The sequence below is a fragment of the Garra rufa genome, chromosome 22, assembly GCF_049309525.1.
Source record: "Garra rufa chromosome 22, GarRuf1.0, whole genome shotgun sequence".
Classification (NCBI taxonomy): domain Eukaryota; kingdom Metazoa; phylum Chordata; class Actinopteri; order Cypriniformes; family Cyprinidae; genus Garra; species Garra rufa.
The window spans coordinates 15827690-15936913 of record NC_133382.1 but is presented as its reverse complement, the minus strand read 5'-3'; the positions used below and the strand labels follow the sequence as shown (position 1 = coordinate 15936913).

General features: G+C 39.2%; 5 protein-coding genes and 1 long non-coding RNA gene across 7 annotated transcripts in view; 4 read left to right on the top strand and 2 right to left on the bottom strand.

The window, feature by feature from the left end:
- mrtfba (myocardin related transcription factor Ba) overlaps positions 1–16014 on the top strand; it is a 60729-nt gene extending 44715 nt beyond the window's left edge. The window contains exons 15-16 of the mRNA XM_073827833.1: positions 3916–3981; positions 7093–16014. Coding sequence (XP_073683934.1) covers positions 3916–3981; positions 7093–7586 — 560 coding nt within the window. The 3' untranslated portion in view covers positions 7587–16014. The remainder of the gene's footprint in view (positions 1–3915; positions 3982–7092) is intronic.
- An 11387-nt stretch (positions 16015–27401) lies between these two features.
- Positions 27402–33514, top strand: ankrd46b (ankyrin repeat domain 46b). The gene is made up of 4 exons (XM_073828601.1): positions 27402–27496; positions 29621–29963; positions 31958–32116; positions 32197–33514. Exons 2-4 carry the CDS (start codon positions 29653–29655, stop codon positions 32411–32413), a joined length of 687 nt encoding a protein of 228 aa, XP_073684702.1. The 5' UTR covers positions 27402–27496; positions 29621–29652; the 3' UTR covers positions 32414–33514.
- Positions 33515–47765: 14251 nt separating this feature from the next.
- paqr9 (progestin and adipoQ receptor family member 9) lies at positions 47766–52839 on the top strand. Its single transcript, XM_073828166.1, has one exon. It carries the CDS (start codon positions 49049–49051, stop codon positions 50171–50173), a length of 1125 nt encoding a protein of 374 aa, XP_073684267.1. The 5' UTR covers positions 47766–49048; the 3' UTR covers positions 50174–52839.
- Positions 52840–58559: 5720 nt separating this feature from the next.
- Positions 58560–82377, bottom strand: pcolceb (procollagen C-endopeptidase enhancer b). Its single transcript, XM_073828377.1, has 9 exons — positions 82237–82377; positions 76058–76166; positions 75720–75978; positions 75457–75581; positions 74946–75082; positions 60986–61512; positions 60812–60892; positions 60362–60532; positions 58560–59889 (listed from the first exon to the last, which is right to left on the bottom strand). The coding sequence occupies exons 1-9, from the start codon at positions 82323–82325 to the stop codon at positions 59759–59761; spliced, it is 1629 nt and encodes a 542-aa protein (XP_073684478.1). The 5' UTR covers positions 82326–82377; the 3' UTR covers positions 58560–59758.
- On the top strand, positions 63816–71830 carry LOC141298443 (uncharacterized). 2 transcript variants are annotated; one of them, XR_012341587.1, is made up of 4 exons: positions 63816–63954; positions 69652–69756; positions 70597–70763; positions 71035–71830. It is a non-coding gene; the product is annotated as an uncharacterized lncRNA (long non-coding RNA). The 2 variants fall into 2 exon arrangements; XR_012341586.1 differs by lacking the exon at positions 63816–63954 and having other exon boundaries at positions 68824–69756.
- Positions 82378–83168: 791 nt separating the features above from the next.
- Positions 83169–104359, bottom strand: per1b (period circadian clock 1b). The gene is made up of 19 exons (XM_073828773.1): positions 104173–104359; positions 95701–96548; positions 95330–95580; positions 95112–95233; positions 94399–94600; positions 93775–93969; positions 93492–93677; positions 93229–93382; positions 92284–92527; positions 91965–92073; positions 91702–91849; positions 91455–91570; positions 89627–89773; positions 89172–89462; positions 87268–88055; positions 86717–86915; positions 86431–86623; positions 85227–85377; positions 83169–85135 (listed from the first exon to the last, which is right to left on the bottom strand). The coding sequence occupies exons 2-19, from the start codon at positions 96084–96086 to the stop codon at positions 84815–84817; spliced, it is 4203 nt and encodes a 1400-aa protein (XP_073684874.1). The 5' UTR covers positions 96087–96548; positions 104173–104359; the 3' UTR covers positions 83169–84814.
- Between the last annotated feature and the right edge of the window lie 4865 nt (positions 104360–109224).

Below are 109224 nucleotides of genomic sequence, written 5' to 3'. Positions count from 1 at the left end.
CGAGAGACTTTCTGTCAGTATTTCACCTGCGTGCTTTAGGCGAGCTGTCAGTGAGTGCAGTTTCATTGTTACGCCACAAGAGGGAGGCAAGAGACTATCTTTGAGTAAGTCTTTAAACCGTTCATTCAACTATACGTTCAAAAACGCTTATTTAATCAAAGAGAGACGTAATGAAACACGATGTTGAAATCATTTTAACTTTAATCGCCACTTTTAAAGGCTCAGCTGACCAGCAGAGCATCGATGTTAAGACAGAGATTTCACTTTTCTTGGACATGACAAGCTAGTTTCACATACATACCTGACTCGGTCTGAAACAGACGCAGGTAATCGCACATGCTCAGTCGATCTCTCTCTCATTCGCTGTCTGATTAGGCTTGTTAAATGCATATCTACTGAGCCTCATAATAAAAACATTATGTTATCATTACTAACTTATTACTAATTTAATATTCAGCACACAGGCATTAAGTGAGAAGGGCGAATCCTTAGGAAAAAAGAAAACAGGCAAATATCGCGGTTGCTGCGGTTGTTGCATTCCTCTGCGGTTATGCACGTCAATAGCGCGGTATTGCGATATTGCGGTTATCGCGACAGCCCTACACACAATGTTTAAAATATTCCTGTTAAGTCAATAGTTTACACTGCAATGCGTCAGTCAGAGTCTGACTGATTTACGAAAGGTAAATTCATCTAGTTCTCTTGAAAGACATGAAAGTAAGTGGCCTGTGAACTGGGAGAACAATAAAGTAAACTTTTACGTATACAATGACATAATTCAAACATGTCAAATTATGCTGGAAACGTGGATGAAAACACAGAACAGCTGTGAAAATATGACCGGCTCTAACCAAGTCTCTTTCTGGCTATGTGCCAGTCAAAGCACAAAAACATATTTGAATTTAGCAGTTTATCACAACGCATTGGACGTACTAATCAAAATATTGTGATCGTACATGTCAAAGGGTTTAGTTTAATATATTGGTATTTCAAAACATTTAGCATATTTTTGTTCCTTAGAATTTTGCTTGTAGTTTCACTTTTAGGGTCAATTTACTATAGAAAACCTCTTGTAGAGGGTACCTAGGTAAGTATAGTGTGTCCAGAGCAATTTCTTTTTATGGAGGTGAGAATTTGCTTTACCAGATTTCTTTTTAAAATATCACTTATTTTTATGTTGGTTTATCTCTGGGACCACATACAAAGCTATCTACAGTCGTGGCCAAAAGTTTTGAGAATGACACAAATATTAGTTTTCACAAAGTTTGCTGCTAAACTGCTTTTAGATCTTTGTTTCAGTTGTTTCTGTGATGTACTGAAATATAATTACAAGCACTTCATACGTTTCAAAGGCTTTTATTGACAATTAAATGACGTTTATGCAAAGAGTCAGTATTTGCAGTGTTGGCCCTTCTTTTTCAGGACCTCTGCAATTCAACTGGGCATGCTCTCAATCAACTTCTGGGCCAAATCCTGACTGATAGCAACCCATTCTTTCATAATCACTTCTTGGAGTTTGTCAGAATTAGTGGGTTTTTGTTTGTCCACCCGCCTCTTGAGGATTGACCACAAGTTCTCAATGGGATTAAGATCTGGGGAGTTTCCAGGCCATGGACCCAAAATTTCAACGTTTTGGTCCCTGAGCCACTTAGTTATCACTTTTGCCTTATGGCACGGTGCTCCATCGTGCTGGAAAATGCATTGTTCTTCACCAAACTGTTGTTGGATTGTTGGAAGAAGTTGCTGTTGGAGAGTGTTTTGGTACCATTCTTTATTCATGGCTGTGTTTTTGGGCAAAATTGTGAGTGAGCCCACTCCCTTGGATGAGAAGCAACCCCACACATGAATGGTCTCAGGATGCTTTACTGTTGGCATGACACAGGACTGATGGTAGCGCTCACCTTTTCTTCTCCGGACAAGCCTTTTTCCAGATGCCCCAAACAATCGGAAAGAGGCTTCATCGGAGAATATGACTTTGCCCCAGTCCTCAGCAGTCCATTCGCCATACTTTTTGCAGAAGATCAATCTGTCCCTGATGTTTTTTTGGAGAGAAGTGGCTTTGATGCCCTTCTTGACACCAGGCCATCTTCCAAAAGACTTCGCCTCATTGTGTGTGCAGATGCGCTCACGCCTGCCTGCTGCCATTCCTGAGCAAGCTCTGCACTGGTGGCACTCCGATCCCGCAGCTGAATCCTCTTTAGGAGACGATCCTGGCGCTTGCTGGACTTTCTTGGACACCCTGAAGCCTTCTTAACAAGAATTGAACCTCTTTCCTTGAAGTTCTTGATGATCCTATAAATTGTTGATTTAGGTGCAATCTTAGTAGCCACAATATCGTTACCTGTGAAGCCATTTTTATGCAACGCAATGATGGCTGCACGCGTTTCTTTGCAGGTCACCATGGTTAACAATGGAAGAACAATGATTTCAAGCATCACCCTCATTTTAACATTTCAAGTCTGCCATTCTAACCCAATCAGCCTGACATAATGTTCTCCATCCTTGTGCTCGTCAACATTCTCACCTGAGTTAACAAGACGATTACTGAAATGATCTCAGCAGGTTCTTTAATGACAGCAATGAAATGCAATGAAACATTTTTTTCGAGATTAAGTTAATTTTCATGGCAAAGAAGGACTAAGCAATTCATCTGATCACTCTTCATAACATTCTAGACTATATGCAAATTGCTATTATAAAAACTTAAGCAGCAACTTTTCCAATTTCCAATATTTATGTAATTCTCAAAACTTTTGGCCACGACTGTAGACCACAGAGATGGCTGCTTTGATTAAACTAATTTAAAAAATAGCATTTTTTTTTGCAGTACCAGTACCTAAAGATAACAACAAAAAAAGGAAAATGAAAAAAAAAAACATTGTAGTTAAACTAATTTAAAAAATCAAATAATTTCGGGCATTTTGCAGTACCAGTACATAAAGGTAACTACTCAAATTTACATAATTACATTGTACATAGTTACAAAAACAGACTATAAAAAAACTACAAAAAAATCTATATTGGCCTTCTAGTAGTTCCCCCATGAAAAATTAAAAAGAAATATGTAATAGATTTTAATATACAATAAATGCACTGCAATACCTGTCACAAAAATTATGTATACTGTAACACTAATTTATTGTATAACATTTTGTTTTCTTTAAAGAATTTTGTAAACAATGTTTGTTTGGAGTTTTTTGTTTGTTTTAAAGTTGTTATATGTGACCCTGGACCACAAACCAGTCATAAGGGTCAATCTTTTGAAATGTTCAGATACACCTGAAAGCTGAATAAATAAGCTTTCCATTGATATGATTTGTTAGAATATGACATACAGTATTTGAAAATCTGAAATCTGGGGGTGCAAAGAAAAATCTAAATATTGACAAAATCGCCTTTAAAGTTGTCCAGATAAAGATCTTAGGAATGCATATTACTAATCAAAAATTGCTTTTTGATATATTTATGGTTGTAAGTTTACAAAAAATCTTCATGGAACATGATCTATCTAGGATGCCCATTTTCAGTTGATATGATTCTTTAGGGTCTTAATAAAGTCTTTACCCAAATTTTGGTTAATTTCTCAATGATAAAACAACACCCTTTTTAACTCAAAATAAGCTCTGTTCACAGTGAGCCGTTTTGTTGCATGGCTCTTTAAATGCTAATAAGCTACTGATTGCTAAAAATATACCCGTGCCACTTGCAACCAGTTTTGTGGTCCTATATAAAGGTGCTTCACGGGAACTGTCCCTTTAAGACTCTTTGTTTGCAGTTAACCAGTGGTAGTCCTTGTCTATTGTGTACTGCAGTGTATTTGTATAGTGTATTTGACTGTAAATATTGCTTCTTCTTGTTTACCCTTTCTTCTATACTGTCCTTGAACTAAAAAGTCTTTTTTATTTTTTGTCGGTTTGCAGATTCCCACAGCAACGAGCCAACAGATGGATGATCTCTTTGACATTTTAATAGAAAGTGGAGGTGAGTTTGTCATTTTGTTGCAAACTACAAAAAATCATGTTCATTTGTCAACTCAAACAATAAATCTAGACACAGATGTTTATTTTCACACTTGATAATGAGTGTCTGTGTGGAGGCTGAAAATGTCAGGCTCATCTTGGCTACATTTCCCAGAAGCCTCTTTCCCAGCAGTAACAGACTAGCATCTGCAAGATTCACTGACAAATACACTCCCCTTCAAAAAGTTTAAGATTTAATTTTTGAAAGAGTTGGATACTATTATTCACTGAATACTGAGTTTTAAAAAAATGTGAATAATGGTATTCATTTCTTAACAAGCATATTAGAGTGATTACTGAAGGATCATGTGAGACTGAAGTAATGGCAGCATAAAAGTCTCCTTTTAAAAAACAAGGAAATATCTTACCCTAAATTTGTCAACTTTTTGTGTGGATGGAGAAGATTCAATTACGAGTTATAAAGTCAGAATTGCGAGATATAAACTTGAGATATAAAATTGTGACTTTTTTTCTCAGAATTGTGTGGTATAAAGTCTAAATTGCATGATACAAACTCGCAATTGTGAATTTTAAGTCACAATCACAATTCTTAATTTTCTTCTTTAGAATTGCAAGATAGAAAGCGAGAGATTCCAATTCTGACTTTTCTTCTTGCAAATGGGAGTTTGTACCTTACAATCCTGACTTTTTTCTCGCAATTGCGAGTTTAAATCTCGCAGTTCTGACTTTTTTTCTCAGAATTGTGAGATATAAACTCACAATTGTGAGTTATAAAGTCCAGTTTTGAGGGGGGAAAAGACTGATGTTCTCAGAATTGCGTTTATATATTGAGTTTATATCTCTCAATTCTGACTTAACTCACAATTGCATGTTATAGAGTCAAGATTTGCTAAATATGAACTCGCAAATTCTAAGAAAAATTGTGCAATTGTGACTTTGTCTTTGAGTTTATTCAAACTTTATATCTCGCAGTTGCGAGTTTATAACATGCAATTCTTACTTACTTTCTCTAAACTGTGAGTCTATATCTCACAATTCTTTTTCACAACTGCGAGTTATAAAGTCAGAATTGTGAGACATAAACTCGCAATTCTGAGAAATAAAGTCAGAATTACGAGATATGAACTCACAATTCCGTGACAAAGTCAGAATTACAAAATAAAGCTCGCAATTCTTTTTTTCTCGTAAATGCGAGTTTATATCTTGCAATTCTGACTTTTTTCTTACAATTCTGACTTTTTTCTCAGAATTGTGAGATATAAACTCATAACTGCCACTTATAAAGTTTGACAGGGAAAAAGATGAGTTTATATCTCAATTCTGACTTAATAACTCGCAGTTGCATGGTATAAACAGTTCTCACATATTTTTTCTTAGAATTGTGAGTTTATGTCTCCCTATTCTGACTTTATATCTCACAGTTGCGAGTTTATAACATGCAATTCTGACTTACTTTCTCTGAATTGTGATTCTATATCTCACAGACCTTTTTCACAACTAGTTATAAAGTCAGAAATGTAAGATATAAACTCCCAATTCGGATCTTTTTTTCTCAGAATTGTTATAAACTCGCAGTTGCAAGTTATAAAATCAGAATTGTGAGATGTAAACTCCGAATTCCGAGATATCAACTCACAATTGCGTGACAAAGTCAGAATTGCAAAGTAAAACTTGCCATTCTTTTTTTCTCGCAAATGCAAGTTTATATCTCACAATTCTGACTTCTTGTCTCGCAATTCTGACTTTTTTCTCAGAATTGAGATATAAACTCACAATTGCAAGTTATATAGTCAGACTTGCGTGATATAAACTCACAATTCTTTTTTTCTCAGAATTGCAAGATATAAACTAAAGTCAGACTTGCAAGATAAAAACGCATATCACAATTCTGATTTTTCTTCTCACAAATTCAAGTTTGTATCTCGCAGTTTTGATTTTTTTTCGCAATTTTAAGTTTATATCTCATATTCTGAGATATAAACTCATAATTGCCACTTATAAAGTCCAGCTTTGATGGGGAAAAAGACTGATGTTCTCAGAATTGCGAGTTTATATCTCAATTCTGACTTAATAACTCGTAGATGCATGGTATAAACAGTTCTCACATTTTTTTTTCTCAAAATTGCGAGTTTGTTTCCCTATTCTGACTTTATTACTTGCAGTTGCTAGTTTATAACTAGCACTTGTAAGTTTATATCATGCAATTCTGACTTAATTTTTCAGAATTGTGTGTTTAAGGGTGTGTTCACACTTGTCATGTTTGGTGAGATTAAAACAAACTAGTGCAATTGCTCTGTTAATGTGGTTCATTTAAGTAAGTGTGAACACTGCCATCTGAACCCTGGTGGGCACCAAACAAGCGGGCCGAGACTGCTAAAAAGATGGGTCTCAGTCCGCTTCCATACAAACTCTGGTGTGGTTCTAAGACTAAATACTTCTAAGCTAACCAAAAAACAGAAAGTAATGATGCACTATGCGACGTGATTTCATGAAGGGAAGCAGTGTATCCAAAACAAAATGAGCAGAGGGCAAACATGGAGCAACAAGGAGGTAAAGTGCCTTTTTATGAGCTCTTTGTGAGTTGGCAGGTGTTGAAAATAAAATCATATGCACGCAACAATGAGCGAGCTTAGTCCAGCGGACAGCATTGCTTGTATTTTGACTTAAAGCAGCGATCATCAGTAAATGTGTACTTTGATGTCATACACCCGCAGCACCGGTTTAAGTCGAACACACTTTTTCCTTTTGTTTGGAGTGTTTCGTCACAAAATATAGGCTACCCAACCAATCAGGTTGTGGGCGAATCACTATGCCTTTAGGTTCGTTATGTTTAGGTTTACTTTTAAAAATGTCAGTGTGAACGCTAAGCAGACCAGGACCAAATGTATCATTTTTCTTTTTGTTCTGGACCAAATGAACCAAACGAACGAAACTACAAGTGTGAACCCACCCTATATCTCGCAATTCAGAATTTTTAACTTGCAATTGCGAGTTTATATCACACGATTCTGAGATAAAAAGTCGCAGTTACCTTTTTTATTTTTTTATTCAGTGGTGGAAACGGGTTTCAACTTTTTAATTTCTTGTGCCATCCCCTTTTATTTTTTTGCAGAGATCACTCCCTTTAGTCAACAGGACCCATCTGTGCCTAAGATGCTGCCTGTTACGGCCAGCATCACCACCCTGCCTGTCAACACCGCCCTGTCCCGTCCACCCGCCCAGGTGCAGATGGCACCCCCTCCGGCTCTCATGCTAGAGCCCATGCCCAGTCTGGCCTCCCTAGACTCTGACAATCAGTTGGAGGCTCTGCTGGATGGCACGCTGGTTGGGGACACAGAGCCGGAGCAAAGGACTTTGGGCCTGCTGGAGGAGCTGCAAAACCAGATACTGGAGCAGCCACACTCCCCAATGGACACATGCGAGCTGGATTTCACGGACCCGCCTGCGCCTCCCTCCTCCGCCCTGTCCTTTAGTCTCCAAGACACTGGCCTGGACAACATGGAGTGGCTGGACCTCACTATGCCTGGGCCAATTGGTGGACTCAATCCATTGGGCATCACCTCTGAATTCCTGGACACTCATGACCTGCAGCTGCACTGGGAATGAGAGGAATCGCTTCAAACACGGTTACACTTTCACTCGCACAACAAGCCGTCTGTCTGAGGGGCTTACAGAAGGGGAAGAAGGGGACGTAGTCTGTGTGGTGGCGGTTCACGTCTGGCAGCTTTATGTGACTAGACTCCAGCTCAGCTGTACATTTCACTTATGCTGGTTCTAATCACCATCTGTTCTCGTTCACATTATTGCTCTTGTTTGATTAGAATAGACACAAGAGCCTTGTGGGTAATGCTGGCTACGTCCTGAATGTGCTCTCTTTGCTGTGCCATTCTGAGAGGGAGCTGCTTTTGGGCAGATTGAATTCTGCTGTATTGCTCTTTTGGTTTTTTCATTCATGTGCCATTGGTTGCAGTCAGTCTCTAAATATCCTCACAGCTAATTTTCAGGAAGGGTAAGCTGTCAGTTTTGTGGCATCACATTGGAGCTCACTTCACTTGTGTTGTTCACGCAAAATTGAAAATTGAGCCTTGAGCGATGATGCCATTAGCGCTGCGCTCTATAATGGAGTATGATAATGTCAGATTTTACCTGGCAGTCAAGCCACATTTCCCAGAATCCCCCTTCCCAGCGCTGACTGCAGCAGTAGCCTGGTGTCTGCAAGATTCAGTGGCAAATACACTACCTTTTAAAAGTTTGGGTTCAGGATTAAAAAAAAAAAAAAAAGACATTATTAGTGTTTTTCAGCAAGATTCATTTAATTAATCAAAAGTGACACTGGAGACATTTATAATGTTAAAAAAAAGATGTTTAAACTTTCTGTTCAGTGTAAAAAAAAAAATCCAAAATGTAACATTTCAGTTTCCACAAAAATATTAAGCAGCAGATTTCTGAGAGATTATGTGATACTGCACTACTAGTCAAAAATTTTTGAACAGTAAGATTTTTTTATTTTTTCTTCTGCTCATTAAGCCTGCATTTATTTGATCCAAAATACAGTAAATATTTTTAAAATATAATTTATTTCTGTGATCAAAGCTACATTTTCAGCTTCATTACTGTAATCTTAACAGTCACATGATTTTTTTTTTTTTTGTTGTTGTTGAAATCATTCTAATATGCTGATTTTCTGTTCAAGAAAATTTTTTGTTATTATTATTAGCAATATTTAAAACAGTCAAGTACATTTTTAGGATTCTTTGATGAATAGAAAGATCCAAAGCATTTATCTGAAATAAAAAGCTTTTGTAACATACAATATACCATTCAAAAGCTTTTCTAAAGCTCATTTTTTATTTGAGAAAAATTGAGAGAAATTAATACTTTTATAAGCAAGGATGCTTTAAATTGATCAGAAGTGACGATAAAGACATTTATAACGTTACAGAAGATTTCTATTTCAGATAAATGCTTTTAAAAGGTTTTCTATTCAGCTGTTTTCAACTTAATAATAATAAATGTTTTTTGAGCAGCAAATCAGAATATTAGAATGATTTCTGAAGGATCATGTGCCTGAAGCAATGATGCTAAAAATTCAGCTTTGAAATCGCAGGAATAAATTATATTTTACAACATATTCAAATAGAAAACTGTTATTTTAAATCATAAAAACAAAAATCTTTAGATCAAGTAAATGCAGGCTTGATGAGCAGAAGAGATTTCTTTAAAAAAAAAAAAAAAATCTTACTGTCCAAAAACTTTTGACTGGTAGTGTATATTAAAATAGAAAAGAGTTATATTATATGAATATTTCACAATTTGGCTGTTTTTACTATATTTTGATCAAATGCAGCCTAGTGTACATTCAAATTCTTTCAAAAACACAAACAAATCTTACCAGCCCTATACCTTTTAATGGTAGTATAGCTTAATAGTTTGATGGAAGAGATCTATTTAACATATCACTTTTTAGCAAATCTGCCCTTTTATGACATTGTTTAAAAGTCAACTGGCTACTGACCAGAGGAATTGATTCATATTTTATTAAAATGGCTACAACTGCAGATTTTCTGTAAACATAGACGCCAATCTTGGATGAGTTTGCAATGAGCATTTGGTTTGATTTGGATCTGAGAATCGCAGACACATTTTCAGTTAGTTTGTCATCGATCAGCTCTTGATTTTTAGCCAAAAAACATCCTAAATTCGATTACCTGGCGATAATCCACTATATGGTTGTGAAATGGTCTGAAATGAATCTAATTTTATGTAAATAATCTGAGAACAAATATTTGTATAAAAAAAGAAAGAAAAGAAAAAGTGAAGAAAAAACTATTTTGTCTGACTTGTTGGACGTCCGACCCCTTGTCTGTGTGTATGTGAATTGTGAATCAGTGTCTGTGTGTGATTGTCCGTCACTGTTCTGAATGTTGTCTTTTAGGTGCATCATACTGTAAGGAAGTTCCATTGTTTTTCCAATGTTTTTCTCATTTGCTACATTTTGAGTAGACTTATTTGCATATTTTGATGCCACAGAAACAAAACTCCAATAGAGGCGCTGCTTATATAAACAGATTATGTAAATGAAGCCAACAGAAGAGACAGCTGACACTAAATCCAGTGATCGCAAACACCACTATATATAATGTATGAACACAGGGCATCTTTGTACTGTTTATTCCGCCTGTATGTTTTGAAAATGCAAAGCGAACCAGACAGTTGGTAATTTATGACTTTACTACATGTTAAATCCCACTGGCAGCTTAATCATTTGCTTGTTGAAGGAGAACAAAATGATCCAGATTTGTCTGCTTTCGTTGTTGAAAGGGCCTGTTTTGTCAGGTTCCTGTGTGTGTGTGTGTGTGTGTGTGTGTGTGTGTGTGTGTGTGTGTGTGTGTGTGTGTGTGTGTGTGTGTGTGTGTGTGTGTGTGTGTGTGTGTGTGTGTGTGTGTGTGTGAGCGCATGTGTTTGTATGGCTGAGCGTCTTTTACTGGCTTTTATGTTCAAGTTGTACTGTTCGAAATTGCTATAGACCACCCAAATGAAATATCTGTGTAAATGAACAACGTTATATATATTTGCAAATATCTTGGCAGCATGTGAATAATCAAATTGATGTGATATCTTATGGAGAAACATCCTCTTGATGTTTTCCCTTCTGTTTAACCCTTTCTGGTTTATCTGTGCTTTTCTTCTAATGATTTAATGTCGTCAGCCACCTTATGGATTGTTTATATATATATATATATATATATATGCGCTACCTGTCAAAAGTTTTTGAACAGTAAGATTTTTAAAGTTTTGTTAAAGAAATCTCTTTTGCTCACCAAGCCTGCATTTATTTAATTCAAAATACAGCAAAAGCAGTAATATTGTGAAATATTTTTTTACTATTTAAAATAACTGGTCTGTACTTGAATATATTTTAAAATGTAATTTATCTCTTAAATGTTCAGTATCACTGCTCCAGTTTTCAGCATCATATAATCCTTCAGAAATAATTCTAATATGCTAATTTTACAGAAAGAAATTATAGAAATTAATACTTTTATTTAGCAAGATGCTTTAAATTGATTAAAAGTGATTTATAAAGTTACAAAAGATTTCTATTTCAGATAAATGCTCTTCTTCTGAACTTTGTTCATCAAAGAAAGCTGAAAAAATTCGACTAGGCTGTTTTTAACATCATAATAGTGAATTTTAAATGTTTTTTAAACAGCAAATCAGAATATTCGAATGATTTCTGAAGGATCGTGTGACTGGAGTAATTATGTTAAAAAATAAGCTTTGAAATCACAAGAATAAATTACATTTTAATATATAATCAAATAAAAAACTGTTCTTTTAAATAGTAAAAATATATCAGAATATGTACTTTGTATCAAATAAATACAGCCTTGATGACCAAAATTGCAGGCTTGGTGTTCAAAAACTTTTGACTGGTAGTGTATATATAAATATATATATCAAATCTGACATGACCTTTCCATTTAACAAGGCAATACGCGTCCACCGGCTTTGAACTCGCGTCTTTCAGATTATGTAAAGCGAGTTATGTTTGATCCAAAGGGACATACATTATTTGTACAAGATGTACAGCACTTTCCTGCTGCAGTGATAAACTGCTCATCACAGTTAGATCAACCGCGCAACTTCAAAGCACCTTTACAGATGAGCTTTTATAAAAGAGAACTTTTATCAGCTTTTTGTGCTTCAGTGTTATGTGTCGTCCGCTCACAAGTCGAACAATTAACGACTCTCATCAGCTGTTTTTAAGGCTTTGTACTGTTTGCTCTGCATACTTTTCAAATTGTGGCCTCTCCAGGGAAGAAAAAAATGCCAAACACTAGTCTCAACTAGTATAATCCTTTCTTTGCTATGTGTAGCTTTGGGGACAAATATAGTCCAGTAAAGAATAACACATTTGTTTGACTGTTCAGAGCGGTTTTTGTCATTACTGACTGCTGTTATAATGCAGCCCGTGCAATATTTGAACAAAATGTTACTCTGATAAGCAAGTGGACGAGAAAGAATATGATGACTGACTTTGCTAGGTTTTCGTCATGTGATGCCTCGTGTTTTAGGGCTTCTGTGGCAAACTTATAAACAAAGAGGCCAAATATTGTACTATGCCGCTTCATGTAGATGCATACAGTGCCGTTCATAAATTTGGGGTCAGAATCCCGAGAATTTAAAGCTGGATTTGAAGTGACAGTAAAGATGTTTGGATGGAGACCCCACATTTTTGAATGGTTTTTTAGGTGGTTGAGGATAATGTTGGGGGGAAAATGTTAATCTGCATTGAATTTAGTTGATTGTAAAAAAAAGTCTAGAGAGGAAAAGAGTCCTGTTTGGAGAGTTAAGCAATAACTTGCGTTTTATATACAGTGCTATATTGTATACAGAATATGCAGTAGATCAGATATCGGAGCATCATTTCCGTTTTACATCATCTATTTGCATGGGCGCCTGTTCTGGCTGAGCTCTAGAAACCCGTGGCTTGAGTTTTTGCAATTTAGGATGTCAAAGCTTAGCTCGTGTTAAGCTTCATGTAGAGATTTAGGATTCCTAGCTCCTTATTTTCCAACATGGTCTGCTGGACTCATCTAGATGTCATGCTCTTTATCAAATATCGATGTATATGATGTTTCAGTGGTGATGACACTGGGCGATATTTACTGCCGCCTTTGAACGTGCTCCAAAGCGGGAGATCAATCATCATTTGTATGCCATACGTTTTGCACATTGTGTATATATTTTAATGGATGTAATACATATTTTTATACATGTTTGGCGCATCCATGAGCTCTATTTTGTGAATAGTTTTGAAGATACAAGTATATATACGCCATCACGTGTCAATGAAAATTGATGTATTGTGAAAATACTGTCGTAGAGGATGTTTTAGAGTCTCTTAAATATACCAGAGGAATGACATGCAAAACTGTGTTTGTTTTTTGTTTATTGTTTATCTTTGTTGTCATAGGAGATGCTGAAACTGTTGCTTTTGTACTCTGAATATTTAATATTGCACTTTTTCAAATGGTAACTGAACTGTAGAAAGTCTCAAGTGCAAAAACAAATCTATTGTTTTCATAGTGACATTTGATACAGTGTTCTTCTTATAACAATTCTCCAGGCTCATTTACATAACTATTACATGAATGCAAACTAGTATTCATAGAATCACAAATGTCACTCAAACTGGGGAATATGAATTTGGATATCGGTTTATTAGACTGTTAAATAAGACGTTGCATTGATAGACATCTTTTGTTTCGATGGCTTGGACTGTTATCCATGTCATTGTTACTGTCCACACTGGTTTACTACAAACAGTATATATGAAAAATAGTACTTATACAGTGCTTTGCGAAAGTATTCATACTCCTTCATTTTTTATGTTGCTGATTGAGGTTAAACTGCTTTAAATTACTTTTTTCCACATCATTCTAGACTCCATTCACAAAAACAGGTTTTTAACATCTTTGCAAGTTTATAAAAAATAAAAAAACTTTAATGATTCCATTGCGTAAGTATTCATACCCTTATCTGGGACACTTGAAATTTAGCTCAGGAGCATTCATATTGCTTGGACATGTTACTAAACTTTAAGTGAAGTTAACCTGTGGCAAATTAATTTGAATGGTCATGATTTGTAAAGGCACACATGCTATAAAAAGGACTAACACCTGATAAATCTAATAAAAGGATTAACACCTGAAAATGCATAGCAGAGCAAAATCCAAACCCTGTCTGTAGAGCTCAGAAACAGGATTGGATCAAGCCACACATCTGAAGAAGAGTTCAGAAAAAACTCTTCTGCACTGAAGAAATTCACATAAGCATGTAGCCTCCGTTATCTTTAATGAAAGTAGTTTGAAAAAAACAAAAAAAAAAACAGGAGTCTTCCTAGAACTGGCCTCCAGGGCAAACTTAGTAATTCGTGGAGAAGGGACTTGGTTAGAGTTGTGACCAAGAACCTGATGGTCACTTTAGGTGAGTTCCATGATTATATGTAGAGATAGGAGAGACCTACAGAAGAACAAACATCATTATAACACTCCACCGATCTGGGCTTTATGGCGGTGTGGCCAAACTCAATCCTCTCCTCATGCGTTCATGACAACACATGCAGAATTTCCAAAAAGCACCTAAAGGACCCTCAGACATTGAGAAACAAGATTCTCTGGTCTGATCAACCTCAATTCTAAGCGTTGTGTTTGAAAGAAACCAGACACTGCGTATCACCTTAGGAGTACCATCTCAACAGCAAAGTATGGAAGCCTTTTGCTGTGGGGCTGTTTTTCAGCAGTAAGGACTCATCAGAGTAGAAGAAAAGCTCAAGGCTCCAAAATATTGAGATAGCCTTAGTGAAAACCCAGTAATTGCCAAATGCTCACGAGTAAAGCTTGTCGCATTATACCCAAAAAGACTTGAGGCTGTGAAGGTGCTAAGCTAAGTGCAGAGTTGTGGGTTTTTCAAACTATGCATTGTATTTATTTCAGTTTTTTTTATTTTTAAGTTACGAAGTTGTGACAATTCTCTTTTTATGTTGTCACTATGGTGTATGAAGTGTAGATTGATGTGGGGGAAAAAGGTAATTTAAAGCAGTTTAACATAAGGCAGCAACATGAAAATGTGAACAGGTATGAATACTTTCGTAAGGTGCTGTAAGCCTACTAAAAGTACTATTCCTCAATTTTGGAGAAACTTATATGTACTTCGCTACACAATTTTGAAATGAAGAAATGGAGACCAACTTCAATATGTGATAGTGATGTTCAGTTGGTGAATGAATCGATTCTTTTTAATGAACTCTGAATGAGTCATTTGTGAAATCAACTGATCCAGTCTGGTAAGAGTGAGTCTAAACCAGGGTTCCTTAACCTGGAGGACCAATGCGCTGCAGAGTTTAGCTCCAACCCTGATCTACCTTTGCTTCTCTCGGCGCGTTTCCATTACAGATTTGCGCAAAACTTTGGCAATGTTTTATAAATGTCGATTAAAAAGTATAGCAGAGTGGCTGCGTTTCCGTTAACCGATGTTATGCGACTGAAACTTAATATTTCCTCTCGCGATAAGTCATGGCAACAGATTTTTGTGGGATTTTAGGTGTTTAATCAAATGTGACCTGTAAATGCTGTTTTGCGAAATATTCCTTTTTCGAATTGCCTGAAAAACCACCTCATGCAAGTGTAAAAACTTTTTTGTGATATATGGGAGTTTTTGCACAATTGACGCATTTCCATTAGATGTATTTTCAATTCACAATTTCATTTTGCGCAATTTAAGGGGTTATGTAAACGCAGCTGATAATGATCCTGAAGACCTTGATTAGCATTCTCAGCTGTGTTTGATTAGGGTTAGATCTAAACTCTGCAGGAAAATAGATCTCATGGACCATATTTGAGGATCCCTGGTCTTTCCTGGTGGAAAAAAACAGCATATGCAGGTTAGGTAGGTTTTGGTGCTGGTTTAAGATGGTCCTTAGCTGGCTTATGCTGGTCATGTGCTGGTCAAGCATATGCTGTTTTTTTTTTTTTTTTTCAACAGGGAAACCAATGAATTGGTCATGTCAAAATGAGCCAGTAGTACATTATGTGTACTTCTTCCACCACTAGTCATGACTATGATTCTAACACCCTAAAAGCCTATTGGAAGTGGTTCGTACAAATGACTGGTGGCCATTAGCACAATATTATCGTAGCACTTTAGAAACTCTTAATATTAATAGTCAATTATTAGTTGCTTAACATGACTACAGTTGAATTCATTTGTACATATAGTTTCACCACCTTTTAAAGCCTACATTTTGACTTCCACAGCAAAGCTGAAAAAACAGGCCTGACGGTGTCCTGTGTGTAGCTTCAAGCTCTTCTGGAGGTTTTTCACAGTCATGTTATTATAGATTATTAACTATATTACTCTTTGCTTCAAAACCTATCTACTGAACAGATATCTTCGTGGCAGGATGGACACCTGTGGGAGACATCTTTGAAGCGATTCATGCAGAAGGGGACCAGGCAACATCCAGCCAGACACCTGTGCAAGAAACAACAGAATGACAATGTAAATGTTTACTCTGATACTGTGGAAATAAACATCTGTTTTTAGGTAGGTTATAATACAACAGTTCTGATTTTTGAATCAGAGTAGCCAAGCATAGTGATGATGTTGATCAGTATTCAAAGCACATATCCAACTATTAAAAAGTCATGTGATTTTTGTAAACAAGGCTTCAATGACTGTTCAGTTTAATGGGTCACCTGTCTACATTTGCATGTTCCACATTCTTTTTGACTGTTACATTGGATTCTTTCTACAGGGTACACTGATATACCAGAAGGTGTTGACAAGTTTCTGTGTGAGTAAATCATTCATTGAATCATTTCGTTCAAAGCACTGATTCACTGGGGCAGTCATGGCCTAATGGTAAGAGAGTCAGGCTTGTAACCCGAAGGTCGCTGGTTCGATTCCCATTGAAGGTGGGGATTGTGATTGAACAGTGCTCTTTCCACCTTCAGTACCATGACTGAGGTGCCCTTAAGCATGGCACAGAACCCCCAATTGCTCCCCAGGCACTGGAGCAATGGCTGCAATTTTATTACATCCTATCATTAATTGACCTCAAACATGGCTTATTATCTGAAATATGTAATTTGTGGCAACTTAACATGCCCCCTCAGTAGAAATTGCGGACCGAAGGGCATGTAGACCAGACTGCAAGGGCACTTTAGCGTTGGACTTCAAAGGTTTTTTTTTTTTTTTTTAAATCAACTATTATATTCTCTTGTGGACTATATGTAAACATTTTAGGTGAAATGTCTAATAGTATAATTAACATTTTGCAGATTCTGAAAAGGGGGGTGTAAACTTTTGACTTAGACTGTATGTGTGCGTTTCATTGCTTATTAGGCAATTAAAGACTTATTGTTATGATTTAAAAGGTTTAAATAAAAGGGTCCTAATATGTTTTTTTACTTTTTGAATTTTAGCCAGTGTGTGGTATGTATATTTGGGCATAAAAAACATTTACAAAGTTACACATCTCAAAGTCCACTTCAAAGTAGAGGTCTGCGCGGGACTGCTTTTCCGCACCCACCCGCTCCCGCTATGTATTCAGGCTTTGTTCACCCGCTGCCCGCTTAGAATAATTTTCTTCCCGATCCGACCCGACCGTTCCGCTAAATTTAGTTCTCGTTTCCAGAATCTCACATTTAACCATTAGGAAACAATACCGGGTATATAAAACTTTTTTCGCAATACATTCATTATATTTCCATGTTCCACTTTTAAGACGTGGCTATTATAGCCCTGCATTTCAGCCAGTCATAGATCAAATGTGGGCTAAAATGATATTTCAGACATTCAATGGTGATAAAAAATGCAGTGCTGGTGGAAACACCAGACCAGGCTACCATGACTACCATGAACATGATCAAGAGCGGCTCGGACGGTCCTGTCTGCAGCATTGAGCGCATCTTCAGGGTTATGCGTTCAAGCGCACGCAATAGGATAAAGCTTGCCACAAAGTACCGGCAAAAATAAAGTTTTTTGAGTCAGTGATGATGATGAAGTTAACGATGCTCCTCATCCATCTCCTCATTGGACGCGTCTTTAGAGAAAAATGCATCTTTACGGATTAGCTACATAATAAAAGAGTTTTTGTTTTCGATTTGTTTTATTTCGTTAAGTACTAATTTAAAGCTTTCTACAAATATATTTATCATGTCTGACAAAAAAAAATAATGGTTAAATAGTTTCCACTGAAAAAAATGTAACTGATCGCACTTGTGCCTCCTTGTCCTAAAACGCGTTTTGGTTCTCTTACGAGAGGTCTCTCGTACTGCGTAAGCGTAAGCTTACGCTTGGGGAAAATCCTTTCCGCGAGAGATATTGAAGCCAAAAAATTATCCTTAATTTTGTATTAATGTAAAACGCGTTGCCGCAGTGAGCAGACATAGGCGAGGCGTATTGCGTGCCTATTGGCTGCTCTGCAGCAACTGCAGCACCTATCGAGCGAGGCTTGGCGCGAAACCAGCTCCAATGAGGGCATTTCGCGCCTACTACGTCATCTCCCGCCGAAAGTGGCGTGATCCAAGCCTATAAATATCGCTCGAAGGCAGCTACACTCTGATTTTTTCATCCTTCAAGCGAAGCTCACGCATCGCTGGAGCCGGAGAAGAAGCCGCCGTCGACTGCAAGCATCTCAGCGGGACGAGCCATTGGAACTGCTGGCCACGCCGCCTTCCGTGCCTTCCTGCTGCGCTTTCCGGCGCCTATATCCTTTATAATCCTTTATAATCTACAGTGTGTGTCGCCGCTGCGATACACACTGTTTCTCTAAGAGAGCAAAGTGTCTTTTTAAAGATGCTTTCATACGGCTCGTGCAGATGCCAATGGCGACTCTGAGGACTTGCCTTGCCTTCTTCACTGAGACTGCTCCCCCGCCCGCGCGGTGTCGCGCCGTAAAAAGCGCTGTGCCCAGCGGGCCCCGGACCCTTCCTCCAGCCGACAAAGCTCGCCGGTTCGCCCGCCTGCTTCGTCGACCTCGTCAGCCTCTGTTCCGGACGTAAAGCGGCCGCTGTATGCCACCGCTTCCATCGACGCCGCTGACGAGGGGGGCCATGAAGGAGGAAGAGGATTTCCGTTTCCCGCCAAAGCGGGAACGCGCATGCTGCTCAGAAGAGGCGATAGCAGCCCACTTATGTCTGCCCTCCGCTGGACGGCGTGCTAAGTCGGCCCTCCCCTCTAAAGCTTGCCGTCAGACGTCAAACCTGCTTCGCCGCGCTCTCGCCGCCGCCTAGCCGCGTCAGCGCTGCGTAACATGGTCTCTCACCGTTGCTGAGAGGCACCCGTGGTTAACGCTTTCTGACGTTTTTCTCGTCTGGCCGCCGCCCCGCCAGACGCGGCCCGCGGCCCAGGATTGAGTTGAAACCTGAGCCTCCGAAATCGTCCTAGCACATCTGGGAAAACGACAGTGTACGAGTCCCGCGGTTGCCGGACCCCCACCAAAGTTATTCGCTCGTCCAGTTCCAGGAAATGTGACTGTTCCAGTGTTTTCTGCAGCCAACAAACCGGCTCCGTCGCCCGTTTGCCTGCACACAAAAGCCGTTCCCACGGCTACACAGATATACCCCCAATAAAGTGTATTATCTGGTGTCCCGGCCACGGCCGATGGTGTTTCATGTGTCGTATGAATATGCCCACTAACCAGTGCTCATCTCTACACACAAACACAGCGCACATAAAATCGACTCAGATCGATTGCGCGTCACACGTGGTAAATGTGCCCGCTTCACAGTGCCCACAGACACCACATTATGCACTGTTGGTTTCTGTAAAAACGAAACCAACAGTGCATTAACTCTATGCTTTGGGATGTTAAATGTGCCCGCTTCACAGTGCTCACAGACACCTCATTATGCACGTCAACCGGTTTCTGTTAAAACGAAACCAACAGTGCATCCGCTCTATGCAGGCGAACGTTGTCTTGGAGTGTTAAATGTGCCCGCTTCACAGTGCTCACAGACACCTCATTATGCACGTCAACCGGTTTCTGTAAAAACGAAACCAGGAGTGCGTTCGCTCTATGCAGGCGAACGCTGTTTGGAGTGTTGAACGCCGGTGCGCGAGTCCCGCGGCTGCCAGACTCCCACCGAAAGTATTCGCTCGCTCAGCTCCAAGAAATGTGGCTGTTCCAGCGTTATCCGCAGTCATCAAGCCGGCGCTGCAGCCTGCTTGTCTGCACTCAAGAGCCGTTCTCACGGCTACCCAATCAAATCCTCAAAGGAGTGTATTTTCGGGTGTTCCGGCCATAGCCGAAGGTGTTTTGTGTGTAGCTCGCATGCACATACACATGAGCACATCCTGTCATACAAAACCCGCGCACATAAAGTCGACCCGAAACGGCTGCGCTTCACATGTGATAAATGTGCCCACCCTAGAGTGCCCACACATATCACATCAGGCAGGTCTTACGGTTTCTGTAAAAACGAACCGGACGACGCCTCGTCTACACGGCTAAAGGCTGCGCTGAGTGTGTTGAATGTGCCCGTTACTACGCAACCACATATACACACAAAGATAGCAGTCCCCGCGGTCAGTGTACCCCGAGCCTCGAATGTCACAGTCACTCGTGCGTCACAACGCACCGAAGCGACTCCGTTATTGACAGATTGGAGCGCGCTTCGCACCTACCCCCTTGCGTTACAGGTAAATGCATGGGAAAAGCTCCCAGGGGTTTCACAATGGGTGCTGGACATTATTAAAGGAGGCTATTCGCTACAGTTTCACCGACTTCGCATGTGTTATATGTGCCCACCTCAGAGTGCCCACACATATTACATCAGGCAGGTCTTACGGTTTCTGTAAACCGGACGACGCCCAGTCTACGCGGCTTAAAGCTGCATCGAGTGTGTTAAATGTGCCGTTACCACGCAACCACACATACACACAGAGAAAGCAGTCCCCGCGGTCAGCGTACCCCGAGCCTTGCATGTCACAGACACCGAAGCGGCTCCGTTAGTAACAGATCGGAGCGCGCTTCGCACCCACCCCCTCGCATTACATGATAGATGCATGGGAAAAACTCCCAGGGGTCTCAAAATGGGTGCTGGACATTATAAAGAGAGGCTATTCGCTCCAGTTTCGACGACGCCCTCGCCGTTACACGGCGCGCGTCGAGACCACGATAAAGGCAGATGCAGCACACCTGCTACGAGCCGAAGTGACCACTAGATCTAAGGCAACTGAACAAAGCGCTAGTGAAGCGAAAGTTCAGAATGCTCACAACCAAGAAAATCCTCGCACAAGTGTGCCGAGGAGACTGGTTTGTGTCAGTGGATCTGAAAGACGCGTATTTTCAAATACAGATAGCGTCGCGTCACAGGCGATTTTTGAGATTCGCCTTCGAGGGCCAAGCTTATCAGTACACAGTCCTGCCATTCGGTTTGTCCCTAGCACCCCGTACATTTACAAAGTGCATGGACGCAGCGCTCGCCCCGCTCAGACAGAAAGGCGTGCGAATACTGAATTATTGGGACGATTGGCTGATTTTAGCGCAATCTCACTCAATGCTCAGGGAACACACGACCATGTTACTCGATCACCTCGAGAACTTGGGTTTGAAAGTCAATTGGGAGAAAAGCTCGCTGAACCCCAGCCAGAATATCTCCTTCCTGGGCATAGAAGTGGACTCGCTGGCAATGACAGCGAAGCTTTCGTCAGTGCGCGCGCTGAACGTTCAGAGCGCAGTGAGCGCGCTCTGCCGCAGCAAGTCTGCCCCGCTCAAGACCTTTCAAAGAGTGTTAGGTCTTATGGCCTCAGCATCATCAGTTCTACAGTTAGGGATGCTCTGCATGCGCCCACTGCAGTTCTGGCTGAGAGCGCGAGTGCCGCGCCGAGCGTGGGCGTCCGGTCGACTCCGTCTCACGATCAATCAGAGATGCGTTACAGCCCTGATGCCGTGGAGAACAGCCGGCTGGTACCAAACAGGTGTCACTCTAGAGAGACCCTCGAAGGTGAAAGTAGTGTCCACGGACGCGTCCACCTCGGGATGGGGAGCGCTGCTAGACGGCAGACCGTCGTTCGGCCAGTGGTCAGAACGCGAGAAATCGCTGCATATCAACTGCCTCGAAATGATGGCAGTGGAGAATGCGCTGACATATTTTCTTCCCTTATTGAAGGGAAGTCATGTATTAGTCCGCTCTGACAACATATCGGTAGTGGCTTACATAAATCGCCAGGGCGGTCTCAGGTCCAGAAAACTACATGCACTTGTAGAACGCCTTCTGGTATGGGCTCATCGCAACCTGCGCTCGCTGAGGGCAGCGCATGTGCGGGGGACCCTAAATGTAGGACCAGACAGACTGTCCAGGAACAATGTTCCGGCGGGCGAATGGTCGCTGCACCCTCAGACGGTGCAACTATTATGGAAAACATTCGGCAGAGCGGAGATAGATCTATTTGCATCTCAGGACAACGCTCATTGTCTAGAATTATTTTCCAAAGCCAAGGACGCGCTAGCCCATGCGCGGCCCCACCGTCCTCTTTATGCTTTTCCCCCAGTCTCTCTCCTACCTCTGGTGATAGAGAGGGTGAAGGAGGAAGGGTGTGCAATACTGCTAATAGCGCCGTTTTGGGGGAACCAGCCTTGGTTCCCAGCGCTGATGCAGATGACGAGCATCTCACCGTGGCCAATACCTGTGAGGAGAGACCTCCTCTCGCAGGCGGGCGGCGCGATTTGGCACCCTCACCCCGAGCTGTGGTCCCTTCATGTATGGGTCACCAGGGAATATATGATGAACTCCCCACAGGAGTGATATCAACGATCGCACAAGCTAGAGCTCCATCTACTAGACGGCTCTATGCCTCGAAGTGGTCGATATTTGCGGACTGGTGCACAGCCCGCGGATCTTCACCCACAGACTGTGGAGTGACAGATGTACTTTCCTTCCTACAAGAGCTGCTGGACAAGGGCAGGTCCCCGTCCACGCTCAAAGTTTATGTGGCGGCCATAGCAGCGTTCTCGAGGACAACGCTAGGTCAGTCAATAGGGAGGAACGATTTAATCATACGCTTCCTTAGAGGAGCTAAGAGATTAAATCCACCCAGACCGCCTTCAGTCCCAACGTGGGACCTTTCTGTGGTGCTGGACGCTATGAAGGGCGGACCATTCGAACCACTACAGGCGGCTGAATTAAAATATCTGTCTCTTAAGGCTATATTCCTCCTAGCGCTCGCTTCAGTAAAGCGCGTAGGAGACTTGCACGCGCTCTCCGTGGGCGCGACATGCATGGAGTTTGGACCTAACGACTCTAAAGTTATACTCAAACCCAAGCATGGATATGTGCCAAAGTCTATTAACACACCGTTTCGAGCACAGGTCATCGCACTGTCTGCTCTGCCGGTTGTGGATGAAGAGGCTGATGCGAGACTCTTATGTCCAGTGAGAGCGCTAAGAGTCTATGTGTCTCGCACGTCTGCTTTTAGACAGACAGAACAGCTGTTTGTCTCGTTTTACGGGCATTCTAAAGGAATGGCTGCGTCAAAACAGACTTTATCCAGATGGATAGTGGATGCTATTGCACTGGCGTACGAGTCCAAGAGCATGCAATGCCCGCTGGGTGTCAGAGCACATTCCACGAGGGGCGTGGCCTCGTCGTGAGCTTGGTCGAGTGGGATTAACTTGCAAGACAGTTGTACGGCGGCAGGCTGGGCCTCTCCGTCTACATTCATAAGATTCTACAACTTGGAGGTTCCCGCCCTACAGGCCAAGTTGCTATCGGTCTAGATATTAACAGATATCTAGACCCATGTTCCAAGTTTATCCAGGTCGTTTACCTGCCCGGATACACCAGGAGCCAGTGTTTCTAGGGTCCTAATCCCCTTATACGTTCAAGCACGTTCAAGCACTATATGAACCCCGGGCTATCGCCCTCGGGTCTATGGTATCAGATCTTAGCATGCACGGCGTTTTACATGGGGTCCCCAAGCGTAAGCTTACGCTTACGCAGTACGAGAGACCTCTCGTAAGAGAACGTACTCGGTTACTAACGTAACCTCGGTTCTCTCAGAGAGGGAACGAGTACTGCGTACCTTGCCGTGCAAGCGCGTGCTCTGGGCGCTTTTATGATGAAAAAACCAGAGTGTAGCTGCCTTCGAGCGATATTTATAGGCTTGGATCACGCCACTTTCGGCGGGAGATGACGTAGTAGGCGCGAAATGCCCTCATTGGAGCTGGTTTCGCGCCAAGCCTCGCTCGATAGGTGCTGCAGTTGCTGCAGAGCAGCCAATAGGCACGCAATACGCCTCGCCTATGTCTGCTCACTGCGGCAACGCGTTTTACATTAATACAAAATTAAGGATAATTTTTTGGCTTCAATATCTCTCGCGGAAAGGATTTTCCCCAAGCGTAAGCTTACGCTTACGCAGTACTCGTTCCCTCTCTGAGAGAACCGAGGTTACGTTAGTAACCGAGTACGTTACTAATGTAATGAAATATGACGCTTATTATTTGTATCTTGGTTTTGTAGTTAGCTATAGGACATTTTTCAATTTTTATAAGCAGTTTATTCAGTGTAGTGAAGCCTCTCACAACATCCATTAAAAAACGGCCTCTGGTTGACCAGTTTTTTTTTTTTTTTAACTCTTATACAATAAGAATATATATTTACCATATCGCCTAGTCTTCATTTTTATCAATAATGTTTTGTTTGAATATCAGATATTCGATATAAAGATTGATTACACACGTGAACTTTTTTAAGAAAAAACACGCAGCACACGTCGTGCTTGTCATCACATAATCTGACCAATGAGAATAAAGTGTGTCGTCATCAAGGCTTTCGCAGTCGGTTTTAAGCAACTGCAGCGCCTGACCTCTACGACTGCTCTCGTTTTGCTCTCACGTTACTTTGATGGCACACGTGATCGAAAGGCGGCTGCAGCGCCGATCAAAGTCGGACAAATGATCTTACCAGAATGCATTGTTTTGTAAGGCGGCAGCCGATTTCTTTCGGCGCCGCATGAAGTCGAACGCACCTATTGACTTTGAATGGGTGACGTCAAGCTTTGCCGAAAGGAATTGTGGATCCGTCGGCGGCGCTTCACTCGCGTTGCTCGCGGCAGAAGTTGAGAAATTTTCAACTTCTGCCGCGAGCAACGCCAGTGAAGCGCCGCGTCAGCCAATCAGATCGCTCTATGCAAATACAGTGGCCAGGCGGCAGCCAATCACGTTCATCCTGTTCAAGAGCAGAATTTTCATTGGCTGACGCTGCTATGACCATAAACGTCAGCCACGCCTTCCGTTAAGCGTTGACGCTTGCGCCCCGTGTGAAAGGGCCTTAAGGCGGCAGCCGATTTCTGGCGGCGCCGCATGAAGTTACGGTGCGTTCACACTGGCACGTAGCGAGCGGGGCGAAGCAAGCGTTTTCAATTCATTCATATGGAAGTTGCGCGTAAACGGTCGCGTGGTGCATTTTGGGATTGGAAGCGGCGCGGAGAAAGCGTTGAGAGCAGCTGACAGCGTCAAAAGGTTGGGCATTCCTCAACTTTATGCAAATTTCGAGCGCAAAAACGCCGGCGACAACCAATCGGTGTGAGAAGTTGGCAAGGAAAGACTATGACGCGTGTTTCCGAAACTGGTGGATTACTGAGCTGAAATCACATATTATTGAAAAAGTCACGCAAAAGTAAATGTACTTTGCATGTTGTTAGTATACGCTACAGTTTAGTTTGCGAACCGCCGTTAAAAGAAGACAATGGAACGTAAATAGGGTGTGAACATTGTTTTTCAGAGGCGTGCTCTGCCCTAAATTTGACACGCCCCAAAGCAGTGGCGTTGTAGCGTTGCCAGCGGCACTGAGCGCATATTTAACGCTGTAGTGTGAACGCACCGTAACATAGTGATTCAGGATAAGCCAAAAACACGGTTTGGATAATGGATTCATGATGTACACGCAAACTATAAATTTGGTCCTAAATTTGGTGAGTGAACTCTAAAAGAGTGTGATATAGTTATTAAATATCTCTGTTGTTTATTAATTGTATTCATTTTAAAGTGTGAGAGATGGCAGATAACAGTAGATGTTTGGTCTGAGTTCATGACAGGAAGTTATGGGGCCATAACAGGTTCAGAAGTGAAAGAAATTACTTTTCCAGGAGCCTCAAGAGTGGCCATGTCAGTCAAAGTCAATGTACAGCAATATAAAACTCTACAAGACAACAGTGCAAAATAATTTTAAATAAACATTTATTATATATTTTCTTATACATTTTATTTATTGTTTTTGACAATGTCTTACAAATTCTCATTTTTTTTTTAACATTTTCTTATACATTTCTTATACATTGTTTTCCTATACAGTTTTCTTACATTTGTTTTTACAAAATACTTTTTAGTAAATAAATATAATAATCATATACAAATAACTATTAATTGCAGATTGCTGCTTTAAGTCAAAGACTTGGAGGGATGGAAAGGCCACTCATGTCAGTCCAGCAGACTGGGAACAGAAATCAAGGGTGCTCATGACAGAAGTCATTTTCTGATGTTCTCTTCATGTCTTGATCCATGACCTGAAGCAAAAACACATTACATGCATTGTCTAAATACATTACATTTACAGCACAGGTTTATGATGATTATTTGACTGATCATAAAACCAACCACAAACGACAAAATGAAACAACATTTAGCTAACCTCTAAGCTCTCGAGTCTGTACGTTAAACCAGGCATGGAGATGGATCTTCTCCAGAGCGAGTCTGTTCTTTGGCTTTGGCTGCAGACAGTCACAAATCAACTCGCAGCATTCTGTGCAAAAAGATGAGAGAGACATCTGATTATTAGCTTATACTTCACTTTTAGTATTTAAATGGTCCTTCTTTGTTCTGTGATGAAGATCTCACTTTGTGACAGGCCTGGACTGGTCCAGATGTTGGCAGCGGTCATGAACAGGTCCTCCGCTGAGGGCAAATCCCAGCACACCATTTCAAACAGGAGGATCCCGAGTGACCACACTGTCGTCGGCTTTGCATAGTACTTGCCGGTGAACTGGAACTCTGGAGGAAAGTACTCTCTCGTGCCTGGAAGAAAGAGATGTTGTCTGATGTTTGATACTTTTCCACAGCATGCTGACTTCATGTAGGATGTGTTTTGTTAGCTAATGAACATACCACAGAAGACTTTGTAGGGCAATTTTTTCATGAGAGCACCGCAACCAAAGTCAATCAGTTTCACCTCCATGGTGTCCGGATTCACCAGGAGGTTCTCCAGTTTGATGTCCCGATGGAAGACACCTTTCTCACAGCAAGCGTTAGCAGCACGAACCACCTGACTAGAATGAGAATTCGAAAAATGCAAAAATGGAAAGAAAACAAAAAAGAGAAAACGATGTCGTCTGGTCATTTTGAATGATAGAATTAATATCGAATGCTTGTTATTAATTATATTATTGGCTGTGTTGTATATAGCTTAATACACAATTATAAATAATAATTATATAAATAAATAATTCACACTTGTGTCAATGCCATGCATTAGGTTTTAAAATGACAGCTGCCTAAAGTATCTGCTGCTGTCTCTGTCCATTCATGTTAATCAAACTAAATGTTAATATGCATACGTATTAAAGTACATTATTGTTTTAAAACCTGACCAGAGATCAGTTAAACTTAGACGCTTGTTCATTCACCAGATCAACGCATTTACAAGAGTAAGAGACAATAAACAAAAAATATTGGATTTTTATATGTTTTGGCGAGTTTTATTCAAGCTCCGATCCACTGATTCAAAACAGAGAGATGGGCAAACGTTTCAAAGCTTCATTAAAGCTTCAGAAGCCCCCTTGACTAGATTTAGGCAGCATCGCCCCACAGCAGCAGGGGGCGCTGTGAACTCTCAAACTCACAGTTTCCACTGCAGCTGTAGTAACTCACAAACAACACAGACAGACATAAGCGACGGGACTTGAACAAGCTAAAGACATTTCTTCTGTGATACTGCCACACAAAACAGGTACATATAAACCCATAGCAGTACGTGTAAAAAGTGGGCGGATATGTCCAGATTTCAGATGTTAGTAGTGCTTTTATCCACGCTGAGAAACATGCAGTGATTAGAGTATTATACAGCTGTTTACAGTTTACAGTTATGACATGTTTACAAACGTTATATCACTGGAGTTGTTTTTTTTTAGCAGCTGGTTCGTCTCTGATGTGAATTTAGAGGAACAAATATCACAGCTGTGATTGTTATTTGTCGTGGATGGGTGATTTCACATTAGTCAGCATCATCTAGCGGTGTGCTGGCTAATGCAGAGTCCTCCTCCTTTTCCAGCACTGCAGCTCATGATCAGGTGAAGGATGCAGGTGCTTTGATAAATAGTGTTTTAGTTGTTCAAAAGGCTCTGTGTTGCATGATTGCAGTCGAATACAATTCATTAAAACTTAATATGGTGTGACCAGCTGGTCTTAGTAACGTTACCGTCGTTTTCCTCCTCATGCAGGACTAGATCATATTTTACCTCATAATCAACAAGATATAGAAGTAATACATTATAGTTTGCGTTAAGAACAGTAAGGATACAGTATATTGAAGACCATTGTTCATTTGTTATATGTCAGATTTTTTAATTTGAGATTCAATAAGGCCACTTTTCTGTTATTTACAAACCCAGATATTTTAAAATGTGGTACTAATGGCTGTCTTATTCAGTTTTGTATTATAAAGTTTTGATCCCAGTTTTCGAAAACTAGTCTATAGATACATTGTTTTAGTGTAGGTTGTGTCTGAGTGAGAAAAGAATTCATATAATTTGACAGAAGTAGACACTAATGCATTTTTTTGTCAAAGTAATGATAAGTGATCCACAGTCTAGCTGACATAAGACTCATACCCCCGGTTTCACAAACAAGGCTTAAGCCTAGTCCTAGACTAAAATGTAAGTCTGAGCTATTTCAACTGAAAGAACTTTTTATCTCATGATGCACACCAGTAAGGTTTATAAAAAAAAAAAAATACTTAAATGTCCTAATTGAACTATGGTCTAAGCCCTGTCTGTGAAACCAGGCCATAGACTGCTGTTGTGAACGGTGTGTGGACAGTTTTGTAAATGTGAAGTACAGTGGTGGCCAAAATTCTTAGAACACTAGTGTTTTCACCAGCTAAAAATGGTTTAAAATCAGTTATTTCTATTTTTTGAAGTAGTGTGTCAGTAGTTTAATATCAGTGTTGTCAAACTCCTTGTGCAAACAAATATCTCATTGGATTGTTAAAATTAATGGCAAAATGTGCAAACAAATATCTCATTGGATTGTTAAAATTAATGGCAAAATGAATGCCATTTTGCCATTAATTTTAACAATCCAATGAGATTTTTGTTTGCACAAGGAGTTTGACAACAGCCAGTGTCCACATAGAGATCTGATCTCATCATCAATCAGTCTGGAAGGACATGAAGAAACAGAACAAACTAAGACAGACTAAATCCAGAAGAACTGTGGCAACGTCTCCAAGGTGCTTCAAGAAACCTATCTGCAAAACTACAGTACTGTTAAAAGTTTTAAAGTGTAAAAGTGTTGTAAAATGCAAATGCTGTCAAAAATAATATCATAAATAGATTTTCTTTATCAGTTAACTTTTAACTAAATTAAATTAACTTTCGGTGTGACCATCTTTTGCATTGCCCTAGGTGCACTTGCGCATAGTTTTTCAGGTAGCTTTGCAGGTAGGTTTCTTGAAGCATCTTGGAGATGTTGCCACAGTTCTTCTGGATTTAGTCTGTCTCAGTTTGTTCTGTTTCTTCATGTCATGTCATGATTGGATGATGCTGAGATCAGATCTCTGTGTGGAGCACTGGCTGTTGTCAGACTCCTTGTGCAAACAAAAATCTCACTGTGTTATAAAATTAGTGGCAAAATTAATGTTTGGGAATGTAAACTGATATTTCCTACTGACACTACAGCAAAAGATAGAAATACCTGACTTAAAACCATTTTTACCTGGTGAAAATACTAGTGTTCTAGTGTTGCCCACCACTGTAAGTTTTGAGAATCAAATAAAAAATTGAAATGTCACAACAAATATGAAATATGACCCAGCCAGGCTTCATGAGATTCATCCCATCACTGTATTTTTCAGTTACGCTGGAATTTTCGGAGACCGACTCAGACATGTCATATGTCTTCATCAATGACTCGTCGCAGACCAGTGTGCCGTTACTGCAGGCTTGTATTGATGGGGACTTGAGTTTCGCTAGACGTCTGCTGGAGGCTGGGTGTGACCCCAACATACGTGACCACAGGGGGCGCACGGGTCTGCATCTGGCAGCGGCAAGAGGTAATGTGGACATCTGCCGCTTCCTGCACAAGTTTGGTGCAGATCTGCTGGCCACCGACTATCAGGGCAACACTGCACTGCACCTGTGTGGACATGTGGACACGATTCAGTTCCTGGTGTCCAATGGTCTCAAAATTGATATTTGGTGAGATATGCCAGTATATTTATTTGGACAATAGACTACTGTTTTTTTCCTTAATTTTTTAAAATGGAGTTTACAGTGTGACTAATACTGTAGCACACCTGCGCTTTTTACTAATCCCTTTGTGTGATTGCAGAAAAAATATCTTTTTATTGAACGTTGACAAAGCAATACATTTTAGGGAAGGAAAATAAAAAAAAGTATTGATACAAATATTTTAGCTGTAGTAGGTAGGTATAGAAGTTATGTATAGTAAGTTTTGCATAAAATAATTGCTCAAATTCACTTTTGCTTTAGTAATCAATATAGTTTGTGCCATATTCTGTTTATTTTTATAAAATAATTTAATAACTATTTTAATTGAATTATTTTATTTATTCCAAATTACAGCAAAAACAGTAAACTTTTAAACATTTTGACCCTTTAAAATAACTGTTTTCTATATGAGTATATTTTAAATTGTAATTTAAATCTATTCCTGTGATTTCAAAGCTGAATTTTTAGCCTCATTACTCCAGATACTTGAGCCTTCAGAAATCATTCTTATATTCTGATTTACTGCTCAAAAAACATTATTATGCTGAAAACAGCTGATTAGAAAACTTTGATGAATAAAACGTCCAGAAGAAAAGCATTTATCTGAAATAGAAATCTTTTGTAACATTATGAATGTCTTTATAAGCACTTTTGATCGATTTAAAGCAGGGGCGCTCAACCCTGTTCCTGGAGATCTACCTACCTGCAGACTTTTGTTCCAGCCCTGCTCCAACACAGCTGTCTGTAATTATCAAGTGCTACCAAAGAGATTAATTAGCTGGTTCCGGTGTGTTTGATTAGGGTTGGAGCTAAACTTTGTAGGATAGTAGATCTCCAGGAACAGGGTTGGGCACCCCTGATTTAAAGCATCCTTGCTAAATAAAAGTAATTTCTATAATTTCTTTGCCAAAAAAACTATATTGACTCCAAGCAATGGTATAGTGTATAATGTTACAAAAGCTTTTTATTTCAGGTAAATGCTGATCTTTGAATCTTTCTATTCATCAAAGAATCCTGAAAAATGTACTGTAAATACTGATAATAATAATAAAAATGTTTCTTGAACAGCAAATCAGCATATTATAATGTTATCATGTGAGACTGTCACTGAAGACTGGGGTAATGATGCTGAAAATTTAGCTTTGATCAAAGGAATAAATTACATTTTAAAATACATGCAAATAGAAAACAGTTATTTTAAATAGTGAATATATGTTACAATTTTACTGTTATTACTGTACTTTGGTTCAAATAAATGCAGGCATGGTGAGCAGAAGAGATTTCTTTACAAACAAATTAAAGATTGTACTGTTCAAAAACTTTTGACTGGCAGTGTACATTAACATTTTAATATAACTTTACAGTAACAATATATTTTAAATATTTAAGATTTTATATTTTTAATGTAATAGTATCATTATAAATTTGATTAATATCTTTAATTTGGTCACTCAGCATAATAAATGATATTGATCAGGTGAATTTGGCCATTTCATGTCAACAAACAAAAAAGTTAAACAAAAGAGACACTTTTTACACCAAATGCTGAACTTTGAAATATTACTCATAATTTATTAAGAAGCCTTGATTTTAATTACCTTGGACAAAACTGAAAATCAGGAACAAGACCTTTATCTCAAAATATATTTGATAAATTTAACAATTCACATTAGCTATATAAAGCTGTAGCATATTTTTATAATAAAATAACTAAAAATAAAATAAAATGCATATTTTAGCTCGGTGTACATTTAGTTCCATTTTACCCTCTATTATGTTTCTTTCTTTCTTTCTTTCTTTCATAAATTTTTTGCCATTTATTATAATATATTTAGATATTATTGATATCATATTAATTTATATTATTTTACTGCAGCAGTGCAGGTTATAGTAATGCAGTTATTATAATTATCTGACTGATCTGTGTAAGGGTTCTCAGTTGTTCTTTGACATTTGAACAGTAACCACAATGGATCAACACCACTGGTGCTGGCTAAGAGGAGAGGAGTAAATAAAGATGCCATTCGGTTGCTGGAAGGGCTGGAAGAGCAAGAGGTCAAGGGCTTCAATAGAGGAGCCCACTCCAAACTTGAAGCCATGCAGATGGCTGAGAGTGAGAGGTTAGATTTGAGCATTTACATATTTCCAATACTTGACGTGTCAGTACCTTTTTTTCCTAACAGAATACCGTTGTTTCTAGTGCGATGGAGAGCCATTCGCTGCTGAATCCAAACCTCCAGAACAGTGAGGGTGTGCTGTCCAGCTTTCGCTCCACCTGGCAGGAGTTTGTGGAGGACTTGGGCTTCTGGAGGGTCCTGCTGCTGCTGGTGGTCATCGCCCTTCTTTCTTTGGGCATCGCTTACTATGTTAGCGGCGTACTGCCCTTTTCTGCAAGTCAGCTGGAGTTGGTGCACTGAGGGCCAGATTGTGTTACGTTTCGGGACCAGACGAGTCAAACTTTAAACTAAAGAGAGGTTTGAGTGGACTCTGAAGGTACACTGAAGGCTCCTCATAGTACAAGATTAGGTCTAATGTGAAGTTTAGAAACAATCTTGTTATTCTCACAGGTGAGGTCGAGTGACGGCGTTCACATGATGATGGCTGCACTATGAGGGAAGACTGAAAAGTAAAGGTCAAGGTATTTATGGGAGAAAATGTTAGAAGTTTCTCAAATACACCCAAAGTGATGTAAACCAATTTCTCACATATCTTTCCATGATCACTAAACCCGGGCAACTGGTTGAATAGTACACATATACACTTGTAATAATTTCAGTGTTGATGTAAACGACATTAGATTACTAGAAGACTGTTGTAGGTTAGATCAGGCATGATGTTTTCATCCTAGTATTTTCATATTTTCCTTTTCTGTCATCTTTACTTTTGTCTGCATATGAAGTCTTTGTTGTGGAAGTATGACACAAGGACCAGTCACTACATACATGCTTATTCACATATCTATGATTCAACAGTTTATATTGTTACATTGAATATTAGTATGTAAAATGTTACATATATCAATAAATGGCCATCAGGAATTTCCTGTTTGTGCAGGACAGTTAACATTCTATATTTAACATTCTTTATTTTTGTTTGTTTGTACAAATAATCCTAAATGCTAAAAAAGTCTGTTTATTGAAATAAACAGAAAAGTCTTTTTTCCTTATCATAAAATGCTTTTGCACCATGATTGTGTTCTGAACAACATTCTCCACAAGAATAAATGTCAATGTTAAGCTAATATGACGCTAAATGTGGCCTAAAATGATTGAGCATTGTCTAATAAAGCAGTAAGATGTAAAATGCAGCGCTTTCCAGTGATATAGGAACAGCTAATGGGAGTTTTTAGGCCCCTAACTCTTCTAAAATTACTGTAAACCACACAAAACAGTGGTATAATGAGGCCACAGTTGTGTCATAATCATAATCAATGACTGTAGTTTTTGGAATTAATCAACATTCTCCAAACCACCTGTTAATATTTGTGGTATAATGTAAATAAATATGTACAACATGAACATTTCTTATGTTTTTAATATAAATTATATTGAGACATGAGGAAATTTTGATTTAATTGTAGCATGAATGTCTTAATGATAGAAGTACTTCACTTAATGTTTTGCGTCCTTTGATTGAGCTTTCCAAATTTTCATATAATTTTACGTTAAATACTTAAAACATTTATTTTAATCACAATTTACTTTTAGAGTGAGCACAGCCATTTGTAAATTGTATGGGTCTTGCTTCTGATCTTATAATGTCCAGCTATTTTTAGCTGTACAAACAGCTTGTTTTGCTGCTTGATATTGCAAATTTGTGTGTCTTACCATATTATTGTAATGTATTATCTTAATTAACAATTATTTAACATAGTGCAAACAGTTTTACCGTTTACTGCACTTATTATTATCATCACTTATGTTATTTTTCTCGTTATTTCCCTATAGCGTTAATGAACCGGAAGTATCGTTCATAGTATCAGGTATAGTATAAGTATAAGGTATTCTGAATTATTTGGTAGAACACAAATGGGAAAGCCATCTCAAGCAATAGTACACATACTGTAGAACTTGTTGTACTACTAAATCGAAGCAAGTATTCTAAAAACCCATTAGAAAACCTTGAGAGAAAAACATAACTCAAACGCTAAAGGCGTTAGAACGGCAAACTGTAATTGCCCCACACCGCCCCCTGGTGCCCACAGCAGACATGAGCAGGTACAAATACAGTATAGATTTTTACATTCTACTAGTAGCATTCTGTTGTATCCGTATTTTTAGTTTTTTACATTTACATCATTATTTGCTAACATCCATGAAATCTCATTGCGGCTGGTTGAAGTCTGATAATCAGTTGTCATATTCAGACACACTTATTGATTTTCTTATTATGATGGAAAGAGTGTCTTGATGCTGAATGACTCATCCGGATGTTTCTTTGGGTTTTGATATAGATTGGTCTCAGCAGGGGGAAATGGTGGAGGTTGTAACTACTCAAAAGCATGCTGAGATTTCTGCAATGGTGGTACCACTCAGAGAGAGAAACCACAACATATTTAGCATCCACTCAACACAGAAAAACCAGGGGAAAAGATGGCAAGACTCTGAAAGAGCTTAAATAACTGCATAAGCCAAAACAACAGGCCTGTGTCAGAGGCAGAATCCCAAACATTAAACATTTTCTTTGAGTTAGTTTACAGTTAACTGTAAGGCTTAGGTCAAAAGTTTACTTGCACCTTGCAGAATCTGCAAAATGTTAATTATTTTACCAAAATAAGAGGGATCATACAAAATGCATGTAATTTTTTTATTTAGTACTGACCTGCATAAGATATTTCACATAAAATAAGTTTTCATATAGTCCACAAGAGAAAATAATAGTTAAATTAAATGGTTCAGATCAAAAGTTTACATACACTTTGTAGCGGTGGACAAAATAATAAAAAATAAGATTCTTAATACTGTGTTGTTACCTGAATTATCCACAGCTGTTTTTTTTTTTTTTTTTTGGATGTTCATTAGTCCCTTGTGTGTCCTGAACTGAGGGACTCATATGCAACTATTACAGAAGGTTTAAATGCTCACTGATGTTTCAGAACGAAATAAGCATTAAGAGCCATTTTGTCTTTTCTGGGAAACATGTCTTCTGTAGCTTCTAAAGGGGGCAGTACTAAACGAAAAAAAAAAAAAAAAACTATGATATTAAGGCAAAATAAGAAAAATGTACACATCTTCTTTCTGTTCAAAAGTTTACACCCCCGGCTCTTAATTCATTGTTTTTACTTCTGGAGCCTCAAGTGAGCATTTGAATCTTCTGTAATAGTTGCATATGAGTCTCTTAGATATCCTCAGTGAGAAAATATGAATCTAAAAATCATACAGTCATTGTTGGAAAGGGTTCAAATATAGAATTTGTGGGACCTGAAGGATTCTTCTGAAGAACAGCGAGCAGTTTAACTGTTTAGGACAAATAAGGGACTCATGAAAAACTATCAATAAAAAAACACAGCTGTGGATCATTCAGGTAACAACACAGTATTGAGAATCTAGTGTATGTAAACTTTTGAACAGGGTAATTTTTAGAAATTCAACTATTTTCTCTTGTGGACTATATGTAAACTTCTTTTATGTGAAATATCTTATTCAGGTCAGTACAAAATAAAAAATAACATGCATTTTGTATGATCCCTCTTATTTTTGTAAAATAATTAACATTTTGCAGATTCTGCAAGGTGTATGTAAACTTTTGACCTCAACTGTATATAGTGCACATGACACTCATGCATAATGCAAAAGTCACAAAGCATGGCTATTCCAGGTGTTCGTGATTTAATAGGTTAAGACAAGGATTTACTTACAATTTCTATCCAACAAAATATTTTGGATCTTAACATGGTTTCAAAAATGTATATTTAAAAAAGAATGGAAATTGTGTTTTAATACTTTTAAAATTAGTCTCCCTTTATATATCCTGCTCCAAGACTATGAGAACCCTGGTTGTTCAAAAACAGTTTAATGCTTGTTTTGTTATATTTTAAATGCTCTCAAGTGAATTTGTTTGTGGAGGGCCACTGATATAAAGTATACACATAAATTCTGCATTATATACATTGACATGATATTTTTAGCTGAATCTTTTTAGTTTTACTGTCACAACCTTCTCAGCTTCATTTCTCCTCAGGCTATTAAATGTAAGACTCAACTAAATATGACACTAGTGTAACCTTTAACAAGTGTAGCAACCACCAACTGTACTACAGCATAACATGTACAGTAATGCTTTCCATTATATTTAAAAGCCCATAATGGTTTGTGAATTATTAAACATGAGATGTAATGAGCTATATGTCATGTTCTGTTTTGAAGACTCTCTAAGACTAGCAACAGCCTGAAAACATTAAATTATCTCCTCATGAAAATATAAAAATTAAATAAAATAAATTGTGATGGTTAGGTTTACATGATAGAAAATATCATTAGCTTTGTATAAAAATCAATAGTAGTCAATGGATTGTCCTGTGAGAGAAATAAAAAACAAATGTGTGTGTTGAAGAAACGTGGTGGATGGCTTCAGTAAATGCATCTGTATGTTCTGTCTGATGGATGATGGCCATCAGGGAGCAGTAAAGTGCTTTAATGTGTGAATAGATCTCATTTGCACTCTGCTCTGTAAAAGCTGAGTGCTTTATCATGATTCTTCTGTAAATTGCTTGTTGATAGTGGTGTAAAAGGCTTTGTCATGTACCATTGGAGAATCGCAAAAGTCATAGTTAATAGTTTGTTAAAGGTGTCATAGAATGGAAAACTGTGTTTACCTTGGCATAGTTAAATAATAACAGTTCAGTACATGGACATGACATACCATGAGTCTTAACAAAGTCCCTTTAGGGCAAGTCATGTCACTCGGCGGCCATCTTTGAAACGCCTCTCGGGCATCCAAGTGCAGCTCCTATCTATTTGAATGGGGAAACATCAAATTCTCCAAAACTGTTTGCCAAACTTAGGATTAAATTTCATATTTGGAATCACCAATGAATTCTAACAAGAACTGCCTCATAAATATGGTTCCTTGTGCTCCAATAGCGTTAAAAAAACGCTTATTTTTCCAGCTAAATGAGCCAGTGCGCATGCGCAGTACTGAGCGCACGTCTCAGAGCGCCTATTGTTTCTATAGCAACCGGGACTTCTAACCGCAGCTGCAGTGGCGTACTGACTTTACTAATCAACGATTGGCTCTTTCACTAAGAAGGCGGGGCTTCGCGGCCATAATGAACGTTGCATTTTTCCCCATTCAAAACTACACATGTCTTGGGTATTCTATAGTCTTTGGTCTTAGGCCGCGATCACACCGAACGCGTTTTTGCAGTGAGAGGCGCCTTTTTTGAATGGTTTTCTGTTGGCAGTGAGCGTTCTGCGCGCTGCTTGTGCGCCCCGGGCGCCTCGCGTTTTCGCTGCCTGCTGTGCCTCGCGTTTTTGCAGAAGCGCTCTGAGCGCCTGAAGTTGAAAAAAAAAAGCAACTCTGAGCGGAAAAACGCCTGACGTCATTCGCGTTTTTTCCATTGTCCAATCGAATGAATGGAGAGGCGGGCCTTCTGTTGTGATGACGAAAGTTTACCGTTGCTTAAAAAGTCCGGAGACTGAAAGAAGTGGAGGAGAAACTTTTGGTGTCTGTCGTGGGTAAACCGGAGCTGTATTTTTTGGGGGGTTTCTGCTAATATGACAGTTTAATTAACAGCAAAAACCAAAGATTTTAGAGCGCTCGCGCTATAATCCTTTGATTTGACTGACAGGACAGCTGTTTTGGTCGTTGCCTAGCAACATAAAAAAACGCAGCACACTGCTCTTTTTTTAAAAGTCACCAAAAAAAGGCAGTGCTGTGCGCCTCGCGTTTTTAGAACTAAAGACACGTTTGGTGTGATCGCGGCCTTAAACACCAACATTTCCTCCTTCTTATATAAATCTAGTGTTTGCAAAAGACCACCGAAAAATAGGTCAATTCCAACATAACACCGGCTGTTACGAAACTTTCCCGAGATCGTTAATAGTTACGCCCCCAACACTTGCATCGCCCAATCATCGGTAACGTCAGTACATCAGTAAAATAAGGCAATCCACTGAAGGGACACGGTTAGTTTAATGCTAGCGCTAGCCTGTTACATTGCAATACATAGGATTTCACTTACCACGTAAACAGAGAAATAACTGCCCGATGATGGAGAATGATGGAGAAATAACTGCCTGATGATGGCGAATGATTTCCAGATCTGGAGAATCACTGACGAGCAGCTCAACTTGTGTGGTAAGAAGCACTCCCTCTGCATTATAACGTTACACAGAGCACATGGATCACTGTAATGAGACTAAAATGTCGGCGATTCAAAACGGCAGATTCAACAAACCGCATATTAAAAGCGGCTAGAGCTCCTAATTAAATATATATTTTTATCCATGTGCCAGCTATAGAGTTGAGCCGGTCTGTGAAACATCCAATCAGAGCAGAGCTCATTAATATTCATGAAGCTTCCAAATAAGGCAATAACAGAGCATTTCATTCTAGGGACAAATCCTAGGGTTGTAAATGGACCTGTAAAACCATTTCTGGAGATTTTTTGCCCTTTCCTATGCCATATACCTTCTATGTAGATATCAGAGAACAATTTAAAAATGTTGTATAAATGCATTCTATGGCACCTTTAATTCGACCTTAAAGTAGAGTGTTACCAAAAGAACTATATTTACAGTTTTGGTCAATTTATGCATCCTTGCTCAATAAAAGTATTAATTTATTTCCAAAGAAAGAAAGAGAAAAGAAATAACATTTGAACTGTATAAAATAGGTATTAAGGAAGTACACCCCCCCCCCCCCCCCAAAAAAGGAAATTCTGTCATTTTTTTGTTGTAAAACAACAAGCAAAAGTCTATTTAAAGGGATAGTTCACCCGAAAATGAAAATTCCATCATTACTCACCCTCATGTCGTTCCAAACTCGTAAGACCTTCGTTCATCTTTAGAACACAAATTAAGACATTTTTTGATTAAATCTGTGAGCTTTCTTACACCGATACAAATGATTTTGTGGTGAAGTAAATAATAAAACAAATGTAATTTCTACATTTAAATAATTTAGTTCAGGCAAGAATAATAAAAAAAGGAGTAAATTAAGCTTGTAAAATTTTAAATGTAAACTTATAAGTATATATTACTTGGAATTGGTTGTTATTTTTACAAAGATTGTTTAAGTAAATATCACAGTCATGATCCAGTTGTTTTCATCGTGCACTTGGGCATGAATAATTAATAAGGTTACATTTTTGGCTGTTTTCTAGATGTATTTACACTGTTTTATGGTTGCTTTTGTTGTTAGGTTAAGTAACTTGCTGTTTTTGTAACATCTAGAGTTACCCATTCATACTCAAAAACTATTCACTGATTGTGTTCATTTGGTTAGTAACTACATTAAGTCAACATATAACCTTAAAAACAACAAGGACAAATCTACTTGCTTACGTACATGTTTGTAGGTAAACCACATGCTTTAATGGCATTTTTTTTCTGTGTTATGATGTTTGAGTAAAGTTTACAAACCATGGCTGAGTGAATTGTACTTGAGGACTGCAGGACAAACTTAAAATAATTAAGTAGAAATTACTCATCAATTTCTAACTGTACACGTTATATTTAATTATTTCCTTTGCTATGTTTACTTAAGTAGATTTAACTTAATTCCATACTTCAATTTTACTTTAAAAAATCTGCGTGCAAAAACTTGCAAAATAAAAATTAAGTAAATTGACTTATTGTTTTTTTCAGTGTACCCTGCATAGACAGCAATGTAATTACCATCTTCAAGGCCCAGAAACGTAGTAAGCACATGGATAAAATAGTCCATGTGACATCAGTGGTTCAACCGTAATTTAATGAAGCTATGAGAATTTTTGTGTGCAAAAAACAAAACAAAATAATGACTTAATGAGAATGAATTACTTCTCTTCTCACGTGCATCATGATACTCTTGTGAATGGCAGCGGGGAATGACATGGAAGCAAGGAATTGTTGAATAAAGTTGTTAGTTTTGTTTTCTTTGTGCACAAAAAGTATTCTCGTTGCTTTATAAGATTGCGGTTGAACCACTAATGTCACATGGACTATTTGAATGATGTTCTAACTACCTTTCTAGGCGTTGCTGTCTGTGCAGGGTCTAAAGGCTTTCGGATTTAATCAAAAATATCTTAATTTGTGTTCTGAAGATGAACAAAGGTCTTGGGTTTGGAACAACATAAGAGGATAAGTATTTAATGACAGAATTTTCATTTTTGGGTGACTATCCCTTTAATTAATTCTACAGATTTATTTTACCTGAAAATCTGAATTGCTAAAAACCCAGATTACTGAGTGATATTTTAGCTCAAAAATGTGTACACATACACACACGAATAGTCTCACCCACATTGTGGGTTTTCTGCTTTTCTGGGGGGGAACGTGATTATTGTATTTTGTTGTGTGGTGGTCACTGAAAACGGATACAGTGAGGTCAGCATTAATTCCACGAAATGTAATAAACAATGAAAGTCAAGTATTCAGGGAAGTTTGGAGAAAGTACACAGGGTGCTAACAAAATATACACGATGTCCACAGGAAACAGGAAGTGAAGAAACCGTTCTATGTTGTTCTATTCACGGACATCATGAACAACTGAACTGTAGTGGAAGGAACGCTTTAATGAACTTCAAACAGTGAGGAGGTGTAGTAAGCTTGCTCTTTCTAGCAAGCTGCCAGCAGTAATCCATTTTTGGGTGACTCCTGATGGGTGAAGGGATGGAAATTGTGATTAGCTCAAGAACAGAATGTGTTAAACAGGTGATACACTTTGACCTCTCATGTAATCATTTCCTCATTTCTCTGCTTTGTATATCGTGCTATCTAGCCTTTAAAACAAAGGATGACTTTAGAAGTTCCTGTTTACACCTTTATCTTTCTAGTAGATATACATCATTCAACCTCAGGTGACCTTTGAACTTTTGGTTGACAGAACTGACACAATCATGTATGTGTAAATATTCAGTTTTCTTTGGTAACTACTTGACTAAGATAATATATTATAGAACATACTGTCTGAATTACATTATAGCTTTTTGTTAAAACAGGTTATCGTTAATTTTGCTAAAAATATTTATTCTATTTAGGCCAGGAAACTTGACAGGGCCAGTGGAAATTGTAACTGCAGTGCCAGCAGAACAAAAAAAAATTAAGCTTATATTTGAGCTCTGTTTTTAGAGTCCAGAACAAGACCTGACGATTGGTGAATATATGTCTTGATGTGGGATGTCAGTGTGCGTATTCAATTCAGCAGCTTTTCATGTTTTGTTTCAAATTGAGAATGAAAGAACTTTTTTATTGTTTGTGAATCATGGCTGCATGATCTTTTTGAATGGGCTAAGCAACCACAATGCATCACTTACAAAGCCTGTTGTAAAGACTATTCAAAACCTGTGTGTGGTCATGTACCTCTGCAGGATTCAGATGGACGATCCCTCATGTGTCACGTGGATCAGCGCCCTCCAGGCATCAGGTGACACAAACACACATCTGTTTTTCCTCTTCTTAAATTCACATGCATTCGGCCATACATCAGTTTATTATCTTATATCTTAGGACAGTATTTAACAATGCATTTCACCTTTATGTGTTGTTGGTGTAGTCAGCAAGACCTATGTAATTCTGTAAACTGCCACAGGGGGCAGTTATCCTCTTGCAGATTAACCCTTTCCAATATCCTCTCAAGATCTGAGAGAAAAATTCACTTCCTGTTGAGTAATTTATCTGTCATCAGTGACACTGATACTGCATTTAACATTACAATCATCACTAGCGTTAATTTGTAAACCCATTTTCAGTTACAGTCTTTACTTGTGAGGTATGTTTTACATACTGCCACAGATACAGCAAATGTAAACATGCTTTCAAATACCTAACAGCTTGAGTCTTGCCGATGAGAACCAGTCTCAGCTTGTTTGAGGTATTAGAGAGCTGGGGTCCTCAAATTTGATCTTAGTTTTGGTTTTGTTCTGTATTGTATGTGAAGCATGTACTCTGCTGAAGGGTGAAATCTGTGGTTTTCATCTCATAGCAATGGTAACACATCTGATCTTTTTCATTGCTGCACCTACTCCTGTTTCACCTTCACAGGCACTGAATTCATCTTCCATTTCATCTATAAACTAGTATACTTAAATACCCACAGAAGCCTTCCCTGCTAATCCTCAGGCAGGTGGTCACCAAATACACAGCAGTCAGTCAATCAGCGAGCAGCTGCCACACAGCAAAGCCCACCCCCTAATCAGCCAAAGATCACCATGAAAAGAGTAAATACAGCATAAATACAGTTAAAGTCAAAAGTTTAGATACACCTTGTGGAATCTGCAAAATGTTAATTATTTACCAAAATAAAGGTCTCAAGTCAAGTCTCAAGTCAAGTCCCGAGTCAAGTCCCAAGTCAAGACGAGCAAGTCCAAGTCGAGATGCAAGTCCTCAACTTTAAGTCCTAAATACGTCACTAGTGCTGTTTGCCCAAATGATTGCCCTCTGTATTAATTACTACAGTAAATTTAAAGTCAATAATAGTCTATAGTAGGTATAATTATAAAAGATAGGCTATAATTATTAGTGGTTTTTATTGAGGAATTAATCACTGTTTGTATACAAATTTAGGCCTAATTGAATTAATAAATTATTTTAAGTCCACTGTTTCATTTGTTAAAGATATTTAATTTTAATGAATCAGTTGAGTCAAATATTTAATCACTTGTTAATAGGTAATATAGACATTCATTTATCATGAATTAACTTCTTTAAAGACATGAAAGTGAGTGGCTGGTAAACAGGAAGAATAGAGTAAACGTTATATGTTGGCTACATATTTCACATGGGGAATATATATATATATATATATATATACAGTTTATATATTTTTTAAATGTTTAGCCAATTATTCGGCTATTTCAATTTACATGGCTTGTATTATTATGATTATTATTATTATTATTATTATTAGTGGTTTATAGTGATTATGCTTTATTTAAATGTCTAAGGGGCCGTTCACATGTAGTGTCTTTTACGTACTCACTTTTAAATGTAGACGCGTGGTATGCGCGCTCATAGTCTCGCGTAGCCAGACCTTCAGACTGACGGCTGAAGGTCTGGAATTCATGGTAGCTTTAATTGGCCAAGGCCCGCCCATAAGACCGTTTGACCGACATGTCAAACAACCAATCACAGTTCGTTTCGTTCAGCGTCACGTTTCGGGGTGTAGAAATGCCCCCACAACAACAGACTGGCGTGCAACAAGTCAGTCATTGAAATACCCGGCATTGAAAGTTAACGAAGAAGAGGGAGAACAAGCAGTAAGTCAGTAATTTGTTCGCGAACGTCGCAAATGTGTATAACAACAACGACGTCTGCATAAGCACCTTTAGCAAAACGCCGAGTAAATCAGTCTGCACTTTGTTTCCCGGTGGACCGAAAATAAACGCGACACTCGCGTGTTCCGTATATCCGATCAAATTCAACTAATCAGAGGACGACTTCGACATTCCTGAAGTGTTTCCAGTTAAGTGTACCATATGCATCAGACGTTTAGCCAACGTTCCGTGGGCCATTATGAGCGTGCATACCACGCGTCTACATTTGAAATAAACTTGAGCGCGCAAAAGACCGCAGGTCATGTGACAAGAACCAACCAATCCGCTTTTTCTTTTCCCTTAAAAACATTGAAAGCACTGCCAAGTTGGAGAAACAGCTTATCATAGCTGTACAGGAATAACCATTTTTAAAGGTCCTATATTGTCAAAATCAAAATTTCCTGGCTTTTTTCATGATAACTAAGGTCTAGGGGCTATGTAACTACCCTATGAGTTTCAAAACAGTCAATCCACAGTAAACTGCACACAGCCTGCTTAAAGTAGCTGTTCATTTTCAGGAGCAGCTGTGACTTCCGTAACGATGTGACGTCCGATCGACTCAAGTCACCGCCTTCAGTCACCAACCAACGTCCCACCCTCCTTTTGTCAAACCCCCAGACAACAACGCATCCATTCCATTATTGAGCAACAACAACACGAAAACAAGTGGAGAAAACCCTGTTCAGTCGATAGATGTCAAGCTACGATCATTACACAGGCTTCAGAACAACGTGAATATAAGAGACCAGTGGCACGTCAACTTCAGCCTCTTTCACACAGCGATTCCGGTAAATACACGCATAATGTGTCCCACGATTTGTTCCGGAATTGTTTAATTTGGTTCATTCACAGTTGTTTTCCGGAATCTGTGCGTGCTTTACACACAAACCATAAAGACATGTGACGTTTGGATGTGAGATGTAATGCGACGCGTACGTTTCACTAAACTGAAACTAACCTGAACAAACTGTGCTTCAGCGCTGATAGTGAGGAGCTGGCTCTGCCTGATGATCGCTGCTTCATTCCACTTTGCACGTATTTTTTGTCGTGAAGAGTCGCTTGATAACGTGCATCATTACTACAACACTGCCTTTATGGCTCTGGCTTTTGTTCACACAGCGCTCGTTCCCGTAATTTTCCAGAATCAGCGCGCATTGTGAAAGGGGCTTTACTAAAGCAACAGTTATGTAGCTTACTGCATTCGGTGTTTGAAAAAGAAAAAACATTAATGATCATTCTGAAATATCCTGTTGAGTATCAGCGCTCTGAGCTCGCTTACGCTTACAGCATACATGACCGTAGTTACCTGTGATTGGCCTGGTTGTGCGTCACTCAGAAAACAACAGGCCAATCAGAAGAGAGGCTCATGAATATTAATTAGATGGGCCAAAATCGACCTGTTTTTGACAGAGCTCCTAAAAAAGGAGCTGTAAAAATATATTGAGATGGATTTTGGCACTTATACCGCAAATATATATTCTTAAGGACATCAACAACTAAAATAAACCTCCAGAAATGTGTACAATATGGGACCTTTAAATAAATTTAATAGCAGAGCAACTGCAAGCGATTTTTAATGCTGGAAATCCATTTATCCTTTGCTGAAACATTATGGAGAGTGCAGGTCATGGTTGGCCTACGCCAAAGGAGCGCAAGCTACAGAGCGGTTTGGAAAGAAAAAGAATTTGGCGCGCATAGCGATTTCCACACGTTTTTAGGCGCGACATGTGAACAGCCCCTAAAACATTAAATATCCTATTATATGGATGAATACAAACGCTCACTTAGCGAGTCCCTCTCTGGCTCAGTGCCAAAAGCTGCACTAATCATTCCAGTGTGATTATACACTTCAGTAACCTTCCCATTTGATCAGAACTCTCCAAAGTTTTTTTTTTTTTAGAAGTAAAGACTTGCCGAGTCACAGGGTTCAAGTCCAAGTCAAGTCTCGAGTCATTGCTGTCAAAGTCTAAGTCGAGTCCCAAGTCTTTTTTGATTATGTCAAGTCAAGTCACAAGTCATCAAATTTGGGATTCCAGTCCGAGTCGAGTCCCGAGTCATGGACTCGAGTTCACAACTCTGCTGTGTTGTTAACGCAATGATCCACAGCTGTTTGTTTTTTTTAAGTGATAGTTATCCTTGACGATCAGGGTAAATGTGACTTATTTTGTCTTCTGGGAAACATGTAAGCATCTTCTGTAGCATCTGAAGGGCAGTACTAAATGAAAACAATATGATATTTAGGCAAAATAAGAAAAACGTACACATCTTTATTCTGTTCAAAAGTTTACACCCCTGGCTATAAATGCATTGTGTTTACTTCTGAAGCATCGGTGAGCGTTTAAACCTTCTGTAATAGTTGCATATGAGTGTCTCAGTGTGAAAAGATGGATCTCAAAATCATTCAACAATGATTAATAGTCATTGATGAAAAGGGTTCAAATGCACAAAAATGCTGAAAACGGGTCATTTTTTATAAATTCACCTATTATTTTCTCTTGTGGACTACACTGCCCTCCAAAGGCAAAGCGCAGTAACTACACATTTGGTCAAAATTGAGTTAAGGCTTAAAATGGACTTTGTGACATCTGTTTTGTCTTGTGGCAAAGTCTGGTTAAATTGTGTCCCGTTTCATAGAAACAAGAGTTTTTCAACAGAATTTCAACATGTTTGACTAGCTGCTGTAAAAACTTTAAAGACATTTTTCTGTTTCAGTGTTGGCGTAGTTACTGCACTCTGCTTTTGGAGGGCAGTACATGATGACATCTTTTACGCGAAATATCTTCAGGTCAGTACGAAATAAAAAAAATGACACGCAGTTTGTATGAAAAATAACATTTTGCATATTTCTGTAAGGTATATGTAAACTTTTCATTTCAACTGTACACATGGGTTCACATATATACGCATAAACATAAAAATCTAAATGGCATTTTTATGATATTGCTCCTAAAATGGTAGTATTCTGCATGCCATGTTGCACAGTATTAAAAACTTAATGTGAGAACTACAGTGCGGCCTATTCAGCTGACCTATTCACATTTAAATGACAGGAAAACATGGTAAATATTTTATTAAAGTTTCTAAATAAAATACGATCTTCAGAGGTGCCGAAGCGCATGAGAAAGACTTAAAATATAGAAGTGTAATTCATATTTTACTTTTTAAAATACTACTACCACTGCTACTTTTCCAAAAGTGATGGTGTTTATGATATGAGAGCATGATTATTATACTGTAGTGACCAATGACAAATAACCAATACTGTCCCATCACAACATGCTTTAGAAATAATCCGAAATCAGCACAACCAGACATTTGCTGTCCATTCGGCCAGCTGGCCCAACAGCTGGCCTGTGTAAAAAATCAATATTCACTAATGATAGCACTATTCTTACAACTCACTGCCCATCATAGGGCCACCTGTCATGGTTACAGGAGGACACTATAGGCTGCTTTATGCTGGAGGACAGAGGACTCAGGAGGAGTTCAGATGGGTGTGTGTTGTGCATAATTTAACAAAGAAGCTAACAGGTTAACAGTGTGCTGTTTACTGTCACAGAGTGGTGTCATTATGAAGAGTTCAGGCTGCCTAGAAATAATGAGTATGTGTAGGCCTAATGGATGAATCAAATTGTGTTTTATTGTTTAGAAGCTAAAACAATTGAATTCCTGAATTCCAAACATAAGTTTGAGTTCCTGTCCCCCCCCCCTCTTCCAATGTTTCCTGTCTCCTCCTACTGTTCTGTCTATTAAAGGTGAAAAACATATGCTTTTTAAAAATGCACTTTATATATAAGTACATTAGTATTAATACACCACCACAGTACAGGATACAGCACAGTATATATTTCTTAAAAGGCAGAGTGAGAAACTTCAGTTAGCACTGTAATGTGTAAATAAGGATGCGTTTACACTGTAACACTTCCGATTTTTGCCCACATGTGACACAACGGATATTGTTGCACGTGTACTTAGGAGATGTATATTAATGTACAGCTGACTACAATGTATCATAGCGACTATTTATACAAAATATGAAGTAGTTTAAACAGCCTGTTAGCTAGCTATTTAAAACTGCTTGCCCAATTGGTCAAAATGTTTAAAGTTTAAAACAGATGTTTTCCCTACAATACAAAACTGCTATTTGACTTACTGTAAAGTATATACCCTTTGCAGTAAAATAAGGCCTGTAACACTATTGAAATCAGTTATGTCAGAAGCTAGTCTGTAAATGCCATAGCCTTCGGCTATGCTTAGCGGGTGGGGGAGAAAGATAGAGATACATAAGTGTCTGTGTGAGAGAGAGAGATATAGAGAGGGAGACAGACTGCAGACGGATAAATTTTTGTACACTTCTAAAGAAGTCATACAGCTCCTATGACTACAAAACACACATCACGTTTGTTACCAGAGCTGCGCTGCTTTGCCGGAGCTGGCAACACGGACGCTTTTATCCTGATTAAGTAACGGCCGGACAAGAGAGCGGCAGATAGTCCTACAGCACCTCACAGCCGGCATTTGAGCAAGAAGTCAAGGGCAATCTAATGATAAAGGGACTGGACGCCGGTTGACTGTTTATTTAGAAGTGCTGTCGAGCAGAAACGAAATATCTCCTTCCTGGAAAAAGCCTGTGCCGGATCACACAGCACCGCAATGCGAATGTCGAGCGAAGAGACGCTCAAACCAGCACAACTGCTCTTAACATGGGCGAAAATAGAGGAATTAGCCGCCGCATAGACAGCTGAATGGTGAGAAATGTTCTCTGTTCTCGTTCTGAGGTAAAACACCACCGTGAGACTGCCTGAAACGACTGTTTTCGAGACCAGCTACTAATTTACAGTAGTGCATCTTCATATGAGACAGCACGCGATAATCTGACCGATGAATTATGCACGGCGGAGCATGAATAATACACGGAGGGGTGACGCTCGTTTTCAGAGACCGGCCGGTGCCCGAGCGTGTCCCACATGACCTACTTTCAAAAGCTTTAATGCAGGAGAGATGCAGCCGCAGTGAGAAGCAAAATAGACCTTCAGCACTGAAAAACAAGCTTACTGTTTGATCATATATGTGACCGAAGTCGTGTGGACCTCAGGTGACATGAACGTCACGGCCGGATCGTAAACTTGGAAGACTTGAACAGTGGTCTCTATATAAGCGTCCTCAACGATTGCTGGCATAATTGTTTTAAAACCAATATACCACAGCTTAACTTAAAAGACTTGAGCTAACGGAAAAAATGGACCCTGGAGCCATTGACCTTTGCACTTGCAACCGCAGGATTATTTATTCTTGCTAAAACCACAGTCATTTCACGGTGCACATGCTGTTGGGATTTGTATGGAGCCATGGGATTTGCCTTTGCCAGCTGAAATCTGCACAAGAACTGCTTCTAAAGGATTATTAAAATGACAGTTTGACATGTCTCTGTGATGTCATACAGATTGATAGTCAAGCGTTCTGTAAGCAATAGCCTACTAGTTATTTATTGACTGCCTACAACATGCTACCAATTCAATGAATCTACTTCAGCAATGATTCTAAGCTCAGGAGATATTTTTATTGCTCTTCAGTGAATTTACCTTACGGTCCAACCATGTGGTCACTTCCATTATTACGTCACACTGACGTTCCACCAAGAGTGACTGAGAACTTCATTCTGTCTGGGTATCGTTTCCCCAACTACAGCCTACGGCAGTGCCTAGCCTCTGCTTTTCGTCCCACCAATGAGACCGGAAACTTCTGGACACACTTCCTTCCCATCTTTGTGTTCGCCTTTCACTTTCTGGAGGTTTTCATGTGGGAAGGATCGCCGGAACCCAGCAATCCTTTTTTCTACCCTTTCTGGAACTACTTCCTGGGGGTGTTGTACCTGCTGCTAGGCAGCAGTCTGGCTCATCTTCTCAACTCCATGTCACTCATCATACGTGAAATCTGTTTCTTCGTGGACTATGGGACTATCAGTGCGTATACGGTGGGTTCCTCACTGGCGTATTACTACTACATCCATCCCCAAGCAGGAATACCAGATATTGGATTCGGTGCACCTAACTCTACCCAAAGAAAAAGCCTGAACGTTGATGAAGAGGCTTGGCCCTCTGCATCTTCTCCCACTCTGTTCCAGTTGTTCTTTGAAAGCCTGTACATCCCATCCTCCTGCCTGGTCGCTATCATATGCGTCGTCACCTGCTGCAACACCAGACAGTGCTGGCGGAAATACCGCTATGCTGTCCGCACCCTTGTCTTCCTCCTTCCGTTTTTCATCTCCTCTACTCCTGTCTTCTACCGTCTTCAAAGTACCTCTGTACGCTCTCTGTCATCCTCCTCCCCTCAACTCTTCTCCACCATGGCTGCCTTCTTCTACCGCCACTGCTTTTGGCTGGTGGTATCTGCCATCTTCAATATCAGTAAGATCCCAGAACGTTTTTCACCAGGGAACTTTGATATCTGGGGTCACAGCCATCAGTGGTTCCATTGCTGCACCTTCCTTTCGATCCTGGATGAGCTGCAAATGATCAAAGTGGAGATGCAGGCCCTGCTTCTCAACCCAACTTTGATACTATCACCTGCAACGCCACCTAGGCTCCCTGGACCAACATTGTGGTCCACCTATGGGGTCATGGTGCTCCTGCAGGGGTGCATAGCATGCATCATAGGCTTGTTTGGCTGGCAGGCATATCAGATCTACGGACCAGAGCAAAAAAAGCTAAAGAGACATTAGGAAGTGCATGCTGGTCAGGTTTACAGTTGATTTTTGAACAATGTTTTAATGATTTCTGCTGTATGAACTGTCATTTCAATCATTTTAAAAGGGGTCCCTGTTGAAAGAATTGAGCATATGCTGGTTAGGTATGTTTTGAAACATGGCAGCTGGTTTAAACTGTGTCCAGAGCTGGTTATGAACTGGTTTTAAACTGGTCAGGTGCTGGTCCTAAGCAACTAGCTCCTGCTAGGGACCAGCTCCGGATAATCTTAAATCAGCTCAAACCGGCTTACATGTTTCAAAACATACCTAACCAACATATGTTGTTTTTTTCAACAGGGGTCGGTCATCCAGAAACAATAAATGTCATTATTTACTGACCCTCATGTTGTCACAGAACTCACATGGCTTTCTTTCTTTTGCAAAGCACAAGATATTTGTATTTTTATTAATGGGACCCAAAACTTTCGAGCTCCAGGAAAGAGATAAATGTATCATGAAATGAATCCATATGTCTACACTGGTATATTCCAAGTCAAGATCAAATTTGAATCCTTTCACGTTCCTTAGAAGAAAGAAAGGTTTGTAATGAAATGAGGGTGAGTAAATGATGCCACAATTACAATTTTTGGTTGAACTGTCCCTTTAAGTTTGATATGGCCACTGAAAAAAAGTGCACAGTAGGCATTATATTGACAAAAATGTGAATGTTTTAGCAGGTTTTTCATTGTAAGGACTTTAAAGGGAGGCTGTTTTTTTGTTGTCAGGTGGTCAAAGTCCCTGCTGCTCTGTAATCAGCAAGCTGACTCTGCCACATTTGCTCCCCAGGGGCTGTATTGTTGAGCTTACTTTTTGGTTCCAGAAAGTTCTCATAAGTTTCACTGAAGAGGGATTAGAGGCATTATTAAGCTTTTACTGGGGCACCTTATATTGTAACACTCTTCATCATTGAAATTTTGTTTCTCAGTCTATTATCTATCACTGTCTCGGTTTTTCTCTCATCCGCCCACTCACATTTCCTCCCTCTTTTTTAACAAACCCTTTAAACAGGATGTGCTGACAAACACAAATAGCTTCAGCCAAAGTGTTTGAAGCAAAGGGAAATGAGAGGGGTGGAGTTTCATGCTGCTGTACATCACTGCAGTGCTAAACTACACCCTTCACAGTTTTTACTGAACGTTGCGTTTCACTTATTATCATTATTATTAATTATAGACTTTAATTAAGATGTGTGGCAGCAAAGGTAGTAACTGTAGATTTCAGTTGAAATGCTATATCCTAATCTACCGTAACTATGCATTGCTATTGATCGTATACGTTCTCTATGACTTGACATTTGGTTGAAGGCCTTGGTGGTAAGACTGAAAAGAGAAAAACAAAGCCATATCATTGTTAAGAAAACATATCAACAAGTACTGTTTTTACTGTAAAGGCCAGTTTTGAAGACACAGGTTAACTGTAGTTATGGGCTACACAAAAATGTCTGGTAAACCGTAGTTGTTAGTAATATAGACTAGAAAGTGCTACTAGCTGGCTGTGTTCAGCGTCTTTCTGCGGGGTAGTTGAATTTCTTTCATCCAATCAGACACTTTCAGTAAATGGTGCTCTTTTAAAGAGTGTGTTAAGTGCTTTAGAGACATACCTGTTGACAAAACATACAGGTTATTTAGTCTGAGAGTTTGGTGTGGTTTAACAATATTTGTGAATTTCCTGTGTGAACATGTCCTTCTGTTACTGTGAATGACTAATTAAGGTCATTGATGAATCAGATGTTGTGGCTGTCAAAAAAATGTTATGTCTTGTTCTGTCCTCAAATTTTAAAGTCAGGCAGGCCGAATAGTTGCAATAGGTGTGAGGACATAGTTTTTTGTGTTTCATCAATCACAGGGATTCATTTGTTCAATTGTTAGTCTTTTACTTTTAAGCTTTAAAGCCTCATACTTAATATTGTTTTTATTGTATAATGAGATAAGTAGTTTGTTACATTGCACTGTGTTGCACAAGCGTAGTATTAAAATCTAGACAGAATATATGATTTGCACATAAATGACCTAATGTTTCTGTTCTAGTCTGTGATCTTTACAGGGACCCAGTGTATATCTAAAGCCTTGTTTTAATATATTGAGCTGGGTTGTCTACAAAATCAGACAAGTTTTTAGTATTGACAGAGCGTTGTTGGACTGTTCGCGAGTTTTGTTTGCCATCATGCAGGTCTGTCAACTTTGTGCTGTTTCTTGCTCTACTTCTGCTAACACCTCACACCTGTAATAAGACATATAGTTATACTCTACAGATCAAATGTACAAAAGACTAAACCTGCATTAAATATACTCGCTTTGGAGAAAACACCAAAATATGAATATTTCAAAACTGTGTTTAAAACAGCTTGATTAGAAATTCTAGTTCTAGAACAGTTTGTCTAGAACAGTTTAGTTCTCAGGGGAGAAGACGGATTATAGTCTTAATGCACTGGAAACTATGCTGTATGCCCACTGCTGTAGTGTGAGTGTATAATTATGGTTTACTTTGGTAGATCATGCTAATAAATCTTATTTATTAAGATATAGGCTTGAACATGAAACTAGAATACCTATCAGTTTAGTGGATATTAATATATTGTACCGCTTCTATTTCAATCTGTATCAAAATGAAAAATAGAGAATAAATTAAAATGGTGAATGTCAGGTTTGTGTTTCTTTAAAAAAGAATGTATTTTTTCATGTGTGAATGAGATGTGTTGATATCACTAAAATAAGTGCTTTGAGTTCAATGTTAAGCTGAGAAATCCTTTGAGAGAAGGATGTCATGTTCACATTTCCATGTCTGCAGGTGTGAATTTGCCTGTATTTGCATTTACATATCCGTGTGTGTGTGTGTGTGTGTGTGTGTGTGTGTGTGTCTGTGTGTCTGTGTGTCTGTGTGTCTGTGTCTGTGTGTGTGTGTGTGTGTGTGTGTGTGTGTGTGTCTGTGTGTCTGTGTGTCTGTGTCTGTGTCTGTGTCTGTGTGTGTGTGTGTGTGTGTGTGTGTGTGTGTGTGTGTGTGTGTCTGTGTGTGTGTCTGTGTGTGTGTGTGTGTGTCTGTGTCTGTGTCTGTGTCTGTGTGTGTGTGTGTGTGTGTGTGTGTGTGTGTGTGTCTGTGTGTGTGTGTGTCTGTCTGTGTCTGTGTCTGTGTCTGTGTCTGTGTCTGTGTGGGTGTGTGTGTGTGTGTGTGTGTGTGTGTGTATGTGTGTGTTTGTGAGTGAATGACTAGGAGCAGCTGGGACTCTTATGTCACAGAGAAGGCCGTCCCCTCGCTACTTATGTCTACATGGTTTATGAAGTGAAACACCAAAGCGCGAAACACAAAAACAGGCTATATCCTGGATATGCAGCAATGACCACAGATCCTCCGATACACAATAGTGTGAGACAGTCTTGAATGTGAAAGGTAAATGAATAGAGGGATACATTTCCGGGTTTTTTTTTTGTTTTTTTTTTGTCGTTTTTTGTGTGGTTTGGCTCCTTTCCAGCACACTGCAGACACTATACACAGCATCTCATTCTACATGTGTCCACTTGATGGAGACATATAGCTGTTTGTTTTCTATTGGCCTGGAACACTTAGTTCAAGGAGGAAATCCTCTGTGGCTCTTTGCACCTTGTTGTCAAAACATGCATGTCATGACATGATTGTTTTTACAGAGAGTACAGTAAAATAACAGTAGCGTTTAAAAGGTATGATTCAATCAGATTTTTTAAGATAAATTATATTTTATATTAAAATAATATTATATTTATAAAAGACACATTATATGTTTTCCTACTATTCATGAAAAGAATCCTTCATTGGTTTAAAAGGTATGATTCAATCAGATTTTTTAAGATAAATTATATATTATATTAAAATTATATTATATTTATAAAGACACATTATATGTTTTCCTACTATTCATGAAAAGAATCCTGCATGGTAAGCAGCACAAATTTATTATCGCTGATACTGAAGGACAAGTTAACTCCCAGAATGAAAATTTCCAGATAATTTACTCACCCCTATGTCATCCAAGATCTTCATTTCTTTCTTTCTTCAGTTGAATTAAATTAAAGTTTTTGAGGAAAACATTCCAGGATTTTTCTCCATATTGTGGACTGCAATGGTGGCCAATGGGTTGAAGGTGCAAAGAAAAATACTAATTTGTATACTTTTTAACCACAAATGCTTGTCTTGCTTTGTGTAGAGCCCATTGAATCTGCACTGAATCTGCAATTTGGACCTTCAACCCAAGGATCATGTGATGCTGAAGATTGGAGTATAGCTTTGCCATCACAGGAATAAATTACAATAAATATATGAAAACAGAAATCAGTTCCTCTAAATTGTAATATATTTGACAATATTTTATGTATTTCTGGATCAAATAAATGTATCCTAAGAGATGTTTTATAAGAGCGTAAAAAACTGTAACATACAGCTGATTCTTAATACTGTGCACTTACCTAAATGATTCACAGCTGTATTTTTTTTAGTGATAGTTGTTCATGAGTCCCTTGTTTGTCCTGAACAGTTAAACTGCCTGCAGTTTCCACAGATTCTTTGTTTTTTGTAGTGTTTTTGCGTATTTGAACCCTTTCCAACAATGACTGTGGATGTAAACTTTTGAACGGAGTGAAGATGTTTAAATTTTTCTTCTTTTGCCTAATTATCATATTAATTTAATTTAGTACTTCCCTTCAGAAGCTACAGGAGACATGTTCCCCAGAAGAGAAAATAAGTTAAATTTACCCTGATCTTTAAATACAAAACGTTTTAACCCCCTGGCTCTTAATGCAGTGTTTTTCCTTCAGGAGCATCAGTGAGCGTTTGAACCTTCTGTAATAGTTGCATATGAGTCCCTCAGTTGTCCCCAGTGTGAAAGGATGGATCTCAGAATCATACAGTCATTGCTGGAAAGGGTTCAAATACACAAAAATGCTGAAAAAACAAAAAATTTGTGGGACCTGAAGGATTTTTCTGAAGAACAGCGGGCAGTTTAACTGTTCAGGACAAACAAGGGACCCACTAAAAAACAGTATTAAGAATCAAGTGTATGTAACCTTTTGAACAGGGTCATTTTTTTTTTTTATATAAATTGAACTATTATTTTCTCTTGTGGACTGTGTAACGTATCTGGTCTTCCCTGTCATCATGAACTCTTGCACCACACTTCATGGACTACAATCCCCATAAGCCACTGCACCAATCACTGCACACATCTGTTCCTCATTTCCCACTGATCTGATTGCTGCAAACACCTGTTTCACATTTACTGACTGCATTTAAGCCACTCTCACACACAGCCACCTTGCGAAGTCTAATTGTTCCCATGGTCATTATTCTAAGCGTGTTTCTCTGGATTGGATTGCCTGTGTATGACTCTGGACTGTGTACCCCGTTGTTGATTCCTGCTGCCTGCCATTGTTGGATTATTTGTGTATGACTCTGGACTGTGTACCCCGTTGTTGATTCCTGCTGCCTGCCATTGTTGGATTATTTGTGTATGACTCTGGACTGTGTACCCCGTTATTGATTCCTGCTGCCTGCCATTGTGACCAAGGCTTGAGTATTGAACTGTTTCCCGGATTACCTACGTTGTTCCTGTTTTCTGGCGTTTACTCCTGCCTGTTTACCATTCTAAATAAAGCCTTGCAATTGGATCCGCACGTCTCTGACTCCTCCTTGTGACAGAAGACTTCGCCAAACCAGGATCCAGCGGCTTTGTTTCACCCCAGCATCATCATGGACCCAGTCGACCAACTTCTGCTCCTCCGACAGGAAGATCTTCCCATTGAGGATTATGTACTACAGTTTCGTAGGTTATCACTTCAAGTACCTTTTTACGATGAAGTATGGCTGAGGGACTTATTCCGTTTTGGACTCAATGAACCCATTAAATCGCTGTTGCCTGGAGGGGAATTTAGGTGTTCGGTGGAGGACTTTATGAATTATGCGTTGGTGTTATGCGGCTCTCCGCTTACTGTGAGAGTTCTAGAAGAGCCACAGCACAAGAGGTCTGCTAGCCCAGAACCACAGCAGCCACACTTTACCACGGGGTGGCAAAGGCTAATTTCTAGCGTGGAGGACCCACCGCTGCTGTCGGCTCGAGCAGCTGGTCTCCCAACCAGCCCTCCAGTGACTGCGCCGCCAGAGCGCCCTCCAGTGACTGCGCCGCCAGAGCGCCCTCCAGTGACTGCGCCGCCAGAGCGCCCTCCAGTGACTGCGCCGCCAGAGCGCCCTCCAGTGACTGCGCCGCCAGAGCGCCCTCCAGTGACTGCGCCGCCAGAGCGCCCTCCAGTGACTGCGCCGCCAGAGCGCCCTCCAGTGACTGCGCCGCCAGAGCGCCCTCCAGTGACTGCGCCGCCAGAGCGCCCTCCAGTGACTGCGCCGCCAGAGCGCCCTCCAGTGACTGCGCCGCCAGAGCGCCCTCCAGTGACTGCGCCGCCAGAGCGCCCTCCAGTGACCGCTCGCTCAGAGCCTGCTCTTCCAGAGTCTCCGCTGGAGACGCCCAGCCCTCCTGAATCTCCGCTGGGGTCGTCCAGTTCTCCAGAGCCCGCTCCTCAAGAGCGTCGTCCAGAGCCCGCTTCACAAGAGCGTCGTCCAGAGACTCCGCTGGTTCCGCCCAGCCTTCCAGAGACTCCGCTGGTTCCGCCCAGCCTTCCAGAGACTCCGCTGATTCAGCCCAGCCTTCCAGACACTCCGCTGGTTCCGCCCAGCCTTCCAGACACTCCGCTGATTCAGCCCTGCCTTCCAGAGACTCCGCTGGTTCCGCCCAGCCTACCAGAGTCTCCGCTGGTTCCGCCCAGCCTTCCAGACACTCCGCTGATTCAGCCCTGCCTTCCAGAGACCCCGCTGGTTCAGCCCTGCCTTCCAGAGCCTCCGCTGGTTCAGCCCAGCCTTCCAGAGCCTCCGCTGGTTCCGCCCAGCCTTTCAGAGACTCCGCTGGTTACATCCAGTCGTCCTGAGATTCCTGTCTGCCCGGTTCTGGTCACGGAGCTCAAGCATGGACTGTTCCCACCCACCCTCCCTGCTGCTCCAGTCCTGCCACCTCTGTCTCCTGACAGTCCCTCTGCTCACCCACATCCCACCTTCGGTGCAGAGGACTGGCCGTGGGACTGCCAGTCGCCATCGGTGTCCAGACTGAAGGACCCCTCACCATCACCTCCAGTCTCAGAGTCCTGGACTCCACCTCGGTCCTCCGACCCTGCGGCTCCACCCCGGCTCTGTGCTCCCTCGTCTCCGTTGTCGGCCGTCGGCCCAACAGCTCCTCCGGGCTCCATCGTCTCTCCGGCTCCGCCCCGGTCAGTCGTCACCCCACCTTCGCCTCTGGACTCTACTCCTCCGGCTGCGCCTCGTCACTCCGTCCTGCCGGCTCTGTGGACCTCCTCCCTCCCGTGGGCACAGCCTCGATCCTCTGTCACTCCGGCTCCGCTGCGTACCTCCGGACCTCCATCTCCGCCGGGGTCGCCAGAGCCTTGGGTTCCGCCTTGGCCCTCCGGATCCTCTGTGTCGCCCAGGACCATCGACTCTCCGGTTCCGCCTCGGGCTCCACCGGCTCCACCTCCGTCGGTCGGCCCCATGCAGGAGCCAACCCTTCCTCCTCCATGGCTTCTCCCTCCGTCGGCTCCGCCTCATTTCGTGGTTCCAGTACCACTACATGGACCTGGCCCTCCATCCCTCCCCCTGTTCCGCCTCCGCTCCACCACCCTCAAGATGGTTAAGGTGGTTAGAGCGTCTGGAAGCCGCTCCTTGCGGAGGGGCTATGTAACGTATCTGGTCTTCCCTGTCATCATGAACTCTTGCACCACACTTCATGGACTACAATCCCCATAAGCCACTGCACCAATCACTGCACACATCTGTTCCTCATTTCCCACTGATCTGATTGCTGCAAACACCTGTTTCACATTTACTGACTGCATTTAAGCCACTCTCACACACAGCCACCTTGCGAAGTCTAATTGTTCCCATGGTCATTATTCTAAGCGTGTTTCTCTGGATTGGATTGCCTGTGTATGACTCTGGACTGTGTACCCCGTTGTTGATTCCTGCTGCCTGCCATTGTTGGATTATTTGTGTATGACTCTGGACTGTGTACCCCGTTATTGATTCCTGCTGCCTGCCATTGTGACCAAGGCTTGAGTATTGAACTGTTTCCCGGATTACCTACGTTGTTCCTGTTTTCTGGCGTTTACTCCTGCCTGTTTACCATTCTAAATAAAGCCTTGCAATTGGATCCGCACGTCTCTGACTCCTCCTTGTGACAGACTGTATGTAAACATCTTTTATGTGAAATAACTTATTCAGGTCAGTACTAAATAAAAAAAAAATTCATTTTGTATGATCCATCTGGTAAAATAATTAACATTTTGCAGATTCTGGAAGGTGTATGTAAACTTTTGACTTTCATTTATTACTGATATGATTATCAGTTATGGTTTAGTATTATTATGCAAATATACACTCATCAAAGATTCCAAGCAAGAAAAGGTTATGTTTAGTAAAAGTTATTTAGTTCTGATTTCCGGTTAAAGGTTGATAAATTCATAATTCACGCCATCCATCTTTAATTAAAGGAGCTTTACAATTTATAACGAATACATTGTACCATATCAAAATGTTTGCATAATACATTACAGTTTTTTTCAATTGCTAAAACACTATAACCAGTCTTTTGAACTAAAATTTCAAAACAATAACGCCATTTTTGAAAAAGCACACCCATTTCCCTAAACAATAAACACTATTCCCTGCTTTGACAAATGAGTTATATTTGGTGAACTGTTACTGCAAAACTCTACACACAAAGCCCTACATTTCTCAGTGCTTACACCATGTGGTCATTTAGAAAGCACAAGCATTCAACATTGTTCACTCAAGTCTGCGAAGTTTGAGCTCAATTAGCACACAATTACCCAAGTGGAAACACTAGGAGTCAAAATTTAGCGCACACCAATCAGAACCTTCGGCATAGATTTGTTGTGTTCATCATTTGTATTGTTTTCGTAGTATTGTTTTGAATTTGTCTCATCAGTGTGTAAAACTGTGTTGTAGTGTGTGTGTTTTTGAGGATTTGTGTGTCATGTCTGAGAGCAAAGTTTGGTTTTTCAGCAAGATTGAATTGTTTTGAGTGGAGAGCTTCATTTTGACCTCAATATAGGAAGTTTGGGGAATTGAGTTAGGAGTTGTGGATTTGTGTTTAGAGTTTCGCAAATAAGAGGCATAATTTCAAGAAATGTGTTTAAGCAACTGAGAAAAACTGTAAACAGACCTAATATAACCTAATAATACAAACACAATAAACATAAGATGGCAAATCACCCTGTACTTTATACCCTGAATATGACTGATAAAAGCTCTGGTGTGATGCATAACATACCACAGATTAATGAATCTTCTGTTCTCTTAATATTAGAATATTTACTTAAACTGTTTACTCATATATTGTTCCTCTAGTTACATAAAAAGGTTCTATTCATAATTAAGGATTTAGTTTATATGACTTGACCTTTCAAGTTATGATTAAAGTAGACCAGAGTGGGTGGGATTCAGCTCGTTTCCCAATTGTGATTGGTCAGGGTGGTTGTGAGGTCAACATGTTTTCTTTGCGAGGTTGGCCAGTGCTTTGTCATGCACCGACTTATGCTGAAGGGCAAAGCTGGATGGGTTCAGAATGCCATGGCCTTCATCATTCACCTGGCCCATCAGCACATAGTTCCCTCCTATGAAGTAAATTCACAATGATTATTAAACAATCAAAAATATGAACCAGTGACATAATCTTTATTAGGAGAGTTCAATCAAAAATGAAAATTCTGTCATTAATTACTCACCTTCATGTCGTTCCAAACTCATAAGACCTTCATTAATTTTCAGAACACAAATTTTGGATGAAATCCAAGGATCAATACTATTTTAACAATGTTCTTACTATCTTTCTGGGTCTTGAACGTGGTAGTTGCATTGCTGTCTATGCAGGGTCAGAAAGCTCTCGGATTTCATCAAAAATATCTTAATTTGTGTTCCAAAGATAAACAAAGGTCTTACGGGTTTGTAATGACATGAGGGTGAGTAATAATTGACAAAATTTTCATTTTTGCGTGAACTATCCCTTTAATTGTTGTATAGTAATAGAAGAGTAATGAAAGAGTGCTTGTGGTTGCATTGTTTTGTGTGTGTGTTTTTTTTTTTCACCTTTACGCAGTGCTGGACACTTCATGCATGTTGCTGTCAGCGTGGCGGATGTGGTGGGTCCTCTCTTTCTGAATTGAAGTCTACCTGCCTTATAGACCTTAATGACGGACACCTCAACTACAGCAGTTCCTTGAGATCCGGGGGTAAGCGATGTCACTTTACCGGTCAACACTGTGGGAGAAACAAAGGAAGATCATCTGAGAAAACTGATTTTTTAATATTATTATAATAGTTTTGAGCCTTGAGCATAACATCAGCTGTTTGCTGTAAGCACTGTTCTAAGATCCATCATTACACCATCATTACTGTGTGAACAGCTGTCTGCATAATTACTGTCTTCCTATGAGTCTACAGAAAGGCCCCTGGGGTCCATGTCTGTGACATGCAATTAGGGGAGATTGAAGTTGACAGAAATAGCAGGACAAAAGTGATTTAAATGAAACAACTCACCGAAATGACTGGGGCAGAAGCGGGTTATAAGAGTGCCTATTCTCTTGCATGGTAGGGAACACAGTGGGTTGCTCACTGATGCTTGGAAGAAACAGATAAAACCGTAAACATGTTGTCTAGCACACACAGAGAAAATACTATAAATTGCACTGTCACACAAATAAGCTTTTGTACCTGCTGTTGTTGTTTTGTTCCCAGGTTTTGAGATGGGACTAGTCTTTGGCTTTGTTGTTGGTTTGACAGCAGGCTTTACTTTTGGCTTCGCTGTAGTGCTTGTTGGTTTCGGTTGAGGTTTAACTGTGGGTTTAGGTGTAGGCTTCTTTGTAGGTTTGGCTGGCACTTTTACAGCAGGTTTTGGTGTGATTCTTGCACGAGGTCTTGTTGGAGGAGTAGGTCTGACTGGTTTGGGCCTGGGTCCAGGGTTTGATCTCGGCTTAGGAGTTGGTCTGGGTGGTACAGGTTTAGATGGTCTTGAGGGAGCTTTTGGTGTGGGCTTAATTTTAGGCTTAGGTCTTGCTGGTGGAGTCGTGGGTTTAGTAGGTGAAGTGTCAACTTTTGGACCGTGTACTTTGTCCAGGGTAGCAGTGGCTGTGCGGGAGCCACGTGGGATGCTCTGGTAGTGAGCCACGAAGCCTGCGGCTGTCACACTCAGATCTGATACAAAGTGCACCAGCAGCTCATTTCCATTGGTCACAACCGCACTGACAGAAAAACAAAGAACATTACAACTATTGCAAATAACAATTACTGTAGTGCTGCAGGAATGAGTCCTAAATCCCTTTCCTAATTTAACGCCCAGATCCATCTTTCCTAAGTCAGCCCTGTTGAAAAAACGGTGTATGCTGGTTAGATATGTTTTGAAGCATTGCGACTGGTTTGAGCTGGTTTAATCTGGTCCTTAGCTGGTCATGAACTAGTTTTAAGTTGGTGGTTAAACCAGCTCATGACCATCTTAAACCAGCTCAAGCCCAGTTTTGGGAAGGTTATTTTGGTAATGTAACAGGTTACAGATTACAAGTTACCCTATTTAAAATGTAATAAGTAGTGTAAGTAGTCTATTTCAATTACTTAATTATTAAAGTATTGTAACTGATTACATCACATCAGTGACTTAAAAATGAGGACAATAGAGGCAATCAAACCAACTTGCAAAACCCTTCATCATTTTAATAATTTAATTTTAAAGCACAGCCACTAAACCACTAAATCAGACTTTAGCACCTTTTATTTTTTTACTCTGAGATTGTTTTGAGTTTAAACAAGAAATAGTAAATATTTCGTAATTAAGTATTCTGATGTAGCCCCCTTTGTAATCATTAACATTAACTAGTTTATTACACATTTTTTGTGTATTACAGTTACATTTATTTTGTAACTAAATTAAGTAACACTGTTACATTTAACTAGTTACTTCTCAACACTGCTCAAACCAGTAGTTTTTGAATAGGTGTTTGTTTAAATACCTGAAGTAAATTCTGTAGAATATTTTTTACATTTTATTCTATGGCATAATACATCCATAATACGCTGCTTGGAACTACACCGAACATCAGTGACCTTAAAAGTCATCACCCCAAACAGGTAAACTCATCTACTTATATTTGTGTTATATTTGCCCTCACTCTCTTGAAAACTATTCTTACTCGAAGTAACTCAAAAATAAATAATAAGAGAGTTGCTGGAAGCTCAGTGGTTGTTACACTGAAGTTGTACAACCATAGCGTACTTTGTTTTTCCCCTTCCTCTTTTTTACTTTTGGTTTCTATGTTGTTTTCATTAGTGATTAAGATTATTGATGAACAATATGTGTAAGAACCATAAACCGTTTGGTCACAAAGTAAATTTTCTGCAATAATCCAAAAGCTAACAGAAAAATCCTATTGGCTTTCTGTCAAGGTAAACAGGGTTATGCTAACTAAGGGTTGGCCTACATCCCTGCATCATACCTCTATTATACTACAGCAACATTCTTAAGGTGTTTATATACTGTATTTGGCTGTCGTATCATAACTCTAAACGAGATCTACATGGGATTAGGTGAATCTGAAGCAAGTACAGTTACACATCAAGTAGCTGACTAACAAAACTCCCTTTAATGTTATGACAGCTGTCTTGTACTTATACTGACATCTAGTGGTCTGAATGTAGCATCAGGCAAAGCAGTAGTTTTGGGGTAATGTGCTATTAGCAGTCAACCATGATTTATGTCAGTGGTTCTCAATCCTGGTCCTGGGGGACCCCTGCTCTGCACATTTTGCATGTCTCCCTTATTTAACACACCTGTTGAGATCATCAGCTCATTACACTGTCAGAAAAAAGGGTACGGTTGGGGTCCATTTGTGACACTTAGGGTACAAATGGTGAAGTTGTACCCTCGATGGTTCATAGTTGCACCTTAGAGTACTCATATGTACCATTTAGGGGTAAAAAAGGTACAGATATGTTTCCAACTGCCAGAGGGTCCACGTTTGTACCATTTAATCCCCAAAGAAAGGTACAATCACTTGTGTGACCAAAGAAGTAAGCCAAAGTGTATGAAATAGTCACCCAAAATTAAACATAGCAAGATAATCATTTTCATGAGTTGTTAGTTATTTGGAAGAGATGCACAAAATAACCAAATATGTTCAAGAGCCTTCATCTTTCTGACCAGTTCTGAACAGTACACACGCAAATTACATTTTAGTGTTTATGCAGAACATCAAGATAATAACTTTTAAACGTAAAGCATTTGTATTAAAGTAGGTCTGCATTTTTAATTGTAATTTTAAACTGATATAAGAGCTGTTTTAAGTTTTGTTTTTAATGCAGAGTTAAACAAATACACATACTAATAGTAATTAGCAAAAGCACAGTGTAGTATACAAAACTATTTAACGTTTATTAAACATTATATATGGTGTACTACTTTGCCTCAGTTCAAATACATATTTTCGAAGCCCAGCCTTTTCGTGTCGTCCAATGGGATTGTAGCCCGCGCTGTGCATTTTGAAAATGAGATTGTGCGTGACGCCGGTTATTATTCAGGACATCATTCAATTCATTTCTGACGCTGTCGACGGAGACACGGAGGATCTTATTCAAAAACTGAAAGAAGCTGCCTGGAATACATGTCACTGAAGACGAAGCACAGAAATTTAGAGGTAAGTTTAATTTTAAGTACTGTGAAAATCTGTTGGTTCCCTTTCGATTTTTGTTAACTTGACATTGCGTCTGTAGCCAGGCCTAACGTTATCTGATGCGTGAGGAAAACCTTTCTTCGAAAACGTCTCAGGTTACGTATGTAACCCTAGTTCCCTGAGAATAGGGAACGAGACACTGCGTCCTCTAGAGGGCGCTTTTGGGGAACGCTGCAGCGTGCCTCGAGTCTGAAGAATGCATAGAAAAACTACATGAAATGGCCGGCGCCAGCGTATGACGTCACCGCGGCGCGTCAGTCGCTGCCGTTGCGTCACTACCGGGCGACCATAACATAAAGAGGCGCCCGTGCAACACAATACATCTTCAAAGTCTGAAGCTTTATCGTCCGAAGCATGGCGAAGAAGCCTAGAGGACGCAGTGTCTCGTTCCCTATTCTCAGGGAACTAGGGTTACATACGTAACCTGAGACGTTCCCTTCCGAAGGGAACTCTCACTGCGTCCTCTAGAGGGCGCTTTTGGGGAACGGTATACCAACACTGCCATGCTGAGGGGAGTGCATGCTAAGCCAGCGAGCACTAAGCAACAATTCTGAGAGGAATTGCCCCTACTAGGACGTGGTGACGGCTGTCAAAACGTTACCCCTCCCGGCCAGAGGCCTGACCTGTTACCCACTTACCAGACTGGGTAGAACCCAGGGCACAGCTCAGGCTTGGAATTATAGTAATTCCTTCTGAGGGAAACGGCTAAGCTTCGATGGAAACTTAGACTTGTCAGAACCAGAAACTACCGCAACATAGGGCCTAGTTCCCTCAGGAACTGGCTCCCATATGAGGGCAGAAACCTGTCCTGGGTCCGTTCAAAGGGCCACTAGTAGTGGCGCGCCCTAATAGTGGATGGTCAGCAGACATCAGCTAAGATATCAAAGGAGTCGAACCCAGGGAACCGGGGTTGTGAGCCGACTCCAATAGATGGGAACAAGGCAAAACGTGTGACCCATACCAAAAAGGGATTTAAAAGAGGAACCCAAACTTGGTGGGAACCTACCAACACGTGGATTTTATAGAAGTGCCCCAGGTGTGTGTGCACTTACCACACTTGTGGTTTTAACTGGAAGACGCCCAGGCATAGCGTGGGACGCTTACCGACATGATCGGATTTAAGGAGAGTGTTTTCCCAGAGGGTTTCACTATCAGCTCCATGCCGTCTGAAGAGACGGAAAGGGGATAACCCTGAAGGTGAGGGGATTGCCACACTAACCCTCCCCTGGACAGAAGCTCGCAAGCTATCTGTCAACAGAGAAGAACATGGAGCTGAGACCATCCTGCAATAGTGGACGACAGTGGAGGACAAAAATCCTGACCCTGATCCACAGGGAGAATCGCTTCTCCAGAAGGGGGCACTGCTGTCTTTTTAGGGAACCCTTAATGAAAAGGGGAAGCGTGCACAGCCCGGTCCACGCGACCTGTATGAAGGTCTGGCAATCTCACGAAGGTGGGTTGGCGCTCATAGAAGACCCTTCCCAGAAGGGGAGCTGCACAACCGAACAGGAGCGAATGCTCTCACTGTTACCCTTCATAGAGGGGAGCATACATCCAGAATAAAGGCTGGAGAGTAGAAACCTGAAGCATGAAGGTCAAGCTCCTACCCTGGGAAACAGGGAGGAGAACTTGGCCACCAAGGAGTGGTGCTCTTATAAGTGAACCCTGGAAAGGGGGCACGCCAACATCCTTGTAGCAGGTCCATAACTCTCAAAGGTCTGTCCCTGGTAGATTCCTACCCTCAGGAGGGAGGAAGCATTCAGTCCTGGGAAGTTGCTCTGAAGGAAACCCTGAATTAGGGGAGCTCAGGTCCGTTCCAGCAATCCTGCGCACAGGGAGGAACGTGAGCTCTTAACCTTAACAAACCCATTCCTCAGAAGGGGGAGCACTCAGTCCTGGGAAGTTGCTCTGAAGGAAACCCTGGATTAGGGGAGCTCAGGTCCGTTCCAGCAATCCTGCGCACAGGGAGGAACGTGAGCTCTTAACCTTAACAAACCCATTCCTCAGAAAGGGGAGCACTGTTTGCCTTGAAAGTTTCTGGGAAGCTCCGAAATGAATAAGGGCAGCTTCCTAGTTCAGACACTTCGTAAACCTTTCCTCAGAAAGGGAAGTGGAACTAGGCCTGGGGAGCGAGAATCGATCCTAAAGTGACGGCTTTCTAAGGTGTTAAACACCGAAGGATGCTCAAACCCTCTGTAGGGGAGACATTCGACAGCCTGGGTGTAGATCCTACATCAAGTGCTGCTTCAGCCCTCAGGCTTAGAATGAGGCGACTTGGAGAGAGTCTCAAAGTAGCGCTCAGATAAAAACCCCTTTCCTCAGAAAGGGGAGCGCACACCGAGAATCAAGACCCCAGCTGGAAAGCGTGTCACCAGGTGGTGCTCAAATAAAAAGCCTTTTCCGCAGAAAAGGGAGCAACCAAACCTGCTCCGAGTCCGCAGCGAGCACTCCGGACTGCTGGTACTCCTATGTAAGTGAACACCTGTCTCAACAGGTGTAGACACTCAGTTTCCATAGAAACCGTATTTAGGAGAGGACACGAAGCGGATCCTCGCACGCAGGCCGTCTGCAACAGAGTTAAACATACTAGTGCAATCTTAAATATAAATATCTTAAGATGCTTACCTAGGGAGAAAGGAAAAATTTCCTTTTGCTCGTTTAACCACTGAAGGGAGAAGCCCGATTGTGCTGGAACGAGTGTTGTGTAGACGGACACCACCATACAACCGGAAGGGAGGGGTGCTCCGTTGAGATGTTTCCACATTCCTTTTCTGAGGGAAAAACACAACACGCAACCCAAACCCTGCAGGCAACACGCCTATCCAGCCATAAGGGGGGCGTAACTAGGGAGTTATGCTCCTGTCTCAACAGGACATAAGTCTACACTAGGCCTGCAAAGGACAGCATAAGCATACCAAGGGCAAACCTAAGAAAAACTTAGGGAGCTTACCTTGAAGAGGACAGAGGTCCTATGTGTAATATATGCTGTAAGGGTTGATTTACCGCACAGCCTGTGGAGTGGAGAGGGCAAACACTGCCGTAACCTTAATCCATAGGATCAGAGGGGGCGTCTGCCGTAGACTCGTCGTATTTCTTCTGTGAATAGAGAAAAACATACACAGGTCTGAGACAGTATGAAGTTCCTTCACGTAAAAAATGGATCATACTCACCCATTTAAAAGCATCCTGTTTCATAGAAAGAGGCGGGGTTTTTTTTTTTTTTTTCAGAGACCGCCTGATTCCAGACCGTCCGAAAATTAGGGTTCTATACAGGTAGAACCCCCAAAGGACATCATGGGTCCGGGGAGTGCAGGAAGCTTAAATGGAGACAGGGGAATTAATATGGCGACCCGACTGGACCGAGGGAAGGAGAGGTATTACTCTGACCCCTGCGAGAATTTTGTCTCGCTTGGATGACTTCCCTGAAATCCTGTCTGTCACCTCTCGATCCGCGTCGCCTCCTAGACCTGCTCGCAGGCGGGGGAGGAGCGCGGGATGCAACACTAGCCTTCTGCACCTACCTCCGTTCCTCAGAAGGAGGCGGAGCAGGACCCCTGTGGTGTTCGGGCTAATACCTGGACCTTCGAGGGATAAAGGATTTTTCAGCAGATCGGCTGGGTAGGCTTGGAGCACTGCCATGGTGTGCAGTGCACCCACCGCCTGACCTGCTGCTGCATACGCTCTGCCGTTCAGCAGGGCCGGAGAAGGCAGAGAGGGAGTCTTGAGAGAGAAAGCCCGCCCTGTGGAGAGATAGCATCTCTTCCACAAGGGGCGTCCTCTCATAGCCGTGGTCGCGCAAACCCTCGATACTAGCATAGTTCGCAATGGACGAACTATGAATGCGCGCCGCGTACGGCTTTTTCCAGACCCTCTCGATTTCAGTATGAAGATCGGGAAGGAATGGGAGACTCACCAGAGCTGGATGGTTATGGCCTGAAAAGATATCGCTCGTCAAGGCGACCCCGCGGCGCTATCTTTCTAGCCCGCTTCCACAGTAGGACAAGCCTGGCCGTGGTGCGGTCCATAACCTCTGGCAGCTCTTCGTATGCAGGGCAGGAAGGTAGAGAGGATTCAGCCTCAGCGTCTTCATCCATCTCTAGCATTTCCTGCTCTTCTTGGGTGGAACCCAAAAGAGCACTTGCTCCTGGATCTGATGACGTCAGCGATAACGCACCATCATCAGCTAGGAGCCTGTCGTCGTCTCCGGCTGGCGAGAGAGAGAGACCCCTCTCAAGATCGTCAGCCAGTTCCACTTGCGAGCCCCACGAGCTCAGTTTCCTCCGTGCCTCGGCAACGGCAGGACCCGAACCGCGAGGGGCAAGTGGACGCTCATCTTTCCTCAGAAAGAGAGACAGACGAGACCGGAGCTTCTTCATAGAGAAGCGCTCATAATGTATACACAATGCCCCCTCAAGGACATCGCGTGTGTGCTCTTAGCCCAAACAGAATATCGCAAAGATCATGTGTGTCATCAGGTGTCAAATAACGCGGACACGGATGAACACACCGTTTAAACGACTTGCTAGTGCTTGCCATGATAGTAGTTCAAAGAAAGGATTCTTACCGTTTCTTCCCATGCACATCCAAACCGGGAAAGCTGAAGACAGCGAAGATGTATTGTGTTGCACGGGCGCCTCTTTATGTTATGGTCGCCCGGTAGTGACGCAACGGCAGCGACTGACGCGCCGCGGTGACGTCATACGCTGGCGCCGGCCATTTCATGTAGTTTTTCTATGCATTCTTCAGACTCGAGGCACGCTGCAGCGTTCCCCAAAAGCGCCCTCTAGAGGACGCAGTGAGAGTTCCCTTCGGAAGGGAACTGACCTGACAAAACCAACGCATTGCCATTACATTTTAAGCTTATTGTTATTATTACAATAATTTTTTATCATTTAGCCGGAAATTAAGATATAATTTTTCGCTTAACTCATACTCCACCTAGAGATGGCATGAGACGCTGACAAAACAGCGGTGAAACGGCCATAGAAACAGCTCAGGTCTATCGCGTTTGTGTACCATAGATTAATAAATTCAGTTTACCAAAATGTTCTTACTACTCTAATCTTAACGTTACGTTAACGTTAACTTACCCGTGTTTCCTTCCGGACACGAGCGAACGCCTTTTATTTTAACGCCTCTCCTAGTCTTTCTGGAATTATATACCTTACGATTATTATCCATGTTGATTTATATCAGTTTTGTTTGGTACATATTTAACTAACGTTATAAACGTAAATCCAGGAGAGTCCTAATTATTTGTTGTCGTATTGAGGCGTCGGTATCGAGCCCTTCCAAGGACAGCAAGTAAAATTGGTTTAAGTTACCATTATTTATCAAAACTCGAGAAATACGTTTCTAGTCTGTGAGATGCAAATTTAAATAATTTGGCTTTTAATAATACACTCTCAGTTAAAAAAAGTATAGTTCTCTGTTAGTTCGTTAAGTGTACATTTTGGTACCTTTTAGCTTTTGTACCTTAGGGTACTGTTCCAGTGACAGTATTGTACCTTTTTCTGGAAGTGTATAAGTACTAACTTATTCTGTATTTTTCTAAATTAAAGCAATGTTTTTATACTGATGAATGTCCATTGAAAAAAAGAGATTTTATTGTTGCTGTTAAAACCTCAAGCTCACACAGACTATGCATTTTTTTCCTTTTAGAAAATAAGGTGGATTTAACAAATTTGTACACAAGATGGAGGTGGTAACAGTAACACTAGTACCAGTGCCAGCAGAAGCCTATCAACAAACTTCAACTACAGAAATGTAAGTATAACACTGAGTTTTGTGTATTATATTTGTCCTATGTTTAACGGTTAACCGTATTGATTTTTTTAATGCCTGATGCCAATATTTTAAAAAGCAGGGTGGCCAGTCAGCACACACAAGGAAAGTTGGGAGAGTTAGAGTTAGTTTCATCAAAATTATTTTAAATTGTGTTCCGAAGATGAAGTCTTACTGGTTTGGAATGACATGAAGATGAATAATTAATGACCAAACTAAACTTTTTGGCTGAATTAATGCTATAAGAAAGAAAATTTGAAAGACTAATAAGGTATCTTTAATTCTTTTTCTGTTCCCGGCTTGAAAACTTCGGGCAAAAACAAGGAATTCTCCCATTTTTAAACTGTCACCGATAGCAATGTAGTAGTAGTAGATTGCTGAAGTCAGTAGATTTTACTCAGTCAAAATACATTTATTACATTTAATATTTTGGCTTTTATCATTATGTTAATAAATATTGAAATTAATTAAAATATTAACAAAATTACAAATTTGAGCCAGGGAAGATAAGAGAGATGAACATCCTCAGGGGTCAGTGATATCACAGATTCTAAATCAGTTATTGGCTTAAAATGAATGTTGAATGTCGATATAAATAAACAGTATGCTATAATGATAATTTACAGTTAAAACAAATTTGTAGAAACATTGTAATTTTCTAAATCTTCAGGTAAACAAATATTTGTGCATTCAATCTTAGAAATATTTGTATATTACTAAAGGGAAATGGCAATGAAAGAATATTAAAATGTCTGATTTGATTGTTTTGAAGTATTTTTAGTTAATTTAAATGATTAACTTTATCTTTTTGTAAATTTTCAGTTGTGTGATGAAGCTGACCGAATGCATTCATCGCCTGCAGTTTAAGCCGGCACTTCAGGGATGGCTTTACCAGTATTGTGCCCAAGGTGCTTCAGCTTGTTCAAAGAAATGCTCCGTTGGACGAAGTCTACAAGAAGCAAGAGAAAAGATGCTTGCAGAAGATCTAGGTATTTACATAAACATAGTGGTTTTGTGATTATCTATTTATTGATTATCTATTAAGCTTTTTTAAATGATATTTATAAATGATATTTAAATGTTTTTTCTTTGTGTGAAAAAAAATCTTCATGCCTTAAAATTGCTCGAATGTAACTCTAGACCTTGATTGGTTACAAGGTAGTTTATGGCAAAATTTTCACATTATTTGTCTTAAAACATTTAAAACAGCACATTGCATTGTTTTACTGATAGATTTTTGATGTTTTCTTTTCTTCTCAGTGTGATGCTGATACTCCATACCCAACCTTACAGTTGGCAGAAACTGACTGGAAAATGGCTTTCTCCAAGAGGGTACAACTTTTCAAAGTGGATGGTGTGGAGTTGTGCAAGGAACTAGGAGTTGAAGAAAGGATCACTATAATGCCCAGCCTTCAGTGCTTACTATTGTTTTCAACTTGGCTTGTCCACCCTACATGAAGAATTCACTGACTTTCTGGCAGCATGCCATAGCAAAGATAACTGAGGTGGGTGGCAAGCCCCTTCCAATATCTATCACCCGAATAATTAATATCCTGTGTTAAAATGCCAAATATACTGATACACAAGGGTGAAGATTTCGACATTCAGTGTTTCAAAAGTGATTTAAATCCTATACATTTTAAATGTCAACAGTGTATATATATAATGTGGAAAGTTTTTTTTAATACCAGTGTTGTATGATTCACAGTTCCATGCATACGCAGTAAAAGTTGACTTTGAATGAAGTGTTATAAAACCAGGGCAAGAGATGGACTTTCAGGCCCTTGCCGTGTACTCTGCTTATGATAAATAAGTAGTTTGTGATCCTCAAGAATGTTTAAAAAGTTCCAATTAGTACTGTGTATTAGTGTAGTACTGCGTTTGGTAAAAATGGGTTTGTGATAAAAAGAATTTACGCATATAAAGTTACAATATGAAATGTGTACTGTTGGAAAAGGGTTGTTTTTTATTCTTAATGTTTAAAACATTTTTTAGAAAATGTAGAATGCAGTAGAAAAATTTACTTAATGGGATGTATTGATTATGAAAAATTTAATATTATGCTTAATATTCTTGATATTTCCAATTTTATAAAATGTTTAAAAAAAGTTAGAAATAGTATAAACAATTGTTTTTGGAAAAAATAATTGCTCAATATTTGCATTCTTTTAAAACACATTGAGGTAGAGCTTATTTTGTGATAAAATGTTAGGGTATAATCAATTAATGAAATGTGTACTGTTGGAAAAAATGTTTTGCTTTATAAGAACAGTTTTGAGTATGAAATTTCTATTTATTTTTTTAAGTAAAATTTTGCAATATGCATCCTGTTATGACATTGTGATAGAGTTTAAAACATTCATCCTGTGAAAAATGTGAGAATGTAATGTTTTGAATGTTTAATAAATGTGATAAACAGCATCCTGGCCTTTTTAATGTGTTGTATGTAGTACAGATTTGCCACCATAAGGTACAAAAGGCTTGTCACTGGGGCAGTACCCTTAAAAAAGACAAATTTGTACCTTTTTTAAAAGTACATTATGGTACCATAGCACTAAATGGTACAATTTAGTCAGCAAAGGTACATATTTGCCTTTGTAAGGTACATACTGCAAGGGTACAGATATGTACCCATGTGAAAGGGTACAACGGGTGTACCCTTGAGGGTACTGCCCCAGTGACAAGCCTTTGTACCCCTGAAGGTACAAATTTTGCACATTTTTTCTGACAGTGTAGGAGAGAGATACATAAACTGAACTGAGCTGATGATTTCAGTTAGGTTTGTTAAATAAGGGAGACATGCAAAATGTGCAGAGCAGGGGTCCCCCAGGACAAGGATTGAGAACCACTGATTTATGTAATATGTGAGTGAAAATTATGGGGTTCCATTTATGCCAAAAATGAGTCGACTGCTTTGTGCTTTGTAATATACATTTATCTTTGTCTATTTGCATACCTGCTTGTTAAGGTCTTAGCATGGGTATAAAGTAGCATGGGTATATTTGTAACAATATCCAAAAATACATTGTATGGGTCAAAAGTATCGATTTTTCTTTTATGTCAAATATCATTAGGATATGAAGTAAAGATCATGTACCATTAAGATATTTTGTAAATTTTGATTAGTAATATGCATGGCTAAGGACTTCATTTAGACAACTTTAAAGGCAATTTTATTTCAATATTTAGATTTTATGCACCCTCAGATTCCACATTTTCAACTATAACCATTAATAGAAAGCTTATTTATTCAGCTTTCAGATGATGTATAAATCTCAATTTAAAAGATATGACTGGTTTTGTCATCTTGCCGTTTTTCCTCTGCCATTTTTACTGTTATCCTTATTGTTGGTGCTGTCATCTTTACTGTGGTCATTCTGTCATCCGTAATGTCATCTTATTCTGTCTTACAGTAGGGACGACAGAATCAAATGTGACCCTGGACCACAAAACTAGTCTTAAGTAGCATCTGTATATTTGTAGCAATATCCAACAATACATTGTATGGGTCAAAATTATCCATTTTTCTTCTATGCCAAAAATCATTAGGATATTAAGTAAAGATCATGTTACATGAAGATATTTTGTACATTTCCTACCTCAAATAAATCAAAACTTAATTTTTGATTAGTAATATGCTAAATCCATTGCTAAGGACTTCATTTGCACAACTTTAAAAGCGATGTTTTTTTTTTTTTAATATTTAGATTTTTTTGCACCCTCACCATATTTTCAACCATAACCATACATCAATGGAAAGCTTATTTATTTAGTTTTAAGATGATGTATAAATCTTGATTTGGTTTTATGGTCCAGGGTCACAAATGACATTAAGGGCAACAGAATAAGATGACATTAAAGACGACAGAATAATACGATAGTAAAAATAACAACAAAATGACAATAAAGACAACATATTAAGAGGACATCAACAGACAACATACACATTAATGTATACTGATTCACCTGAACAAGTAGGCAATGACTGTAGACAAAGACAAATGTATAGTACAAACTCAACTAATTTTTGGCACAAATGGAACCCCATAGAAAATGTCCAATAATAGGTGTGGTCTGAGGCAACAAGCTCCTTGTAAAATAAAATAGATTTTATAAAAAAATTTACATTTTTGTTGGGTGAACATGATTTAAATCATTTAAGTGTTATGGTATTTGTGGGCTTTAGGGATAGGAACAAGTAAGGTCCTAATGAGGCAATATCTATTGGTTTTTATAAATATACCAAATATTATATTATATATTGTTTTATAATGTGATACAATATACAGCATCTACCACTATTCACATAATGCAAGTATAAATTGCATCTAACACTGTTTATGCTTACTACGAAGAAATATGTTTTCTTATTTAGACCAATCACTCTTTGCTATTTGGTTTAAGAAGAAAATATTAAAGAGTGCATCTTTAGAGTTAAAGGAACACTCCACTTTTTTGGAAATAGGCTCATTCTCCAACTCCCCCCGAGTTAATAAGTTGAGTTTTACCGTTTTGAAATCCATTCAGCTGTTTTCCTGTTCTGGCGATATCACTTTTAGCATAGCTTAGCATAGAACATTGATTCCTATTAGACCAATAGCATCACATTCAAAAATGACCAACGAGTTTCAATATTTGTCCTATTTAAAACCTGACTCTTCTGTAGTTATATTGTGACCAGCGGAAAATGTAAAGCTGCAATTTTCTAGGCCGATAAGATTAGGAACTACACTCCCATTCCAGTGTAATAGTCAAGGAAGTTTGCTTTGAAGAGTCAAGTTTTAAACAGGAGAATGGCTGAATGGATTTCAAAACGGTAAAAACAACTTATTAACTCAGGGGGAGTTGGAGAATTAGCCCATTTCCAAAAAAAGTGGAGTGTTCCTTTAACATCCAACATTATCAGCACTTCACCGACCTTCCAAAGCACAAAGGTCATATTTTTGAAACGGATAAGTGTGTAAAGTGAAAGTATTTCCTAATTGGGAAGCACATTCTTTCACTAAGCTTCCCCCAGGACGACTGACCTTGCAGAAATTAACAACATCCTTTTCCTGTGTAGATTAACTACAAAATCTCTTGTCCTTAGAAATGATGTTTGAAGGACTTGTTAAATGTCATAGTGTATGAATAGATCTGAAAGATATCTGGTGCATTGTGTTTGCACTCACTCTGGAACCATGTCTCCGCAGAATTTGCCAATACGTCGAGAGTCGTCAGTCTCGCCCCCGTTGAACAGGGCCACGTAGTCATATCGACAGTATGTGTCTAATTCCAAGTCCAGCTTCTCAAACTTAACCTCAATCACCTGGGTATGTACAGATGCAAACATACACACTTTAATATGTAGTTACGTAAGTAAAAAAGCTAATTTTCTGAAACAGGTATAAAGGTTCTTTCATGCACTTTTCATGCTGGTCTCTCACTCTCTTTTTTTCCATGTCCCACCTTGCCCACTTTCTCTGAAAGAGGTCTTTCATATATACTGTTTATGCTATCATCATAAACACACACTAGGGCTGAAATTCATCCACATGCACAGAATCTCATAGCAGGACGGCTCTAGCAAACCTAAATATAATTAGCGTTCGGATGATTTAACGGTTGCTAATGACTCAACAGATTGAGAGTAGACAAATGCAAAAGAGAAAAGGAGCTGTGAATTGATCTTTGCAGGCTGACCATGTTGGGCTCCACAGATATGTGCCAAGAGCAGCTGATGCCTGCTGGGTAATCAGATTCTGGCCAGTTCGGTGTCTTCACTGAACCCTGAGGCTTCGTCAGTCTGCCACCACAGAACTGATTCTCTGTAGGGAGTAGGTGAAAGGGAATTAGAAAGAAAATATTTGTTCCTTTAACCATTTCATGTCATAAATTTAGCCTGACACTAAAAACATTATCTGGACTGTGTTATCAAAGGCAGAACTGTAAAAAAGTCACCCTACCGTCAACATGTGGTTTCCCTCCACTGAAATAAGCCAGAAATCCTCTTCCTCCTGTGCTGCTATCAGACCCCATCTCCAGCATCATGGTGTTAGAAGTGGAGATGAGGGCTCCGGGTCGGAAAGTCCCACAGAAGCGGCCCAGTTTCTGCACTGTGTACGAGTGTCCATTATAGACATCCACATAGTCGTAGCGGCAGGTGGGATCCGCCTCTAGATCAAAGATCCTGAACTGGATCATCACAACATTACCTTCTGGAACCTGATGGGAGAGGAGATGTGATGATAGTGTAAGTTTTGAAACAGTGAAAAGCAAAAGAATTGGAAAGTGATGGACTTACTGTGATGTACCAGGTGCATTTGGAGTTTGGTTTGTAATGAGAGGGGAAACCCTCACTAGCCACAAACCCTGAGTCTGTCGTCAAATGACCACCACACAGGAATATGGGCCTGGAGAGCATGGAGGAGGAATAGGAAGGAATAAATGAGAAGGTTACAGTAGACATAGATAGTGTATGTATATATATGGCAAATTCTGACTTAAAGTTACTTTTATTCAACCAGCAAGTTTTTTTATTAGAAATGACACAGATGTCTCCCAGAAGATAATAAGACGATGTACAATAGCCTTAATTGGCTATTACAGCAATCAAATGCTTCCTATAATTGCTGACCAGCTTTTTGCATGTCTCCACTGGTATTTTTGCCCATTCATCTTTAACGATGAGCTTCAACTCTTTCAGGTTGGAGGGTCTCCTTGCCATTACCCTGATCTTTAGCTCCTTCCATAGATTCTCAATTGGATTTAAGTCAGGACTCTGACTGGGACACTGCAAAACGTTAATGTTTTTGTCTGCTAACCATTTCTTCACCACTTTTGCTGTGTGTTTTGGGTCATTGTCGTGCTCAAATGTCCACTGGTGCCCAAGGCCAAGTTTCTCGGCAGACTGCCTGATGTTATTGTTGAGAATTTTGATGTATTGCTCCTTTTTCATGGTGCCGTTTACTGTGATTAGGTTCCCTGGTCTACCGGCTGAAAAACACCCCCAAAACATTAGGTTCCCACCACCATGTTTGACAGTGGGGATGGTGTTCTTATGCTTTTTTACGCCAAATGAAGGCTACATCATTGTGGCCAAACAATTAAATTTTTGTTTCATCTGACCATAAAACAGAAGACCAGAAGTTTTCTTCTTTGTCCAGATGAGCATTTGCAAAGGCCAAGCGGGCTTTTGTGTGCCTTATCTGGAGAAGCGGTGTCCTCCTTGGTATGTATTCGTGGAACCCAGCGGTGTGCAGTGTCCGTTGGACTGTCTGTCTTGAGATGTTGCCACCAGCAGAGCCAAGATTCATCAGGATGGCCTTGGTGGTGATCCTTGGATTTTATTTTTACCTCTCTCACTATCCTCCTGGCCAGCACAGGTGTCACTTTTGGCTTCCGACCACGTCCTCTGAGATTTTTCACAGTGCAGAACGTCTTGTATTTTTTACTTTGCACTGTAGCCACTGGAACTTCAAAACATTTAGATATGGTCTTATAGCCCTTTCCTGACTTGTGAGTAGCCACAATGCGCAGCCGCAGGTCCTGAGTGAGGTCCTTTGTCTTAGCCATGACTGTCCACAAACCAACAGCAGAGACCTTTTTTTTTTTTTTTTACCTGTTGAGTTGATTAAAACAGCTGTTCCCAATGAATCAGGGTCATTAGGATGCTTTAGAACAGCTTGGACTATTTGGAATGGTATAGAACTTTGGATTTCCCCATAGACTGTGACAGTTTGCAAAGGGTATGAATAATTTTGGACATGACACTTTTTGTTCAAATGTAAATAAAAGCTGAGAATTTTTTTTCCCCACAATAATGCCTCTTGTACATCGTCTTATTATCTTTTGGGAGAAGCCTGTGTCATTTCCTGCTGGTTGAATGGTTGAATAAAAGTAACTTTAAGTCAGAATTTACCAGTGGTATGAATAATTTCGGGCTTGACTGTATGTGTATATATATATAGTTTGTGAACCCTTTAGAATTTTATGTATTTCTGCATAAATATGAACCTAAAAGATCATCCGATTTTTCACAAAAATTTTGAAAGTAGACAAAAGGAACCCAATTAAACAAAAGAGACAAAAATATATACTTCGTCATTTATTTACTGAGAAAAATTATCCAGTGTTACATATCAGCGAGTGGCAGAAGTATGTAAATCTTTGCTTTCAGTATTTAGTGGGACTGAAACTAAGCAATAACTGCAGCTAAACCTTTCCTGAAACTGCTGATCAGTCCTGCACAACCGCTTGTAGTAATTTCAGCTCATTCCTCCTCAGTACAGAACTATTTCAACTCTGTGATGTTTTGGGTTTCCTTCTATAAACTGCTTGCTTCAGGTCTTTGCACAACATTTCAGTTAGATTAGGGTCTGGACTTTGACTCATCCATTCCAAAACATGAACTCTGTTCTTTAAACATTCTTTGGTAGAATAACTTGTGTGCTGGGGTCATGGCATTGCTGTATTACCCATTTTCTTTTGAGATGCAGTTCTTGGACTGATGTTTAGAGTGCGCTGGTTTTATCAAAATTGGTTGTTCCATAAATTGTGGCAATCCGTCCTGGCCTGGATGCAGCCAAACTGGCCCAAACCATGATAGTACAACCACTATGTTTCACAGATGGTTAAGGTTCTTTAGCAGGAATGCCATGTTTTTCTTTCTTGAAACATAATACTTCTCATTTAAACCAAAAAGTTATATTTTGGCCTCATCTTCTGTCCACAAAACATTTCTCCAATAGCCCTCTGGCGTGTCCACAGGATCAACAATGTTCTTTTTGGACAGCAGTGGCTTTCTACTTCCAACTCTGCCATGCACACCATGGTTGTTCAGTGTTGTCCTGATGATATACTCATGAACATTAACAGTAGCCAATGTGAGAAAGGCCTTTAGTTGCTTAAAGTTTACCCTGGGATCCTTTGCAACCTTATGGACTATTACATGTCTTGCTTTAGAGTGATCTTTGTTGGTCAGCCACTTCTGGCGAGTGTAACAGTGGTCTTAGATTTCCTCCATTTGTACACAATCTGTCTGACTGTGGATTTGTGGAGTCCAAACTCTTTAGAGATGGTTTTGTAACTGTTCCAGCCTTCTGAGCAACAGTAACTCTTTTTCTGAGGTCCTCAGAGATCTCATTTGTTTGTGCCATGATTCACTTCCACAAAGATATTCTTTCAAACATTCTTTAAATAAAACAAGACACACTGACACCTCATAGCAGGGTCAGAAATGACCTTTTCCATTAAGGGGAGAAACAGCAGGCAAAAACAGTTTTTTTTATGCACCTCAAGTCTGAGATTTTGGGCTTTTTGTTTTTTTCATAAAGTGTTTTTTCAGACTAGTAGAAAGAAAACATCCAAAAAACAAAAGTGTTTTTTTTTATAGCACTTTATCTATTTGTGTCAATAGATTTCAATGACAATGCATATTTTTAAAGGCCGTTTTCTCAAAATAATTTTTTTTCTTCTACACTGAGCCATAAATCTCCACTTCAGTAACACACACAAAACTTACATTTTAATTCTTTTCTATATCCTGAAGGTTTTTACAGAGGGATTTGTTCATAGTTTATTCCCCCAAAAATGTGTATTAGTGTCAAAAAAAATAGTGTTTCCTGTCCTGTTTTTTCTGAATTATGTTGTGACGAAATGTGATTCCCAAAATTCCCTCTGTAAAAAATTTAGCCTCTAATATGTAAAACTGACTTCATCCAGTGTTTAGATTTTTGTACTAGAAATGTATGCAAATGAGCACACATTTCATTAATTAATGCCTGATTTGCATATGTAAACCTAACATTTTAGAAAACTTGTAATACAATAAAAGTTTACAATCATCAAAGTAATCAATCAGCTGGGTAAGTAAGGTGATAACTATTAGTTAATTTTTTACCCTGCAGTGTCTCGCCTTAAAGGATAACTATTGCCAAAATGCAACCTGGGCTGTTTTTTTTTTTTTTTACTGTAAATGAGACAAACATATATCTAAAAGCATAATTACGACAAACGAGCCGTTTTTGAGATTGACCGTGATTTCGTTTTGTGGTCAGTGGCCGGTGAATGGGAGTACTAGGGGCATACATTTGAGCGTATCAAAATCGATATTTTTACAACACTAAGAAGGCTCGACACACCATGAAACTTTGCTCGAAGTATCGTCTGGGTCTCTACACATGAACTGGAGCATTGAGAACATTGTTTGTGTACACAGAGTTTACTAAAAAGAAAGGTTTTGAACAACTCACTTACACTGTTTGGGTTTCCGCTCGCAGCCATCTTGCCAGTCAAGAAGTGTCGATCTCCGAATGCGAATGAATGGACTCCATACGGAAACTCAATACGGTTTTTTCAGCAGGGAACAGAAACGCGTTTGATTGGTTATAAGTCTCAACGCTGCACAAAACAGGCAAAAGCAATATGATGTAGTGTGAGCGAATCTAAATGTAATTTCGCGAATTTTTATATTTAATTTTAATCGCAACAGCCGTAATACAATGTTTAATTGTGCAGCGGCACTTTTTGCTCCTTTGTCTCGAAATTATGGGGAATGTTAGCTCATTTTCATGGCATTTTTTTTGCCACAAATCCTCGTTAATTTGCGACCTTGCCTGATACTCACACCACTGTTTGAAAACACCTCTGAACGGATTGACTCTAATTTCACCTTCAAAATAACAGCCAATCCTAGAGATTCACATATTTTTGCCACTCACAGATATGCAATATTTGATAATTTTCCAGAATAAATGAATGGCAAATACATTTTGTCTACTTTTCAGGACTTGTGCATTTTCTAAATAAATTAAGTTATATTGTAATTCTTGAATAAAAGTAGGCTAGGAATTGCTTAAATCATGATAAAAGATCTAAAACTTTCAAATGGTAGTGTAATATGCCTGTAAACTGTGATAAATCACATATAAATTTCATTTAGTTTTTGAACACAATGCATAAACAAACACATAAACAATGTTAAAATCCTCTGTTTAGTGTGCAGATCCTTTATTTACTTTCTTCAGTGGGTTATTTTTGGATCCTGTTCCCACATTTGTAGTACTTGGAATGTTTTAATAGTAGCTTTGTCTTATTAGTAGGAAATAAACAAACCACAGCCAAATGAACAGCCAGACTCAGATGTGAAGTTACAGAAAGAACCACTGAGCTCATTTAGATGTGTTTTTTATAAAGGTTTTCCTAGTGTTGAGTAGGTCTGTCAGCAAATATCCAGTCACATTCAGTACACAAGCTGACACTGCCATTATCCCTCACATCATTTTCATCACAACATACATAAGTGACCATTTTTAGACTCAGGAACAGAGTGAAAAATGAAATTCACATAATATCAGAAAACAAAACCTTGCATATTTAGAAATACATCAAGCCTTCTGACACAAAAGCAGCTGGTTTTTCAGCACTGATCAAAGCTATCGCTTAATTAAACAGGTGTTGCTTTTATTGGCTGGTTACAGAATAATGCATGAATTTAACCATTAATAAGACTAAAAAACAAATGTGTTTTTTGTGGCCTCTCATAAACATTGTACAGTCTGAGCTAAACAACACAAAGTAATAAAAACACTACAACAGTCTTGTTGGGGCATTTCTGTTGATACTGTAAAACAAGTCTCTGCTTGAAATGGCCCAGAATCACATTATATAAGATCATATCATGATGATAGCTGTGTAAGGAAAATGTGCGACTAAAAAAAATAAACTGCCCTTTGGTTTACATTACATTTGAGGAATCAATTTAAACAGATCTCTGTAAAAGTTAGATTTTTATGCAGTAGTTAATTGCACAATTTAATCACTAAACAATATAAAGTAAGTATGAATATTATCACTATAATCACTATAGGAATAATACTAGCAAAAAATAGCAACACTTTAGTATAGGGATCAATTCTCACTATTAACTAGTTGCCTATTAGCATGCCTATTATTGAAATATTGGCTGTTTATTACATATATTGCATAACCACATTCTACTTCTCTAATCCTGCCCAGTCCTAAACTTAACAACTACCTTACTATTAAAAAAGCAGCAAATTAAAGTTAATGAGGCAAAAGTCATAGTTAATGGTGTGTTAATAGCTAAATTTGGACCTTAAAATAAAAGGTGACCTAGAAAAACACAAAAATTATCCTGAATTGAACTTATCCTGACTTGAAAAATACAATAATTACATCTGACCAACACTTTTCAGGACATTAAGTCTGTTTCCTGTCTAATTGAGGGTTGCAGAGAAACATTGTAATCAATGTTTCCTCAAACTGTATTTGTGTTTTATTTCCAGCTCTAATCCTGCTGCTATATGGAAGGTTTATGTTAACATCTCCCGCTGAATGCTTGCATTCACTCACTCTTTCTCTCTCTCTCACACACACACACACACACACACACACACACACACACACACACACACACACACACACACATATATAGAAACACACAAACCTTCACGCACTTACCTTGTGAAGTTGGTCTGGCTTTGTCCATGCACCCATCTTAACCCCAAAAACAGAAGCCCCAAATGCCACATGCACAAACCACTCCACATCCTTCTTCTCAAAGAGGCACAGAAAACAAGTCAGTGAGGGAACCGAGGACGGGGCGACTTTAAGGGCGTGGAGGACGACAGGAGGAGGATTGAAAGAGGGATTCAGAAGGCAGAGAAAAGTGAGAAGGGGTTCGAATTATGCATCCCAAACTCCACCGCTTTGAAATCAGAGAGAGACAAACATTTAAAACTAAAAAAAAAAAAAAAACAATGCTCTATTACCACTTTCCACAGCTCTTTGTCTGGTTTTGTTGAGATATGCCTATTCATCACTAAGTTGTATTTGAAGGGTAAATGTTTTCCTTATTTGTTGAATGCTCAAATATATTGAAAAGTTCAAATATGTGGAGAAAAACACAACTAGTGAAACGTTCAGTTCTCTTTGCTTTTATATACTGCAGATCTTTCTCTCGTTAGGCCTGTCTTTACATTGCGGTGCAGGGAAAGAATGCAAGTCAAGCCAAGCTTTCCTACTAGGGCACTGGCATAACCAAACATGTTATTAAATCCCTTTAACATAAAATTCCATTTTATCTCCCTCATTTAGCTCTTTACAACAATCATCGGCATTCTGTGAGTGAGCATCACACTTATTTGAATGTGTTTGTAATTTGTGTCTGTGTGGGCTTTTGTTTGTGACTGGAAAAACCTCATTGTGTGTTTTTATAGCTCACTGGACATTCTTGACTACTAAAAGCCTGTGGTTTGGTATGAAAACTGCTTATTTTAATTCCCTCTTCTATGTCCAAGACATACAGCGTGCTTTTCAATCACATACAGTGTTTATTCTTATAATTCTCTGTTTTAACTTGATTCATGGAATGTATGCAGACCACAAGAGTGTGAACCATATTCTTTTATTCATTTTTATATACAAAGAAATACACAAAATACTTACAAACTGTTTCAAGACAACTTGAAGTCAAAGAGCACATGACTGAAACTGACAGAGGTAAAACGAGAGGAAAATGTGTACATCTGATTGCCAACACTATTTTTCACCTCATTCATTAAAGGGTTAGTTCACCCAAAACTGTTTTTTACAAACTTTATTTCTTCTGTGGAACATTTTTTTGTGGGTGAACTATCCATTTAAAACTCATTCCTCTTTAAAAGCCTCCACTTTTTTGACCCAGCATCAGGTGGCAGCTTTTTCTAGCTGTGACCTCTACAACAAGATGCTTTGAGCTACAAATACTCTTTAAAAATTCACGGCTGTAGTGACATCTACATGGTGAAAGTGAACTGTAGCAGACCAATGACTCTCTCAGTGGAGTCGCAATGCATTTCACATAATTCATCTAAGCTTTAACAATTTTGCACCAATAATGTATAAAAAATATACAGAATAGTCCAAAACAAAACAAAACAAAAACGTTTTGTATGTAAATTTGGTCAAAAAATCGTACTTTTTATATACCTGTAAGAAAATGACAGTAACATTTCCAGAACTTTTGGGAAATGTCAAAAAGCACAAGTTGAGAAACAGTTAGACTGTCCTCAAAGGCAGTGAATCTGTTCTCCTGTCAAAGTGCACATCTTACAACATCTAAATCAACTCAACACCACGGAGTTTGAAGGTCCGTTCATACAACTGACCATAACTATAACCAGTTACACCTTGCAGAATCTGCTAAATGTGAATTAATTTACCAAATTAAGAGGGATCCTTCAAATGCTATTTTATGTAGTACTGACCTGAATAAGATATTTCACATAAAATACCAAATAATTTGTGGGACCTAAAGGATTTTTCTGAAGAACAGTGGGCGGTTTAACTGTTCAGGACAAACAACTCATGAACAACTAACAATTATATACAGAATAGGCTAGTTTTTATAAATTTAACTATTATTTTCTCTTGTGGACTATATGTAAACATCTTTTATGCAAAATATCTTACTCAGGTCAGTACTAAACAAACAAAAACATGCATTTTGTATGCTCCCTCTTATTTTAGTAAAATAATTACCATTTTGTAAACATTTGACCTCAACTGTATATTAATATCCACACCAATAGGCAATAATGTTGAGGTGTTTTTTTGAAAGTGATTCCAATGTTTAAGCTGTGGTGTGAATTTCCTAATTCTCACAGAATTGATTACTAAAATGTTATAGCTGCCATTATAGTTATCGTCCTTGGTGTGAAGAGACCTCAACCCATTTAACAACATTTGAAATAGTTGTTTCACAAAATGGGTTTCTGCAGGTCGTTAGAACTGGAATTGAACAAGTGGCATCTCAAAGTCAAATCTAGAGTGGTCTAAAGCTACATACCCTTTATTCGCTGGCAAATCCCAGCTGTTAACAGATCTTTGCAGTAACCAAAATAGTTCAAATTTGTGATATCACAGTCTTTCAACGAAGCAGGTCTGCTTTACATTCATCATCTGTCAGACTTCCCGGCTAATTAGCATTTATTTATAGAAATAAATACAATTGGATAATTTAATGTGTACACAAAGGTTGTCATCAGAATCAGTGTCTTTAGTGTGTCATCTGCGTAAGTGAGGCACCCATTTCCTCCTCGATCTGTGAGGTTGCTTCTTGTTCTTCGATTATCATTTCTTGGTCATTGATTTGTGAAGTCATAATAGTCTCATCGTTCTCAACCTCCGGGTCTTTGCATGACTCGGATTCTCCCTCGGCCTCGCTCTTCTCCATGGCCGTGTCAGCTTGGGTGTGTTTCTCAGCAGTGGCGCCCTCTTCTGCCACCTCTAAAACACTGCAGAACTCCATTTCGTGGATCTCCACATCGAAGGGGGTTGTTGAGGGGACTGAAGGAGAGGGTTTACAGCCCACGCAAGCCTGAGAGACACATTGCATATAAATAAAACAATCACAACTGAATGCTCAGTGGTGTATTGTGGAAGTTATTATCTGAGAGATTTAAACTTACAGAAATGTTGATAGCACGAGGCAGGCGGCCAGTGCGGATCCAAGGGTGAACCTGACTCAGCTCTTTCTTCTGCTCCTCAGTGAAGCGAGGCTGCTGTTTCTGCATGGCTCTCAGAGCAGCACGGTCCTCTTTCAACACAGAATCTCTGTCTCTGTTACAAAACACATTTACTTGGTTAGTTAACTACCATAATTGCAACTTTCATCAGTCTTTTACAGTGGGTGTGTAGTGAGTTTATGGGGTGTTTATGGGATGTTAGCATGGGAATGCGTTTCTTTTTCTATGCATGTGATGTGCTACATTTGTGTCATAATGTGATGTATTAAAGGGATAGTGCACAAAAAATTTAAATCAGATGAAGTCATTATTTTCGTTATTGATGTCACATGGACTATTTTAACAATGTCCTTACTACTCTTCTAGACCTTAAACGTGGTAGTTTTTTTGCTGTCTATGCAGGGTCAAAAGCTCTTGGATTTCGTCAAAAATATCTTAATTTGTGTTCCGAAGATGAATCAAAGTCTTACGGGTTTGGAACGACATGAGGGTGAGTAATAAATGACAGAAAAATCCTTCAGGTACCACAAATTCTTTGGTTTTACAGCATTTGTGTGTATTTGAACCCCTTCCAATAATGACTATGATTTTGAGATTCATCTTTTCACACCGAGGACAACTAAGGGACTAATATGCAACAGAAGGAAACACGATGCATTGAGAGCTGAGGGTGAAAACTTTTGAACAGAATGAAGGTGTGTACATTTTCCTTACAACCTTTCATTTAGTACTGCCGTTCAGAAGATACTTACATGTTTTTCAGAAGACAGAATAAGTTAAATTTACCCTCATCTTTAAATTCTAAAAGTTTTCACCCCCATCTCTTAATGCATTATGGTTCTTTCTGAACCATCAGTGAGCGTTTGAACCTTCTGTAATAGTTGCATACGAGTCCCTCAGTTGTCCTCAGTTTAAAAAAATGGATCTGAAAATCAAACAATCATTGTTGGAAAGAGTTCAAACACACAAAAACCAAAGAAACTGTGGGACCTGAAGGATTTTTAGTAAAAATAACATTTTGCAGACTGCAAGGTGTATGCAAACTTTTGACTTCAACTGTAAATGTAACTGATTCATTTTAAATGTAACAGGCACTTGATTCCCAACCCTAGTGATGTAGTGAAAACTGCAGAGTGTTGACACTAACCGGGTGGGCAGCTGGTAGGTCATCATAGTCTTTTCATCTGTGTTGGCCATGAGGAGCCAGATGGGGTCTTGTAAGACACATTTGATGAACTGTGCCTCTCCATCACCCCCTGCCGTCTGTTTGCGCGAATGGCTGTTCTCTGATGAGTCTACACTGCCAAAGTACTTGCTTGTATTGCTGCTCTGACTGCTTCCTGTTAAAGTAAACAAAAATTAAGTAATTTAATTTAAGTAACACTTCTTAACAAGTAACAATTGCTGAATTAGTCCCATTATTAAGCACTTACTAGTTCCACTTCCGGAAGAGCTGCAACCATTGGACCCTGATCCAGAAGACCCTGAGCCTGACCCAGAAGAGCCTGTGCCTGATAATCCAGAGCCTGAGGCAGCCGAACCAGTGCCCGAGCGAGAGTCCTCCTGTAACAGCAGGTCTAGCAGATCACTGGAGGTGGACATGGCGTCTTGATTGGACTCATTTGTTTCACCCTGCAAAGGACATTACAACACAGACCGTTACTAAAGGACATGATTAAATTACATCAGAATCTTCACATCTGATTATTGAGAATGCTCTCTGATGGATGCTATGTGTTCTGAATAGGAATTCTTTTCATGAATGGTAAAACTACTCTTTTGTAGGATGAATCTCACAAAGGCTGTCAAAAACACATCTCATATTTCAATTCACAATTGAAAAAATTATACAGAGCACTAATTTCCTATTTTACCATATTATGCTAATTGTGCAAAATTTCACTGGTATTGATATCAAATACTGACATATAAAATCTTTTTAAATAATAAGCATGCAAATTAATCCAACAGTCCATTTTCTTACATTTTCATTCTCTTTTGAATCCACCGCTGAACCTCTCTGAATGGAGGAGGGTTGTCCTCCTGTGCCACCCCCTTGTCCCACCAAAGGAGATGTGGTCTGTTGCCCTGATGCAACCTCAAACCGATTGCTTGGTGACTCCTCGAGCTGCAGCAGGTTTAAGGGTGAGGAGCATCTGGACTGAAAGAGCGGAGACTCTGCTCCTTCTCTCTCTGCCCCTGCCTCTCTTTGGCTGTATGAATGAGGGGTGCTGGAGCGAGAGTGGGCGCGTGGTACTGGGGTCGGGACCTGACAGGGCGCAAGGGAGGCTGTGTTGGCAATGGGAAACGGAAAAGCTGAGTTTGGGCTGAAGAAGGGCTGAGGCATGCCCATGTTGGGCTGTGGGAACATGTAGTTGGGTAACACAAACGCCATCATCGGATGGACCATGGGAGGTGCCATCTGTGAGTTCTGAAGGGGGAAACGTAGCGCCGTTTGTATGCTGGGGTCTGAGATTTGATGGGAGAGAGGGGGATAGACAGGATATAAAGGAAGGACGCCGGGTGGGTACGGGACAGAGGGAATGCTAGTTTGTGACCCTGAGGTGGGCCAGGAGGAGGAACTGGGTGCAGGACCCATGGGTATGGAGCAGTTAGAGGGCCTGTCCAGAGAGGGAACCCCTCTTGGTGGGCCAACTGGGCTACAAGACCCTGTTTGCTCTGAAGATTCTTGGTGCTTCAGTCTTTTGCCTCCTCGACCACGTCTACGCCCGCTACTACCAGCTGCTGGGTAATCACGAGAGCAGCGCACACCTAAAATCAAGAAAGAGAGACACATAATCAGTCAAAAGTTAGGAATAAATAGAATCTTCTATGGTTTGAAAGAAGTCTCTGTTGCTCACCAAGGCTGCATTTATTTGATCACAAAACAGTAAAAACAGTAATGTTGTAAAATATCATTACGGTTATTAAATAATTGTTTAATTGGCTTCCGCCGCTAAATAAAAAAATAAAAAAAGGTAATTGTGACTTTTTATCGCAACACAATTCTAACTTTTTTCTCAGAATTGTGAGATATAAACTCAACTCAAAATTGGACTTTATAACCTGCAGTTGTTTTTATGTCACAATTCCGAGAAAAAGCCGTGATAAATTCAGAATTGTGTGGAAAAAAAGTCAGAATTGCAAGATTAACTAGCAATTACAAAAAAAAAAAAAGAGTCATAACTGTGAGATGGTTTTTATACGAACGCATTTTTTTCATCTCACAATTTTGACTTCATTTCTCACAAAAAGTCAGAATTGCAAGATAAAAACTGTTTTTATTCAAACGCATTTGCTTTTATCTTGCAATTGTGACTTAATTTCTCGCAAAAAAGTGAGGAAAATTTACAATTACGTGAAAAAAGTCCAAATTGCAAGATACAAACTGTTTTTATACAAACAAGTTATCTCACAATTCTGACTTCATGTCTGGCAAAAAAAGTCAGAATCGCAAAATAAACTCGCAATTTCAAGAAAAGTCAAAATTGCAAGATACAAACTGTTTTTATACAAACGCATTTGTTTTTCCTTGCAAAAAAAGTCAGAAAACTCGCAATTACGAGACAAAGGTCAAAATTAAAAGTTGCAAACTGTATACAAACGTATTTGTTTTTATTTCACAATTCTAATTTTATTTCTCATAAATGTGGGTTTATATCTCACAATTCTGACTTTATAACTCACAGTTGGTAGTTTATATATTGCAATTCTGAGAGGAAAAAAAAAAACAGAATTGTGAGATAAAAAGTTGCAATAACCTTTTTTGATCAAATAAATGCAGCTTTGGTGGGCATAAGAGACTTTTGACTGCTGGTATACATGAAGAATAATTTTGTGTAACACCGCATGTGCTGTGTCTGTTTTTTCTTTTCTGCACACACTCACCTCTTGCTAGAGGTCCAGTTGCTCGTCGGCGCACAGCTGAGTTTGAGTCAAACACCCTGAGTTTGCTCAAGTCTCTGAAGCGACACAGAAAGTTCTGCTCCTCTTGCTGTGTGTGAGCTGACAGGACCTCTTTTGTGAGACCCAACCTTTCGGCTCCTCCTGGACCTCCTCTTCTCCCTGCATCCCTATCAGGAGCAGGGCTAGGAGGCAGAAAGGGTAGGGCTGTGAGAGGAGCTTGTGGTTGAATGGCATGAGGAGCAGCAATCGGAGTTGCTTCCTCCATTACGATATCTGTGGGAGCGAGGTAAAACAAGAAGAGGGGATGAGATAAAGAAACCAGGATCTCAAAATTAGCCACAAAAAAAAAAAAGACAGTTGACTGCTGTGATTGCTTTGTTGTATTATGGGTCTTTGGTGTCCTCATGTTCCTCTGATATACACATACACTTGCCCACCTGACTCAGGAGGTTTCTTGTCCCCCACATGGACGATGGTGCTGCTGAAACTGCACTGAGAGGTGACCGAGGCTACACTTTCAGCTTTACTGTGCATGGCCAGTGGGGGTAACAACGCACTCTCCTCTACCAGAGACACAGATGGACCTGCAGGTAAAGTATCTGTTAATACTAGCGTAGTAGTCAAGACCACCTAAACCGAGACCAAGACCAGAGTGTAATGAGACCAAGACAAGACCATGACAAGATAAGACCGATTCAAGAACCAAACCATAACTTCTGAAATTCATCTGAAAGATCCACAATTACTGAACAGTCTTTTCAGGATTAACTTTCAACCCTGGGTAAAGTATAAGCGGTGTGAAACGTGGAGCAATATATCTCAAGATTTTATTTACCCAGGGTTAACTATTTCAAGTGTGAAAAAGCTCTTACAGAGCTCTTACTAACAACAGAATTCATCTTTGCACTGCAGAGGAGACTGGTACAATCACAACTGCATGAATGTTGTTGAGATTAATCTTTTAAAAATAACATTTTGAATATAGAATTATGATGTCAAAATTAAATGAATATGAATATCAAACTAAAACCGCCAGCAAGTTAGGTGGCAGCAAATCACATGAGTGTATCAGAATCATTTATTCAGCTGATTCATTCAAAACAACTGATTCATTCAGTAACAAATCACCACTGTGTGTTGCTCAGAAACACAACAGTTCTGCCATTTTTCATTTTTTGGCTATTTGTATTAATTCTGGTGGAATTTTACTGGGCTGGGCACAGCAGTATCAAAAGAATTTAAATTAGAAACAAGTTATGGATTGCATTTGAAGCAAGACGTTTGCATCATCATATTATGGATCTTAACAAATAAATCAGACAATTCACCAGCAATGCAGTAATATCTCTGCAGTTGTGGTCTTGTCCGGTCTTCAAACAAAATCCAGAAAGTTCTTTTTTGTCTGAGACCAAGACAAGACCGAGCACAAATGCAATCGAGACCGTGACAAGACCAAGACCTTCAAAAAATGGTCTTAAGACCAGTTTTGACTACCACAACACAAGTTAATACACAGCATATTTTCAGTAGTGTTGTCTATATACACTACTGCTCAAAGGTTTAGGGTCGAGTACGGTTTTTTTTCTCTCTTTTTTATATTTCTGAAAGGAATTTTTGTGAATACCGTGGAATATTATTACAATTTAAAATAAATGTTTGCTATTTTAATATTTTTGAAAAAGTCATCAGGTGATGTCAAAGCTACATTTTCAGTTGTAAAGTAAACTTTTCTTATTACTACCAATGTTGAAAACATAATTCTTTTGTGGAAACTGACTTTGATCCTTGTTTAACAGAAGTATTCATTTAAAAAATAATAATGATGTTTACTGTCCCATTTGATTTATGGTGAATGAAAGTATTCATTCCTTTTTTCTTTCTTTAAAAAAAAAAAAATCTATTATTACTGACCCCAAACGTTTGAACGGTACTGTATATTTCAAAATGCCAGCAGCCAAATTTAGTGGTAAACACTACCATTTGCATAATCACTGTTGGTGTACAATGCATTAACTGTATTTATTTTGAATTCAATCAGTATTAGCAAATTAGCAATTGTTTGGCTTAGAATTATGAATCGTGTCAATATTCATATAAATCTTTTATGTTAATAGTGTGTGCTCAAAACTGGCACAGTTTTGTTGTTGTATCAAAACTGGTATCAATAAGTAAAATTGCAATGGTAGTTGTATTGTAATAGACTGTTGACATTTAACTGCATTGAATTAGTACAGTGTTGCATTAGTTTATCATTGCAGTGTCCACCTTTATTGCCAGGAGCGTCCTGCTGTTTGTCATCATCAGAGGTGGAGGAGGCAGTGCAGGAGGAAGAGCCACACTTCCTCTTCACCGTACTTGGGATGTTACAGCTTTCCAGATACCTGATGAACCAAATAAAGCCATGAGTCCACTGTGTGCCATTTGGATTAGAGATGCTCACTATACAATAAAAATCGTTATTATCAGTGACAGACTTCATTGTATCTTCAGTGAATTAATCTGAAACACAAACCTCACGATGCTATCCAAGGAGTTGATTTGCTGATACGAGTAGGTGGTGGGCGGCTCTTTCCGCACGATCATGGAGGGTGCGGAGCTCTTTGAGGGTGCAGCAATACTAGGACAGAGACTGCTGCCTGGTTGTACTGCTTGCAAAGCACCTGTTTATCAGACAGAGAACATCTTGAGACTAACAAACTTGAAAAAAAAAAATGTAACAGCAACTGAAGGCTGTGTCCTTAAAATAACTATTAATATACTTGAGTGCTTGTGTACCTGCAATGGAATGCTTTTTAGGAGGAGGTCGGTTGCGGGATTCAATGAAAACCTGCTGTCCGCTGGTCTTTACCATGTGAACATCTTTGCAGATTTGCTGGAAGGTCATCTGTTTGAAAAAAGTTAATTTAAGTGTTTACTAGCCATTCTTGGCATGCCTTTTGTTTACATTAATAGTCCTAACAAGCCCATCAATACTTTATACTGTTTAAGTTCAAGAGAAAATTTCTCAAGAGTGATCTCTGCTGAAATGAGGGGCTTTAAAACTGTTTCATGTGCAATATACTGGGGTTTAAGGACTGCGTCTTTAAACACTCACAGGTTTGTGAAGCTGTGAGGGGTGCTCCGGACCCGGTCCACTGCTGTCTGATGAGGAGGCAGCACTGGGCCGGTGCTCGTGGGATCCATTGCTGGCAAGGCTGCCATAGCCCTGAGAGCTGCCGCTGTGGACGGGCTGCACCAGAAGCCTGTGAATCTGCTCACTGAGCTGAACGATATCTGGGGACAGTGTCCGCTCCTCCAGACCCCTAGGCAGGGTAAAGACGTCTTCATTTAGTGGAGACCTGGAAGGAAAGAATCAAGAGATAAAGTGAACTACAGTTGAGGACAAAAGTTTACACACACCTTGCAAAATGTTAATTATTTTAGCAAAATAGGAGGAATCATACAAAATGCATGTCATATCTTATTGAGGTCAGTACTAAATAAAACATTTCACATAAAAGACATTCACATATAGTCCTCAAGAGAAAATAATAGTTGAATTTATAAACTCACAATTACTGTCATTTAATTGTACATGGTCATTAGCCTCTGCTTCACCTTTTCATAAACTAAATAACTGTATGAAGCATACAGTATGTGTGTGCAGAAGCACTGAGTCATTGCATGTTGGGAGAAAAAAAAATGGTCCTTGAAAAAAACTGATGAACTGATGAAAAATCTGTCTGTGTCCACATGACAGAGCATGTGCTTGTGAGTGTGGACACATTACATACTGGTGTGTGGGTGGTATGTGATTGAAGAATTACGTGTGTATGCCTGTGTGTTTGTGCTGTGCACATGTCTAGAAGTGTGAAAGAGTAGAAAATCGAGGTGAACGCTTAAGATGGAGCTAGTTGTGTATATTTATAGTATAAATATAACTTTTTGCCACACCTGTCAAAGATCATTGAACTAACTGAAGATATTTTTTAAATATATTAAAATAGAAAACAGTTATTTAAAATTTGCGTAAAATAATGCGTAAAACTCTGGTTCTTACGTTCTGACTTTGTGGCGGCCAACAATGAAGGCCACTTTCCTGCTCCAGGGGTTAATGAAGGAGGACCACGAGGTGTCTATAGTCACATACTCTCCATTATGTGTGCACATCCGCAAGGGCGAGTGATCAAACGGCTGCCCTGCAAACTGGAGAACTGCAAGAGAAAAAAAAAAGTAAAATTAAATTTTTGTTTCATACTGCTTTCATCAAAGAAAGAAAACAGACTCTAAGAAAGTTAGAGAGAGGATGGGAGAATGACTCACTCTTCTTATGGATAGCCACCATGATGGGCCTGTCGTCTGGGTGGATGTATAGCATGACTGGGGTTCCCACCAGGTCCTGAGGCAGGTACCCTAACAGAGGAACCGCCCGCTCATCCACCTCCTGAAAGAGACAGCTGGGGGTGTGACTGGTGGTGAATACCCTCTTATCCGCAGGAATGCGAGGGGCTGAATGAGAGATGGAGAGAAAGACCAAAACATTTCATTTTTTCATTCTGTTCAAATCATTCTGAAAAAACGACATACTTTTAAACAAGAAATGTACCTTCATAACCCGCGTGCACTCTCTCTGCGATGAGGAGACAGCAGGGTTGAGGATAAGCTGCGTCAGAGTCTCGGAGCGTGAGCAGGTAGGGGGTTAGTCTGAATGGGTAGTACTTCACATCACCACTGGTTGAGATGTCGCCACTAATGCGACAAAACATGGACTTCTCTTGGGTGCAGTCCGCGGGTGGAGAGACTAGTGAAAAGAGAGAGATTCAAGTTGTTAAAGACTTTAATTGTATTGCATGGCCATAACTGGTCTTGGTTCTGGTCAACAGATTACTTATGATGGTAGCAAAATGTAGGGTGAATCCAGGTAAACTGGATCACTTTTTGCCACTGAGATAAATGAGAAAAAAAATGCACCAATTAACCTGAATTCACCTGAAGTCGTTCTGAACCTATGATACTTCTTGTTCATCAAGAGATTTTCAAATAAAACCTGTATTCTTGGATTAAACCGTTCATGGTTTGGGTTTGGAATGCCAAAAGGGTGAGTAAATGATCAGAGAATTTTAATTTTTTGGTGTACTATTGCTTTCAGATCATAAGTATTTTTGACCTTTCTGGTTGTCATTAGTGTATATGCCATAACACAACCAAAATACACCAAGTACAAACATACCGGAGCCGATGCAAGAAGCCCAAGAAGGTAGTCTGCATGGCGCTGTGCTGCTGTAGAAGGTGCTCACATCCTGGGGCGCCAAAAGCTCAGAAAACAAAACTCCATGGAGCTTCTCTGGCTTACTGCGCAGAAGCGATGAACCTTGTGGGGAGATGTACACAACCTTCCCCGTCAGGAACGAAACCGCCATGGAGAATGTGTCCTGCGTAAGAGAAAGAGAGACTTTTGTAACTTCTAACAAATACTGTACTCAGTAAAATGCCATTAGGGATAGTGTCATTTAAGAAAAGTCACTAAGTAGTATTGTTTATTTAAGAAGTATTTTGGTTAATAAAAGTACAGATTCATTGACTGACTCCTGTCAGTTTCATCATCTCCTCACACCAGTGTCCTTTTCCTATATTTGAAATGTTAGGACAATTTTTGCCATGTCTGAACAGGTACAAGGTAAGAACCAATGGGAGCATAACAAGGAGAAAAGTGTTCAGAAAAATGAAAGCCATAGAAACAGGGCGAGATCATCTGACTGAATTTGGGTCAACATGATTTTGTCATCTAGACTATTATGACATATCTGTAACTCATGTCTCATCTTTGTTGCTGACAGAATTAGGAAGCCAGAAACTGGTTTGATGTGAACTAGTTTTCATGCCATAATATAAAATATTGCATTACTAAATGAGAGAAATTAGTTTGTGTGTGAGTCAACGTACTGTATTTTTGAGCGTGTATTCAGAGGTGATATTGTCCAGCTCTTCAACAGTGAAGGTGGAGAGATCCAGACTACAGCCATGACACTCCTCAACATTCCACTGGTGATAATACTCCTGATTGGCTGCAGGATTCAAAGTGAAAACATTAACATCATTGGACCCAAAAACTAGTGATTTTTTTTTTTTTAATTCTTTAACCAATATACACTGAAACTTACCTCTGACTTGTCTAACACAGCTAAGGGCGTATTTAAGGGCATTAAGAGTGCTGGAGCGCCCCTTCATCTTTCTCTCTGGTGGCAGACGGATCTTCAGCTCATTCAGGGCTCTCATCAGCTCTTTCTGGGTCTGGAGGCGAGCAGACTGATCGCTGCAGCCGCTGGTGGATGGCGGGTCTTGTTCAGAGCTGGCGCTCAACAGGCTATAAGCCAGAGAGCTGCTGGGTGGAGAGAGGCTGTGAGAGTTTGAGCTGAGAGAAAAAGGGATCAAAAACAAGAGTTGGAATTTAGACATTCAATCATGAATTACTGAACAGTAATGAACAAATCATTTTTGCAAACATCTGCTCTGAGACCATTTTCTCTCCCACCTCTTGTTGCTCTCCGTAGTCTCCAGACACATGCCTGAGTCTTTTCCATTCTGACTGGAGGAACTCTGATAACTTCTGTTGGACTGTCTGCCTCTGGATCCATTCCCTCTCTCCATCCCTCCTTCGCTTTCTCTCTCCCCAGAGTCATTTCCACTTGATAGTCCATCCGTATCATCGGAATTTGTTCCTCGGTTGTTACCTGTGGATCTTTTGGGATCAGATACCCCTCCTGGAGATGATCCTGACCCGCTATTTTCCTCATTTGATGGGGGAGAACTCTCACTCATGCCACGGGATCTGTTTACAAGCCCTGTCTTTTTCTCAACCCCTCCTGCTCCTCCATCTGTATCATTGCTGGGGGCAGAGTCTGAGTTGTCATCACTCATAATAATACTGTAAAAATAAGCGGTTGTCAAGGTGATAAGATTCACCTGACAATTGCAAAGAGTTGAAAAAGTTCTCTATGTTGGACTGCTTGAACTACAGTGGGAAATCATTTTGCTGCAAATATTCTTCATAGATTCGTTCCGTTAGCAAAAATTATAGTATATCTGGTGTTTTACCACCCTGTTCTTTGTCTCAGCTCCTCTGGAGCCTCAACTCAAGAAGTGCTAGTGTAAAATATTTTTCTGTCCACAGAAGCTTGTTGTTCAGCTCCAAAAAAACAGACACGACTGGCTGTTACGAAACAGACTTGGCTGCTGCCAGGGAGGCAGATGGAGTGTGACAGTGTGAAAAAGAAAAGTGTAAAAAACAGCCGCTGGGAAATTAGGCTTCTTGTTGGGGTCTGGCTATTGTGTATCCTTGTCGTTGCCCTCTGTGACACTCAAATTCTTCTTGAAGGACAGCTGCCAGGAAAAACAAACAAACAAAAGAATAGGTGAGCTTCACTCTGAAACATACGCATGTACAACAAGACATACTGAGCTGGTTATCTTGCATTAGGCAGCCCCATAAAAGCTAATGGATAAAATTATTGAAGAACAGCCTGTTGTTTAACAGGAAGTGCTGCTCAAACATGTTCTTGTTTTTCAGCAAGGTAAACTGTAAGTTATCAGCAATTTTGCACAGACTCAAAGGGATGCTGGATGTGAGAGCTCAGATTTTTCACACTCCCAGTTGGCCACTACAGAGGCTTTTTCCAGTCTCCTTGGTAACCATGTAAAACCACACATCCACTCTCTACTTTCTCCACTTTTAACCATGCAAGCTTGTTTTTGTAGTTGCATTTGCCAACTACAGGGCTTCTGACCTCAAGCTCACACTGACAGTGATTAGGGTCACCAAGCTGGTTTCTAATAGGTGTTCCAATGTGCGTATTTAATGGGATCCTAGAGCAGACTGTTGTCTGCAATCTCATTGGTACATGACGCATTGTGTTGCTGTTCATTTGCATAAAGCTCTGGGTCTCTAGTCACCAGAAATTAGCAACTTTCATAGAAAAAAGGCTGAACCTCTTAAACTACAGTACCTTTCAAAGTCAGATTCTTTAATAAATGCATTCATCAAAGAATGCTCAAAAAACATTTTAGTCAGCAAAGATCAAACGTGACAGCAAACACATATTATGTTTTTTCTTGAGCACCAAATCTGCATATTTGAATGATTTCTGAAGGACCATGTGACACTGAAGACTAGAGTCATGGTGCTGAAAAATCATTTTTAAAAACATTTTACAATATTTTGATCAAATAAATGCAGCCTTAAATCTTAAAAAAATAAAAGTTCCTAAGTGCATTTCTGCACTTTTCCCCAAAGAACCTTTCAGTAAACAGTTCTTAAAAGAACCATTTTGAAAAACAAAAAAACCCTTTTCGACTATGAAGAACCTTTCCTACATTTGAAAAGTTCTTCATGGAACCATTGATGGCAACAAAGATCCTTTATTCAAGAGTGCTGTATTGGGCTATATTTATACCTGATACTAAGTGTTTAAATTTTTTTTTATTTTCTGGGGTATTCAAAGTGAGAAAAAAAAAAGAGGAAAACACTGCAACGCATGTACCTTAAGGTTATTTCCGAGTGAACACTTAATCCCAGAAGACAAATAAGCATTGAAGTGAGTTTATATTTATATTCAGTGTCACCTGTGTTTTGTCAGACTTTTTTGTACTTCCTCTCTGGGATTGTTAATGTTATCCCAGTGATCTGATGCCATTTGTGGAGCTACTGAGTTTAGACCTACACATTTAGCAATGCAACTGTGAATGAGCATTTACTGCAAATAGCTCCTCTACGCAAGCAAAATTGAACACGTAGGAAGAAACCAATTGTAAGCCAATCAGTTATTCTAAGGCATATTAACTGTGTTACAAATTATAAATACACAAGAGTGATAGTCGCTGCAGGTACTAAAAGTGATAATGCATGTAGAGTAAATGTGGTACTTGGTACTGGATTGAAACCTAAATATCCCACTTATAGTTAAAGATACCAAAACCCAGTAAACTGCATTGACCCATTTTAACTTGGCACATGTCAAATAAACCAAAGCCATGTTTATTAATACTTTTCATATTTGTAGTGAACATTTCAGTTGCTTCCAGAGGGAAATCATAAATCATAACACTTTGTTAGACTTTATAGACACTGTTTGTTAAAGACTTCTTTGATGCAAGAAACTGTTACTGAACTATTTATAACTGACTTAAATGGATGGTTTGCCAGATAGATTAAGAGTATTCTAAGTCTATAAAGCTTTGATCAGCATGAACCTTTTAGCTTGAATGTTCAACAAGCCAATCCAACTGCACTACATGAGTAAAGGTGTTTAAAGGCATTTGTCTTGCAATTAACAATCCAAGTCATTACCAATTGTTAATTGCCAAAAGTTCAAATTATCAGGTTTCAAGTGAAACATCTGTTTCTGTAATAACTGCACAATTTGCGTTTGAAACTGATCTACACTTTCTATTAATGGGGCAATTAAATAAATAACTATAATAAGGTAAGAGGATCTGTTCATCACACACAATGAACAATGAACAAAATACTAACAAAAACATGTAAAATGCTCAGAACCGATGCTGCTTTTATTACGACATGTTGTTTTGCTCTTGTGGGCCAGATCGGGGTTGTTTATTTGAAATGATTTTGTGTGTGGGCGTTCTCCAGCATGCACATTTGCACTTATGACACCTGTTCTGCATCCATTTATACTTGTCCATGTTCTGAGCTGCATCACACATATATACCATAAAATTAACCACCAAATAATTGTAAGATTTGATTTTAGACCTAGAAAATTCACTCTTCTGGATCTTTTGTGTAGTGGAGGTTGAAGACATTAGAAAATATATAAGGAGCAGTAAGAAAATACACAATTAAGAATGCAACTGAATGAAAATCAGTGGATAATGGTATTTTTTTTTTTTTAATTATGTCCTTTCCTCCCTCACTGGCGTTTTCTAATAAATACCAAAAAGCTCTAAAAAACCCAAAACATGATGATAATAATATTTTTTTAAACTATTTATCTTCCCATTATCTATTAGTGTGAAATAATTGCGATGTTAATATTACAAACTCACCATTGTCGCGAGGTTTATTTTATATCGTTACCGTGGCATAATTCACCTCTTTATTAAAAAGCTGTCTATTATAGAACAATAACTTGATTAAAACATCCAAAAAAGAAGGAAAAGGAGGAAAACGCACAGAAATGTTAAAAAAGTAACATCCCCAATGCAATCTCCAAACGAGATGCGTCACAAGTTCCATTTCCCACATGAGCAAACTTTCCCGCTGGGTTCGAGTGACGCAAATGCGGACGTGCGCGGATTAAAGTTTGAAGAGAAGACTGACAGACTGGTTCCATTTTAACAAGACGCTCTCAGTCCACATGATATACAAACAGTTCACCATCTATTCCTTCAATATTTTCTACTGAGCGACACTGCTGATGTCTCCAAAGCATCTCGCCTCCTAGTCTTGATCCGCTGCCCGTCAGACTCGCCTCCGCCTCGTGCGGGGTAAATACAAAGCACACGTGTCTGCCCATTCCTTCAAGCTGAGCGCTTCACTCATTGGACACCGCTGATGGGAACAACTTCCTCACAGCTTTTATTGGTATGTTATCTGCAAGTTCTTTGTAATCATTCTAATCAAGTTGAAATCTAGAACAACAGCACGACTACGTGCAAGGAGTCAATAAGACATAATTTAATATTACGCATTTTATATAATTAATATCATTTTAGTTTTAATCCGTTGTTGACCAGCTAAAACGGGATTTTTTTGAAGGAATCGGTGATTTTGAACGAATGGATGAGTAAAAGATTGATTGACTTACTCATATGGCATATATAGTAGCCTATAGTCTTATAATAGACTTTTAATATCTCTTCCGCTCACCAAGCCTGCATTTATTTGATCCAAAGTACAGCAAAAACAGTAAAATTCTGAAATATTTTTACTATTTAAAATAACTTTTCTATTCGAATATATTTTAAGACGTAATTTATGTGATTTCGAAGTTGAATTTTTAAAATCATTACTTCAGTCACATGATCCCCCAAAAATCATTCCCATATTCTGATGCGCAGCTCAAAATTATTATTATGTTAAAAACAACTTTCTTTGATGAAAAAAAGACTATGTATAAATATATAAACTACAAAAAGTCTTGAACAGTGAATCAGCATATTAGAATGATTTCTAAAGAATCATGTGACACTGAAGACTGTAGAATAGTGATGCTGAAAATGTACCTTCGATCACAGAAATACATTTTATTTCAAAATATATTCAAATAGAAAATAGCTATTTTATATAGTAAAAATATTTTACAATTTTACAGTTTTTGCTGTATTTTTGTACTAAAAATAAATAGTAAGCAGGTTCCTTTTAGTTTAATTAAGCATTAAATAAGTTATTTGTTTCAATTCTGAAAGAATCTGTCTTTAAAGAATCAGTTGAATGAATGTTTTAATGATTTTCAGACAGTCACTTATCTCCACCTACTGGCGTAACGATGTAACCTACATAAACGCCAACAAAATCCCAACCATAATAAAATAAACAGCCTTTATAATAAAAATTAAGTAAAGCAGAAAACACTGCCAGAGTATTAAGCCAGGACTGTAACCACCATGTATAGACATTGACCCAATAATGGCCATTTTCAGCATAAAGCATACCATTCTTTTATTATTGTTCGAAAGTTGTTATTGTAATTCTCAATGTCCTTTAAATAAAAAGATAACAAATTCAGGTACAATAGTTATCCATTAATTTTTATGGGGAAGATAAAGAGAGAAAAAAAAAACAACAACGACGACTGTGAATTCAACATCTGAACATGTATGCGTTAAAAAAAATCCCCTTAAATCCAACATATTCATCAACTATACATTAAAATAATATGGATGGACACATTAGTTTGCAATATCAATCAGCAAAACAAGCTGTTTTGTACAGCTAAAAATAGCTGAACACGGATGAGAAGGAAGCCAGACCCATAAAACATAGAAATGGCCGCACCCACTCTTAAAAATAAGGTGGATAAGAAAAGTTTCTTTTCAAACCCTGGTCTAAGAGAGCCACCATGCTACAGATTTCAGCTCCAACCCTAACCAAACACACCTTAACAAGCTAATCAGGTGATCAGGGCTACTTGATCATTATAGACAGGAGTGTTAATACAGGGTTGCTGGAAGGTAGCTCTTCAGGAGCAGGGTTGGAGACCCTTGTTTTACAGTAATGCATGTTTGAAAAATGGCAGAGTTCACACAGCAAGCAGTCCTGTAAAAGTGCACAACCCAAGTTATCCAAAGCCAGGGACTTACTTATTTAAAAACAAGGTCATAAGCATAGGGTTTCATATGGTGCTTTGACAGAGTGCTTGTGCGGAGTAATGTGGAGGTGGATTTTCCCACTGCGTTTTACTGATAGACTCAATCAACAGTCAGTTTGCAGACTGAAAATTAAACTACAAACAACATAGTTGTCACTACCCATTAAACTGGAATGGGGAAACTAATTATGCATCACTTTTAATTTCTAAAGAATCAGAAGGAAAAGAACTATCATGTAATTAGGCCTAAGTTACTCCAATGTGAACCGAAACTAACCTTATCCAACACTTTATTAGTATTATATTACTTAACTAAGATGCATCACACATTTTTTTCACCAAACTATCAACTAGTCTCACATGACTAACAGACTTTCAACTAACAACATGAAGCCTGGTCACATTGCAGCATATTTTGGCCAAGGGCTACACACTTAGACAGGAATAGACCGCCTGGTAAACATTTACAACATGAACTGTCTGTTTCGTTTTTTACATGTCATTTAAAGACAGGTTTATCTAGAATTGTTCTAGTTGACTAGAATAAAAAACTCATTAGTCTTGGTCCATTAACACCTGCACTGAAAACACTGAAATAAACAGGTTTTCATATGCCACCGTTCAAAACTTGGTGAACTCTGCTTTGCAAATAGAGCAAAAGGACATTTGACCAATACAGGGACCAAACATCACAGATTGACCTCCTGGTCCAATACAAAGAATACAAACTGGGGAAGTGGAGTACAGTATTATTTATTCCAAACAGAATCCCTGGAGGATGACATCATCCTTTATCATATCCAAACTCTTATTGTAATTCTGCATGTTTAATTTAGTGTGACGGTGATGCCAGCTTGAAGCTTAGATTGCCACTAGATCAGTTTTTTTTTTCTTTTCAAAACTGAAAGGCGTGCACACTCACATGCACACTTAATCTATTTTGGCACTAACATTCCTATCACAATTTTACAGGGCCTGCAGTTCCTTCATGAACCCCTAGGAGTCTGCAAAATACAACAACAATGACAAGGCACTAAGTCTTTTTTAAAATGTCTTCTAAATTGAATCATTTTCTGTCTGAAGATTGTGAATATTAGTCGACCCCTTAACATTAAAAATTCCATCTGGAGTACAGAATGTCAAATTAGTTTTACTCCAAAGCACATATCATACAACTGAAAAGTATATTACAGTATAAGACAAGTAAAAACCAGAAGGATGGCTATCAATAGCCTGTGAAATGACAATCTAATTTGGCACAAAGCGATTTGCAAAATTAGAGCACTCAAAGGAGTATTTATTTGGCTGAACAGACTGAACCCCCAGACCACTTATAGTAATAAAGTGAAGTTATCATTAGATAGTACTCTGCAGCTGATTATTCACATTTAGAAAATATTATAAAGCCTCCCTGCTTGGTTAGTTTCAGGCGGTTAATTGTGAAAGCTTAACCACTTAACCATCTTATCCATAACAATATTCTTTAAATATGACCCTGGACCAAAAATCCAGTCTTAAGTAGCACAGATATATTTATAGCAATAGCCAAAAATACATTGTATGGGTCAAATTATTGATTTTTATGCCAAAAATGATTAGGATATTAAGTAGATCATCTTCCATGACGATATTTCCTACCATAAATAACAAAACTTAATTTTTTATTAGTAATATGCATAGCTAAGAACTTTTCACAACTTTAAAGGTGATTTTCTTAATATTTAGATTTTTTTTGCACCCTCAGATTTGAGATTTTTTATTGACTGGTTTTGTGGTTCAGGATCACATATATGATGATATATAGGAGAGTGGGGCAAGTTGTCACACATTTAACTCCAGTATTTCTCTAGGTTAATTTTTAGAAGTCAGTGTCTGTATATCAACCAACATCAACATTACACAGCCTATTACTTTTCAACAAAATTTAAACAGTAAACAAATTCTGAAACATAGAACTATACATTAAACAGCATTATCAAAATATTTAACTGGTTTATCCAATAAATGTATGCCATGACCTGTGATTTATTTAAAAAGATACATTGTCCTACATTTTAACTTACACATCAATGACGCTGTGATGTTTTAGCTGAAGTGGCATAATGAACTTATAACATAAAACAGTGCCAGAGATGACAGATCACGATACTTCAAACACTCTTATGTAAAGATTACATGATTACAGGAAGTTTGCCTCCCTTTTCACACTATTTCCTTTCCATTTCTCATAAAAATACCAATAGACTATCAACTTCCATCTTTCATTTAACATGGATTTAGGGGAGTCTAACGCAGTTCTCGCAAGCCAAAGCCCACGTATTTGGTGCATGCATCACAGTTTCATGCACAAACTGCGTCATCGAGAATGCGTACTAACTTAAAGCAAAAAATGGAAATTAAATAAGATAAATTACCATTTTACATAAAAAATACGAACATAAGGTATGATGGATGTTTGCATAGACACCAGCTTAATCATGTGGCTTATTGTGCAACGTTCAATGGCTATTCGATTAGCGCTTATAAACCAGCTTTTGTTTAAATGAGCAACTTCTGTTGGACAAATCTACTGTTGTAAACATGTAAATAGAAATTAAACTTAACGGACCGTCGGTAAAACAAAAGGTTCAGTTAAGACAGAAGAAACATGCTACGTATAACCTCATTGCTGGCCTTACCTTGTAGATCTCACTGTTCCGTGTTCTCCTTAACGAAAGGATAAATTCCTCTATTTTCATATAATGGAAGAGATTACAATGTATTCCTGAAGTTATGATCTCGGTGGAATATAAAAACGACGTTGATGCGTATTCGGTCCACTAACATTGGGTTGCTGCTATTGTGTGATAGAGATTTGTTTCCCCATGACTCTAGACACACACGAATACACGTGCTTTGCAATCTGTGTACAAACCTAATGCGTCGAGGAATTCCATTGGCTGTGCTCGCAACAAACCACGAATTCTATTGGATAACCCCGCCCATCCACATCCAAGTGTTCGTTGATTGGCTAATGCCAAGGGCGCTCGACACACGTTCATCTGCTGTCACGTTGCAGCGCGCCTGTTGTTGTAATACATAAGAGGGCGGGCGTGTTGTGGATAGTACATCGTATTCTTTTTTGGATTGATGTAGATTCATATAAAAAACAAACCACATATTAAGGACTGGGTGAATCAGATGTGATATGGCCCTCTTAATTCTTTCCTGTAGGATTTCTTCCCCCTTTGTTGTATTTTTGATGGCGTTGCAATGTTTTCTTGAGTATTTTAATTCTAGGTAATTCTTCTTTATAAGGAGTTCTCACGTTATTAATCAACATTTTATTAAATGTAAAAAAAAAATAGTTTAGTATTGTTCTGTGTAACTGCAAATGAATCATGGATGCAGCAGAAGGAACTAGATCACATGCAGTTAAAACAGCACTATGTGACTGCCTAGTTTCACTGAATCGTTTTAGAACGGTTTTCGGGTTCCTGGGTTTCAGGGACGACGCGAAAACCTTTAGGAATCGCTGAATTGATTCTTTGAAGCAAACTGCAAAATCAGTGGGGCTTTCCAACACTACTGTTTTTACATGTTTTGCACAACTCGATTGAAAAACATGGTGCTGAATGAGCCATGCACAGTTACACGTGCCTCAGAGGCAGGCTGTTGGTGACGTCCAGCAGCTTCAGCAACACCCTCAGATTCACGTGGCTGTCGGCGTGGTGCGCTGCTGCTGTACGGATGAATTCATCAACGTCGTCAAGGAAGCGTTAAAATTAGGCTGACCTCCATTTATCCGATTGGTAAAATTGGACCGGCTGCTCGCCAATAGGAACAGAGCGCATTTAGGCCACGCCCACACTGAGGGGAAGGCGGGCGGGGGGATGGGAATCCAACGCTCTCCATAGACTTTGTATTGCGGGAAGCTGACTCCTTTCACTTTGGATCATTTCTCCAACAAAAGGTTATTTTATAATTAGAAATAAATAAATATATAATGTACAAGGAAATGTAAAAAAGCAAATATAAATAAATAAATGTTCAAAGTAAATATAAAAAAAACTAAAATAAATATTTATAATTGTATTTCCTTATGTATTTTTTCTTTTTATTTATATATACATTTATTTCTGCTTTTTTTTGTTTTCACATTTACACTACCGTTCAAAAGTTTGGGGTCAGTACATTTTTATTGTTTCTTTTTTTTTCTTTTTTCTTTTTTAAGAAATGAATACTTTTATTCACCAAGGATGTATTAAGTTAATAATTAAAAGTTTATTAAAAGTTATTAATAAATAATTTACAATGTTATAAAAAAATTATATTTTGAATAAACACATACTTTTAAAACTTGTTATTCATGAAAGAATCCTGAAAAAAAAAAATCACAGGTTCAAAAAAATATTTGGCAGCACAACTGTTGATATTATTCAACATTGATCATTCTAATAATAAATCAGCATGAATGATTTCTGAAGGATCATGTGACACTTAAGACTGGAGTAACAGCGGATAAAAATTCAGCTTTTCATCACAGGAATAAATTCTATTTTAAAGTATGTTAAAATAAAAAACATTTTTTTATATTGTAAAAACATTTTGCAATATTACTGTTTTTAATCAAATAAATGCAGCCTTGATGAGCATAAGAGACTTCTTTAAAGACTATTACAAGTCTTACTGACCCCAAACTTTTGAACATTAGTGTATTTACGTATTTATTTTTTTCTACATTTGTTTATATCTACACTTTTAATTTTGACATTTATTTATTTCTACATATCTTTGTCCGTAATGAGGGTAATGAGGAGGCCGTGTTTTACCTCAGGAAACTCGGATGCAGATGTAAATAACAGATTCATTGTGTAGTTCAAAGAGCTTTATTGATTATAACGGAACTTTGTGAGATCTCTATGAACTAAGATTAGTAATGCTTTTAATGATAATAAAGGGAGTGCGCTTTGCACTTTCCAGGCTACAATCCATTCAGAATTTGTATGAAACTTTCTTTTTTCGGACACATACACGCTGCTATGTTTTGGGAATTACATCTGCATATTTATGCAGGATTCATTCTTGAAATGTTGGTGACTGACACAGTGATATCAAAGTAATGTATTGGACAGAATCAGTGATTTAATTCTGGAGCCGGTCTATCACTGACATTGATTTCAAAATTAAAATAGTTCAGTTTTAACTTAGAAAAACCTTTGAAGCATTTTTTTGGTTTGTTAAATATAAGTTGTTTTTTTATAACGAACAGCGCCCAGTGCAAGACTGATCATAGTCTGTTTGATCAATTTGCCTTCTTAAATCATCACGACTTGCCTAAAATCTATAGATATAAAACAGTTCAAGTATAAAACAATGTTAGGTTAAACGTTAAACCTAGATAAATAGATTGTGCAGAGAGTGGAAGCTAAAGCCGCTTTGCAGGACATGGTGATCACTTGCATTTTTTTAAGTGGAAGCGATTTAAAATTATCCATAATTTTTGCTCACAAAGGTAAGAGTAATACATCATTCATAACTGTAAAGGGTGTACTTTTATTTGTGTGCACTCAACAAAACGTATAAAATAAAGAAAACAAACATGATGCGCTTTCTGCTGTCTTGTTCTTGAAAATGAGTGCTTCACAAAAATTAATACTTGCCTCACAGACATGATAAATATATCTATATAAATTATTACTTAACGAAATAAAACAAATAGAAAACAAAAACTCTTTCATTATGTAATTCGTAATTCAAAAAGGAAATTGCAAGTCAGGATCTTTGCTAAACTGACTCAGAATACACTAGTTTATTAATAAATAATTCAAATATGTCCTTACTCTTTCCCCCAAACACATGTCATGATCCTGCCCTGACAGCCTTGTCTGTCTTGTCTTTGTTTAATGTTTCCTTGTTTGTCTTGTGTGTCAGCACATGGCTGTGTCTTTGTTTATGTCTGCCATGTGTTCCTGTTGCCCCACCTCCTTGTTTCCCTTTTCCACGCCCCCTTGTTTAGTCCTAGTTGGTCTGAGTGTTGTCACCTGTTTTTCTCGTCTGGTCCTCGTTTGTCTAATTGTACTCACCTGATCCTCATGTCATTTCCTCCCTTTATATTGTGCTTTTTCCCTCTTGTCTTTGCTGGTTTGTTTTGTGAGGTTTTTGTGAGTTTTGAACTTTGAGATTTTTTTTCAGTCCAGCTGTAGATTGGCGTCAGTGTTTTTCCCCGTTTAACTAGTTTCAGTTTTTTGCCTTAATTTTTCCCCTTCTCCCTTCCTTGTTCCCTTAGAAGTAATTTTATTTCTTTGTTATCCTTTTAGATTTTATCTTTCTGGTCTTTTTGATAATCTCTATTTGTTGTTTTTACCAAGATCATCCTGTCTTTTGTTTTCTTTCTAGATTTGTCTTTCTAGCCTTTTTTTTTTTTTTTTTTTTTTTTTTTTTTTTTTTTTTATTATCTTTATTTCTTACCTAGCTCCTCCTGGTCTTTTTGTTTTATATTCTAGCTTTTTGTTTATTTCTTTTGTTATCCTTCTGATTTGAGTTTTTTTTTTCTAGTCTTTTTGATAGTCTTTCTTTTGGTTTTACCTAGCTCTCCCCCCCCCCCTGTCTTAGTTTAAGCTTATTTTTTTGTGTGCCTGTCTTTTTGTCTTGTCATTTGTGTTTGTCCGTTCCTGCCCGGCCTCCTGAGTCTCTTGACCTCCCCGGATTCCTCTGTCGTGTGTGTTCCCAGGCCCGTGTCTGCTGTCATCCTCTTGTTTACCCTGTCCGTACAATAAACTGTCATTTTTGCTCATTCTGCATTTGGGTCCTCCCTTGACAATTCGTGACAACACATTCATTGTTATTTATTTATCTTTGTGGTAAGTTGCAGCATACGCACTTGAACGTGGATCTCTTCCAGCTGCGCTGAAGGACACTAAATTCTGTCCAAGCCGGTCTCGAAAGCGAAAGTCTTGTGTTGTTTCCATTAGCGCGGCAGTTTTTTCTTTACCATAATTGATGGATGTCTAAAATATAAAAATAAGGAGAAGCCCAGTCCTAGAGGTGTAAAAAAAAAGTCAAGCCCATCGGCCAGGGCTGAAATGCAGCACTCTAACTAACTACTTTGATTTGCTGCAATATAGTAGGGCATATGCAATATGGTTCTTGCCAAATGCATAAATGTGAAAATAAATAAAAGTGAAAATAAATAAATGCATTAATAAATACAAATAAAAATGAAAAAAAAAAAAACATAAAGGAAAGGAAATCCAATAATAAATTATTTATTTTCTTTTTCTTTTTTTTTTTACTTTTCTTTGTACATTTATTTATAATTCTCAGCCTTGGCATTCCATAGGTGTGGGCATTAATAAAACACAATCTAATAGGTAGAAAAATTAATTTCATTGTTAGTTTCCGGTCAGAGCTGTATTCCTTTTAGCCACAACTGTAAAATTGGGCTGGCTGCTGTCAATGTCTGGTGAATAATAGTTTGAAGACAGGCTGTATTAAGTAACCCACATTTGGTAACTGCAATACGCAGCAGGCGGGATTCATTACTCTCCAAACATGTAGAAACCTGCCATTTAATTAATCAAATACTAGGCCTACATACCATACAATAATACTTGAGTCACAAAAAAATATGAATATGACGTAATCATAGTTCAGCTTTGAAAAGCCTAAAATGCCATTATGTTTTTTAATAGCACAGTGATTGAGACATGGGAAAAAACATGTCCAGCAATTATAACTGCTATTAGTTT

What these genes read in the sequence shown, in the direction of transcription:
- ankrd46b (XM_073828601.1), top strand. Translation starts at nt 29,653, where the DNA reads ATGTCATATGTCTTCATCAATGACTCGTCGCAGACCAGTGTGCCGTTA. An exon ending in GGTCTCAAAATTGATATTTG is followed by an intron (nt 29,964 to 31,957) that starts GTGAGATATGCC and finishes ACATTTGAACAG; the next exon opens with TAACCACAATGGATCAACAC. An exon ending in CAGATGGCTGAGAGTGAGAG is followed by an intron (nt 32,117 to 32,196) that starts GTTAGATTTGAG and finishes CGTTGTTTCTAG; the next exon opens with TGCGATGGAGAGCCATTCGC.
- paqr9 (XM_073828166.1), top strand. Translation starts at nt 49,049, where the DNA reads ATGTGGTCACTTCCATTATTACGTCACACTGACGTTCCACCAAGAGTG.
- pcolceb (XM_073828377.1), bottom strand. Translation starts at nt 82,325, where the DNA reads ATGTGGAGTGGTTTGTGCATGTGGCATTTGGGGCTTCTGTTTTTGGGG. An exon ending in TATCTGTGGAGCCCAACATG is followed by an intron (nt 75,083 to 75,456) that starts GTCAGCCTGCAA and finishes GTACATACCCAG; the next exon opens with GTGATTGAGGTTAAGTTTGA. An exon ending in TGCGGAGACATGGTTCCAGA is followed by an intron (nt 61,513 to 74,945) that starts GTGAGTGCAAAC and finishes TTTTTCTGTCAG; the next exon opens with TGCGGTTGTGACCAATGGAA.
- per1b (XM_073828773.1), bottom strand. Translation starts at nt 96,086, where the DNA reads ATGAGTGATGACAACTCAGACTCTGCCCCCAGCAATGATACAGATGGA. An exon ending in CAAGAAACCTCCTGAGTCAG is followed by an intron (nt 89,463 to 89,626) that starts GTGGGCAAGTGT and finishes TCGCTCCCACAG; the next exon opens with ATATCGTAATGGAGGAAGCA. An exon ending in ACCTACCAGCTGCCCACCCG is followed by an intron (nt 85,378 to 86,430) that starts GTTAGTGTCAAC and finishes GTTTTGTAACAG; the next exon opens with AGACAGAGATTCTGTGTTGA.